We start from the raw sequence: 144,179 nt of genomic DNA, 5'->3' as shown, positions 1-144,179 counted from the left end.
AGGGGAGTCAGGCACAAAACTCCTAGAAAGAGCATCCGCCTTCACATTCTTTGAACCTGGCGGGTATGAAACCACAAAATTGAAACGAGAGAAAAACAGTGACCAACAAGCCTGTCTAGGATTCAGACGCCTGGCAGACTCAAGGTAAATCAGATTTTTGTGATCAGTCAAGACCACCACACGATGCCTAGCACCCTCCAGCCAATGACGCCACTCCTCAAATGCCCACTTCATGGCCAAAAGTTCCCGATTACCCACATCATAATTCCGCTCAGCGGGCGAAAATTTTCTAGAAAAGAACGCACATGGCTTCATCACCGAGCAATCGGAGCTTCTCTGTGACAAAACCGCCCCCGCTCCAATCTCGGAAGCATCAACCTCAACTTGGAAAGGAAGCGAAACATCAGGCTGACGCAACACAGGAGCAGAAGATAACCGGCGTTTAAGTTCCTGAAAGGCCTCCACAGCCGCAGGAGACCAATCAGCAACATCAGCACCCTTCTTAGTCAAATCCGTCAAAGGCTTAACAACACTAGAAAAATTAGTTATAAAACGACGATAGAAATTAGCAAAGCCCAAGAACTTCTGCAGACTCTTAAGAGATGCAGGCTGCGTCCAGTCACAAATAGCCCGAACCTTGACGGGATCCATCTCAATAGTAGAAGGGGAAAAAATATACCCCAAGAAAGAAATCTTCTGGACTCCAAAGAGACACTTTGAGCCCTTTACAAACAAGGAATTAGCCCGCAGGACCTGAAACACCTTCCTGACCTGCTGAACATGAGACTCCCAGTCATCAGAAAAAAACAAAATATCATCCAAATACACAATCATAAATTTATCCAGATATTCACGGAAAATATCGTGCATAAAGGACTGGAAGACTGAAGGAGCATTAGAAAGTCCGAAAGGCATTACCAAATACTCAAAATGGCCCTCAGGCGTATTAAATGCGGTTTTCCACTCATCACCTTGCTTTATTCGTATAAGATTATACGCACCCCGAAGATCAATCTTAGTGAACCATTTAGCCCCCTTAATGCGAGCAAACAAATCAGTCAACAAAGGCAAAGGATACTGATATTTTACGGTAATCTTATTCAAAAGACGATAATCTATACAAGGCCTCAAGGACCCATCTTTTTTGGCCACGAAAAAAAAACCTGCTCCCAAAGGGGACGAAGATGGACGGATATGTCCCTTTTCCAAGGACTCCTTAACATAATCCCGCATAGCAGTATGCTCTGGCACTGACAGATTGAACAAACGACCTTTAGGAAATTTACTACCAGGAATTAAATCTATAGCACAATCGCAATCCCTGTGAGGAGGAAGCGAACTGAGCTTAGGCTCCTCAAAAACATCCCGATAATCAGACAAAAATACAGGAACCTCAGAAGGAGTAGATGAAGCGATAGAAATCAGAGGTGCATCATCATGAACCCCCTGACATCCCCAGCTTAACACAGACATTGTTTTCCAGTCAAGGACTGGATTATGAGTCTGCAACCATGGCAGACCAAATACTAGAACATCATGTAAATTATACAATACCAGGAAGCGAATCACCTCCTGATGAACGGGAGTCATACGCATGGTCACTTGTGTCCAGTACTGAGGTTTATTCATAGCTAAAGGTGTAGAGTCAATTCCCTTCAAAGGAATAGGGACTTCCAGAGGCTCAAGACGAAACCCACATCGCTTGGCAAATGACCAATCCATAAGACTCAGGGCAGCGCCTGAATCTACATAGGCATCGACGGAAATGGATGATAATGAGCAAATCAGAGTCACAGACAGAATGAATTTAGACTGTAACGTACTAATGGCAACGGACTTATCAACCTTTTTTGTGCGTTTAGAGCATGCTGATATAACATGAGCTGAATCACCACAATAAAAACACAACCCATTTTTCCGCCTATAGTTTTGCCGTTCACTTCTGGACTGAATTCTATCACATTGCATTGTCTCAGGTGCCTGTTCAGAAGACACCGCCAAATGGTGCACAGGTTTGCGCTCCCGTAAACGCCGATCAATCTGAATAGCCATAGTCATAGACTCATTCAGACCCGTAGGCGCAGGGAACCCCACCATAACATCTTTAATGGCCTCAGAAAGGCCATCTCTGAACTTTGCAGCCAGGGCGCACTCATTCCACTGAGTAAGCACTGACCATTTCCGAAATTTTTGACAATATATTTCTGCTTCATCTTGCCCCTGAGAGAGAGCTAATAAAGCTTTTTCAGCCTGAATCTCTTGGTTAGGTTCCTCATAGAGCAAACCCAATGCCAGAAAAAACGCATCCACATTAAGCAACGCAGGATCCCCTGGTGCCAATGCAAATGCCCAATTTTGAGGGTCACCCCGCAGGAAAGATATAATAATCTTAACCTGCTGAGCAGGGTCTCCAGAAGAGCGAGATTTCAAAGAAAGGAACAGCTTGCAATTGTTCCTAAAATTCAGAAAACTAGATCTATCTCCAGCAAAGAACTCTGGAATAGGAATTCTAGGTTCAGACATAGGAGCATGTACAACAAAATCTTGTATATTTTGAACCTTAGCAGCAAGATTATTCAAGCTGGAAGCTAAACTCTGGACGTCCATGATAAACAGCTAAGGTCAGAGCCATTCAAGGATTAAGAGGAGGAAAAAAAAAATCAGCCAGGCTGCAATTAAGGCTAGGCAGCAACCTCAGAGGAGAGAGGAAAAAAAAAAAAAAAAAAACTTCCTCAGACTACTTTTCCTCCTACTTCAGCCCAAACATTTTGGCCGGCTATACTGTCATGATTCCAATGGCAGGGAATCACAAAAGGACAAGCACCAACGAGCTCTAGGGTGATGGAACCTGAGCTGACCGCGACCCTAAACCTGAACACACAAATAACAATAGCCGGGGAATGTGCCTACGTTGATCCTAGACGTCTCGCACCAGCCGAAGATCTAACTTCCCCTATTAGAAGAAACACAGACCTCTCTTGCCTCCAGAGAAATACCCCACAGAAATAGCAGCCCCCCACATATAATGACGGTGAAATGAGAGGAAGGCACATACACAGTATGAAAACAGATTCAGCAAAATGAGGCTCGCTAAAACTAGATAGCAGAGGATACAAAAGTAAACTGCGCGGTCAGCAAAAAACCTTCAAAAAACCATCCTGTAATTACTTGAACTCATGTTCCAACTCATGGAACATGAGGAGCAATTACAGCCCACTAGAGCAACCAGCAGCAAAGAAACAATTATATGCAAGGTGGACAAGACAAAAATAAAGCAAAACGTGGAACAAGAAAATCAAAAACTTAGCTTGTCCTGAAGATTACTGAAGCCAGAAGCTGAGGTAACAAAACACTCTGATAACCTTGATAGCCGGCGGGGAAATGACAAGAAGGCCCGGTTAAATAGGAAACTACCAAATCCTAATAGAACAGGTGGACACCAGAGACAGCAGAACACAAATCACCCAGTACCATCAGTAACCACCAGAGGGAGCCCAAAAACAGAACTCACAACAGCATTCTGAAGGAAGGGGTGATTCTTTCTGCCATCTCTCCTGATTTGCGACAGGTTCTTCAGGAATTTCAGGCTGATAAACCTGACCGCTCTCCAGTGGGGAAACTGTTTGTTCCTGATAGATGGACTAGTAGAGTGATTTCTGAGGTTCATTGTTCTGTGTTGGCTGGTCATCCGGGGATTTTTGGTACCAGAGACTTGGATGGTAGGTCCTTTTGGTGGCCTTCTTTGTCACGGGATGTGCGTTCTTTTGTGCAGTCTTGTGGGACTTGTGCGCGGGCCAAGCCTTGCTGTTCCCGCGCTAGTGGGTTGCTTTTGCCTTTGCCGGTCCCTGAGAGGCCTTGGACTCATATTTCTATGGATTTTATTTCAGATCTTCCGGTTTCCCAGAGGATGTCGGTTATCTGGGTGGTTTGTGACCGGTTTTCTAAGATGGTTCATTTGGTACCTTTGCCTAAATTGCCTTCCTCTTCTGATTTGGTTCCGTTGTTCTTTCAGCATGTGGTTCGTTTGCATGGCATTCCGGAGAATATTGTGTCCGATAGAGGTTCCCAGTTTGTTTCTAGGTTTTGGCGGGCCTTTTGTGCTAAGCTGGGCATCAATTTGTCTTTTTCTTCCGCGTTCCATCCTCAGACAAATGGCCAAACCAAGCGAACTAATCAGACCTTGGAAACTTATTTGAGATGCTTTGTGTCTGCTGATCAGGATGATTGGGTGGCTTTCTTGCCATTGGCCGAGTTTGCCCTTAATAACCTGGCTAGTTCTGCTACCATGGTTTCACCCTTCTTTTGTAATTCTGGTTTTCATCCTCGTTTTTCTTCAGGACAGGTGGAGCCTTCTGATTGTCCTGGGGTGGACTCTGTGGTTGACAGGATGCAGCAAATTTTGGCTCATGTTGTTGACAATTTGGTGTTGTCTCAGATGGAGGCTAAGCGTTTTGCTAACCGTCGCCGGTGTGTTGGTTCCCGGCTTTGGGTTGGGGATTTGGTCTGGTTGTCTTCTCGTCATGTTCCTATGAAGGTTTCTTCTCCTAAGTTTAAGCCTCGGTTTATTGGTCCTTATAGGATTTCTGATATTATCAATCCAGTGTCTTTTCGTTTGACCCTTCCAGCCTCTTTCTCTATCCATAATGTTTTTCATAGATCTTTGTTGCGGAAATATGTGGTGCCCGTTGTTCCCTCTACTGATCCTCCCGCCCCGGTGTTGATTGATGGGGAGTTGGAGTATGTGGTTGAGAAGATTTTGGATTCTCGTTTTTCAAGGCGGAAGCTTCAGTATCTTGTCAAATGGAAGGATTATGGCCAGGAGGATAATTCTTGGGATTTGCCCCCGATGTTGATGCTGACGATTTGGTTGGTGCCTTTCATTTGGCTTGTCCCGATCGGCCTGGGGGCTCTGGTGAGGGTTCGGTGACCCCTCCTCAAGGGGGGGGTACTGTTGTGAATTCTGCTCTCGGGCTCCCTCTGGTGGTTATAAGTGGTAGTGCTGCTGTCTGTGGATCGCAGCAGCCATCAGGTGTGTCCACTTATGGCAATTCTAACTGGGCTATTTAGTCTTGCTTGACCCTTTAGTTAGTGCCAGTTGTCCATTGTTCCTGTAGGATTCCCATCCCTGCCTGGTCTCTGCTGCTTGGCTGTTCATTTCTTCCAAGATAAGTTCTGACCTTGTTTTTTGCAGTCCACATGCTGTGGGCCTTATTGTCCGTGCTTTCTCATGTTTTGTCTAGTCCAGCTTGGTCTGTATAAGGATTTGTTTATCCAAGCTGGTATCTCTGGAGATGCAGAAATATACCCTCCATGCCTTTAGTTAGTTGTGGAGATTTTTGTGTATTCTGTGGTGGATATTTTCTAGTGTTTTAATGCTGACCGCACAGTACTCTGTCCTATCCTTTCTATCTAGCTAGAATGGCCTCCTTTGCTAAATCCTGATTTCAGTCTGCGTATGTTACTTCCCTCTTCTCTCACAGTCAATATTTGTGGGGGGCTGTCTATACTTTGGGGATTTTCTCTGAGGCAAGATAGTTTTCCCTTTTCTATCTTTAGGTTTATTTAGTCCTCCGGCTGTGTCAAGATGTCTAGGGAGCGCTAGGTACATTCCACGGCTACTGCTAGTTGCGGCGTTAGGTTCAGGGTTGCGGTCAGTATAGGTACCACCTATTCCAGAGATCGTCTCATGTTGCTCCTAGGCCACCAGTTCATAACATGTTCTGTCTCCGCCATCAAATTTGTTACCTCTGATTATCTGTTTGCATAATTTGCAGTTTTCTCAGCCAGTATACAGGACCTGATATATTTATACCTTTATTTGTAGTGTGTTGGCTCCCTCTAGCGGTCAGAGTCATGTTGACAGTTCTATTCTCTGTTTTTGGATTTTCCATGTCGGATTCTCCTTCCCCTTTGCAATGCATTATGGTAGCTCAGCCTCCATCTCCCTTCATTTTCTCTTCCACTTCCTTCAGGGCAGCACGGTGGCGCAATGGTTAGCACTACAGCCTTGCAGCGCTGGGGTCCTGGGTTCTAATCGCACCCAGGACAACATCTGCAAAGAGTTTGTATGTTCTCTCCGTGTTTGCGTGGGTTTCCTCCGGGCACTTCGGTTTCCTCCCACATTCCAAAGACATACTGATAGGAATTCTAGATTGTGAGCCCCATCGGGGACAGTGATGATAATGTGTGCAAAACTGTAAAGCGCTCCGTAATATGTTAGAGCTATATCAAAATAAAGATTATTATTATTATTATTATTCAGTCTGCTTTCAAGGAAAGACGCTTGTACTTCATCCCCCTTGCGATTGCATTGCCGGTATGTCTTTATGTTTTCTCTAGATTTCTGTTCTATATTACCCTAGCCTAGCCAGTTGTACTCCTAGTTCAGTTATTAGCTTTCTAAATGTTATGCATAATGTACATGTGTAGTATGTATTTCTCCTATACCATGCACTGATTCTATGTATATCATTGCTTACAGTTTCACCGCATCAATATACCACTTTGTTTAATAAAGCACAGACTCAACCACAGACTCCTTATTGGACTCCGGTATAGCGGTTTAGCTGACTGTATAGCTACGTGGGCCTGTCTCATTTAGTGAGGACAGAACAGCGCCCTCTGACCTGAGCGTCACTGCAGAGGATGCAGAAGACACAGTGGTGGAATGGGGGACAAGTGAATATCGCGCACTGCCCCCCGTCATACTCACCTGCACCTGGCACGGTCCCTGCACGTCCCTGGTTCTCTGGGCGCCGGCAGCTTCTTCCTGTATTGAGCGGTCTCATGGTAGCGCTCATTACAGTAATGAATATGCGGCTCCACCCCTATTGGAGTGGAGTCGGGTCCATATTCATTACTGTAATGAGCGGTACCATGTGACTGCTCAATACAGGAAGAAGCTGTCAGCGCTCGGAGAACCAAGGATGTGCAGGGAGCAGGTGAGTATTATTAGACAGCTGCCGCTCCCCCTCCCCTGCCAACCCCTGGTAAAGACTCGAGTATAAGCCGAGAGGGGCAATTTCAGCCTAAAAAATTGGGCTGAAATTCTCGGCTTATACTCGAGTATATACGGTATTTGGTCACCTAAAAACTTGCAAGATTTCTGGCTCTCACAGACCTGTAACTTCTTCAAGAGGCTCCTCTGTCCTCCACTCATTACCTGTAGTAATGGCACCTTTTTGATCTTGTTATCAGTATAAAAGACACCTGTCCACAACCTCAACCAGTCACTCTCCAAACTCTACTATCGTGAAGACAAAAGAGCTGTCGTAGGACACTAGAAACAAAATTATAGCCCTGTACCAGGCTGGAAAGACTGAATCTGCAATAGGCAAGCAGCTTGGCATGATAAAATCAACTGTGAGAGCAATAATAAGAAAATGGAAGACATACAAGACCACTGATAATCTCCCTCGATCTGGGGTTCCACACATGATGTCACCCCGTGGGGTCAATATCACAAGAACGGTGAGCAAAAATCCCTGAACCATACTGGGAGACCTAGTAAATGACCTGCATAGAGCTGGGACCACTGTAACAAAGGCTACCCATCAGTAACACACTACGCCGCCAGGGCCTGCAGTGCAAAACGTGTCTCACTGCTTAAGCCAATACATGTCCGGGCCCATTTGAAATTTGCTAGAGAGTATTTATATTATAGTATATATTATAGTAGTATTTACTACTATCCAGAAGAGCATTGGGAGAATGTCATATGATTTGATGCAACCAAAGTAGAACTGCTTGGTAGAAATAAAACTCGTCATCATGTCGTGTTACACTCCCTTCACTTCTTGTAACCCACAAGTGTACAAAGATATACAGTCACCATGGGACAAGTGGACGTGTGTAACTTCAAATGCCAAGACTGAATTTTAGTCCCAGTCCGGCCCTGTTGAGGAATATATGGATCCAGGAGATGTTTTTGAGTTGAAGTTGGCAGGAATTGGAAAGGGCTTGGATATGTCATTTGAAGGAGACCTCAGAGTCAAGGATTACTCTAAGGCAGTGAGCTTGTGGAAATGTGAAAGTGAGCAGCCATTTAGTTTCATGGATAGGTTTGTTGGGAGAGTCGAGTGAGATGGGGGAAAGATGATGAATTCTGGTTTTGTCCATGTTAAGATTTTAGAAATCTAGCAGAGAAGAAGGGTGAAATAGTAGACAGACATTGTGGGATTTTGGCTAGTAGGGAAGTGATATCTGATCCAGAGAGGTAGATATGTGTGTCATTAGCATAGAGGTGTTACTGCAAGCCCTGAGATTCTATGAACTGTCCCAGTCTGAAGGTGTAAATGGAGAAAAGCAGGAGTCCTACAACTGAATCTTGCAAGGCTGCGACAGATAGAAGGCAAGGTGAGGTGGTGTGTGAGTGGGAGACACTGATCTCTTAGGTATGATGCGATCCAAGATAGGGCCAAGTCTGTGATGCCAAGAGATGAGAGGGTCTGTAGTAATAGGGAGTGGTCCACTGTGTCAAAGGCAGAGGACAGGTCCAGTAGAAGGAGGACAGAGTAGTGTCACTTGGCTTTGGTAGTCAGAAGGCCATTGGTGACATTAGTAAGGGCAGTTTCATTGGAGTGATGTGGTCAGAAGCCAGATTGAAAGCGGTCAAAGAGGGAGCAGGAAGAGATGTGGAAGAACAGTTCGAAATGGACTTCTTGTTCTAGTAGTTATGAGGCAAAGGCGAGAAGTGATATGGGGCAATAGTTAGATACAGAGGATGGGTCAAGAGAGGGCTTTTTGAGGATAGGTGTGATTGAGGCATGTTTGAAGCATAAGGGGAAAACACCATTTGTTATTTATGGGTTGAAGAGATGGGTTAGAGTTGGGCTGAAGACTGTGGTGAGGTTTTGGATGAAGTAGGATGGGATCGGGTCAAGTGCACAGGTGGTGAGATGTGATCTCGAAAGTAAGGCGGAAAGTTGGGTTTCTATAAGTATTATTATAATAATTATTATTGTTATTATTATACCACCATTTATTCCATGGTGCTTTACGTATGACTTGGGTATACATTATAAAAAACAAGTACAATAATCTTAAACAAGTCGCCGACTGGTACAGGAGGAGAGAGGTCCCTGCTGATGAGGGCTCACAGTCTACAAGACATTTCATATATATTTCCTCACAACCACGCTATTTATATGAATAACAATCCAATTACAATTCTTTATAGTTATGTAGTGTGCCAGTACCTTCTCCAATCTGTTGCAAAATATAGTTGTCAGGTGGTTAGTTACCAAAAAACTATGTCCTGTTCTGTGGTTTATTCAATATTCAATTGTCCTATACTGCCATCTACTATCCAAAGTGTAAATGTGCAAGAGTTTTGGTCACATGACACTCTCTCAGCTGGTTTTCTGCAGAAGCCTCTAGAAGCTGCCGAGTTAAAAGTCAGACAGGAGTTCCTGTCCTTCCAATTGGGCCTGTACTGCAAGCCACAGGCTATAGAGGGGAAGGCCTCATGACAAGGATGTATGCCAGGCCCTAGTAGGGGTTAATCAGAAGTAAACTTAAATGGACTTTTGGTGGAGGTGGGAGAGGGTTAGGATCTAAAATGGTGGAATAAGGGTAGGAGGAGGGGTTTAGGTCCAAAGTATGGTGGGAGATAGTAAAAGGGGGTGTGAATGGGGCCATTTGAGGGGGGTTAATTTGGTTAAGGGGACCAGGTATATAAGGGGATTGGAAGGGGCAAGGACAGTCTGTTAGTACATCTGAGTCAGGGACACACAGTACCATGATGGAGGCTCTATTCCAGGACTTTAAGAAACTGGCAGCGACACAAAGAGCACAGCGTAGCTTCAGGAGCAGTTGCGGCTGTTGAGTGGCAGCAGCAGCACATCAGCTGTGGACCCAATAGCCCCCAAAACACCCTAGGAGGCCGAGGCCTCCTGAGAGAGTGAGCCCTAAACTGCCATCCAGGGCGCGGAGGAAGGCGGGGAGTCCATCCAGGGACCATCCGAGTCGGAATGCAAGAAGCAGGAGGCTTTGAATCCACGCCGGAAGTCTTCTCAGATTGCAAGCATGCGTAGGAGCCGGGAGGTGACATCATCTTCCGGTGTGCAGGCGCTGACATCATGCGGAGGGACAAGGTCACGGGGCATCGGGAAGAGGAACATGGAAGTGGCTGGAGTATCCGGGGAGTGATGACCTGAGAGGGCAGTCCTAGAAGGACGGAGCAGGGGGACTGGCCCTGGGAATGGAGGAAAGACAGAGAGGGTGCCTGCTGTACTGCGCAGGGCCAACAAAAGATCAAGAAGCAGATGAGCTGTAGGACCTAAGGATGACAGATCGGAAGGGGAGGATGAAGGCATTCGGGGATTGCTGGCTGCAGGCGTGCAACTGAAGTGCCTTCCACCACCTCATGGACATTTGCAACACTGATGCAACAAGGGACGAGAGGTTCTTGGCTGCTGGGGTGTCCGCGATGGAGTCGGAAGAGGAGGGCCTGGCATCTACAGTGGGGGAGATATGCAGTGGCCGATCCGAGAGTGACTCGAAGTCGGCCCGGTAAGCATTGTAATGCAGCGAGTGGCTGTGATGTGGGTGGCATGTGGCAGGTTGTGTCTGAGGGGTAGGCAGGTAGCAAGGTGTCGCAGTTATTGGGAATGATGCATAAATTGATGGGCATGGCTAGGTCATCTCCAGAGGCGGTGTGGCAAGGAAGTGGGGCGCACATGGTGAAAACTGCTGCAGTGGTTTCAGCCTCAGTAGGTGTGGCAAGTGATACTCAGTGTGGGGCCTCGCTTGAGGGGGGTCCCTGTTGTGAATTCTGCTTTTGGGTTCCCTCCGGTGGTTGTAGGTGGTAATGCAGTTGTCCCTGGGTTGCAGTCCTGGTCAGGTGTATCTGCTGATTGCAGTTCTGACTGGGGTATTTAGGTGTGCAGGATTCATTAGTCCTTGCCAGTTGTCCATGATTTTTGGGAGGTGTTGGACCTCTGTCTGGTTCCTCCTGCCTTGCTGCCAATTCAGCAAAGATAAGTGTCTGGTTTTGTTTCTGTGGCACACATGCTGTGTGCTTGATAATTCAGTGTTATTCATTTGTTTTTTCTTGTCCAGCTTAGATTGTGTCAGTATTTTCTCAGTCTTGTTGGATTCTCAGGAGTTGCAGATATACGTTCCACGTCTTTAGTTAGATGGTGGAATTTTTGTATTATCTGCTGTTGATATTTTTGGAAGGGTATTAATACTGACCGCTTAGTATTCTGTCCTATCCTTTCCTATTTAGCTAGAGTGGCCTCTTTTGCTAAATCCTGTTTTCTGCCTGCGTGTGTCTTTCCTCTCCTACTCACAGCCAATATTCGTGAGGGGCTGCCTATCCTTTGGGGTTCTGCTCTGAGGCAAGGTAGAATTCCTATTTCCATCTATAGGGGTATTTAGTCCTCCGGCTGTGTCGAGGTGTCTAGGGTTTGTTAGGCACACCCCACGGCTACTTTTAGTTGCGGTGTTAGTTCAGGATTTGCGGTCAGTACAGTTTCCACCTACTCCAGAGAAAGTTTCATGCGACTCCAAGGTCATCGGATCATAACAGGTCCCCCTGAGTCAGAGAGTGCGGTAAGTGTTGACCCAGTGAGACTGGATGATAAGGCTCGTGGGGAAGTGTATATGTGTGTTTTGATGGGCCATTGGGTGCGCATTTAAAAATGGAGGTTAAAGACAAGATATGGAGGAATGAATGTGTATAGTTTTTTTCGCTTTTGCCATTGGAGAAGTTTAATATGGACAGGGTGAAGTTGACGAAGAGTAAAAAAGAGGAAGAGGAAAGGAGGAGGTATCAGTTGATTCCCCGATCTTTTGCCAACTGGCTGCAGGAGTTCTCTATATTGGCTAGTATGGTGGGGAAAAGGCCCCAGAAAGTGTTCTTCTCGTTTTTTCTATCTGGATAGCATCGGGGAGGCATGTCGTACGTATGGTGGGACTGGTTGGTTGCGGTACGATGAACAGCTTAGGCAAAGGAAGGTGGTTTGTCTGAGTTTACGGTGGGATAACAAGGACATAAGTTTATGGATGTGTTTAACCCCGAGGGTGGTTTGCACGTTAATGACCGGGCCAATTTTTACAATTCTGACCACTGTCCCTTTATGAGGTTATAACTCTGGAACGCTTTAACGGATCTTGGCGATTCTGACATTGTTTTCTCGTGACATATTGTACTTCATGGTAGTGGTAAAATTTATTCGATATAACTTGCATTTATTTATGAGAAAAACGGAAATTTGGCAAAAATTTTGAAAATTTTGCAATTTTCCAATTTTAAATTTTTATGCCCTTAAATCACAGAGATATGTCGCGCAAAATACTTAACAAGTAACATTTCCACATGTCTACTTTACATCAGCACAATTTTGGAACCAAATTTTTTTTTGTTAGGGAGTTATAAGAGTTAAAAGTTGACCAGCAATTTCTCATTTTTACAACACCATTTTTTTTAGGGACCACATCTCATTTGAAGTCATTTTGAGGGGTCTATATGATAGAAAATACCCAAGTGTGACACCATTCTAAAAACTGCACCCCTCAAGGTGCTCAAAACCACATTCAAGAAGTTTATTAACCCTTCAGGGGTTTCACAGGAATTTTTGGAATGTTTAAATAAAAATGAATATTTAACTTTTTTTCACACAAAATTTATTTCAGCTCCAATTTGTTTTATTTTACCAAGAGTTACAGGATAAAATGGATTCCAAAAGTTGTTGTACAATCTGTCCTGAGTACGCTGATACCCCATATGTGGGGGTAAACCACTATTTGGGTGCATGGCAGAGCTCGGAAGGAAAGGAGCGCCATTTGACTTTTCAATGCAAAATTGACAGGAATTGAGATGGGACGCCATGTTGCGTTTGGAGAGCCCCTCATGTGCCTAAACATTGAAACCCCCCACAAGTGACACCATTTTGGAAAGTAGACACCCTAAGGAACTTATCTAGATGTGTGGTGACCACTTTGATCCACCAAGTGCTTCACAGAAGTTTATAATGCAGAGCCGTAAAAATAAAAAATCATATTTTTTCACAAAAATGATATTTTCGCCCCCAATTTTTTATTTTCCCAAGAGTAAGAGAAGAAATTGGACGTCAAAAATTATTGTCCAATTTGTCCTGAATACGCTGATACCCCATATATGGGTGTAAACCATTGTTTAGGCGTATGGCAGAGCTAGAAAGGGAAGGAGCGCCATTTTACTTTTCAATGCAAAATTGACTGGAATTGAGATGGGATGCCATGTTGCGTTTGGAGAGCCCCTGATGTGCCTAAACATTGAAACCCCCACAAGTGTAACCATTTTGGAAAGTAGACCCCTTAAGGAACTTATCTAGATGTGTGGTGAGCACTTTGACCCAACAAGTGCTTCACAGAAGTTTATAATGCAGAGCCGTAAAAATAAAAAAACATATTTTTTCACAAAAATGATCTTTTCGCCCCCAATTTTTTATTTTCACAAGGGTAACAGGACAAATTGGACCCCAAAAGTTGTTGTGCAATTTGTCCTGAGTGCGACGATACCCCATATGTGGGGGTAAACCACTTTTTGGGCGCATAGCAGAGCTCGGAAGGGAAGGAGCGCCATTTGGAATGCAGATTTAGATGGATTGGTTTGCAGGCGTCACGTTGCATTTGCAGAGCCCCTGATGTACCCAAAAAGTACAAACCCCCCACAAGTGACCTCATATTGGAAACTAGACCTCCCAAGGAACTTATCTAGATGTGTTGTGAAAACTTTGAACCCCAAAGTGTTTCACTACAGTTTAAAACGAAGAGCCGTAAAAATAAAAAATCCTTTTTTTTTCACAAAAATGATTTTTTAGCCCCCAGCTTTGTATTTTTACAAGGGTAACAGAATAAATTGGACCCCAAAAGTTGTTGTCCAATTTGTCCTGAGTACGCTGATACCCAATATGTGGGGGGAACCACTGTTTGGGCGCTTGGCAGAGCTCGGAAGGGAAGGAGCGCCATTTGGAATGCAGACTTAGATGGATTGGTCTGCAGGCATCACGTTGCATTTGCAGAGCCCCTGATGTACCCAAACAGTACAAACCCCCCACAAGTGACCTCATATTGGAAACTAGACCTCCCAAGGAACTTATCTAGATGTGTTGTGAAAACTTTGAACCCCCAAGTGTTTCACTACAGTTTACAACGCAGACCTGTGAAAATAAAAAATCCTTTTTTTTCCCCACAAAAATGATTTTTAGCCCCCCAAATTTTTATTTTCCCAAGGATAACAAGAGAACTTGGACTCAAAAAGTTGTTGTCCAATTTGTCTCAAGTACGCTGATACCCCATATGTTGGGGTAAACCCCTGTTTGGGCGCACGGGAGAGCTCGGAAGTGAAGGAGCACTGTTTTACTTTTTCAATGCAGAATTGAGATCGGACGCCATGTCGCGTTTGGAGAGCCCCTGATGTGCCTGAACAGTGGAAACTCCCCAATTCTACCTGAAACCCTAATCCAAACGCACCCCTAACCCTAATCCCAACTGTAACCCTAACCACACACCTAACCCTGACACACCCCTAATTATAATCCCAACCCTAATCCCAACCGTAAATGTAATCCAAACCCTAACCCTAGCCCTAACCCTAGCCCTAACCCTAATGGGAAAATGGAAATAAATACATTTTTTTTTAATTTTATTATTTTTCCCTAAGGCTAGGTTCACATTGCGTTAGGGCAATCCGTTTAGCGCTAGCGGATTGCGCTAACGCAATGTCTTTTTAGGTGTCGCGTTTAGTGGTCGCGTTAACGTCCCCACCCTGGAAGATCGGGGATCGGACCTCGGGCACGCCGCGGACGCTGCAAGCAGCGTCCGAGGCGCACCAGAAAAGAACGGCACCCTGCTAACGCGAGCCGAAAATGGCACGCTCTAGCGATGCGCTACACCCGAAAATCACATTGCTGTCATGGGGTGCGCTAACGGACCCGTTGCACGGCGTTAATTGCGACATTTTCGCCGTGCAACGCTGTCCGTTAGCGTTAACCCATTAACGCAATGTGAACCTAGCCTAACTAAGGGGGTGATGAAGGGGGGTTTGATTTACTTTTATAGCGTTTTTTATATCGGATTTTTATGATTGGCAGCCGTCACACACTAAAAGACGCTTTTTATAGCAAAAAAGTTTTTGTGTCTCCACATTTTGAGACCTATAATTTTTCCATATTTTGGTTCACAGAGTCATGTGAGGTCTTGTTTTGTGCGGGACGAGTTGACGTTTTTATTGGTAACATTTTCGGACACGTGACAGTTTTTGATCGCTTTTTATTCCGATTTTTTGTGAAGCAGAATGACCAAAAACCAGCTATTCATGAATTTCTTTTGGGGGAGGCGTTTATATCGTTCTACGTTTGGTAAAATTGATAAAGCAGTTTTATTCTTTGGGCCAGTACGACTACAGCGATATCTCATTTATATCATTTTTTTATGTTTTGGCGCTTTTATACGATAAAAGCTATTTTAAAGAAAAAATAATTATTTTGGCATTTCTTTATTCTGAGGACTATAACTTTTTTATTTCTTTGGTTATGATGATATATTGCGGCTCGTTTTTTGCGGGACAAGATGACGTTTTCAGCGGTACCATGAATATTTATATCCGTCTTTTTGATCGCGTGTTATTCCACTTTTTGTTCGGCGGTATGATAATAAAGCGTTGTTTTTTTGGCTCGTTTTTTTTTTTTCTTATGGTGTTTACGGAAGGGGTTAACTAGGGGGCCAGTTTTATAGGTTGGGTCGTTACGGACGCGGCGATACTAAATATGTGTACTTTTATTGTTTTTTTTTTTTTTTTAGATAAAGAAATGTATTTATGGGAATAATATTTTTTTTTTCTTCTTTATTTAGGAATTTTTTATTTCTATTTTTTTTTACACGTGTGGAAATTTTTTTTTTTTTACTTTTTCACTTTGTCCCAGGGGGGGACATCACAGATCACCGATCTGACAGTGTGCACAGCACTCTGTCAGATCGGTGATCTGACAAACAGCCGGGCAGGATTAGAGCTGCAGCTGCAGCCTGATCCTGACCCGGAAGTACTCCCTGCAGGACCCGGATGTAGCCCCGTGGCCATTTTGGATCCGGGGCCTGCAGGGAGAAGACGCTCGGTACACGGTGAGTACATCACCGTGTACCGATCGTCTCAGGGAAGCACGCAGGGATCCCCCTCCCTGCGCGATGCTTCCCTGCACTGCCGGCATACCGCGATCATCTTTGATCGCGGTGTGCCGGGGGTTAATGTGCCGGGAGCGGTTCGTGACCGCTCCTGGCACATAGTGCCGGATGTCAGCTGCGATAGGCAGCTGACACCCGGCCGCACTCCCCTCGTGAGCGCGGCCGATCGCTATGACGTACTATCCCGTCGGTGGGAATTAAAGCCCACCCCACCTTGACGGGATAGTACATCATATGGGATTAAGGGGTTAATGTAGGCACTGAGAGCATCGTCGTTTTCCTTTCTTTCGTGAGGGTAGAGAGGATGGAGCAGTATTTAGAAAATTACCCTGTTAGGGAGGCAACATGTTTGTTGAAGGGGGGTTTTCATTTTGGTTTCAAGATCCCTTCGGTTGTGAAGGAAGTATCGGTTTTGCTATGGAGCAACCAGAGTTAGTTGGTCAAAAATTGGGAAATGGAGTTGGGCTGGATGGCAGGTCTGCCGTGGGAATTACCATTACCGTATTTAAAGATTTATTCGTTGGGTTTGGTCCCAAAGAAGGAACCAAATAAGAATCAGTTGATACACCATTTATCATACCCAGAGGGGGAGTTGGTCAATGATGGCATTGATCCAGAGTTGGTCTCGGTGTCTTACGTGTCATTCAATAAGGTGGTGGAGTGGGTAAGGTGGTGTGGTCAGGGTGCACTGTTGGCCAAGATGGACATAGAAGCGGCTTTTCGATTGTTGCCGGTTAATCCTGACAGTTATCACCTGTTGTGCTGTTTTTGGGAAGAATATTGTTATGTTGGTTGTTGTTTGCCCAAGAGTTGTTCTATATCATGTGCATATTTTGGGAAGTTTAGTTCCTTTTGGAATGGCTGTTTATAACGGAGGCAGGTGCAGACTCTATTATTCACTATCTTGATTATTTTTTGTGTATTGGACCAGCTGGGTCTCCGGTGTGCGCAGTATTAATGCGAACAATGGAACAAGTAGATGAGAGGTTTGGGATTCCTTTTGGCAGCAGAGAAGACTGTGGGTCCATCCACCACGCTGTGTTTTCTGGGCATTGAGATAGATACCGTGTTGATGGAATGTCATTTGGCAGTTGAAAAGCTGGAGGATTTGAAAATGGTCATACAAAAGGTGTTGAGATTCCACATGATTCAGTAGCGCCAGTTGCAATCTTTACTGAGTAAATTGAATTTTGCATGCAGGATTTTACCCATGGGTAGAATATTTACCAGGAGGTTGGCTGTAGCAACGGTGGGTGCGACTCACCCACGACATTTTGTTTGATTGAATGCAGGGCAGAAAGCAGATCTACACATGTGGGAGCAGTTATTGGGCAGTTATAACGGACGATCGGTGTGGATGGACGAGGTGGTTGACAATGTTGATTTGGAGTTGGTTATGGATGCAGCAGGATCATTGTGATTTGTAGCCTATTTTCAAGGCAAATGGTTGGCCGGGAAGTGGCCGGACAAGTGTAGAGTTAATGGGCTGACAAAGAATTTAGTGGTCATAGAGCTTTTTCCCATTGTGGTAGCCGTGGAAGTGCGAGGGGAAGCTTTGCAAAACAAGAAGGTGAGGTTTTTGTGTGATAACATGAGCGTGGTGCACAGTATTAAGCTCTTGTCATCTCATTCTCCTCCTGTGGTGAACTTGATGTGTCATTTGGTACTTCGATGCTTGCATTTGAATGTATGGTTGAGGGCGACGCATGTCCCAGGAGTCAAAAATTCTATTGCTGATGCAATTTCTCACTTTCAGTGGAGTCTGTTTCGGAAGCTGGCGCCGGAGTCAGAGCAGCACGGAATACAATGGTCGGCAAGCTAATAGTATCTGGTATTGGATCAGCGATGAGGTTCATTACGGCATCGGTGGCTGCTGGGATGTTGCATCGATATAAGTCGGTGTGGGACTATTGGTGTAGGTTGGAGGCGAGTACAGGGAGTTGTCAGTTAGATGAAGATAAAGTGGATCTGTTATACATGATCGGCAGGTCATGTGAGGGAGGGGTGTCGGTGTTGAATGGTCAAATGGCAGCATTGGCATTTTTGTTCAAATTGTCTGGCATAGAAGACGTTACCAAGGCTTTTGTGATACAACAAGCTTTGAAGGGGTACAGGAAAGGAAGGGCAGTTCGGGATTGGAGGCATCCGAACTCATTTCATATGTTGGCTAGATTGTTAGCAGCTTTGAAAAATGTCTGTCGGTCAAAATATGAGACATTGTTGTTTCAGACGGCTTTTAGTTTAGCTTTCTTTGGCGCATTTTGAATAAACGAATTAGTGAGTAAGAATTGTTGTCATCAAAGGGGTTTACAATTTCATGATGTGGTATGTGAACCCGGGGTTATCTGTTGTATACTTCGGAGGTCGAAGACTTATCTATAGCAAGGGTTGTATGGTGGAATTGTGGGCGGTGGAAGGATTAATTGAGTGCCCAATGTATAGAACGTCTCAATTTTTTTGGTAAGGGGCGGTGCCGAGGGTTCTTTATTGATTCATCAGGATGGTTCAGCTTTGTCTAAATTCCAGTTTATAGCCATAATCAGGAGGTGCTTAGGTTCAAGTGGCATGGATGATTCTAAATTTGGGTCCCATTTGATTCATATAGGGGCAGCAACGGAAGTGGCCAGGTGGGACCTTAGTGCAGCGGTAGTGCACAAGATTAGGAGATGGGAGTTGTTACGTTTAGCATCATATGTCCATACAGGAATGCTGGATGTTTAACAGTGGCGAAGAGGGTTTGCAAGTTACAATTTTGGTTGTTTTCTTTTACAGATGGTCCGCTGTTGGTGTGGGTGTTAGGACACTCGAACGTGGTGTGGGGAGATTTACGGGCTGATGTCAGACCGTCCATCCGGCAGCTTGAGTTAAGACATGATGAAGGGCCGGTCAGGTGGTTTGGGATTAGCAGAATGCTCTGGTCCAAGTTGGTTCCAGAATTTCATTTTTATATGGGTCTGGATAGACCCCCGGATGTTTTATTGATTCACGCAGGGAAAAATGATTTGGGCGTCCGCACTTCCAGGGATTTGGTTCAGGACATTAAGTTTGACTGCTTGCGCCTCATGGCTGCTCACTCGGGGATGGTCATTGTTTGGTCCGATATTGTGGCTCTTTTGGCATGGAAATATGGTAATTCACTGGAACACATAATTAGGGCCCGGATTAGGTGAATCAGGCGGTGTTGTGTTTTTTGGCTAGGAATGGGGTGGTGGTAGTGCGGTATCGCGATCTAGACGTGCCATCCAGAGAGCATTTACATCAGGATGGGGTGCATTTGACACCTATCGGTATGCAGGCTGGTTATTTATATGGATACACCTAAATAAAATGGGAATGGTTGGTGATATCAACTTCCTGTTTTTGGCACATTAGTATATGGGAGGGGGAAAACTTTTCAAGATGGGTGGTGACCATGGCGGCCATTTTGAAGTCAGCCATCTAACTTTATTTTTTTCAATGGGAAGAGGGTCATGTGACACATCAAACTTATTGAGAATTTCACAAGAAAAACAATGGTGTGCTTGGTTTTAACATAACTTCATTCTTTCATGAGTTATTTATTGACCACTTATAGAATGTGTTCAATGTGCTGCAAATTGCGTTGGATTGTCAATGCAACCCTCTTCTCACACTATTGACACACTGATCGCAACACCGCAGAAGAAATGCTAGCACAGGCTTCTAGTATCTGTTGTTTCAGATGTTTTGGGGTCATTTGAAGGCAATTGTCTATGCTGTAAACATACGAAATGTGCAGCATTTTATTTAGGTGTATCCATATAAATGGCCCACCCTGTAGATATCAGGGCTCTGGGTTTGAGAGGGTTTAGAGAAGGCTGTTAAGGTGTGGAGGGACACTCATGCATAAGGTGTCATGCATGTCTGTCATGGCAGGAATGGGTCTGTGAGAGCCAGGGGGGTAAGGGGCCTGTTTGGTGGGCAGTTACCTACCCCCCTCTTTTGTTTCATTTGGTGGTCAGAGTATAATTTAAATAAAAGGGGTCCCTACTGGGCTGAGGTCTCAGCGGGACAATTTAATTGGTGGCACCCTCCAGTGGGGTCTTCGAACAGGTGTGATGCGGTTGAGGGCACAAGCAGGACGGTCCTTGAACCAGTGAGGCACGGTTGAAGGCCTAAAGTGCAGCTGATGGCGCAACAAAGCTGGTAAACGGTTTCCTTAGACCCCTTCCTTATCTGTCAAAGCTATATGGATATGTTCATTTTTGTAATGTAAATACACCGCTCAAAAAAATAAAGGGAACACTAAAATACCACATCCTAGATATCACTGAATGAAATATTTCAGTTGCAAATCTTTATTCATTACATAGTGGAATGTGTTGAAAACAATAAAACATAAAAATGATCAATGTAAATCAAAATTAATATCCCATGGATGTCTGGATTTGGAATGATACTCAAAATCAAAGTGGAAAATCAAATTACAGGCTGGTCCAACTTCAGTGGAGATGCCTTAAGACAAGGAATTTATGTTCTATCTATGCAATGTGACGTTGGTGGATGGAGCGAGACATGATGTCCCAGATGTGTTCAATCAGATTCAGGTCTGGGAAACGGGCGGGACAGTCTATAGCTTCAATGCCTTCTTCTTGCAGGAATTGCTGACATACAGATCGCTCTCCACGACTTTGTCACGTCTGCCACATGTGCTCAGTGTGAACCTGCTTTCATCTGTGAACCATTTGTGAAAACACATGTACGTTTGTAGCCTGCTGGAGGTCATTTTGCAGGGCTCTGGCAGTGCTTCTCCTGTTCTTCCTTGCACAAAGGCTGAGGTAGCGGTCCTGCTGCTGGGTTGTTGCCCTCCTACGGCCCCCTCCACGTCTCCTGGTGTACTGGCCTGTCTCCTGGTAGCGCCTCCAGCCTTCACAACAATAGTTTTATTTTTTTAATAAAAGCAGGAATATTCTCCTTCACGCCACGATGCTTGAGTTTTCACAATAGTACTGTTTTTTTTTTTTCAATAAAAGCAAACATCTTTTTCTTTCATCACTCCACAATATTTTTAAGTTTTTTTTCAATTGAAAATGTTTTCCTTTTTTCTTTATCCCCCATTTTTTTATCTTCTCATCCCCCTTTTTTCCTTTTTATCTCCCTCTTTCTTTTTTTTTTCTAATACCTTTATCTTCCTGATGAAAAGGTATGATCGCCTTGAAATGCATTGACAAATAAAACCACATCTGGTTTCCTATTGCATATTGAATTCTCAGCAGCCAGTTTTGCATCCACCTTTATCCAAGTTTGTTTATTATCTGTTTGGTGGATCTGCAGCACCCATCTTTACTTTCAAGCTAACAAAGAGGCTGTGACTTTCACAACCCTAACAAGGTAAGCAAATCCCGTTTTACTCTTTCTTTCGTAATCTGGATAAAACCCTATTGCGCTTATTGTCATTCCAGTTTTTATCTACCCACGTTTCTTCCCACTGTCATCATATGTGACTTCAACGTCCCCATTGACATTTCCCACTCGCCTGTTTCTAAGCTTCTAACTCACTTCCTTCTTCGGATTTGCTCAATGGTCCTCAGTAGCCATTCACAAAGTTGGCCACACAATGGACCTCATTTTCACCCGTCTCTATTTGCTATCTAACCTCTCTCCCATCTGACCCCAACCTACTACATTCTATTTCCTCTCATATCCATGTGCACAATCCCCAAATCAAAAACTTGCACATGCTCACAGAAACTTCAATCACCTTACATTCACTTTCTGAGACCCTTCTCCTTCTTTCACAGTGAAGATGCTGTTGCCGCATTATATAACATCGCTACAGCTAGTGAATAGGTCTCCCCCCTCACATTCCAAAGCTTGAGCAATAACAAGTAACCCTGGCACATCAGTCTATTTTTGTCCTATATTCTTGACCTTGACCTATTCTCTGTGTCTAGCTATGGCCCCATATCACTTCTCCCCTATGCCTCGCCTCAACACTACTGGAACAACACGCCCATCTTGACTGTCCCCCACCTCTCCCTCTTTGACTGCTTACAATCTGGCTTCCGACTGCATCATTCCACAGAAACTGCCCTGGCTAACGTTGCCAATTACCTACTATTCACCAAATCCAAATGACACTACTCTGTTCTATTCCTCCTGGACCTTTCCTCTGCCTTCGACACAGTGGACCATTGAGTAGTTAACTCCGTGATCAGGAAGGATACTGTATCAGCATTCTCCTCTATCACAGGAAGCTGCCTACAATCAAGAGGAACTCACTTACTAACGAGATTTTATTTTTGTAAAAGCATGTCTAATAGTCCAAAAAACATGGTAAGTTATATAGTTATTACCATTTCTCAATTAATTATATGACTTTCTTACCAGGAAAGGGGAGACGGTGGCGATGGAGCAGAGTCACATGAGGCAGGGTCTTTGCTGCAGGAAGCTGGCAGCGCCAGAAGTGGCACAATGCACGGGAGCTGAGGTCTCAATCTGCGCATGCTCCACCAGAGGAGGCCATTTTCCTAAAGCCCACTGCCAAGAAATCAATGGGAAATTCAGGGATTGCCCACTCCTGCCACCAACTTCCTCCTGCAGCACTCACCCTGCCCCCCCCCATGGCAGTCACCCCCGCCCCCACAGGTGAGCTACATTCAGACTATGAGATGCACTCCCATTCTCCTCCCAAATTTGGGGGGGAGAAAGATAATCTTATAATCTGAAAAATACAGTATATAGTTTCTCCCCGCCTGAGTTATTTTTGATGATCAACAAAATACAGTTTTCCAGTAATTTGTTTTTCACACCCTAGGTGTGATAATGCCACCGCTCTGTGTGGGATTTTTAAAAAATTGTTACTCACTACTTGGCCAACCCTTTTTCATTCCTCTTGTTTGGTTCTATAAAAATAACCCTTGCACAAACCTCCCATGCAGATGCTGTTCCAGCGGTGTCAGTATGTGTGTTCCTTGGGCTCATGTGAGGTTGTTACATTATGCGAGCCCTCCACCTAATCTGTGTTGGTATCACCGTCCCCTCCTTCAAACAAATCGAACATCATGAGGAAGTCAGAGAGAAGCCAAAGTACTGGCTTCCTGTTGATGGTAAATATGTCCGAAGGTGGGGACAATGAAGTCTGCACTCATTGGGCGCAGACATGATCGCAGCGTTCCGGCGGCACAGGGAAGCATCGCGCAGGGAGGGGGCTCCCTGCGTGCTTCCCCGAGACCTTCGGAGCAACGCGATGTGATCTCGTTCCTCCGAGAGTCTCCTACCTCCTCCTCCCTGCAGAATCGGATCCAAAATGGATGCGGGGGGCCTTCTGAGTCATGCAGGGAGGTGGCTTTCAAGCGCCTGCTCAGAGCAGGCACCGGGAAGCCTCCCTGCAGTGCCTGTGTGATCGCTGATTTGACACCGTGCACTGTGATCTGTCACTATAATGTGATGTCCCCCCGGGGCAATGTAAAACAAGTAAAAAAAAATAATATTTCCATGTGTAAAAAATAAATAAATTCCAAAATAAAGAACAAAAAATATTGTTCAAATAAATACATTTCTTTATCTAAATAAAAAACAAACAAAATAAAAGTACACATTTAGTAACGCCGCGTCCGTAACGATCCAACCTATAAAACTGTCCCACTAGTTAACCCCTTCAGTGAACACCGTAAAAAAAAAAAGCAAAAAACGATCCTTTATTATCGTACCGCCAAACAAAAAGTGGAATAACACGCTGTTAGGGTTACTGGAACGCACCGGGTAAATATAGACGTTTATTATAATTGGTGCGTTCGCAGCCTGGGGTCCACCATGCAGGAGGAACCTGCTGCTAGCTAATGGTGGCACTGTTTGGCGGTATAGACAAGCTCTGTTACTTCACAGAGTAGCCGTGAAAGGAAAGCACTGTGCCCTGTTAGCCTCACAGGGGCACAAGCTTACTGCCGAACTGATAGCAGTCAGTTGTTATGCATATAGTAGGGTGTAACGTGGCACAGCTGTGAAGGTGCACAAAGAGGGTTCCCAAACCAGAAACTATATAAAGTAAACTTTGGCACTCAACTTTCAATGATTTATATATTTTATTGGCAGCCACTTGTGCAAACGTTTCGGTCTGTAACAATGACCTTCTTCAGTGTACATATGTGTATGTATCATGAAGAGTGGATCCAAAAGGTGGACCAAACTTGAAGTCCCTGCCGGTAAGTGGCAGTGATGTGAGTCCTGAACGCGGTGTCCACCGCTTGGTGACTATGTTTGAGAGAACCACCACCCAAGGAACCCCGTCGGAGATGTTCTTCGGATTTAACCACCATCTAAGGGATTGGATTACATCTGATGGCAGAAACATAGAACGATTCAGTTGCCCCTGTAGTCTACTATCTTCCCGTAATATAACATTTTGTAATTTCCTAGTATGCAGTTGAGCCCACTGCACTGCAGGGATACAAGAGGTTAATGAACCCAATAAAAACATGCCTTTCCTTAAAGACATACTACGATTACTAATTGCTTGGTCTACTTTATCAAATATAGATGACTTTTTTTGCATCAGGGAGGAGACATTTCTGATTCACTGAGCCCAGATGAAGACCTAGAAACGTCTGGCAGATGACAGGCTGTAATCTAGATTTTTCCAATTAATCAACCAGCCGAGCTCCTGTAAGGAAGATACTATAACCCCCAGTCTTTGTTCACATTGAAGGGAAGAATTGTCCACTATTAAGAGGTCATCTAAGTATGGAATAATTAAGGTATCCTTACCCTGTAAATACAACATTACTTCCGACATTAACTTAGTAAATACGCGGGGTGCCATAGATAAACCAAAGGGCAAAGCTTTGAACTGCAGATGATGTATGTGACCTCCGATTGTGACTGCTACCCGGAGAAATTGTTGATGCGATTAATGTATAGGCAGATGATAGTATGCATCTAAAGATCTAATACCGCCATATAACAACCGGGGAACAACATTTTTATGGCTGAACGTACAGATTCCATCTTAAAGGTCTCAGATTTTAGGAAGGAATTTAATTTTTTTAGATTAATTATGGTTCGAAATGACCCATCAGGTTTGGGAATTAGAAATAAGGGAGAGTAAAACCGTTTCCCTTTTTGGTCTGTCGGACATTAACCAACACCAGTTTAGGTCTTAAAGGGAACCTGTCACCTGAATTTGGCGGGACTGGTTTTGGGTCATATGGGCGGAGTTTTCGGGTGTTTGATTCACCCTTTCCTTACCTGCTGGCTGCATGCTGGCTGCAATATTGGATTGAAGTTCATTCTCTGTCCTCCATAGTACACGCCTGCGCAAAGCAATCTTGCCTTGCGCAGGCGTGTACTACGGAGGACAGAGAATTAACTTCAATCCAATATTGCAGCCAGCATGCAGCCAGCAGGTAAGGAAAGGGTGAATCAAACACCCGAAAACTCCGCCCATATGACCCAAAACCAGTCCCGCCAAATTCAGGTGACTGAGTCCCTTTAATTTCCATCTCCAATGCCTCCTGTTGCATTTGGGATTTTAAGGAAGTCAATAGAAAGCAGTCCGGAGGTATCCGGACAAAGTCTAAAGATAGGCCTGATGTTACGATGTTAATGGCCCAAGAGTTAACAGTTATCTTTCTCCATTGATGACTGAAACTAAGCAATCTGCCTCCTACAGGTAAAGCAGGACTAGCGGAATCTATCCACCAGCTTGAAGAGACGTCTAGAGGTTTCCCTTCTGCCTGAAATCTATATTGTTCCATCGGTCCTCATAGTCCCGCCTCCTGCTAAATGTCGGCTTCCTGAATGCTCTTCTGTAGGAAGGAATGAATGGATTAGGAAAATCTTTTTTCCTTTCTTCTGCTTTAGTTAGAATATCATCTAACACTTTCCCAAATAAGAACTCACCCTCACAGGGTATAGAGCAGAGTTTAGCTCTGGATTAGGATTGGATTTTTAACCATAGAGCTCTGCGAGCTGTATTGGTTAAGCTTGCCGTTCTAGCCACCAGACGAAGAAAGCCTATAGAGGCGTCAGATAAAAATGCTGCTGCTCCTTTAATTGAGGAAATGGAGGAACGTAACCTGTCCTTTGACATGCCATTTTTTATATTTTGGTCCAGCTAGTCCAGCCAAACAAGCATTGATCTTCCTGTGCAAGTGGCTGAAATTGCTGGTTTGAATGCAGCTATGCAAGTTTCCCAAGATCCTTTTAACAGTGCGCCTGATTTACGATCCATCAGATCGGATAGAGATCCAGCATCCTCTACCGGCAAGGAGGATCAATGCGAGGTGGAAGCCACAGCTGCATCAACTTTAGGTACTTTAGCCCAGGAAGTTAGATCGTCATCATCAAAAGGATCTGTTTTTATACTCTTTTTTTTACCAGATTTTTAACTATTTGATTTACTGGAAAACCTGATCCATTCTTTTGGTTAGATGTGCTTAATTGTAACACTCTGGGCAAAATTGTCAATGAAAAAGACCTGGGTGTATGGGTGGATGACAAACTCACATTTAGTGGCCAGTGTCAGGCAGCTGCTACAAAGGCAAATAAAATAATGGGATGCATTAAAAGAGGCATAGATGCTCATGAGGAGGACATAATTTTACCTCTATACAAGTCACTAGTTCAACCACACTTAGAATACTGTGCACAGTTCTGGTCTCTGGTGTATAAGAAAGACATAGCTGAACTAGAGCGGGTGCAGAGAAGAGCGACCAAGGTTATTAGAGGACTGGGGGGTCTGCAATACCAAGATAGGTTATTACACTTGGGGTTATTCAGTTTGGAAAAACGAAGGCTAAGGGGTGATCTTATTTTAATGTATAACTATATGAGGAGACAGTACAAAGACCTTTCTGATGATCTTTTTAATCATAGACCTGAGACGGGGATAAGGGGGCATCCTCTGCGTTTGGAGGAAAAAAGGGTTAAGCATAATAACAGGCGTGGATTCTTTACTGTAAGAGCAGTGAGACTATGGAACTCTCTGCCGTATGATGTTGTAATGAGTGATTCATTACTTAAATTTAAGAGGGGACTGGATGCCTTTCTTGAAAAGTATAATTTTGCAGGGTATAAATACTAGATTCCTTGATAGGGGGTTGATCCAGGGAACTATTCTGATTGCCGTATGTGGAGTCGGGAAGGAATTTTTTCCCCAATGTGGAGCTTACTCTTTGCCAAATAGTTTTTTTTTGCCTTCCTCTGGATCATCATGTTAGGGCATGTTAGGTTAGGCTATGGGTTGAACTAGATGGACTTAAAGTCTTCCTTCAACCTTAATAACTATGTTAGGTTGTCAACATTATATAAGCACTGCGGTATATTATATAGCATTTGATCTAAGAGAGAAAAAGCTCAAATGGTGTGCAGTACTATACTTGAAAAAAAGGATTCAAGCAGGGATTCAAGCTTGAGGAGGCTAATTTGCATATTCCAGGTGCCTTCTGGGAAAAGCGAAGAGTCTCCCTAAGCTAGAAGATCGTTGGGTACAGCCGGGACCAGCTGCTTGGAAAGCATCACCAAACCGCGCGCCGTAAGAATTTTTGCCTGTAGGACATTATTGCAAGAGAGCTTGGCTGAGTAGATTACACAAGAAGGAAAACACACAGCAAGTCAGCAGGATCTAGGAGCAACATGGCAGATGTGACAACCTACATGGTGAGCTCCAGCATGTGCTACATGTTCACAGATCGACCAGAAGAAGAATCAAATTTCACCTGTCAGAAGTGTAGACTAGTGGCTCTTTTAGAAGAAAAGGTGCGGGGTCTGGAAGAAAGAATAGCAACTTTGAAACTCATCAAAGAGAATGAAGACTTTCTAGACAGAACAGAAGCATCTCTACTGGTCACAGAAGGTGAAAAAAGTGTCAGAGAACCTCCAAAAGCAGATGAGTGGAAGCATGTGACCAAAAGAAGCAAGAAGACCATGGAGAAATCACCAACCACACAACTGAAGAACCGATATCAAATCTTTGCAGAGGATGAAGATGGCACACCTAAGGATGAAGCAATACCAGCAAGCAAAAAAGAAAAGGGCACACAGCAACAAGTGACAGCAAAAAGTACAGCCAAGAAGCAACGAAGAGTGGTGGTGGTGGGAGACTCACTACTGAGAGGCACAGAAGCAGCCATCTGCAGACCAGACATAACTGCAAGAGAAGTATGCTGCCTTCCAGGTGCGATGATCAAGGATGTGACCGATAGGATACCAAAGCTCTTCAGCTCCAAGGACGTCCACCCATTTCTTCTAATACATGTTGGCACCAATGACACGGCAAGGAAGGACCTACCGACAATCTGCAAAGACTTTGAAGAGTTGGGGAAGAAAGTAAAGGAACTGGATGCACAGGTAGTTTTTTCTTCTATCCTTCCAGTAGACGGGCATGGCACCAGGAGATGGAACAGGATCCTTGATGCAAACAACTGGCTAAGACGATGGTGCAGACAACAAGGATTCGGATTCCTGGACCACGGTGTGAATTACTTGTACGATGGACTCCTCGCCAGAGATGGACTACACCTCAACAAACCTGGGAAACACACATTCGCCAGAAGACTTGCTACACTCATCAGGAGGGCGTTAAACTAGAAGAAGAGGGGACGGGAAGAAAAACATTAGACTTGAACAAAGAAGATCCAGGAAAACATACTCAGAAGGGAGGTAAGAACATTTCTAAAACAATCCACAGCGAGGAGATTGGAACAAAACAAAATCCTCTAAACTGCATGCTCGCAAACGCCAGAAGCCTGACAAACAAGATGGAAGAACTAGAAGCAGAAATATCTACAGGTAACTTTGACATAGTGGGAATAACCGAGACATGGTTAGATGAAAGCTATGACTGGGCAGTTAACTTACAGGGTTACAGTCTGTTTAGAAAGGATCGTAAAAATCGGAGAGGAGGAGGGGTTTGTCTCTATGTAAAGTCTTGTCTAAAGTCCACTTTAAGGGAGGATATTAGCGAAGGAAATGAGGATGTCGAGTCCCTATGGGTCGAAATTCATGGAGGGAAAAATGGTAACAAAATTCTAATTGGGGTCTGTTACAAACCCCCAAATATATCAGAAACCATGGAAAGTCTACTTCTAAAGCAGATAGATGAAGCTGCAACCCATAATGAGGTCCTGGTTATGGGGGACTTTAACTACCCGGATATTAACTGGGAAACAGAAACCTGTGAACCCCATAAAGGCAACAGGTTTCTGCTAATAACCAAGAAAAATTATCTTTCACAATTGGTGCAGAATCCAACCAGAGGAGCAGCACTTTTAGACCTAATACTATCTAATAGACCTGACAGAATAACAAATCTGCAGGTGGTCGGGCATCTAGGAAATAGCGACCACAATATTGTACAGTTTCACCTGTCTTTCACTAGGGGGACTTGTCAGGGAGTCACAAAAACACTGAACTTTAGGAAGGCAAAGTTTAACCCGCTTAGAGATGCCCTTAATCTGGTAGACTGGGACAATATCCTCAGAAATAAGAATACAGATAATAAATAGGAAATGTTTAAGAACATCCTAAATAGGCAGTGTAAGCGGTTTATACCTTGTGGGAATAAAAGGACTAGAAATAGGAAAAACCCAATGTGGCTAAACAAAGAAGTAAGACAGGCAATTAACAGTAAAAAGAAAGCATTTGCACTACTAAAGCAGGATGGCACCATTGAAGCTCTAAAAAACTATAGGGAGAAAAATACTTTATCTAAAAAACTAATTAAAGCTGCCAAAAAGGAAACAGAGAAGCACATTGCTAAGGAGAGTAAAACTAATCCCAAACTGTTCTTCAACTATATCAATAGTAAAAGAATAAAAACTGAAAATGTAGGCCCCTTAAAAAATAGTGAGGAAAGAATGGTTGTAGATGACGAGGAAAAAGCTAACATATTAAACACCTTCTTCTCCACGGTATTCACGGTGGAAAATGAAATGCTAGGTGAAATCCCAAGAAACAATGAAAACCCTATATTAAGGGTCACCAATCTAACCCAAGAAGAGGTGCGAAACCGGCTAAATAAGATTAAAATAGATAAATCTCCGGGTCCGGATGGCATACACCCACGAGTACTAAGAGAACTAAGTAATGTAATAGATAAACCATTATTTCTTATTTTTAGGGACTCTATAGCGACAGGGTCTGTTCCGCAGGATTGGCGCATAGCAAATGTGGTGCCAATATTCAAAAAGGGCTCTAAAAGTGAACCTGGAAATTATAGGCCAGTAAGTCTAACCTCTATTGTTGGTAAAATATTTGAAGGGTTTCTGAGGGATGTTATTCTGGATTATCTCAATGAGAATAACTGTTTAACTCCATATCAGCATGGGTTTATGAGAAATCGCTCCTGTCAAACCAATCTAATCAGTTTTTATGAAGAGGTAAGCTATAGGCTGGACCACGGTGAGTCATTGGACGTGGTATATCTCGATTTTTCCAAAGCGTTTGATACCGTGCCACACAAGAGGTTGGTACACAAAATGAGAATGCTTGGTCTGGGGGAAAATGTGTGTAAATGGGTTAGTAACTGGCTTAGTGATAGAAAGCAGAGGGTGGTTATAAATGGTATAGTCTCTAACTGGGTCGCTGTGACCAGTGGGGTACCGCAGGGGTCAGTATTGGGACCTGTTCTCTTCAACATATTCATTAATTATCTGGTAGAAGGTTTACACAGTAAAATATCGATATTTGCAGATGATACAAAACTATGTAAAGCAGTTAATACAAGAGAAGATAGTATTCTGCTACAGATGGATCTGGATAAGTTGGAAACTTGGGCTGAAAGGTGGCAGATGAGGTTTAACAATGATAAATGTAAGGTTATACACATGGGAAGAAGGAATCAATATCACCATTACACACTGAATGGGAAACCACTGGGTAAATCTGACAGGGAGAAGGACTTGGGGATCCTAGTTAATGATAAACTTACCTGGAGCAGCCAGTGCCAGGCAGCAGCTGCCAAGGCAAACAGGATCATGGGGTGCATTAAAAGAGGTCTGGACACACATGATGAGAGCATTATACTGCCTCTGTACAAATCCCTAGTTAGACCGCACATGGAGTACTGTGTCCAGTTTTGGGCACCGGTGCTCAGGAAGGATATAATGGAACTAGAGAGAGTACAAAGGAGGGCAACAAAATTAATAAAGGGGATGGGAGAACTACAATACCCAGATAGATTAGCGAAATTAGGATTATTTAGTCTAGAAAAAAGACGACTGAGGGGCGATCTAATAACCATGTATAAGTATATAAGGGGACAATACAAATATCTCGCTGAGGATCTGTTTATACCAAGGAAGGTGACGGGCACAAGGGGGAATTCTTTGCGTCTGGAGGAGAGAAGGTTTTTCCACCAACATAGAAGAGGATTCTTTACAGTTAGGGCGGTGAGAATCTGGAATTGCTTGCCTGAGGAGGTGGTGATGGCGAACTCAGTCAAGGGGTTCAAGAGAGGCCTGGATGTCTTCCTGGAGCAGAACAATATTGTATCATACAATTATTAGGTTCTGTAGAAGGACGTAGATCTGGGGATTTATTATGATGGAATATAGGCTGAACTGGATGGACAAATGTCTTTTTTCGGCCTTACTAACTATGTTACTATGATATGAGTGCTTCAAGGTAGAGGAAAGAGAAGTTCCAATAGCACCTGGTTCAGTGGTGTGGAATATTTTCTCCTCGAGTATAAGTGTCTCAAAGGGAGATTTAAGGTGCCTAAAAAGGGAAATCAGATGTAGTTATAAGCTCCTTGTATTGGCTATGGTTGAAAAAATGAGAATGTTAGCGTACACATGCTTATGTTGCATCGCTGCATGATCCTTAAGTATGAGATGGCAATGACATCAGGTCAATATGAATATAGGCAAAATCACCGTATTGTGTGGAACATGCTATGTTAATTTGTGGAGCCAAGAGAAAAGTACACTATGTGTCATGGTAGAAAGCTTTTCACCTGGTGCTAAGGGTCTGCTATAATCAGAGCTATATGTCCAAGGGATACTGCTGGTAGTCGCCAGGGACCTGCGCTCTTACAATGGGAACCAAGGTTAAGTGTAATGTCCATTAGATGTTAATAGAAATTCTCCTGTAGTGCGAGACGGTGTAATACCTGTAAGCCGGTCAGGAGAGTCAGCGCTTTTGCTGTGTGCGAGCTCTGTCGCCAGGGGTATGTGCTGTCTATCCGGAATTTACTTCCTGGTTAGATGCCGGGTGATCTGTGTCACGTGACGCCGCGCGTCATCACAGTCACGTGTGTGGGCGGGGACTGTGCGCGCTTGCGCACTGATGTGTGAACGATATGTGTGGACATTACAGAGTCTGGCATCATGCCCTCAAGTTTAATAGATGTATAGTATCAGTGGAGAGGATTGAATAAATCCACAGTGCTTGTGGGAAGTCCTACTGCGCTTAAAGCCATATGTTGTTAGTGTAATCTTACAATATAATTGTGGACAAAGATGTAATTAGACCCGGGTTAAGTGCGCTCCCGCACTGGATGAAGGATGTTAACCCCTTAACGACCGCCGATACGCCTTTTAACGGCGGCAGTTAAGGGTACTTAAACCACAGCGCCGTTAATTAACGGCGCTGTGGAAAAAGTAAATAGCGCCCCCCAGAGTCCAATTTTCTCCAGGGCCTCAGATGCCGGGGGTAGCCGAGACCCCAGAGAACATGATTCGGGGTTTTTTTACCGACCCCGCTTTTGCGATCGCCCGTAATTGTTTACTGGCGATCGCAAAAAAAATGCGATTTCCCTTTTAATTTCTCTGTCCTCCGATGTGATCGCACATCAGAGGACAGAGAAATGGGGTCCCAGATAGCCCCCAATACTCACCTGTCTCCCCCGGTGCTCCTCGTGGCTCCCGATGGGCACCGTCATCTTTTTCCGGCAAAAAAATGGCGGGCGCATGCGCAGTGCGCCTGCCGGCTCCGGGAGGATCTTTGGGGTCTCGGCTGCCGGGGGTAGCCGAGACCCCAAAGAACATGATTGGGGTCGGTTATACCGACCCCTGTTTTGCGATCGCCGGTAAACTGTTTACCGGCGATCGAAAAAAAAAAAAGTATTGTGTAAGTCTCTGTCCTCTGATGTGATCGCACATCAGAGGACAGAGAAATAGGGGGATTCGGGGACCCTATTATACATACCGATGTCCTTGGCTCCTCCTGCGTCCTCTCCTGCCCGCCGGCGTCTTCTTTGGGAAACAAAATAGCGGGCGCATGCGCAGTGCACCCGCCATCTGTCGCCATCTGCTGGCCGGCAGGAGAAAGCAGTTGGGGCTAAAATTAGGGCTAGGGTTAGGGCTAAATTTAGGGTTAGGGTTGGGGCTAAATATAGGGTTAGGGTTGGGGCTAAATTTAGGGTTAGGCTTCTTTCACACTTGCGTCGGTACGGGGCCGTCGCAATGCGTCGGCCCGACATACCGACGCACGTTGTGAAAATTGTGCACAACGTGGGCAGCGGATGCAGTTTTTCAACGCATCCGCTGCCCAATCTATGTCCTGGGGAGGAGGGGGCGGAGTTACAGCCACGCATGCGTGGTCGGAAATGGCAGACGCGACGTACAAAAAAAGTTACATTGAACGATTTTTTGTGCCGACGGTCTGCCAAAACACAACTGATCCAGTGCACGTCGCGATCCGTCGGCAATACAAGTCTATGGGCAAAAAACGCATCCTGTGGGCACATTTGCAGGATCCATTTTTTGTCCAAAACGACGTATTGCGACAGATGCCAAACGACGCAAGTGTGAAAGTAGCCATAGGGCTAGGGTTAGGGTTGGGGCGAAAGTTAGGGCTAGGGTTAGGGTTGGAGCTAAAGTTAGGGTTAGGGTTGGGGCTAAATTTAGGGTTAGGGCTAGGGTTGGGTCTAAAGTTAGGGCTAGGGTTGCGGCTAAAGTTAGGGCTAGGGTTGCAGCTAAAGTTAGGGTTAGAGTTGGGATTAAGGTTAGGGTTTGGATTTGGGTTGGCATTAGGGTTGCTTGGGATTAGGGATAGGTTTAGGATTAGGGTTAAGGTTAGGGTTGGGATTAGGGGTGTATTGGGATTAGGGTTAGGTTTGAGGTTATGGTTGAGATTAGGATTAGGGGTGTGTTGGATTTAGGGTTTTGATTAGGGTTATGTTTAGGGTTGACATTAGGGTTGTTTTGGGGTAAGGCTTGTGATTATCGTTAGGGTTGTGATTAGGATTATGGATCGGGTTTGGATTAGGGTTAGGGGTGTGTTGGGGTTAGGGTTGGAGTTAGAATTGGGGGGTTTCCACTGTTTAGGTACATCAGGGGGTCTCCAAACACGACAGCCAATTTTGCGCTCAAAAAGTCAAATGGTGCTCCCTACCTTCTGAGCTCTGCCGTGCGCCCAAACAGTGGATTATCCCCACATATGGTGCATCAGCGTACTCGGGATAAATTGGACAACTATTGCTGTCCAATTTCTCCTGTTACCCTTGTGAAAATAAAAACTTGGGGGCTACAATATCTTTTTTTGTGGAAAAAAAATATTTTTTATTTTCACGACTCTGCATTCTAAACTTCTGTGAAGCACTTGGGCATTCAAAGTTCTCACCACACATCTAGATAAGTTTCATGGGGGGTCTAGTTTCCAAAATGGGGTCACTTGTGGAGGGTTTATACTGTTTAGGCACATCAGGGGCTCTCCAAACGCGAAATGGCGTCCGATCTCAATTCCAGCCAATTCTGCATTGAAAAAAGTCAAAAGGCGCTCCTTCACTTCCAAGCTCTGCGGTGCGCCCGAAAAGTGGTTTACCCCCACATATGGGGTATCAACGTATTCAGGAGAAATTGCACAACAACTTTTGTGGTCTAATTTCTCCGGTTACCCTTGTGAAAATAAGAATTTGTGGGCGAAAAGATAATTTTTGTGTAAACAAATGCGATTTTTTATTTTCACGGCTCTACGTTATAAACTTCTGTGAAGCACATGGCGCTCCTTCTCTTCCAAGCTCTGTGGTGCGCCCAAACAGTAGTTTACCATCACATATGGGGTATTGGCGTGTTCAGGAGAAATTGCATAACAAAATTTATGGTTACATTTCTGTTTTTACACATGTGAAAATAAAAAAAAATGGTTCTGAATTAAAATGTTTGCAAAAAAAAGTTAAATGTTCATTTTTTCCTTCCACATTGTTTCAGTTCGTGAAGCACGTAAAGGGTTAATAAACTTCTTGAATGTGGTTTTGAGCACCTTGAGGGGTGAAGTTTTTAGAATGGTGTCACACTTGGTTATTTTCTATCATATAGACCCCTCAAAATGACTTCAAATGTGATGTGGTCCCTAAAAAAATGGTGTTGTAAAAATGAGAAATTGCTGGTCAACTTTTAACCCTTATAACTCCCTAACAAAAAAAATTTTGTTTCCAAAATTGTGCTGATGTAAAGTAGACATGTGGGAAATGTTATTTATTAACTATTTTTCGTGACATATCTCTCTGATTTAAGGACATAAAAACACAAAGTTTGAAAATTGAAAAATTTTCGCCATATTTCCGTTTTTTTCATAAATAATCGCAAGTAATATCGAAGAAATGTTACCACTATCATGAAGTACAATATGTCACAAAAAAACACTCAGAATCAGCAGGATCCGTTAAAGCGTTCCAGAGTTATAATCTCATAAAGGGACAGTGGTCAGAATTGTAAAAATTGGCTCGGTCATTAAGAACCAAATTGGCTCTGTCACTAAGGGGTTAACCAACTGCAGGGCTGGTATTATGCCACTATTGGTGGTAGAAGGATAAGCGTGTTGGCACCAGGTTATCAAAGAAAACGATAGATAGATAGAATCGCTAGCCCCTCCTTGTCTCTCTCTCTCTCTGGGCACCCCATGCTTTCCATGGTAGAGTATATTCGCTTCTTTAAAGGGACTCTGTCACCCCCAAAATCGAGGGTGAGCTAAGCCCACCGGCATCAGGGGCTTATCTACAGCATTCTGTAATGCTGTAGATAAGTCCCCGATGTATCCTAAAAGATGAGAAAAAGAGGTTAGATTATACTCACCAGGGAGGGCGGTCCGATCCGGTGGGCGTCGCGGTCCGGGGCCTCCCATCTTCATAGGACGTCCTCTTCTTGTCTTCACGCTGCAGCTCCAGTAGATTGCTTATATGTTAAAGGGAACCTGTCACCCCAAAAATTGAAGATGAGCTGCAGCCACCAGCATCAGGGGCTTATCTAGAGCAGCCCCCGATGTATCCTGAAAGATGAGAAAAAGAGGTTAGATTATACTCACCCAGGGGCGGTCCGCGTCGGATGGGCGTCTCGGTCCGGTGCCTCCTATCTTCTTGTCTGCCCTGTTGAGGGCAGAGAAAAGTACTGCAGTGCCCAGGCGCTGGGCCTCTCTGACCTTTCCCGGCGCCTGCGCACTACAGTACTTTGCTCTGCCCTCAACAAGGCAGACAAAGTACGCCTGCGCCGAAGCTGCGGCGTGAAGACAGGAAGAGGATGTCATCATAAGAAGATAGGAGGCCCCAGACCCTGACACCCATCGGACCCCGAACCGCCCCTGGTTGAGTATAATATAACCTCTTTTTCTCATCTTTTGGGATACATCGGGGGCTTATCTACAGCATTACAGTGTGTTGGAGATAAGCCCCTGATGCCGGTGGCTGCAGCTCATCTTAGATTTTTGGGGTGACAGGTTCCCTTTAAAAGTCAGACTCCTGCTAATATGTTTTTTCTTTAATAACCTGGTGCCACAGTGCTTATATAATGTTGACAACCAGATGCTTTCTTCCTTAGAACATGGTTATCGCAGCAGCAACCATGTTATTGTTATTATTTTTTGACATATTATTTGATGAGACTACTCTATTACATATAATTACTGTGCATTATTGACAAATAATTTAAATTTAGTTTCTGTTTTCTTTTCACCCATATGTAAATTTTCTCACTTGGACAAAGATTGTTCTGATGAAGGTCCCTGTTGGACCGAAAACATTCAACTTATTGCCTGGATGCATAATAAATTAACATGTTTCTTTTCCAAAAACTGAATGGCAAGTTATTTTGAACATTTGATACAAGGGATGGACATCCTACTTGAGCAACTACAAGTAACCTTCCTGAGTGCCGTGTTTTTTCACATATTACACACAGGTGCTCTGTATATAGTGTATAGGTAATAGTGATTTTAAGTGACATTATACACAGGAGCTCTGCATATAGCATCAGTGTACAGGTGATACTGTGATCACCAGTGACATTATACACAGGAGCTCTGTATAGTGTCAGTGTACAGGTAATACAGGGATCACCAGTGACATTATACACAATATGTCTGTATTGTGTATTTGTAATACAGTGATCACCAGTGACATTATACACAGGAGCTCTGTATAGTGTCAGTGTACAGGTAATACAGGGATCACCAGTGACATTATACACAATATGTCTGTATTGTGTATTTGTAATACAGTAATCAACAGTGACATTGTACACAGGTGCTCGGAATCTGGATTTACTTTTTTCATATATCGATGGATTTTAATGCTGCATTGCTGGATTTTCCTTGCTCAACACTCCACTATGGTTGAGATTACATAGTCCCCTTTCTTAATGCCTGCTCTCAGTGCCGGGTGTCAGCTGTCAGAATCAGCTGATACCCGGTGGCAATCGTGCACAGAGCACCTGTAGCTGGGAGATCCCCATGATGTATCCATAAGTCAAAGGTCGGTAAGTACCAGACGACCATGACGTATGGATGTGTCCAATGTCAGGAAAAGGTTAAAGATGCATTTCTTACATTCACATACAGAAGTTCTTCCACCAAACTGCGGAGGAGTGAGCAACAAGCACAGTGAGAGATTTTTTTTTTAATCAGATAAATTTTTATTAAGGAAAACAATTATAACATATAACATCAAGCTATCATCTATATATATAATTGTCTAAGGGTTTTTCCGTCTGTCTGTCCTGGAAATCCTGCGTCTCTGATTCTCTCAATCAGCGACGGGCACAGCATGGCGACGATGATGTCATAAAGGTTGCCTCGACCAATCAGCGGTGGGCACAATCTGCCGCGAATTCGCATCGACCAATCAGCGACGGGCACAGTATCGACGTAGATGTCATAATGGTTGCCATGGCGACGATGATGTCATAAAGGTTGCCTCGACCAATCAGCGACGGGCACAGTCTGCTGCGAATTCTGGAATCATCATTGTCCATATACTACAGGGACATGCATATTCTAGAATACCCGATGCGTTAGAATCGGGCCACAATCTAGTTCACATATAATCATATATTTTATGAACAAAACTCCCCCCCATTTCCCCCCCCCCTCCCTTCGAGACCCCCTTAGTGCCTTCCTCATTTCCTATCCGATATTCCTTCCCCAAGCCAAATATAATTGTATAATATGAACATCATCTATAACATTATGCGTCCTCCCCACAAATCTAATTCACGTTGAGAGATTTCACCAAGATTTTTCGGCTATAGAGAAAAGATATCAAGGAAAATGGAATCCATCAATACTTGCAGATTACTGTTGGTCAAATTGTAAGAGATGCAGGTGTATGAGTATAAGAGACAAGCAAAAAAGAGTGGTCACTGAATGAGGACCAAATTTTGTAATAATTTCTATAACTTTAGAATTCACAATTGTCATGGGTTTACTGCGACAGAAAGGAGCCAGAAGACTGCAGCATCTGACTTCTCCTACTCACGAACTGTTTAGAAGCACTTCAACTTCATATAAAATGGTGCAAGTGTATTTTAGAAGTGTAGGGGTTAATATGCTCAGTTGAGAGCTCTTGAATTGAGATGGGCGAATCCGAACAGTAAAGTCTGTATGAAACACCTACTATTCGGGCACGGACACCGAACACGGACTTCACCCGGAAGTTTGTGTTACTGTTTGGGTTCGGCTGCCCAAACACCGGGTGTTTGTCATGCTGTCATATACATGACAGCTCGGCAAACACCGTTTCTGATCGGCGGTGAAATCATCCCTGCCAGTCAGAGAGCCGCGGTTCCCACGCTGTCAAGACAGCGGGAGCGCTCAGCTGTGATCAGAGGTATAAAGTTTACCTCCGGTAACTGTGTCAGCTGTCAGCTGATAGGACTACTGCTCCCATCATCCGATGCCTACTGCCGCTAATAACAGCGAGATCAGGAGCAACTGATGGTTGTTTTCATCAGCTAGCTCCTGCGCTGTAAATAAATAATTAAAAAACAAAAAAATTGGGCGTGGGTTCTCCTGTATTATTGATAACTAGCCAGGCAAAACTCACAGCTGGGGGTACCACCCTCAGCTGTCAGCACGGCTGGTTATCAAGAACAGAGGGGTCCCCACACCATATTTTTTTAATTTAAATAAATAATTTTAAGAAACAGCGTGGGGTCCCCCCTATTTTTGACAACCAGCCTTGCTAAAGCTGGCAGCTGAGGGCTGGTATTCTCAGGCTGGTAAGGGGCCATGCATATTGGGCCCCCCTAGCCTAAAAATAGCAGCCTGCAGCCACCTAGAAAAAGCGCATCTATTAGATGCACCAGTTTTGGCGCTTTGCCTGTCTCTCCCCACTTGCCCTGTAGCAGCGGCAAGTGGGGTTAACCCCTTAACGTCCAGAGGTATTTTTGGTTTTGCATTTTCATTTTTACTCCTCTTCTTCCCAGAGCCATAACTTTTTTATTTTTTTCTAAAAATGGGCTGAGAATACCAGCTGCCAGCTTTAGCAAGGCTTTAGCAAGGCTGGTTGTCAAAAATGGGGGGACCCCACGCTGTTTTTTTTAACTATTTATTTAAATAATTAAAAATTATATGGCTTGGGGATCCCTCTATTACTGATAACCAGCCTTGCTGAAGCTGACAGCTGAGGGTTGCAGCTTCCAGCTGTTATGTTTTGCCTGGCTGGTTATCAAGAATACAGGGGAACACACGCCTTTTTTTTGTTATTATTTCTTTACAGTGCAGGAGCCAGTTGATGAAAACAATGACCACAGCAGCGGCTGATGGGAGTTATTAGTGGCAGCACGCATAGGCCGATGGGAGCAGTAGTACCATCAGCTGACACCAGTGACCGGAGGTAATCTTAATACCTCCAATAAAAGTTAAGCGCTCACGCTGTCTTTTGACAGCACGAGAACTGCGGCTTTCTGACCGGTGGGGATGATTTCACCGCTGATCAGAAGCAGTGTTTGCCGCACTGTCATGCACATGACAGCATGGCAAACACTGGATGTTCAGGCCACCCATTCAAGTGAATGGGGTCCGGGTGGGCTGATACCCGAACCTGGAGTTTTTGTAAGTGTTCAGCTGGACCCGAACATCCAGGTGCCCACCCATCTCAACTCTTTAAAGCTTTCCTGCATTAAGGCTCTTAGCTTCTCAGTTAACCACTCCTATCTACTATAAAATCTGGGCCCTCACAAGCACCCATTGTCAAAGCTAGCTTATGCTGCATGGCTAGGAGATGGTGCTTTGTTGTTGTTTGAGAAGTCATTTGGTGGATTTGAGACTGTTGCGTGGTTTTGGTTGCGTGCTAATCCTCTCCTTCTCTGACTTTGGTTTTATCCCCTTCTCCACTCCCCGGTGTTTACCTCTGTTGTTTGTGTATTGTTGTATGATTGCTATTTTCCATTATACCTATTTGTATTACCTTGTTAGTCGGGTTGGTGTATTACAGTACACTACTATTTCCCTCTTCCATGGGTGGGCGGAGGGTACAAACAGAGGGCATATTCAGGAGCTAAGGCAAGGTATGTGGTGCCGGTGTCACCATCTGAAGTAAGCTGGGAAACAGGGCGAGCTAGGGCACCACTAGCATTAGGGAAAGCGAAAGAACCCCTGTTCCTGGAATACCCAACAACAGAGTCGTTACAGCAATATTGTTTAGACAGGTTTTAGTTATTTGATATGGTTGCTATGCTTCATCTGAATAAATATTACAACATTGGCATAACAAAATGTGAAGGTTTGAGGTTGTGTGTTGTAATAATCAACCTGGTAGGTTAACGATGCAGCTAGCTTTATTTCTGCCATCCACGGTTATACAGCAAATCTAAGTAGATAGCCAAAATACAATGTCCTCAGTCCACAAATTCCCAACCCAGGATAGGTAGTTCCACTGCCCATGTACCAGGTGATAGCCACTGTCTCCCAACTTTGGTTGGCCTACAGCTTTTAGTATCTCCCGCGGGTATAGTGTCCTCTAGCTGACTGAAATCACACCCCGTCAGGCAAAAACCGATCTCCAAACTCCATAGGCCATTCATCCATGTGCTTCAGGACCAAAGTGATAGATTCCTGCCCGTTGACGTCACTCCACCAATTCCTTGACAATACATGTGTCTTCCTTTCCTCTCTCTGTGATCAACCCCCTGAATTGGCAGAAGTGTTCACACCCTTCCCCATAAACATTGGTAAACATTGGTTTTAGCTCAAAGAATGAAGAATATTCCAGAAACCCATCACATGGGATTGCATGCAAGACCCCTAGTAGTGGATAGCTCTCCTAGGTCTACTATACCTAGCCACACAATGGGCCTAGTGGCTGGGAGAACAATGGCTTGAGACCCCTCAGATACTGATGAGATTGAAAGAATGATTGATTTACAGTTACCTGTAGAAATATCCTTTGTGGCCTTATGTTTACATAAGATCCAACCGCGTCTTCCTCTGCTTACTGTCACTGAATGGAAATATTGATTTCTGAGGCTGAACTGGCAAGCAAGCAAATGTCTAATAAAACACAACAATGAGATTGACATAACTGGTACACCGTGCTGGAAAAAGCCTGCAACACTTAGAGCAGTGGTTTCCGCTCTACATGCTTTGGTCCAATAGTATATAGTAAGTAGCCAACTCCTCCCACGAAATATTCTGCATCTTTATATTTGCAAAAGTAATACTGCTTTATGCATTAATTATTTGTCGCAGTAAAAGAAAAACTCTTTATCCTAGAAACACGAGAAAACTAAAAAATGTTATTGTCAGATTTGAATTCAGGAGATCAAAATCATTTAGAAATGGCTCATTTAATAACTGAACCTGACAACTTTTTGAAAATATGTAAAACAGTGTTACATGATCTGAAAGGGCCTTGAACTTAACGGGTGGAAAGTTCTTTAGCTGCTCACTCAGGACGAGCAGCCTCTGTGCAGGTCCCAGTACCTTCTTCTCCTGCTCTGCACTAATCAATTGCATAAGTGTGGGGCTGGAGGAGAGAGCAGTTCTCTCAGTGATCAGGAAGGGCACTGTGTTATTGTTCTCTTCTGTCACAGGAACCTGCCTCCAGTCTATAAGATGCACTCGCTTATTAGCATGATTTTTTTTCTTGCTTACTGTGTATTTCCAAGTAAAACATTTTCACCATTAAGAATCTAAAAAGCGTCTCACCTGTGCGACTGCTCTGGTGACTAAGAAGAGATTATTTCTTCACAAAACCTTTTCCATTAAAATGGCTTCACCTATGTGTGAGTTCTCTGATGTGTAACAAGAGTTGATTTCTTTGTAAAACATTTTCCACATTCTCAACATGAAACCGTTTTCTCACTTGCGTGAATTCTTTTGTGCTTTAAAAAATTTGATTTTAGTGCAATACATCTTCCACATTCTGAACATGAAAAAGGCTTTGCACCGGTGTGAATTCTCTGATGACCAACAAGACTTGATTTCTGGTTAAAAGATTTTCCACATTCTGAACATAAAAAAGGCTTCTCCCCAGTGTGAATTCTCTGGTGAGCAACAAGATCTGATTTTCTGTTAAAACATTTCCCACATTCTGAACATGAAAAAGGCTTCTCCCCTGTGTGGGTTCTCTGGTGACTATCCAAACGTGATTTCTGGTCAAAATATTTTCCACATTCTGAACATGAAAAAGGCTTCTCTCCTGTGTGGGTTCTCTGGTGTGACACAACTTCAGATTTCCAGGTAAAACTTTTTCCACATTCGGAACATAAAAAAGGCTTCTCTCCAGTGTGAATTCTCTGGTGATTAATAAGATCTGATTTTCTGTTAAAACATTTCCCACATTCTGAACATGAAAAAGGCTTCTCCCCTGTGTGGGTTCTCTGGTGACTATCCAAACGTGATTTCTGGTTAAAATATTTTCCACATTCTGAACATGAAAAAGGCTGCTTTCTTGTGTGAATTCTCTGGTGAGTAACGAGATCTGATTTTCTGTTAAAACATTTCCCACATTCTGAGCATGAAAAAGGCTTCTCCCCAGTGTGAATTCTCTGGTGAATAACCAAATATGATTTCTTCTTAAAACATTTCCCACACTTGGAACAAGAAAATATATTCTCTACTATGTGACTTTTTTTATGTTTGATACAATTTGCTTTCCTTAGAAAAGACATTTCGAAGGGAAGACTATATTCATGATCTGTGTTTACTTTAGGAGCCATTCGTTTTTTACTACTTATTTTGTGACATTGATTTTCCCTAGTAGTTGGTAAGGAATCAGAAGACAGGACCTGTTTCAAAGGATCAGATAACAGATCTTTGCTGTGAAGGGATGATGGTATATCTGGAGTAATGGCATTCACTTCAATTGTATCCCGTGGGATCTCAAGATCATCTGATTTAAAAATTGAAGATGTCAGCTGTCCTTCTAATCGTCTTGTACAGTAATCTGCCAAGAATAAAACCAATTATTATTTTTGAATAAAATATCCTTGAATTTCATATTTTTGAACATTTATACTTACTAACCATAAAAATGGCAAGTTATATAAAAATATTGAATTATTCACCAAGACAATAATAGTTCACAGTCTAATAGAAAACCTCATAGGATAAACCAGTGGAGCGTGGTGCTCAACTGTTTGTTCACTCTGCCTCCCAAATATGGAATACAAAGTCACCTAACAATGTTAAGTAGGTGAAAATAGTACCAATAAAAACTTCTACTGATCCAGCAAAAAATAAAGCCCAACTCGTGTCCGTCATCTGTCTGTGAAAAAACAGAGGGTGTCCACATTATTTATGGTCCAGAGGGCTCCAGTGTATCTAGTATACTGTATCCAGTGTATGCGTTTAAGGGGATACACTAGAGCCCTCTCGACCCTGGGTAAAGTACTTATATGTGATATTTTTCTTGGCCTGGATTTATCCTCATATCCTTGCATGATATTGTCTATAATTGCTGATAATTATCTATTTGACCTTGTGCTATAATGTGTACTTTTGTCTCTGGGCTCTCCTATGAATCACTTACCGTATATACTCGAGTATAAGCCGAGATTTTCAGCCCAAATTTTTGGGCTGAAAGTGCCCCTCTCGGCTTATACTCGAGTCAAGGTGGGTGGCAGGGTCGGCGGGTGAGGGGGTGAGGGCGCTGAGGCATACTTACCTGCTTCCAGCGATCCTGACGCTGCCCCTGCCTGTCCCACGGTCTTTGGTGCTGCAGTTCTTCCACTGTTCAGCGGTCACGTGGGACCGCTCATTAGAGAAATGAATATGTGGCTCCACCTCCCATAGGTGTGGAGCCACATATTCATTTCTCTAATCAGCGGTAATGGTGACCGCTGATAGAGGAGGAAGCTACGGCACCGGAGACCAGCTGTGTGGGAGAAGGAGCCGGACGCCGGGAGCAGGTAAGTATCGCATATTCACCTATCCCCGTTCCACACGCCGGGCGTCGCTCCATCTTCCCGGCGTCTATCTGCACTGACTGTGCAGGTCAGAGGGCGCGATGACGCATATAGTGTGCGCGGCGCCCTCTGCCTGATCAGTCAGTGCGGAGAGACGCCGGGACCGGACGCTGGGAGCTGCAAGCAAGAGAGGTGAGTATGTGTTTGTTTTTTTTTATTGCAGCAGCAATGGCACAGATTTATGTGGAGCATCTATGGGGAAATAATGAACGGTGCAGAGCACTATATGCCACAGCTATAGGACAAAAATGAATGGTGCAGAGCACTATATGGCACAGCTATGGGGAAATAATGAACGCACCGTTCATTATTGTCCCATAGCTGTGCCATATAGTGCGCTGCACCAGAGCACTATATGGCACAGCTATGGGGCAATAATGAACGGTGCAGAGCACTATATGGCACAGCTATGGGGCAATAATGAACGGTGTAGAGCACTATATGGCACAGCTATGGGGAAATAATGAACGGTGCAGAGCACTATATGGCACAGCTATGGGGCAATAATGAACAGTGCAGAGCACTATATGGCACAGGTATGGGGCAATAATGAACGGTGCAGAGCACTATATGGCACAGCTATGGGGCAATAATGAACGGTGCAGGGCACTATATGGCACAGCTATGGGGCAATAATGAATGGTGCAGAGCACTATATGGCACAGCTATGGGGAATGTTGTGAATTCTGTTGTCGAACTTCCTCCTGTGGTCGTGAATGGTACTTCGGCGAGTTCTGTCTATGGGCTCCCTCTGGTGGCTATGAGTGAAGCTGCTGCTTCTGAGGTTCCTTACACAGGTGACGTGGTTTATCCTTTGGTTGCCTTCTCTATTTAACTCCACTCAGATCGTTACTCCATGCCAGCTGTCAATGTTTTAGCATTGGTTCAGTTCGCTCCTGGATCTGCCTGGTGACCTGTCTTCTCCTGCAGAAGCTAAGTTCCTTATTGTTATTTTTGCTCATTGTTTCTTTGTCCAGCTGGTTATCCTGATTTTGTCTTGCTAGCTGGAAGCTCTGGGATGCAGAGTGGCACCCCGCACCGTGAGTCGGTGCGGAGGACCCTTTTGCACACTCTGCGTGGTCTTTTGTAGGTTTTTGTGCTGACCGCAAAGATTCCTTTCCTATCCTCTGTCTATTTAGTAAGTCTGGCCTCCCTTTGCTGAAACCTATTTAATTTCTGCGTTTGTGACTTTCATCTTTACTCACAGTCATTATATGTGGGGGGCTGCCTATTCCTTTGGGGAATTTCTCTGAGGCAAGGTAGGTTTATTTTCTATCTCTAGGGCTAGCTAGCTCTGAGGCTGTGACGAGGCGCCTAGGGAGCGTCAGGAGCGCTCCACGGCTATTTTTAGTGTGTGCGATAGGATTAGGGCTTGCGGTCAGCAAAGCTCCCACATCCCAGAGCTCGTCCTGTATGAGTTTAACTATCAGGTTGGGTGCTCCTAACCACCAGGTCATAACAGGGGAAATAATGAATGGTGCAGAGCACTATATGGCACATCTATGGGGAAATAATGATCTATTTTTATTTTTGAAATTCACAGGTAAATGCTGCATTTCCACCCTAGGCTTATACTCGAGTCAATAAGTTTTCCCAGTTTTTTGTGGCAAAATTAGGGGGGTCAGCTTATACTCGGGTCGGCTTATACTCGAGTATATACGGTATTTCTTGTCATTTTATCTACCTATTATACATTTAATTTAACTTTTTTTTCTGGGAGTTACCAGACACAAACCCCAGAACTGTCCAGATACTTTGTTTGGGTCCTTCTTTACACTTTAGTTATTTGCACCTTGCACTTTATTTATGACAATCTGATTTTCTACATTACTACCTCATGCCTTTCCTTGCATATGAATTTGAGCCTATTCTGCAAGGGGTTGCACTCTATGCATAACTTTGGACTCAACCTATTTGCCCAGTGTTTTCTTTTTTCTGTATGATCTGTCTACATCTTCATTTTTTAGCTTTTTAAAATTTCTGCTTCAATAAAATTTTTCATTTATTATATAACTTGTGTCTGGAGGACTTTTTTCTCTATGTACATTTTTTTCTTGCTCTTAAAATCACACGAGACCCTATGGTAGAAGGAATCACAACAAATGCCAGATTGGATAAGGTTGGATTATTTAATGATTTTCTTGTTGAAGTAGAGCAATCCCTTCCAAGAGCAATCAGTTTAATCAATCAGTCAGGTCTTTGATCAAATACATACAAAATATGGGACAGGGATTTTTATACATATCTGCAAATGAGATATGCTATTACGCACCAGTTCCTACATCCCAAAATGCGGATATTGAGATACCCACAATTAGGTGTATTTACTGCCCAGGGCCCTACGGGTGTAATTTCCACACTATATACTTTTGTGCTTAATTAAAAAGTTGCATCCACTCAACTTCCTGTGGAAGACAAATTGCGACAATTGATAACCTAATTAACTGAATAATAAATTAACACAATTATATATTTTACATCAATTTTACCTTATCCCATCCAAACTATATAGGTTTGGTGGATTATCCTCTGATGGTTGTCATAGATGTGGGGAATAGGGGGCGGATTTTTGGCATCTTATCTGGAACTGTGCAGTGATGAGATATTGGAGTGAAGTGGTTTCTACATGATCAAGAATCATTGGGGCACCGGTTGATTGTGTGCCGAAACTGTGTGTGTTGGGAATTTTGGATGAGGAAATTTGGCCATATTATGATAGAATTCTTATTAGACTCTTTTCCTTGCCAGGAAAGTGATAGCATTGAGATCGGTGGTGAGAACAGCACCTTCCGTTAATCAATGGAATAAATTTGTAGATATAATACCCTATGAGAATAGAGAGTATAGTAATAGAGAATGTCCCCAAAAACTCCATCGAATCTGGGAGAAGTGGTGTGATTCACCTCTGACGCACCCATCTCCCAATGTTTTAGCTTCCTCAATTTCACGTTATGTACCCTGATAGGTTTCAACTTTTCAACAGCACGAGATAAGATTACTGATGCAAAAGAACCAATGAGTGTATCGCCATTTCTAGCCTCTAAATCATTAAGTCCTTAAGTTTGACAGATTGCTTATTGTCCTAATAAATGGATGAGTGCAGTGTCCTAATTGTGTAAAATATATAGTTATACATTACAATATATTAATATTTTACAGCGAAAGATACCATTCAAAATATGATGTAATATTTGTAATTGTGTCCTGTATTGATATTTGTTAGCATAGATAACATAATCTGATAGATATCCTGTTAATACTGTATATGCTGTTTAATTCTGAGTTTTTTTTTTAATTAAAAAAAAAAAAAAGAGTTGAAATAAAAATAGCTGAATGCTGCTTTCCTTCTGAACCCTGCCATGTGCGCAGACAGTAGTGAAAAACTGTATACAGGGTGTTATCACATTCAAGAGAAGTTGGAAAATAATTTGTAAGGTCCATTTGTTTCCTATTATTCTTTGTGAAGAATTCAATAGTTATCACCACATAAAGTGATACATGTCAGATTTGAAAAATGAGGCCTGAATAGGAACACAAAACTTCAGGAAGTGGTTAAATCTGACGATTTTGGACCCTAACTACAGTAGTCAAAAACTGTGACTAAAAACAATAACACATCTACTGAAATGATCAAACTCAACAGATTTCATCAGTAATAAATGAATAATTACCCCAGAGAGGCTTCTCCACTAGTTAGAGTATTTATTTATTAACACTCTCCGAGCCATCGAAGTCAATGGGAGGCAAAAACAAAAAGCATACACAACAAGTTCAAACGGGTCCAAAAGCTGCCAAAACACATCAAATTGTGGGCAGACACCAGAAAAGTGACCTCAATTCACCCACAGTACAAATTTTAGAATGGAACAGCAGAACTAAGCCATGCATGAGGTATCAGGGTCTGGGCCAGCATTTACAGCTTTGAATTGAACTTCAAATTAAGATGAGATGGGTGAGGCATCGGCGTAGGCCTGCTGTGCTGGGAGCTCTGAAATCACATGCAACAGCTCAACCTGCCTTTATGCTCAGCCATAATCAGATGGTAGAAATATCAGTTTCATAGGCTGCTATTGTCAGAAAATTGTAAGGATAGTAACATGGGTAGTTGACAAAGAAAGTGGAGGCCTGCCAGTCTCTGAGGCCTACTACTACAGGCAACACATATGAAGGAGACCCAAACAGGAGTCTACACATTTCCAAAAATTAGTAGCAAACACTACTAAAGTGGCATCAATTTCACCAGAGTAAAACTAGTATAATGGGGACAGACACCTCTTCCACTACAGCCAACCCAACAAATGGAGACTGTAACGAGCAAGGTTGTGGAACCACTGTGCTATAGCCCTCGGAAAATCTGGAGGGGCGTAACTAGGTAGCCTACCAAATCTGACCTTGGATAAGCAGCAGCAGCAGCAGGCAAACACCCGTGACCCAAGAAGGGACAAGGAACTGGTACCAGGCACTACTTCAGGGCTGACCTACAGAGGGTGGTAGCTGACACCTTAGAGTGGGTAGGTTGGTACAGCCTGAAGGAGGGATGAAGAATGCAGGCAGGCACTGTAGGGACACTGGAACCACTGGTGCCGATGGGACCAGCTGAGGAACAGAAAAGCACAGGCAGGTGCAGAATTGACCAGGTGTTACACAGATGGGCACTGGCAGGTGAGGGCTGTACCAGATGTTAGACAGATGGGCACTTGTAGGTGCGAAATGGACTGGGTGTTAGACAGATGGGCACTGGCAGGTGCAGGCTGGATCGGTTGTTACACAGATGGGCACTGGCAGGTGCAGACTGGACCAGGTGTTACACAGATGGGCTCTGGCAGGTACGGGCTGGACTGGGTGTTAGATTTGCACTGGCTGATGCGACCTGGACTGGCAGTTACACAGATGAGCACTGGCAGGAGCAGGCTGGACTAAGTGCTACACATGTGCACTAGCAGGTCACACAAATAGTCACTTACAGGTACTGTCAGGTGCGAGCTGGACTGGATGTTACACAGATGGGCACTGGTAAGTGAAAGCTGGACCGGTAGAGGAGCAGGAGAGCACTGGCAGGTCCAGACTGGACCGTGTGTTACAAAGATGGGCACTGGCAGGTGTGCGCTAGACCAAGGGTTAGAGGAGCACTGGCAGGTGCAAGCTGGACCAGCTGATGAACAGAAGAGACCAGACAGGTCTGAGCAGATGGGTACAGGATAGACAAGCAGACGGGCGGACCTGGGGGGCTGACATCTAGCAGGCATGCAAGGCAAACTAACAACATTGCTCAGGTACCTCCCTATTGGAGGAGCCTTAAATAGAAGGTGTCACCCAGCTATTGGCTGGGGACACCTTAGGGCAATGCATACTGTTACTTTAAGAGGAAGGGAGCATGCGCACGCCCTAAGCATAGTGCCCAGGCCTACAATTGAAACTTGGAAGGCACTTGCACATAGGGGGTGAGATGAGGAGGTGGTGTTTTAGTGGAAGACACTGAATTTCCTGTCTGTTAGGTATGAGGAAATCCAAGAAAGAGCCAAGTCTGTAATGCCAATACATCAGAAAGTCTGTAGTAAAAGGGAATGGTCAACTGTGTCAAAGGCAGATACCAGGTCCAGGAGAAGGAAAAACTAGCGTTGTTTAGATTTGGGGGTCAGTAGGTTGTGGGTGACTATGGTCAGGGCAGTTTCATTGGAATGGGGTGGTTGGAAGCCATATTGTAAGTGGTCAAAAATGGAGCAAAGTAGGAGGACAATTCACAATGGACGTGTTGTTCCAGTAGTTTGTTGGCGAGGGGAGAAGTCAGATGGGGTGATAGCTAGATACAGAGGATGCATTAAGGGAGGCCTTTTAGAGGATGGGTGTGATCGAGTTATTTTTGAACCATTAGAGGAAGACACCAGTTGTTAGTAACAGGTTGAAGAGGTGAGTTAGGCTTGAGATGAAGACTGTGATAAGGTTTGCAATGAGGTGGGACGTTATTTGGTCGAGTTCACAGGTAGTAAGATATGATTGGAGAGTAAAGAGGAAAGTTGATCTTCAATGATAGTGAAGTTGGTTTTGGAGAAGAGTTGAGTACTTATGAGGAGGGGCTGTGGGGACTTTAAGCAAAAGCTTTGACTTACGTTGTCAATCTTCTGCTTGAAGAATGAGGTAAAGTTTCAGCTGAGATGAGGGGAGAGGGAGGACAGAGGAGAGAATTGAAAGTACTGAATAGCTGTTTAGGGTTGTGAGACAGGTATGATATGAGAGATGAGAAGTGGGTTTGTTTTGCTGCAGTGAGCAATTGCGCAGCAATTTTCCAGTTTTTGTTACTTGACTGGCTACTCCACTCTCTTTCTTTGGCAGCCACACAGCGGTACGCTTTGTAGAGGAGGGCCAGAAAGAACATGTGTTCCAGTAGATTGCAAAAGCTGCATCAAGTGGCCTCTCCTCCTCTTCCTCCAACCTTAACATCACACACAGTACAGTCCTCAGAGGTGGCCCACCAATTACCCTTGTTTTCCCCCATGTCACAACTCTCTAACCTTCCAACTGACTATAAGGAACCACAAATGTCTGAATCTGCAGATCGATCACACATTCTATGCCATGGGCATTGGAAGAGTACTCCAAAGATTCATAAGAGGAGGAAATCATCTGCACCAACGCCCACATTTTTTTCAGTTTGATCCTGAGCTGTATGAAGAATTTAAACCGCCGTCAACAATGGTTAACCCCAGTGGGTAGGGGTCATCCTGATGAGACTCAGATGCTTTAGGCACACGCGGACTGTTCTGTGATGTCAGGGCAAGAGGAGGAGGGTGTCTCTCAGGGTAAGGATTGGGATAACAGAGAGAATGATGAGGTAGTAGATCCCACTAGGTGTAAACCCAGAGGCATGCAGCTGAGTAGCTCAGCAGAGGAGGAGGAGGAAGGCGAGGAGGTTATGTTGCGGCTTCCGGCAGACACAGAGTTAGGCTGGGGTCACATTGCGTTTTGGTCAGAGCGCTAACGGACAGCGTTGCACGGCGAAATTAACGCCATGCAACGCGTCCGTTAGCGCTCCCATTGCCCGCAATGTACCAGCGCATTGCTAGCGCGTGTCATTTTCGGCACGCGCTAGCGACGCGCCGGTCTTTTGTAGCGCGCCTCGGACGCTGCTTGCAGCGTCCGCGGCGCGCCCGAGGTCCGTTCCCCGCTCTCGCAGATCGGGGATCTGCGAGAGCGGGGACGTTAACGCGACCCCGAAACGCGACCCTTTAAAAACATTGCGTTAGTGCAATCCGCTAGCGCTAGCGCTAAACGGATTGCACTAACGCAATGTGACCCTAGCCTTATGCAACTACAACAAGCAATGCGTCCTCAACCCCAAATATATCAGTGGCCAGCAGAGTTTGCGAGTCTGCAGTTGCCTAGCTTGGGTCTTTTTTTCAGACTGTGAAAAATGACACAAATCACATTATCTGCCAACTTTGTTAAAAACGACAGAATAGAGTTCAAATAATGCAACAATTTGAATACTTCATGCATGAACTGGCACATGCGCGATCAACATGCGTTAATCTTAGAATCTCACTGTGCTAAAATGCAGACTAGCAGGCCTCGCCAACCACCGTCCATCACATCAACTGCATCTTCTGATTTTTCCTCCTTCCTCACCGTGGCAAGTGTTGACACACAGGTCTCCGGCCGCAGAAACTCCGCTTGTTTGCCTGCTACAGTCGGGGTGAGTGAGAGTTCGTCAGCTGATATGGAAGTGGACATGCCTGCGGCTTTTGACTGATCTTACATACCAAGCATATCCCATCTTTCTAAATCCACCGTAACATCTCTGCCTGCACCTCTCTCACAGTCCAGCAGCTAGTTGTGTTCACCCTACTCCACCTTATGTCAGCACAGCAGCCAGTCCTCATTTGTGCAATTGTGCTCACGGAAAAGATTGTTTCCACCTACACATGCCAAAGCTAAGAGCTCGAACTTCACCATCTTCAATTTACTAATAATAATAACTTTTATACATATATAGCGCACACATATTCCGCAGAGCTTTACAAGTCAGCAGTTCATATAAAAACAGTCAAAAGTTACAAAGTTTACGATAATCAAGCAATTAAAGCAAACATAATGAAAACCCTGTTCTTCAGAGCTTACAATCTATAACGAGGTGGGGGTGACAAAGTACAAGTGGTTATTTACAATGATGGTCCAGCCATCGAGGAAATGGGGGGTAGATAAAGGCTGCATGAGGCTTTTGAGTACGGTTGAGTTTGATGGCGAATTATGTACAAAGAAGTAGAGAATAGGCTATATATCTATATAAAAAGGATTTTGATTAGGGAATGTGATAGGCCACCCTAAACAGATGTGTTTTTAGGCTAGAAACCGACTCCATGAGGATGGTCCGAGTGCCCGACATCCACAGATGGGGGTTGTGCTCACAGCCCAACACCGTGCAGGACGCTTGGCAAATTCGCCACTGGCGCCCTGTGCTCTTCACAGATGAAAGCAGGTTCACACTGAGCACATTTGATACACGTGACAAAGTCTGGAGATGCCGTGGAGAGCGATCTGCTCTGATCCTCAGACCCCTTGTGAGACCATAGGCTGGTGCGGTTGGCCCTGTGCTCCTCCTAATGCAGGACAATGCCAGACCTCATGTGGCTGGAGTGTGTCAGCAGTTCCTGCAAGATGAAGACATTGAAGCTATGGACTGGCCTGCCCGTTCCCCCGACCTGAATCCGATTGAACACATCTGGGACATCATGTCTCGTACCATCCACCAACGTCACATCACGTTTCACTACAAACTGTCCAGGGGTTGGCGAATGCTTTAGCCCAGGTCGGGGAGGAGATCTCTCAGGAGACCATCCGCCGCCTCATCAGGAGCATGCCCAGGTATTGTAGGGAGATCATACAGGCACGGGGAGGCCACACACACTACTGAGCAATGAGCATCATTTCCTTGTTTTGAGGCATTTCCATTGAAGTTGGATCAACCTACAACTGGAATATTTCTTTCAGTGATATCTAGGATTTGGGATTTTAGTGTTCCCTTTATTTTTTTGAGCAGTGTATAAGGACTTCAATTATGGAACGTGATAGGCTGCCCTAAACAGACGTGTTTTTAGGGAGCGCCTAAAACTGTGTAAGTTGTGGTTAGTCCTAATTTCTTGGGGTAGAACATTCCAGAGGATTGGTGCAACACGTGAGAAGTCTTGAAGATGGGAGTGTGAGGTACGGATTAGGGTGGATGTTAGTCAAAATTCGCTTTCAGAGCCTAACGAGCAGGTAGGCTGAAAAACAGAAATGAGGGAAGAGAAGCAGGGGGGGGGGGGATGCGGCTCTGTGGAGAGCTTTGTGGGTGAGAACAAGCAGTTTAAATTGGATCCTATAATGTATGGGGCAGCCAGTGCAATGACAGGCACAGAGCCTAAGCGTCTGAGTAGCGATTAGTCAAATAGATGACCCTGGCTGCTGCATTAAGGACTGGAGAGGGGAAAGTTGAGTGAGGAGGAGGCCCTCTAACACTTCCTCCAGTACTTCCACCTGCTCTACCTCCTCTAGGGCCTACACCTACACCCTCAACCTCTCCCTTAATGAGACACACGTTCCAACACTGCAGAAAGAATCCCCCCCACCTCCATACTGCACAGCCAGGGCTCAATGCAATCAGGCAGTGTTTAAATGAATATGACTAGGAAATCGCAGTCATACAAATCAAGAGTTGTGGACAACTATCCATGCTAAGCATTGGATTTCTCCACTGAACCTGGAGCCAGGGAAGGCCGTGTGCGATAATGGTGCAAACCTGGTGGCGGCCCTACGCGAGGGCAACCACACACACGTGCCTTGAACGGCTCGCATGCTCAACTGATGGTACCGCAATTCCTCCGCCACTGTCCCAGTCTGGATGCGCTGCTGCAGAAACCACGGTCATTATGTGCTCCCTTGCAGCATTCCTCTTAAGTTGGTATAAAGATCTTTCGGCCTACAGGTTACCTGATTGATATGCGATGTGATAACACCGTGGAATTCAATTCTGCACATGTTGCAGCGACTGTGGTATCAGCTCTAAGACCTGGTGTAGTATGACATTTTGCATAGCCTGGCACAACGCAGTACGGACATGGTGCAATTCACACTTACAGATTGGCACAGATGAAGGACCTCTGCACCCTTCTGCACATTTTTGAAATGACTTCTAAGATGATTAGCGCTGACGATGCAGTCATCAGAATCACTATTTCTGTTATCTACATGCTGGATCACACTATGAATAGTCTGTGGGAGGGGGTGGTGGTGGTCCCGGGGGGGGGGGGGGGGGTGGAAGAGGAAGAAGCTGAGGAGGATGAGGAATGGTTAACAATATCTCTAAGTTCCAGTCTGTTGTCTCACTAGTGGTTGTCATTGGAGAAACAAATGAAGAAGGACAAGGAGGAAGAGGTGATGGATGCGCAACAGTTAGGTAATGAAGGGGATAATTATTCACTCTCTGTCAGTGCTCTGTCAGTTGACAGTGGTTGCCCAAGGGGATGGAGGAAGCAAGCTTAAGTGCTATCCTGCCACCAACAGACTATAGACTTGGACCTCATGAAAGAGACCGGCCCATAAGCGCTTTCTTGCAGTACTATCTGCAACATGATTGTTGCCCATATTGTTAGAATTCAAAATAGTGCTGACAATTAGGTTGCCAGTCTGTTCGATCCACAATACAAAAGTACATTTTGCCAATTGCTACGCCCCCTGGAAAGGGATGCGCCCATGCTGCAGTATCAAAACATGCTTGACAATGTTGACAATGGGTTTCCCCAAGACAGCAGTGATGCACAAAGTGTGTGTATCACAGTGATAGGCTTCCAACCTTGGGAACATTGACTCATCAATGCAAAAATACTAGCAGTCTTGCAGCGCTGGAGTCCTGTGTTCCAACCCTACCAAGGACAGCATCTGCAAGAAGTTTGTATGTTCTCCCCGTGTTTGTGAGGGTTTTCTCCGGTAGTCATTTCTCTTTCCACACTCCAAAGACATACTGATAAGAAATTTAGATTGTGAGATTCAATGGGGAAAGTGCCATTAATGTCTGCAAAGCGCTGTGAAATTATTGACGCAATATAAGTGAGTAAAAAAAATAAATACCGTATTTTTCGGATTATAAGACGCACTTTTTTCCCAAAAAGTTCTTTGGGGAAAATGGGGGTGCATCTTATAGTTTGAGTATACCTTACTGGCCATGGTGGAGCAGGGTCCCAGGGTCGCTGCTCGATGAGGCAAGAGTGGGGCAATGCAGCAGGATGGGTTGAGGGGGTGTTTGGAGGTGCAACACTGCGGGTGATCGGTGGTGTGGGGGCTCCGCCGATATTTTGGGAAAGCCCGGGACCCCTGCACTTCTATGGTTTACATTGCGGTGGACTCTGGAAAAGGCTGCTGGGGGCAGCACATGCACAGATGGACATCTCAACTCCAAGATCTCGGAAGATGAGATTGCGCATGCGCCGCCCCCTGCGGCTATTTTCCCAGAGTCCACAAGTAAACCATGAAAGTAAGGAAGCTCCCGGCTTTCACAAAATGTCGGCGGAACCCCTGCACCACCGAACACTCGCAGCGTCGCACATCCGAACACCCCCTTCTCCCAGTCTAGGGTCTGCAGCATTGCCCCCCTCCAGCGTCCCTGGGACCCCGCTTCACAGCAGCTACCACCCCCGGTAAGCAATAAGACGCATGGATTGTAAGAAGCAACAACATTTTATTGAAAAAGGTTTTTTTCCTATTTTTCTCCTCACAATTTGGGGTGCGTCTTATAAACCACAAAATACGGTAAAGAGTAATTAATGCCACTTTTAGTGGTATCTGTCCATAATTTTGGGAAATGTTTGGTATCCAAGTTGGGTCTCCTTCATTTGTGATGCCTGAATTTAGCACAGCTCTCAGAGCACCATTGCTACACATGTCACTCATCCACCAGTTACTGATCAAACTTTAGCAAGAAACACCAAGGTTACTTACCAGTAGCCGTTTTTTCCGGAACCCATGACAGCACACCTGAGAGAGGGGATCCACCAGGTCAGGACAGGAACCCTACTGAAAATAAAAGGGCGGTACCTCTCCCTCACTTCAGTTGATTTACTGAGCATAAGAGGCCTCCCTGGTTAGTACACATGGCAAAACAATCACCACATTATATGAACTAAAAACACCCAAACTATAGTGCACACCAAAGGAGTGATAAAGGGGAGGAACATACAGGTGCTGTCATGGGTTTCGGAAAAACCGGCTACCAGTAAGTAACCTTGATGTTTTCCCTTCCCCCATGACAGCGAACCTGAGAGACTTTTGTAGAATGAAACACCTTAGGGAGGGACCACCGCTTGCAGCACCCTTCTACCAAAGGTTAGGTCACCAGCGGAAGATAGATGTAGCCAGTAGTGTTTGAAGAAGGTTGAGGGTGAGGACCAGTTTGAGGGTGAGGACCAGGTAGAGGCCTTAGAAGTCTGATCAATTGATACCTCAGCCTTCTCTGCCCAGGAGGTAGCCACGGATCTGTTGGAGTGAGCCTTGATACCTTCAGGAACCAGAGCGCCACTCGCAGAGTAGGATAAACTAATGACCTCCCTGATCCATCTGGCAATGGTACTTTAGCTACCCCATACCCCTTTTTACTACCCTGGAAGGCTACAAATAGGGACTGATCTTTCCTCCACTGACTAGTTATGGTCCAGTAATGTAACATGGACCTCCTCACGTCTAATGTATGGAACTTTTGCTCCCCTGGGTTCCTAGTTTTATTGCAAAATGATGGTAAGGTGATCTCTTGATTCCTATGGAACTTAAGGACAACCTTGGGGGATAGGCTGGATCTGGTCTTAGAACTACTCTGTCTTCAAAAATTTGAGTATATGGAGGGCATATACACAGGGCCTGTAAGTCGCCCACTCTATGGGCCGATGTTAAGGCTACCAGCAATACTGTTTTAGTTGTAAGTAACGTCGGTGATAACTCCTGTAAAGGTTAAAGGGGTTTCTGGTGAAAGCCTCCAAGACCAGATTCAGGTTCCAGGGAGGGATCTTGGGGACAATGACCGGCCTAGACCTACTACAAGACTTTATGAACCGAGACACCCACTTATTGGAAGCTAGGTTGCAGTTATATAGGGCCCCCAGGGCTGAAACTTGAACCTTGAGGGTGCTAGTTGCTAACCCGAGTTGCAACCCTGCCTGTAGAAATTCTAGGATAGTTCCCACCGGCGCTACATCTCCAACGGTTCCCCCAGGAAGTCTAGGAACTTCTTCCATGTTCTACCGTATATTTTGGGTGTGATAGGTTTTCTACTTTTCAACAGGGTGGAGACTAACCCTGGTGAGAATGCTTGGAGATTCAATAGTGCCCTCTCAAATTCCAGGCTGCCAGATAGAAGCCCTTCACTTGAGAGTGGATCACTGGTCTCTGGGTAAGTATGTCTGGAACTTCTGGCAAGATCCATGGATCTGTAATTGACATCTGTCTTAGAAAGGAGAACCATGGCATCTTCGCCCAAAACGGAGCTATAAGGATTACCCTCGCTTGATCCTCTCTGACAGGGCCGGCTCCAGGTTTTTGAGGGCCCGGGCGAAAGAGTCTCAGTGGGCCCCCCCTTTAACACATACCCCGATTCATGATCGCATAGAAACACAGCCACGTAGTATATAACACTGCCCACGTAGTATATAGCAGCCCATGTAGTATATAGCAGCCCACGTAGCATATAGCAGCCCATGTAGTATATAGCAGCGCAGCCCACGTAGTATATAGCAGCCCACGTAGTATATAGCAGCGCAGCCCACGTAATATATAGCAGCGCAGCCCACGTAGTATATAGCAGCGCAGCCCACGTAGTATATAGCAGCGCAGCCACATAGTATATAGCAGCGCAGCCCACGTAGTATATAGCAGCGCAGCCCACGTAGTATATAGCAGCGCAGCCCACGTAGTATATAGCAGCGCAGCCCACGTAGTATATAGCAGCGCAGCCCACGTCGTATATAGCAGCGCAGCCCACGTAGTATATAGCAGCGCAGCCCACGTAGTATATAGCAGCTCCACTCACTCAGGCACTGGTAGGACTAGGAGATCCTCCTGAATCTGCCTCATAACTTCAGCAGCAGGGCAGCCAGCCAGGGGCGGAGAGCAGAGAACGTGCTCTCTCCGTCCACAAACAAGGTCACACTGGCTGCCTTCTCTTAACCCCTATGTGTGCCTGCCTGGCTGCACTCACTGAGTGAGAAGATGCTTGTGTCAGAGCTGGCACATGGGGGTTAAGAGAACGCAGCCAGCAGTGACTTTGTGGGCGGAGAGAGCATGTTATCTCCTGCTCTGCTCTCCCAGCTGTATCTATGACAGCGTGAGTGGGCCCCCCTCTCTCCCCAGGGCCCCGGCATTTGCCCAGGTGCGCCGGGTGCTGACGCCGGCCCTGCAGTCTCTGATCTTCTGGACTACTGTTGGAATTATTGCCATCGGGGAAACCAGGTAGGCCAGGGAGAATTTCCAGGGTATTTGTAGGGCATCTACAGCAAATGGATGTTCCCTTGGATTTAGGGAGCAGAACTTCCTGACTTTTTTGTTGTGTGAGGTGGCAAACAGGTCTATCTCTGGTTTGCCCCAAGTTTGCACTATTTGTTGGAAAACCTGAGTATTTAAGGACCATTCCCCCTGTCTCAAGTCTCTGCGACTCAGGAAGTCTGCTTGTGTATTTTCAACGCCCCTTATATGTAGTGCCGTGAGAGATAACAGGTATTGTTCCGCTAATTGGAATAGTAGATCTGACACCTCCATGAGACCCCGGGACCTCGTCCGCCCTTGGTGGTTTTTATAAGCCACCACTGCTCGATTGTCCGGCATGACTCGAGTATGGTGGCCCCGAAGCAAGGGGAGAAAATGTCTCAAGGCCTTTTCCACTGCCCACAGTTCTTTCACATTCGAACCGTGACTCCTTTCTAGCGAGGAACAGGTTCCTTGTACTGAGTGGAATCTCAGGTGTGCTCCCCAACCTGTACCACTTGCATCGACTGTAATAATGTCCTTGACTGGTTTTTGCCACAGGACCCCCAATGTCAAATGCTCCTTCACAATCCACTGGATTAGGGAATCTCTTATGCCCAAGGAAAGATATAGTTTTCCTTCTAAATGTCCTTTCAATAATTTCTGCGCTGACAGAACTTCCCACTGCAGCTGTCTTAGGTGAAACTCTGCCCACCCTACCGCTATTATACATGATGTTAATGAGCCTAGTAGGGACATTGCGTTTCATAGTGTCATTGCTGGCTGTTGTATTGCTGTAGGAGCCAGGTTCCTTATCTTGATTACCTTGTTCTCTGGCAGGAGGCAGAGCTGTCGCTCAGAGTCCAGTATTAACCCTAGGAAGGATTGCACTTTTTCTGGCACTAATCTTCACTTGGGGGTATTTATTATCAATCCTAACTCTATTAGAGTTGACATCACTTCTCTTATTTGGTGGGTACAGTGGGTCTCCGACCCCCCTACCGCAAGGAAGTCATCCAGGTATGAAACAATCACTCTCGGGATCGAAGGTATGACATTACTTTGGCCATTACTTTGGTGAAGACCCTGGGAGCTGTAGACAGGCCGAAAGGAAGGGCTGCATACTTGCAATGTTTGACCTGGCATTGGACATAAAGTGCTACCCTCAGGTACTTCCGATACTCACAATGGATTGGGATATGGTAATAGGCATCTTTTAAGTCTATCACTGCCATGAAGCAGTGTTGGAACAAGATTTTTGTGGTCGTGTTGATAGACTCCATCTTGAAGGAGCAATTCTCTACCTACTGATTGAGCTTCTTTCAGTTGACTATGGTTCTCCAGGAACCATCCGGTTTTTGTATCAAAAAGAGGGGGGAGTAAAATCCCCTTCCTTCCTCCTGAATCGGGACTTCCTGTAGAACTTGTTTCTGAACAAGTCCCAAGACCTCAGTCTCCAGAGCCGATTGTTCCTGCTGGGACTTCCTTCAGGGTGTCATTATAAAGTTTTGCCTGGGTGGCCGGATGAATTTTATTTTTAAACTGTCTTTGATTATGTTTAATACCCACAAACTGGGGGAGATGTTTACCCAGGCAGGGAGGAAGGCCGAGAACATTCCCCCTACCTCCGATCTGCTGTCATTGGGGAGATTTTTTTGATGATGTAGAGGACCCTTTGAACATGTAGCCTGACCCTCTTTTTTCTTTAAAGTCCCAATTTCTCCTATTTCCTGGGGGATGACCTCGATTAAATCTTCTCCTCCCAAAGGAAGACTTTTTCGACTCTACATGAAAACGGAGAAAGCCTTTATTTCTATCCCCTGCTTGATCCAAAATTTCTTCCAACTTTTTACCAAAAAGGAATTTACCATCACACGGGATGGAGCACAGTCTATGTTTGGACGGTAAATCCCCTGGACACCCTTTGAGCCACTGGGCTCATCTTGCCGCATTGGACAAGCCCACTGGTCTGGCTGTTAATCTTGCAGAATCCACTGAGGAATCTGCTAAGAAAGCTGCTGCTCCATGCACTAAGGTCATATTTGCTAGGATATTGTCTCTTGGCACTTTATCTCTCAGCTGATCCTCTATCTGCTGTAGTCAGATCATGAGAGCACGGGCCGTACATGTTCCAGCTATTGCTGGTTTTAATCCCCCTGCAGTCGATTCCCAGACGTGTCTTAAAAAGCCGTCTGCCTTTTTATCTAGCGAGTCTTTTAGTACGCCCGAGTCCTCTAAAGGTAGGGATGATTATTTTAAGGATCTAGCCACGGCACCATCGATATTAGGGATTTTTTCCAAGCTTCGGAGTCATTCTCCTCAAACAGGTACCTCCTTCTTGATGAAAAAGGTAAAGTACTCATTTTCTCAGGCCTTTTCCATTCTTTATCAATCAATGCCTTTATTTTAGCATTGCAGGGAATGTGTGTTTCCTTTTTTCCTCCAACCCACCGAACATGACATCCTCTAATGACCTAGGAGTTTTCTCTTCCTTAAGGCCCATTGTACACCGGACTGCTTTGACTAGTTTTTCTACATCCAAAGTTGGGAAACATGGTCGGCCCCCTATATCACTGTCCGAGGAGGATTCAAATCACCCCCCTTTCAAAATAAAACAATAATAAAAAAAATCAAACATACACATATTTGGTATCGCCGGGTTCAGAATCACCTGATCAATTAAAAAAAGGAATAACCTGATCGCTAAATGGCATAGAGAGAAAAAAAAAAGTAAAAACACCAAAATTACGTTATTTTGGTCGGCGCAACATTGCATTAAACTGCAATAACAGGTGATCAAAAGATCGTATCTGCACCAAAATGGTATCAATAAAAATGTCAGTTCGCTGAGCAAAAAATAAGCCCTCACCCAACCCGAGATCACTAAAAATGGAGACATTACAAGTATTGGAAAATGGCACAATTTTTTTGGTTTTAAAGTTTGGAATTTTTTTCACCACATAGATATGTAAGAACATAGACATGTTTGGTGTCTATGAACTCAGAATGACCTGGAGAATCATAATGGCAGGTCATTTTTAGCATTTAGTGAACCTAGTAAAAAGCAAAATAAAAAACATGTGTGGGATTGCACTTTCTTTGCAATTTCACTGCACATTTTTCCCCATTTTCTAATACACAACATGGCAAAACCAATGGTGGTGTTCAAAAGTACAACTAGTCTAGCAAAACACAAGCCCTACATGGCCATATTTCCAGAAAAAAATAAAGTTATGGCTCTGGGAAGAAGGGGAGCGAAAAATGAAAACGCAAAACCGAGAAAAGCTCCGAGTGTTAAAGACCACGCTATTTGCACAAAGAATTTATATTGTGAAATGTGGACTTCTGGCTGGAGCACAATAGGGGCCCAAAATAATTAAAAGATAAAATGTGGCCTGCTTTATGTAGCACAGTAGTAACAGAAAAAAAAAATATTTTTACTGTGGACGAGCTTTGGATACAGAATAATCCGAGCACAAAGAATTACAACTTCAGATGTGGCCAAACTTTGGAGCATGGTAGTAACAGAACAAATTTATATTTTATCATGTGTATACCTGTATGGAGAGCAATATGTGCACCAAAGAATAAAACGAGAAAATGTATCTTGCTTTAAGTAGCACGATAGTGAGAAAACCAATTTCGATTTTAATCATGCGTACCCCAGTATGAAGAACAATATCAGCACCCACAAATTTCAAACTGACATCTGGCCTGCTGTATGACATTACTAACAGAAGAAAGTATTTTTTTTTACTGTGGATGAGGCCTGTATACAATAGAACATATGCCCAAAACAATTTCAAAATCAGATCTAGCCTGCTGTATCATGTTTGTCACAGAAATTTTTTTTTACTTTGCATGATTTTTGCACACAGCTGAATTTCACCACCACTAAATGACAAGGTGGGACATGACGTGCTGAATCACGTTAGCAACTGCAAAAAATATTTTTTTTACTGTGCAACAGCTCTGCACATGGAACCATTTCACTGCCACTGAATGACAAATTGGGATGTGGCGTGCTGCATCACGTTAGGGACTGCATTTCTTTTTTTTACTGTGCAACAGGTCAAATCATAGAAAAATTTCACCGCCACTGAATGAAAATAGGATATAGTGGCCTGCATCACATTTAGTAACAGAAAAAATTGTTTTTTTTTACTTCTGCATAAGCCCTGCACACAGCTAAATTTCACCACCATTAAATGACAAGGTGGGATATGGCGGGCTGTATCACGTTAAACAACAACAAAAAATTTTTTACACTGCAACAGCTGTGCAGAAAGATGAATTTCACCACCACTAAATGACAAGATGAGATATGGCGTGCTGAATCACGTTAGCAACTGCCAAAAATGTGTTTTTTTACTGTGCAACAAGTCAAATCACAGAACAATTTCACCGCCACTAAATAACAAGGAATATCACGTGCTGTATCACGTTTAGCAACTAAAAATATAAGATTTAGAAAGGTCTACTTGTGCATGAAGCACAATAAAAGCAGTGCACAACACACTTCTATTAACCCTCAACTGGTGAGGTGGGGTTTGCCACACCCCAGGGAATTTGTATTCGGCTGCCATTCATTGAAAAATGCTGGTATGAGGATACGTGTCTCACTAGCTTCCATCCATTTCCTTGTCAACAGGATGTCGTCAAGGCCTCTCTCCTCTGGCCACGCATAACAGAGCTAGCTGTTGCTAAGTGCTGTCTTGGCCTTGCTGAACCCCACATCACCACTCATGTACCCTATTTTCCGCTTTGTAAGACGCACTTTATTTCCCCCAAATTTGGGGGGGGGAAATGTGGGTGCGTCTAACAAAGCGGATATACCGCTTACCATTACAGGCTGGGATGAGGGGGTGTCCGCCGCCGCCGCTGTCGTCTGCCGCCACTGCCGGGGTTGTCCGCTGCTGCCCCGGGTGATGCTGGAGGCTCTGGTGCTGCGGGGGGCTCTGGCGACATTTTGTGAAAGACCAGAGCCCCCCGGCAGTTCGTGCATGCGTTCCAGTATGACTAATTCCGGGAAAATGGCCGCCGGAATCTAGGGAGATGAGATTTCAGCGCTGAGATCTCATCTCTCGAGATTCCGGCGGCCATTTTCCCGGAGTCAGTCATACAGGAACGCATGAAGTTGAAAAAATGTGCGAAGCCAATCCAAGATAACAAGGGATAATAACCAATTATATATATATATATATATATATATATATATATATATATATATATATATATATATATTAATATAGACTAATGGAATATGGCCAAGACACAAAGAAAAGAGTGGCTGACCACTCGGGATAATGAGTAAAACTCTACAAAAGAGAACCCAGAATAATATAGACCTAAATACAAAAATATTGAGGACAAGTACGTATTAAATAAGCCTTTATTATAGCATTTTGGCAGTGGCACTAACAATGTGCCTGTATTTGGAGTTTTAAAAAACATATATATATGTATACATTGAGTATATACTATGGACGGACTATCAAGAATAAAAAAAAAAATGAGGGTAGAGGATATAACATATATTGTCTCAAAACACAGTGTGACACCAGTGTCACCCAGGATTTAGTCCATATGTACAGCTATATCAAGCTATATGCCTGGTCCACTCCCGTCTTACCCGCTATCTCTCAGATAACTCTCTTCTCGACCCTCTTCAATCTGGCTTCCGCTCTTTACACTCTACTGAAACTGCCCTCATTAAAGTCTCTAATGACCTACTAACAGCTAAATCTAATGGTCACTACTCCATGCTAATTCTCTTGGATCTCTCTGCAGCATTTGACACTGTGGATCATCAGCTCCTCCTCACTATGCTCCGCTCCATCGGCCTCAAGGACACCGTTCTCTCCTGGTTCTCCTCCTATCTCTCTGACCGATCCTTCACTGTATGTTTTGCTGGTTCCTCCTCCTCTCACCTTCCCCTTACTGTTGGGGTTCCTCAAGGATCAGTCCTAGGCCCCCTACTCTTCTCGTTGTATACTGCCCCTATTGGACAAACAATCAGTAGATTTGGTTTCCAGTACCATCTCTATGCTGACGACACCCAATTATACACTTCTGCTCCCGATATCACACCGACCTTTTTAGAAAACACCAGTGATTGTCTTACCGCTGTCTCTAACATCATGTCCTCCCTCTATCTGAAACTAAACCTGTCAAAAACTGAACTCCTCGTGTTCTCTCCCTCTACTAACCTACCTTTGCCTGACATTGCCATCTCCGTGTGCGGTTCCACCATTACTCCAAAGCAACATGCCCGCTGCCTTGGGGTCATCCTTGATTCTGACCTTTCATTCACCCCCTACATCCGATCACTGGCTCGCTCTTCTTACCTGCATCTCAAAAACATTTCTAGAATTCGCCCTTTTCTTAATTTCGACTCTGCAAAAACTCTGACTGTTTCACTTATTCATTCTCGTCTGGACTATTGTAACTCTCTACTAATCGGTCTCCCTCTTGCAAAACTCTCCCCGCTCCAATCTGTCCTGAATGCTGCAGCCAGGATCATATTCCTCACCAACCGTTACACCAATGCCTCTACCCTGTGCCAGTCATTACACTGGCTACCCATCCACTCCAGAATCCAGTCCAAAACTACTACCCTCATCCACAAAGCACTCCATGGCTCAGCACCACCCTACATCTCCTCCCTGGTATCAGTCTACCACCCTACCCGTGCCCTCCGCTCCGCTAATGACCTCAGGTTAGCATCCTCAATAATCAGAACCTCCCACTCCCGTCTCCAAGACTTTACACGTGCTGCGCCGATTCTTTGGAATGCACTACCTAGGTTAATACGATTAATCCCCAATCCCCACAGTTTTAAGCGTGCCCTAAAAACTCATTTGTTCAGACTGGCCTACCGCCTCAATGCATTAACCTAACGATCCCTGTGTGGCCTATTTATAATTAAAAAAAAAAAATAAAAAAAAAAAAAAGGTTCCTCGCATCATGTTCTCATACACTTTATGCAGTATTAGCCCTCTGTGTCTGTACTGCTACATACTTAGGCAGGTAACTGGTTCATGCAGCTTTACATGAACACCTGAGCCTTACACTATGGCTGGTCCGAATAACTATAGCATTTGTTACCATCCACCTCTCGTGTCTCCCCTTTTCCCCATAGTTTGTAAGCTTGCGAGCAGGGCCCTCACTCCTCTTGGTATCTGTTTTGAACTGTATTTCTGTTATGCTGTAATGTTTATTGTCTGTACAAGTCCCCTCTATAATTTGTAAAGCGCTGCGGAATATGTTGGCGCTATATAAATAAAATTATTATTATTATTATTATTATTATTATTATTATTATATCAAAGCAGTGCATAGTGCAACAATAATGGGCAAAATCACATAAATTCACATTTCCAGGACCATAAATATATAGTGAGAAAAAAATATATAGTGAGAAAATATTATGTATAAATGTGAAAACAAAAAAATTATTATAAAATTTATTATAAAAAATGTGTAGGGGCCTAGTAACAAAAAATATATAAATATAACACATAAACAATGTGTATTAGAAGTATCAAATATAGGCCAAAGTGTAAAGGTGAAAAAGTGTGATGGAAAAAAGTTAGAAAGAAATGGGATATATATGTGCATAAAGAACAGAATATCTCTGTATACAAATGCACTATACAGCTATATATATGGGGCTATACATAAGAGAGTATCCCACTTAGTGGAGTGTATCAACCCTGGATGTAATTATATACAGATGTACTAGGGCAGTATGTATATAATTGCTTAGAAGTGCACACTAAGATATATAGATAAGGAGCTATTGGTGCACTCACTAATTATGCACGAGTGCACTATAGGGCAGGGTGTATCCGATTATATAAAGGTGCACTCTAAAAGTGTATAGGTAGAGAGTTGTTGGTGCACTAACTGATCATGCACAGGTGCACTATAGAGCAGGATGTATCCAATTGCATAGGCGTGCACACTAAAGCACTTTATATAGCAAGGCACGGACGCAACATAAGCGTCACCTTTACCGTAGGCTTTCAAGCGGTAAAGCCCGGTGCACAAAGGATATGAGACAAGGTGGTAAAACAATGGAAGAGGATAAACATAAATACCTAGCAAAGTCCGTCCCTCCAGTATACAGAGCACCCCTGTGCACCTTTATATAATCGGATACACCCTGCCCTATAGTGCACTCGTGCATAATTAGTGAGTGCACCAATAGCTCCTTATCTATATATCTTAGTGTGCACTTCTAAGCAATTATATACATACTGCCCTAGCACACCTGTATATAATTACATCCAGGGTTGATACACTCCACTAAGTGGGATACTCTCTTATGTATAGCCCCATATATATAGCTATATAGTGCATTTGTATACAGAGATATTCTGCTCTTTATGCACATATATATCCCATTTCCTTCTAACTTTTTTCCATCACAATTTTTCACCTTCACACTTTGGCCTATATTTGATACTTCTAAGGGTGGTTTCACACTTGCGTTTTTGTCTGCAGCGTTTTTTTGCACAAAAAAACGCATGCTTTTTTTCCCTATATTTAACATTTCCCTATATTTAACATTGAAAACGCATGCTTTTTTTGTGTACGCGTTTGGTCGCGTTTTCAATCGCATGCGTTTTTTACTGTATGCGTTCATTTTCAAAAATGCAACTTGTAGTATTTTTGAGAGGCGTTTTTTGGACACAAAAAAACGCATGCGTTTTCATGCGTTTTTTTGGGTCAAAAAACACATTGGAGTCAATGGGAACGCATGCATTTTTTTGTGCATGCGTTTGCATGCATTAAAAACATAAAAACACACTGATAAACCACCCCACACCATAAAATTGATAAAGGGATCCTACCCCTAACCCTAACCCCAATCCCTTTAAGGGTAGGGTTAGGGGTAGGGTTAGGGTTAGGATCCCTTTAGGGTTAGGGTTAGGATCCCTACCCCTAACCCTGCCCCAACCCTAGCTCTTTCTGTTTATAGTGGGTTTTTTACTTTATTTTGATGATTGGCAGCTGTCACACATGTATCTGCATGCGTTTAAAAAACGCAAACGCATGAAAAAATGCATGTAAACACGTCAAAACGCCGCTTTTTTTCACCACATGCAAAAACGCATGCGTCAAAAAAACGCAGCGTTTGCACGCGTTTACATGCGTTTTTTCACCATGCGTTTTTTTTTTTTAAAACGCAAGTGTGAAACCAGCCTAATACACATTGTTTATGTGTTATATTTATATATTTTTTGTTACTAGGCCCCTACACATTTTTTCATTTTGGTGTTAATCATTTTTTTGTTTTCACATATAGACATAATATTTTCTCACTATATATTTTTTCTCACTATATATTTATGGTAGGGTTGAGCGAAACGGGTCGGCCATTTTCAGAAGTCGCCGACTTTTGGCAAAGTCGGGTTTCATGAAACCCAACCCGACCCCTGTGTGGGGTTGGCCATGAGGTCGGCGATCTTCTGAATCTGGTATCGGAATTCCGATACCGAGTTCCGATATGTTTGCAATATCGGAAATCGGTATCGGAATCCATATGTAAGTGTAAAATAAAGAATTAAAATAAAAAATATTGCTATACTCACCCTCTGACGCGCCTTGGTACTAACCGGCAGCCTTCCTTCCTTAGAATCAGCGCGTGAATGACCTTAGATGACGTCGCGGCTTGTGATTGGTCGCGCGACCGCCCATGTGACCGCTCACGCGACCAATCACAAGCCGCGACGTCACCGAAGGTCCTTCAAGCGTTGATTCTTAGGAAGGAAGGCTGCCGGAAAGAAGCAGGGCGCGTCCGAGGGTGAGTATATACCTAATAGGAATATACTCACCCTCGGACGCGCCCTGCTTCTTTCCGGCAGCCTTCCTTCCTAAGAATCAGCGCTTGAAGGACCTTCGGTGATGTCGCGGCTTGTGATTGGTCGCGTGAGCGGTCACATGGGCGGTCGCGCGACCAATCACAAGCCGCGACGTCATCTAAGGTCATTCACACGCTGATTCTAAGGAAGGAAGTCTGCCGGTGAGAACCAGGGCGCGTCAGAGGGTGAGTATAGCAATATTTTTTATTTTAATTCTTTATTTTACACTTAAATATGGATCCCAGGGCCTGAAGTAGAGTTTCCGCTCCTTCAGACCCTGGGAACCATTGGAAACCCAATGCACAGCAATGGGTTTCGTGTTTCGGCCGACCCCGACCCCGACTTTTTTATAGGATCGGCCAATTTCACTCGACCCGACTTTTGAAAAAGTCGGGTTTCGTGAAACCCGACCCGATCCTATAAAAGTAAAAGTCGCTCAACCCTAATTTATGGTCCTGGAAATGTGAATTTATGTGATTTTGCCCATTATTGTTGCACTATGCACTGCTTTGATATAGCTGTACATATGGACTAAATCCTGGGTGACACTGGTGTCACACTGTGTTTTGAGACAATACACTGTATGTTATATCCTCTACCCTCATTTTTTTTTTTTTATTCTTGTTAGTCCGTCCATAGTATATACTCAATGTATACATATATATATGTATTTTAAAACTCCAAATACAGGCACATTGTTAGTGCCACTGCCAAAATGCTATAATAAAGGCTTATTTAATACGTACTTGTCCTCAATATTTTTGTATTTAGGTTTATATTATTCTGGGTTCTCTTTTGTAGAGTTTTACTCATACAGGAACGCATGGACGAACTGCCGGGGGCTCTGGGCTTTCACAAAATGTCGCCAGAGCCCCCCGCAGCACCGGAGACAGCCCTGCAGCACAGGAGCCCCCCTGCAGGCCCCTCATCCCAGCCTGCAGCACAGGAGCTCCCCTGCAGCACAGGAGCCCCCTGCAGACCCCCTCATCCCAGCCTGCAGCAATGCTCCACTCCTGCCTCCAGCAATGACCCTGGGACCCTGCTCCACCACAGCCACGACCCCTGGTAAGTAATAAGACGCATGGATTATAAGACGCCCCACCAATTTATTAAAAAAAGTTTTTTCCTATTTTTCTCCTCAAAATTTGGGGTGTGTCTTATAATCCGGAGCGTCTTACAAAGCGAAAAATACGGTAATTCTTTTTTTTACACATTTTCAAATTTTGAAAACGTCTTTATTTTTATCAAAGTATTACATTTTACGATACTTGTGGGTGTCAAAAATGTGTTATACTCATGTGTAATCAATTGCCAATAAGAAACAAATGTGATCTTTGCATTTTCTGTAAAAATAAGAGATTTCTAAATCTCTTATTTAGAAATGCCCCACATCACCAGTTGCGTGACAAAAACCCCACCTCACCAGTTGAGGGTTACATGTGCCCTGCAGTCTTTGTCTGTGGACTTCAGAAATGGCACAAAAAAATCTGCTGGAAGGTCAATTTCACATCCACACAGGACATTAGCCATCTAAACTATCTGACTTAGATTTCTAGCTAGATAGCTAGGTGGTTGTTTCTATCACCACTTAGGCCCAGCATCAGGAGCAGCCTCTCTGCGCTGTGCTAGTAACAAAATGGCACTAAAACAAGATGTCCGCTCTTTATATAGAGAAGGACATGTGATTTCAGAAGCCAATGACACAAGACATTGTGGGGGTTTCCTGTGCCCTGATTGGCTAACCGCAATGTGCTCACAAAAAGAAGCCGAGCTCTCCTCACCCACTCCCCTCATCAAACACGTGCCCCATGCTGCTCATGATACATCACTATCCGCGTTAAACTTATCAAGATACTTTAGGGGCAACGCAAATATTTTCAGACACTTTTTAACAAATCTTACTAATTTTTTCCAATTTTATAAGAATTTGCTTCTGTTCCCAATAACGAATCCAAATGTGCCATATTCGTGTCGAATTTATGTTTGGAGATCGTTTTTCGAACATATTCGCTTATCTCTATCTTAGAGGTCGATTATAAAAGTTACTTTGAAAGATTTTCTAACTTGTTAGCCCATTCTACGTTTGCTGTCATTTCACTTTGTAGTTTACAGATCTGGACAGCTAACGGTCATTGATTTCTAATTCACGTAGGAGGGTCCTGCAGGTTGTATGCTCCATAGAAGGGCTTTTAATTCACAAAATCATTTGATCAGTTTTGGGTTAAAGAAAATGTTTTGTTCGAGTGAAAAATGGTGATCGCACGATTGTGATATGGCCGGACTACACCACTGATAAAGCAGTCACAGCCGGGGACAAAGAAGAATCTGTCACTTCTCTGCATTTAGTGGTTACTACTCACCTGGGTAGTCACATGTGGGAATCTCCTCTCTACACCACTCCTCACCCCTCACATAAGTCTCTGTAGTATTAATATGGGTCAGATCTTCACCCTGAAACAAATATTGTAAAAGTCACAGACAGATGGAGACGTCACAGACAGATGGAGAAGTCACATCTATAATCAGCTCTAATCCTGCCATCTCAATTGTTCTCATTACACAAGTATAAAACATATAATACTGGTGGATAAAACAAGACTAAACACAAGACCTTCACAGCCATCTACACATCATAGAAGAGATCTCATGACTAGGGTTGAGCGACCTTGACCTTTTTAGAGTCGAGCCGTGTTTCGCGAAACCCGACTATCTTAGAAGTCGAGTCGAGTGGAATCGGCCGATTATCGCGAAAAGTCGGGTATCGACCGAAACACGAAACCCAATGCAAGTCAATGGGGGAGCATAGTCGGCAGTGAGTGGAGGCCAGGAAAACACCTACACTGCCCATTTTAATGGCAAAAACATCCATTCTTGTTACAGAAGCTTGTCAATCGTAATTTACCTTATAATAATTGGAAGGCATTTGAAATTGGGGGTCATTTGGCTAAAGTTGTGGGGGGTAGGGCTGGTTCAAGTAATTAGTGGGCCCAGGAAATCTGGACCACGTCACGGCAGTGGAGCAGGGAGAGGTAAGTATTTCAACTTTGCAAGTGCTGTGATCCTGAGCAAGCAGGGGGGGCCCACTCGTTGGCATTGGCACTGGCACAGGGCCCCTCAAAGTACAGCGGTGTGTTTGCACGGCGGGGGCGCCTCCCACCGGCAGCAACACTTTTGCGTACTATGAGAGGCCCTGTGCCAGTGACGTCGCCAACTAGTATTCCTCCCCCCACCTGATGAAGGAACCTGCACTTTCATCTGCACCTTCCTCTTTGTCCCCGTGTAAGGTGGTATGGTATGCGGGAAGAGGAACCTGACTTTCAGCAGGGTCACAATCTTGCTGTGTAGCGTGCACGGGGAATGTTGCGTTATGGGTCAATGTACCAGCAGACTCATCTATCACTGGCTGGGCAATGGGCAGGATGAGGAGGAAACACGGATATAGGCCCAAAGAATAAATTTGGCTAAATGCAGTTCAAAATTGGTAACACAGGACTAACCAGGGGGCATTGCAGTGGAGGACAACTGGAATGAGAGGCTGACACAGAGAGTAGGCCCAAATCAGTAAGTAGTCGAAATGCAGTTCAAAATTGGCAACCGTAGTAAACAGGCGGCACAGCTTTGTTCAGTGGAGAACAGCAAGGAGTGGCAGACACCGATAGTAGGCCCCAAAACAACTAGTAGGCCAAATGCAGTCTAACATTAACAACTACTTAACGAGAGCCTGAAAATGGAATTTCAGGACAGGAAACCAGGAGAACAGCAAGGAGCAGCAGACACTGTTAGTAGGCCCCAAACCATCTAGTACGCCAAATGCAGTTGTTCCATTTAACCACTATTTAACAAGAGCCTGAAGATAGAAGCTCAGGAAAGGCAACCTGGAGAACACCTTGGAGTGGAAAACACCGTCTCTACACCTCATACCCAATTTGTAGGCCTAATGCAGTGTAGTTTCCAACAACTACTAAACGAGAGTCGGAAGACTGAAGCAATGGCGAGGAAACCTGGGGAACACCTTGGAGTGGAACACACCGTCTCTACACCCCATACCCAATTTGTAGGTCTAATGCAGTGTAGTTTGCAACAACTACTAAACGAGAGTAGGAAGATCGAAGCAATGTGGACGAAACCTGGGGAACACCTTGGAGTGTAACACACCGTCTCTCTACACCCCATACCAAATTTGTAGGCCTAATGCAGTGTAGTTTGCAACAACTACTAAACGAGAGTAGGAAGATCGAAGCAATGTGGACGAAACCTGGGGCACACCTTGGGGCGGCAGACACCGTTAGTAGGCCCTACCAAAGTTGTAGCCCCAATGCAGTTTTAAAATTCCTAGAGGCTGAAAACAAGACTATTGACGCTCAGCTTTTTTCAAAGGAACACAGCTGTATTGAGTGGCGCAGACAGACACAGGTAGTAGGCCTTAAACCAAAAATGTGGCTCACTGCAGCTTAAAAAAGGTTACAGGGGTACACAGGCAGCATTGCTCTGGGCAGTGGAGGACAATTTCAATAGTGGACCGCAGACAGACTTTGTACGCCTACTATTAAAAAAAGGATGCTCTATGCAATTAAAAATAGGTTCCAGGGGTACACGGGCAGCAGTGGTCTGGTCAGTGGAGGAGTAGTAGAAAGAACGGGCCGCAGACAGGCTTCGAAGGCCTAACATAAAAAAATATTGGGCTGTAGGCACTTTTAAATAGGTTCCAGGGGTACACAGGCAGCAGTGGTCTGGTCAGTGTAGGAGTAGTAGAAAGAACGGGCCGCAGACAGGCTTCGAAGGCCTAACATAAAAAAATATTGGGCTGTAGGCACTTTTAAATAGGTTCCAGGGGTACACGGGCAGCAGTGGTCTGGTCAGTGTAGAAGTAGTAGAAAGAACGGGCCGCAGACAGGTTTCGAAGGCCTAACATAAAAAAATATTGGGCTGTAGGCACTTTTAAATAGGTTCCAGGGGAACACAGGCAGCAGTGGTCTGGTCAGTGTAGGAGTAGTAGAAAGAACGGGCCGCAGACAGGCTTCGAAGGCCTAACATAAAAAAATATTGGGCTGTAGGCACTTTTAAATAGGTTCCAGGGGTACACGGGCAGCAGTAGACTGGTCAGTGTAGTAGTAGTAGAAAGAACGGGCCGCAGACAGGCTTCGAAGGCCTAACATAAAAAAATATTGGGCTGTAGGCACTTTTAAATAGGTTCCAGGGGTACACGGGCAGCAGTGGTCTGGTCAGTGTAGGAGTAGTAGAAAGAACGGGCCGCAGACAGGCTTCGAAGGCCTAACATAATAAAATTGGACAGGCTGTAGGCACTTTATAATTGGTTCCAGGGGTACACGGGCAGCAGTAGACAGGTCAGTGGAGGCCTAGTGGAAGGAGGGACCGCAGACAGGCTTCGAAGGCCTAACATAATAAATTGGGCTGGCTGTAGGCAATTTAAAATTGGTTCCAGGGGTACACGGGCAGCAGTAGACAGGTCAGTGGAGGCCTAGTGGAAGGAGGGACCGCAGACAGGCTTCGAAGGCCTAACATAATAAATTGGGCTGGCTGTAGGCAATTTAAAATTGGTTCCAGGGGTACACGCGCAGCAGTGGTCTGGTCAGTGGAGGCCTAGTGGAAGGAGGGACCGCAGACAGGCTTCGAAGGCCTAACATAATAAAATTGGACAGGCTGTAGGCACTTTATAATTGGTTCCAGGGGTACACGGGCAGCAGTAGACAGGTCAGTGGAGGCCTCGTGGAAGGAGGGACCGCAGACAGGCTTTGAAGGCCTAACATAATAAATTGGGCTGGCTGTAGGCAATTTAAAATTGGTTCCAAGGGGTACACGGGCAGCAGTGGTCTGGTCAGCAGAGGCCGATTGTAATGAGTGTCTGCCAGTTAGTAGTCCAAAACAATAAATAAATGTGAATGTCTCGCATTAAAACAATACAAAAACACTAAAAGGTGCAATCATTAGGTACAGGGGTGGGATCCTCTGCGTAGTTTCAGACCTACTAATTTGGCGCAAAGTATTTACTTTGGTAAATAGAGGACACTGCCCCTGACTATGTTAAGTACCATCATACATGTCAACACAATGGTATTGTCAGTGGCAGGAATGGAAGGATGTCAGCGCATAGACTAAACATTGGTGGAAGTGTGAGAGATAACTGTGGAAGTGGTAGAGCAATGTTTAACCTGGGGGTGGGTGAACTCTCTTGTGGCCGGCGGTACAGGCCCAGGGCCCCTCATGTTACAACAGTGTGTCTGACGTTGGGTGTGCACCACCACCGCCAGAGACACTTTATTGTACTATGAGGGACCCAGTGGCAGTACTGTCGACCAAAAGCGGGCACACCCACCTCTTCAGACAAACAGCACTCTCACGGGTGCTTGCGCCAAGTCGCGATACCACGGCCCCGTGTGGGGAGTTTGGCCATTTAGGGAGGTGTAAACATGTCGTATGCTGGACAATCAGCTGCAGCAAATTAAGACATTAGAAAAGTAATTCACAGTAGTCCACAGGCAAGAGCTTTTCATAGGAAAGCTAGGTGTCGGCAGGGCAAGGTGGGGCAAAAGAATTCGAAATCCAGTTGTGGTTCATTTTAATGAATGTTAGATCATCAACATTTTGGGTAGCCAGACGAGTCCTTTTTTCGGTTAATATTGAACCTGCAGCACTGAAGAGTTTCTGATAGGACACTAGCTGCCGGGCAAGCAAGCTCCTGCAATGCATATTCTGCCAATTCTGGCCAGGTGTCTAATTTGGATGCCCAGTAATCAAATGGGAATGACGGTTGAGGGAGAACATCGATAAGGGATGAAAAATAGTTTGTAACCATACTGGACAAATGTTGTCTCATGTCACTTTCAATTGATGCAGCAGTACCTGTCCTGTCTGCGGTCATAGCAAAATCACTCCACAACCTGGTCAGAAAACCCCTCTGTCCAACGCCACTTCTGATGTGTGCACCCCTAACACTCCTGGTCTGCTGCCCCCTGGAGCTCGTGTGAGAACGATCACGGGCGCTGTGTGCTGGGAATGCCTGAAGCAAACGGTCAACAAGAGTTGATTGTTTGGTTGCTAATATTAGTTCCAAGTTCTCATGTGGCATAATATTTTGCAATTTGCCTTTATAGCGAGGATCAAGGAGGCAGGCCAACCAGTAATCGTCATCGTTCATCATTTTAGTAATGCGTGTGTCCCTTTTGAGGATACGTAAGGCATAATCTGCCATGTGGGCCAAAGTTCCAGTTGTCAAATCTGCGGTTGTGATTGGTTGAGGGGCAGTTTCAGGCAAATCTACGTCACTTGTGTCCCTCAAAAAACCAGAACCCGGCCTTGCCACGCAACCAATTTCCAGTGCCCCCGGGAAAGCTTTCTCATTAAAAATATACTCATCCCCATTACCCTCCTCGTCCTCCACCTCCTCTTCGCCTGCTAACTCGTCCTGTACACTGCCCTGACCAGACAATGGCTGACTGTCATCAAGGCTTTCCTCTTCCTCTGGTGCAGACGCCTGATCCTTTATGTGAGTCAAACTTTGCATCAGCAGACACATTAGGGGGATGCTCATGCTTATTATGGCGTTGTCTGCACTAACCAGCCGTGTGCATTCCTCAAAACACTGAAGGACTTGACACATGTCTTGTATCTTCGACCACTGCACACCTGACAACTCCATGTCTGCCATCCTACTGCCTGCCCGTGTATGTGTATCCTCCCACAAAAACATAACAGCCCGCCTCTGTTCGCACAGTCTCTGAAGCATGTGCAGTGTTGAGTTCCACCTTGTTGCAACGTCTATGATTAGGCGATGCTGGGGAAGGTTCAAAGACCGCTGATAGGTCTGCATACGGCTGGAGTGTACAGGCGAACGGCGGATATGTGAGCAAAGTCCACGCACTTTCAGGAGCAGGTCGGAGAACCCAGGATAAGTTTTCAATAAGCACTGCACCACCAGGTTTAAGGTGTGAGCCAGGCAAGGAATGTGTTTCAGTTGGGAAAGGGAGATGGCAGCCATGAAATTCCTTCCGTTATCACTCACTACCTTGCCTGCCTCAAGATCTACTGTGCCCAGCCACGACTGCGTTTCTTGCTGCAAGAACTCGGACAGAACTTCCGCGGTGTGTCTGTTGTCGCCCAAACACTTCATAGCCAATACAGCCTGCTGACGCTTGCCAGTAGCTGGCCCATAATGGGACAACTGGTGTGCAACAGTGTCAGCTGCCGATGGAGTGGTTGGGCGACTGCGGTCTGTGGAAGAGCTCTCGCTTCTGCAGGAGGACGAGGAGGAGGAGGAGGGGGTGCGAACGCCTACAGCCAACTGTTTCCTAGGCACAACTGTCCCGAAATTGATGTCCCCTGTGGACCCTGCATCCACCACATTCACCCAGTGTGCCGTGATGGACACGTAACGTCCCTGGCCATGCCTACTGGTCCATGCATCTGTAGTCAGGTGCACCTTTGTACTCACAGATTGCCTGAGTGCATGGACGATGCGCTGTTTAACATGCTGGTGCAGGGCTGGGATGGCTTTTCTGGAAAAAAAGTGTCGACTGGGTAGCGTGGTTCAGCGTACTCCATCAGGGCTTTGAAAGCTTCGCTTTCAACTAACCGGTAGGGCATAATCTCTAACGAGATTAGTCTAGCTATGTGGGCGTTAAAACCCTGTGTACGCGGATGCGAGGATAAGTACTTCCTTTTTCTAACCAGAGTCTCATGTAGGGTGAGCTGGACTGGAGAGCTGGAGATCGTGGAACTAGCGGGTGTGCCGGTGGACATGGCAGACTGAGAGACGGTTGGAGACGGTATTGTTTCTGCCGGTGCCCTAGATGCAGTATTTCCTCCTACAAAACTGGTGATTCCATTACCCTGACTGCTTTGGGCTGGCAAAGAAACCTGCAGAGATACTTCCGGTGGTGCGGAAAATGGTGGCCTTACAGTGACGGAAGGGATGTTGCGTTGCTGACTAGCTTCATTGGCCGAGGGTGCTACAACCTTAAGGGACGTTTGGTAGTTAGTCCAGGCTTGCAAATGCATGGTGGTTAAATGTCTATGCATGCAACTTGTATTGAGACTTTTCAGATTCTGACCTCTGCTTAAGCTAGTTGAACATTTTTGACAGATGACTTTGCGCTGATCAATTGGATGTTGTTTAAAAAATGCCAGACTGCACTCTTCCTAGCATCGGATCCCTTTTCAGGAATTGCAGACTGAGCTTTAACCGGATGGCCACGCTGTCCTCCAACAGGTTTTGGCTTTGCCATGCGTTTTGGGCCAGATATGGGCCCGGCAGATGGAACCTGTTGCGATGTTGATGCCTGCTGCGGCCCCTCCTCCACCTCCGCTTCAGAACTACTGCCGCCTGCACCCTGTTCCCCCAATGGCTGCCAATCGGGGTCAACAACTGGGTCATCTATAACCTCCTCTTCTAGCTCGTGTGCAACTTCGTCTGTGTCACCGTGTCGGTCGGTGGTATAGCGTTCGTGACGGGGCAACATAGTCTCATCAGGGTCTGATTGTGGATCAGTACCCTGAGAGGGCAATGTTGTGGTCTGAGTCAAAGGACCAGCATAGTAGTCTGGCTGTGGCTGTGCATCAGTGCACTCCATGTCAGATTCTACTTGTAATGGGCATGGCCTGTTAACTGTTTCACTTTCTAAGCCAGGGACGGTATGTGTAAAGAGCTCCATTGGGTAACCCGTTGTGTCGCCTGCTGCATCCTTCTCTCTTGTTGTTGTTTTTGCTGAAGAGGACAAGGAAGCGACTTGTCCCTGACCGTGAACATCCACAAACGAGGCGCTGCTTTTACATTTACCAGTTTCAGAAGAGGAGGCAAAAGAGCTAGAGGCTGAGTCTGCAAGGTAAGCCAAAACTTGCTGTTGCTGCTCCGGCTTTAAAAGTGGTTTTCTTACTCCCAGAAAAGAGAGAGTTCAAGGACTTGTGTAGCCAGACGACGAACCTGGCTCCACAGCTCCAGACTTAGGTGGAATATTTTTTTCCCACGACCACATGATGCTCCACTACCACTACCATCATTACCAGCTGACAATGAACGGCCACGGCCACGACCTCTTGCACCAGACTTCCTCATTGTTTTAAAAACGTAACCAAAGTAACTTTATTTGTTGCTGTCAAACAACTTACACGGTGACCTATAACTTCAGTATGATTTCGATATCCCTTTACAGGTTGGTGAGACCGCAAGGAAAATCAGGCACAATGTTACACACTCTGTTTTCTGTGGCACCAAATCACAGAGATGCCACACACGCAGGACTGTCACTCAAGCACAAATGTCAATATTAATCTCCCATTTTTTTTTTTTTTCAGGGAGACTTTAGAAACAAAATAAAATGATTTTTTCAGGAAGAATTTAGAAACCAAATAAAAAAAAAATAGGCTTTCTATGGCCCACTGAGTGAGAGATGGCACACACAGGAGTCAGGAGTGGCACACAAGCCCAGAGGCCAATATTTATCTCCCACTGATTGATTTATTGATTTTTTCAGGTAGAATTTAGAAACCAAATCAACAAAAAAAATTAATAGGCTTTCTATGGCCCACTATTTGAGAGAGAGAGATGGCACACCCAGGAGTCAAGACTGGCACACAAGCAGAAAGGGCAATATTAATCTGCCACTGATTTTTTTTTTTTTTTCAGGGAGAATTTAGAAACCAAATTAAAAAAAAAAAATAGGCTTTCTATGGCCCACTGAGTGAGAGATGGCACACACAGGGATGGCACTCTAGCAGAAATGCCAATCTTAATCTCCCACAAAAAAAAAAAAAAAAAAACAGGGACTGTCCTACAATTACTATCTCCCTGCAGTAATCTCAGCCAGGTATGGCAGGCAGCAATAAGGAGTGGACTGATGCACAAATTAAATAAAAAGTGTGGACAAACAAACAAGAAAGCTGTGCAGAAAGGAAGGAACAAGAGGATTTGTGCTTTGAAAAAAGCAGTTGGTTTGCACAGCGGCGTACACACAGCAATGCAGCTATCAGGGAGCCTTCTAGGGCAGCCCAATGAGCTACAGCGCTGAGAAAAAAAAAAGTAGCTTCCACTATCCCTGCACACCGAAGGTGGTGTTGGACAGTGGAAATCGCTACAGCACAAGCGGTTTGGGGGTTAATGGACCCGGCCTAACGCTATCCCTGCTTCTGACGAAGCGGCAGCAACCTCTCCCTAAGCTCAGATCAGCAGCAGTAACATGGCGGTCGGCGGGAACGCCCCTTTATAGCCCCTGTGACGCCGCAGACAGCAAGCCAATCACTGCAATGCCCTTCTCTAAGATGGTGGGGACCAGGACCTATGTCATCACGCTGCCCACACTCTGCGTTCACCTTCATTGGCTGAGAAATGGCGCTTTTCGTGTCATTGAAACGCGACTTTGGCGTGAAAGTCGCGTACCGCATGGCCGACCCCGCACAGGGGTCAGGTTTCATGAAACCCGACTTTGCCAAAAGTCGGCGACTTTTGAAAATGAACGACCCGTTTCGCTCAACCCTATTCATGACACCTTCTCTCCATCTACCTGATGATACCGAGGAACATTGGGATCTTCTTGTTTACAGTCCTGTGGAAGAAGAGGACGGGGACATCTCTCTGGTGTTGTCCTCTTACTGGATAGATCTGGAGGAAACACATACAGGGACTGAATTCATTCCTTACATACAGATAATTATAGGCCATGTTTATTTAGTCATATTACCTGGTGATGTGAGGGGCTGGGGAACCTTCATCATGACGTCCTTGTACAGATCTTTGTGTCTTTTTAAATACTCCCACTCCTCCATGGAGAAATAGACGGAGACATCCTGACACCTTATAGGAACCTGACACATACAATGATACCATGATCCCCCGATCCCATCTTACTGTATAATATCCCAGCATTCCCAGCAGTGTCACCTCTCCAGACAGCAGCTCAATCATCTTGTAGGTGAGTTCTAGGATCTTCTGGTCATTGATGTCCTCATGTATCAGGGGGTGAGGTGGAGACCACATGATTGGGCTCAGGGGTCTTCCACATCCCTCAGACACAGGGTCCTGACAGTGTTCACTAGAGGTCTTCTGCACTACTATGTAATCCTGGTTATGGAAAGACACATTAATAAATCTCACTACAGACATTTCCAGAGTCCTCACCTCTCCAGTTCTGTCCATCTGTTATTCCCATAGATAAGAATGATGTAATGTGACGTCATCAGAATCTCTCACCTCTCCAGTAAGCCGGAAGAGGATCTCTAGGGTGAGGTGTAATATCCTCTCCGCCATCTTGTCTCTGTCCATATCCATCTCTGATGGGTAAATCAGGAAAATTCTCTTATATAGAAGATCTTCACTGAGAGGATCCGATATTGTAGAAACCTGAATGAGAAGATGAGCCGATGTAACATCATAAAATTCTGTGTAATAATACAATTACTGGAGATAATAAGGGAAACATAAGAGGAGATTTATTATTATACAGTATTTAGTTTTCTTCTTTCCATCTCCTAATAAAACCTATGTATTTAGGCCACAGACAACAAGCAGTTTCTTCCTCGGAGTCGGCAACTGAATACGTTCCTCATAGACTCATCTTCCATAACGCTAATTCTCGTCTCATTTACCGACACTGGAATCGGCATTAGCAATACTGCAGGAGATATTCATTACACGTGACAGGAGAAATAAAGTGCCTACAAGTAGTATTCAACCCCCTGCAGATTTAGCAGGTTTAATAAGATGCAAATAAGTTAGAGCCTTCAAACTTCAAACAAGAGCATGATTTATTAACAGATGCATAAATCTTACAAACCAAAAAGTTTTGTTGCTCAGTTAAATTTGTATAAATTTTAAACATAAAAGTGTGGGTCAATTATTATTCAACCCCTAGGATTAATATTTTGTGGAATAACCTTTGTTTGCAATTACAGCTAATAATCGTCTTTTATAAGACCTGATCAGGCCAGCACAGGTCTCTGGAGTTATCGTGGCCCACTCCTCCATGCAGATCTTCTCCAAGTTATCTAGGTTCTTTGGGTGTCTCATGTGGACTTTAATCCTGAGCTCCTTCCACAAGTTTTCAATTGGGTTAAGGTCAGGAGACTGACTAGGCCACTGCAACACCTTGATTTTTTGCCTCTTGAACCAGGCCTTGGTTTTCTTGGCTTTGTGCTTTGGGTCGTTGTCTTGTTGGAAGATGAAATGACAACCCATCTTAAGATCCTTGATGGAGGAGCGGAGGTTCTTGGCCAAAATCTCCAGGTAGGCCGTGCTATCCATCTTCCCATGGATGCGGACCAGATGGCCAGGCCCCTTGGCTGAGAAACAGCCCCACAGCATGATGCTGCCACCCCCATGCTTGACTGTAGGGATGGTATTCTTGGGGTCGTATGCAGTGCCATCCAGTCTCCAAACGTCACGTGTGTGGTTGGCACCAAAGATCTCGATCTTGGTCTCATCAGACCAGAGAACCTTGAACCAGTCAGTCTCAGAGTCCTCCAAGTGATCATGAGCAAACTGTAGACGAGCCTTGACATGACGCTTTGAAAGTAAAGGTACCTTACGGGCTCGTCTGGAACAGAGACCATTGCGGTGGAGTACGTTACTTATGGTATTGACTGAAACCAATGTCCCCACTGCCATGAGATCTTCCCGGAGCTCCTTCCTTGTTGTCCTTGGGTTAGCCTTGACTCTTCGGACAAGCCTGGCCTCGGCACGGGAGGAAACTTTCAAAGGCTGTCCAGGCCGTGGAAGGCTAACAGCAGTTCCATAAGCCTTCCACTTCCGGATGATGCTCCCAACAGTGGAGACAGGTAGGCCCAACTCCTTGGAAAGGGTTTTGTACCCCTTGCCAGCCTTGTGACCCTCCACGATCTTGTCTCTGATGGCCTTGGAATGCTCCTTTGTCTTTCCCATGTTGACCATGTTGTATGAGTGCTGTTCACAAGTTTGGGGAGGGTCTTAAATAGTCAGAAAAGGCTGGAAAAAGAGATAATTAATCCAAACGTGAAGCTCATTGTTCTTTGTGCCTGAACTACTTCTTAATACTTTAGGGGAACCAAACAGAATTCTGGTGGGTTGAGGGGTTGAATAATAAATGACCCTCTGAAAAGACTTTTCACAATTAAAAAAAAAAAAAAAAAAAAAGAAATATCATTCTTTTTTGCTGCAGTGCATTTCACACTTCCAGGCTGATCTACAGTCCAAATGTCACAATGCCAAGTTAATTCCAAATGTGTAAACCTGCTAAATCTGCAGGGGGTTGAATACTACTTGTAGGAACTGTAACTACTTCATGATGAGGACGACATCTTCATCTTCTACTACGGCTCTAGAAACAGATTTCTCCAGAGTCCGTCACTGACTCCATCACCACCAGCCGTCTATATGAAGGTTTTCCGTCTTCCCCGCACTGTAATGTTCTATCACGTTAGATCTCAGCTCTGATTCACACACAGAAGTTTGAGGCTTTTATAAGAGATTGTTTGTAAGAACAACAAGACAGGAGATATATGAGGCCAATGTCTCCGTGTACAGTGTTTATTTTTCTCTTGATATTTTGTGTTTTTTTTAACATTTTTGCTTTGGTGTCTATATATTACATGAAAAACAGAATAAAATAAAATAAAATTGGGGCTGGCAGCACTGTGGGAACATTATATTGTGTAGGTGCCCCGTACTAGGAGAGTAATACACGTTTCCTTGGTTCCGGTCTTTCGTATTTGGCTTGTAAGTATCAGTGTAAAAGGAACGTAACCATGTTTCTCATAAAGTGGCAACAAAAACCCTGAAAGAGTCTCTGTGCTGAAGTCAGGCGGCGTCCACTCACCACTGGGGACACTGATACACTAAGGGGCCCGATGCCTGTGCTCGTGAGTGCCCCCATCCCGCTTACTGAGGGCCCCAGTACTTGCAATACTTACCTCTCCCCATTCGTCCCCTGTGGCATCTTCTGCTCTGAACAGTCACGGTCAGCAGCGTAGCTCCCGGGGGGCAGAGGGTGTGGGCGCCCCGGTGCTCTGAGGGAGCCCACCTGGAGCTACGCCACTGTAACTGTATCGGCACGCGCAGCACCCTCTGCGGCAGAACAGATGTGCCTGTTACAGCTGACCGCAATGATGAGGGAAGGAATGCTCCTTCTTCATCATCCTCCTGTCAGCGTCTGACATCGGCGACGCTGACAGCGGGCGCGATGAGGTCACTGCCCAGTGCCCGCTGTCAGGAGATGAGCGGGCACTCAGAGCAGCGCAGGAACCAGGAAGAAGAGAGTTGCATATTTATTTCTTATGGGGTGCTGCCTAATACTACAGGGTCTGCCTATGGGTGTACTGTCTTATACTACAGGGTCTGCCTTATACTACAGGGTCTGCCTATGGGTGCTGCCTTGTGCTATAGAGTCTGCCTATGGGGGTGCATTATACAATATAGAGTAGGCCTATGGGAAGTGGATTATACTATATTGAGGACTATCTGGTGCATTATACTATATTGAGGACGATCTGGTGCATTATACTATATTCAGGCTATGTAGAGGGGCATCATACAGTGAGGAGATTTCAGTGAGAGGGCCATAATACAGTGTGGGGATTACAGTGAAAGGGCCACCATACAGTGTTGGAGCCATCTAACAGTTTGGTGGCTACTAAGGGATCAGTATACTATGTATAAGAGAGCATCATGCTGTGTATAAGGGAGCTGTACAGCTGTGCAACCCGTCACATTTAAAACCTGTGCCACTGACCCCCACCCCTCTGCTTCCTCTCTCTGGGGCACTTTGGAATGCCCGCTCTGTCTGCAACAAGCTCCACATAGTCCATGATCTCTTCACTTCCCGCCATCTTTCCTTCCTGGCCCTCACTGAGACCTGGCTGACACCCCCTGACACAGCCTCGCCTGCAGCACTGAGTTACGGTGGCCTCCAATTTACCCACACTCCTCGCTCTGGCAACAGACATGGTGGAGGAGTGGGTATCATTCTTTCTACCCTATCCAACCCCCACCCTCCCTTATCCTCCCTTCTTTCAAAGTTCACTCTGTCCGTATTTACGCTCCTTCCAATCTCCAAATGGCTGTCATATACCGACCACCTGGCTCAGCCACTACCTTTATCGACCAATTCTCAACCTGGCTCCTTCACTTTCTCTATGCTGACATCCCCACCATCATCATGGGCGACTTTAATATCCCTACTGACACCCACCAGCCAGCAGCCTCCAAACTACTGTCCCTTACTTCATCCTTTGGACTCACCCAGTGGTCCTCCACAGCCACCCACACAGACGGACATACACTAGACCTCATCTTCACCCGCCTCTGTTCCTTATCTAACCTCACAACCTCTCCCTTCCCCCTATCTGACCACCATCTACTCACCTTCTCATCCTTGTCCTCCTCACCTGCACCCCATGTCCAGCCACTACCACATCCTCGCAGAAACCTCGCAAACCTAGACATTCACAGACTCTCAGACTCTCTCCTACCCCTGTTCTCCATATGTTCACTCCACGACAGACAGCGCCACCGCTTTCTATAACTCCACCCTCACATCAGCCATAGACTCAGTCGCCCCTCTCATGCATGGCAGGGTGCGACAAACCAATAGGCAACCCTGGCATAACAATCTCACAAAAAAACTTCGACAAACATCCAGGGTCGCGGAGCAGCGTTGGAAGAAAACACACCTGCCAGACGACTTCACTGCTTTCAAACAAGCTACACTTGACTTTAAATTATCCCTTACCTCTGCTAAACAGACCTATTTCACCAACCTTGTATCTTCACTATCCTACAAACCAAAACAACTGTTCAGCACATTTAACTCTCTCCTCCGCCCACCACTGCCACCTCCACCTCCCTTCATCTCTTCCGAGGACTTTGCCACCTACTTCAAAAACAAGATCGACCAAATAAGGCAAACCTTTACTTGTCCACCACCCCAACCACTCCATATACCAGACCTCTGCCCTTCCCCAATAACTTCCCTCTCCAACATCACTGAAGGAGAGCTTACTCGCCTCTTTTCCAAATCACACCTCACCACCTCTGCACTTGACCCCATCCCCTCCCAACTTCTCCCCAACCTCACTAACACGCTCATTCCAGCTCTAACCCATGTCTTCAACCTATCGCTCTCTTCCGGTACCTTCCTCTCTGCCTTCAAGCATGCCACCATCACACCCATCCCCAAAAAAAACTAACCTTGACCCAACTGCTATGCCCAGCTATCGCCCCATATCACTGCTCCCGTTTGCTTCAAAACTACTTGAGCAACATGTCCATGCTCAACTTTCCTCCCACCTCTCATCTATCTCTCTATGGGCTTTCTATGGCCCACTGAGTGAGAGATGGCACACACAGGAGTCAGGAGTGGCACACAAGCCCAGAGGCTAATATTTATCTCCCACTGATTGATTTATTGATTTTTTCAGGTAGAATTTAGAACCCAAATCAACCAAAAAAATAAATAGGCTTTCTATGGCCCACTGAGTGAGAGATGGCACACACAGGGATTGCACTCTAGCAGAAATGCCAATCTTAATCTCCCACAAAAAAAAAAAATCAGGGACTGTCCTACAATTACTATCTCCCTGCAGTAATCTCAGCCAGGTATGGCAAGCAGCAATAAGGAGTGGACTGATGCACAAATTAAATAAAAAGTGTGGACAAACAAAAAAGATAGCTGTGCAGAAAGGAAGGAACAAGAGGATTTGTGCTTTGAAAAAAGAAGTTGGTTTGCACAGCGGCGTACACACAGCAATGCAGCTATCAGGGAGCCTTCTAGGGCAGCCCAATGAGCTACAGCGCTGAGAAAAAAAAAAAGTAGCTTCCACTATCCCTGCACACCGAAGGTGGTGTTGGACAGTGGAAATCGCTACAGCACAAGCGGTTTGGGGGTTAATGGACCCGGCCTAACGCTATCCCTGCTTCTGACGAAGCGGCAGCAACCTCTCCCTAAGCTCAGATCAGCAGTAGTAACATGGCGGTCGGCGGGAACTCCCCTTTATAGCCCCTGTGACGCCGCAGACAGCAAGCCAATCACTGCAATGCCCTTCTCTAAGATGGTGGGGACCAGGACCTATGTCATCACGCTGCCCACACTCTGCGTTCACCTTCATTGGCTGAGAAATGGCTCTTTTCGCGTCATTGAAACGCGACTTTGGTGCGAAAGTCGCGTACCGCATGGCCGACCCCGCACAGGGGTCGGGTCGGGTTTCATGAAACCCGACTTTGCCAAAAGTCGGCGACCTTTGAAAATGAACGACCCGTTTCGCTCAACCCTACTCATGACACCTTCTCTCCATCTACCTGATGATACCGAGGAACATTGGGATCTTCTTGTTTACAGTCCTGTGGAAGAAGAGGACGGGGACATCTCTCTGGTGTTGTCCTCTTACTGGATAGATCTGGAGGAAACATACAGGGACTGAATTCATTCCTTACATACAGATAATTATAGGCCATGTTTATTTAGTCATATTACCTGGTGATGTGAGGGGCTGGGGAACCTTCATCATGACGTCCTTGTACAGATCTTTGTGACTTTTTAAATACTCCCACTCCTCCATGGAGAAATAGACGGAGACGTCCTGACACCTTATAAGAACCTGAAACATACAATGATACCATGATCCCCCGATCCCATCTTACTGTATAATATCCCAGCATTCCCAGCAGTGTCACCTCTCCAGACAGCAGCTCAATCATCTTGTAGGCGAGTTCTAGGATCTTCTGGTCATTGATGTCCTCATGTATCAGGGGGTGAGGTGGAGACCACATGATTGGGCTCAGGGGTCTTCCACATCCCTCAGACACAGGGTCCTGACAGTGTTCACTAGAGGTCTTCTTCACTACTATGTAATCCTGGTTATGGAAAGACACATTAATAAATCTCACTACAGACATTTCCAGAGTCCTCACCTCTCCAGTTCTGTCCATCTGTTATTCCCATAGATAAGAATGATGCAATGTGACGTCATCAGAATCTCTCACCTCTCCAGTAAGCCGGAAGAGGATCTCTAGGGTGAGGTGTAATATCCTCTCTGCCATCTTGTCTCTATCCATATCCATCTCTGATGGGTAAATCAGGAAAATTCTCTTATATAGAAGATCTTCACTGAGAGGATCCGATATTGTAGAAACCTGAATGAGAAGATGAGCCGATGTAACATCATAAAATTCTGTGTAATAATACAATTACTGGAGATAATAAGGGAAACATAAGAGGAGATTTATTATTATACAGTATTTAGTTTTCTTCTTTCCATCTCCTAATAAAACCTATGTATTTAGGCCACAGACAACAAGCAGTTTCTTCCTCGGAGTCGGCAGCTGAATACGTTCCTCATAGACTCATCTTCCATAACGCTAATTCTCGTCTCATTTACCGACACTGGAATCGGCATTAGCAATACTGCAGGAGATATTCATTACACGTGACAGGAGAAATAAAGTGCCTACAAGTAGTATTCAACCCCCTGCAGATTTAGAAGGTTTAATAAGATGCAAATAAGTTAGAGCCTTCAAACTTCAAACAAGAGCATGATTTATTAACAGATGCATAAATCTTACAAACCAAAAAGTTTTGTTGCTCAGTTAAATTTGTATAAATTTTAAACATAAAAGTGTGGGTCAATTATTATTCAACCCCTAGGATTAATATTTTGTGGAATAACCTTTGTTTGCAATTACAGCTAATAATCGTCTTTTATAAGACCTGATCAGGCCAGCACAGGTCTCTGGAGTTATCGTGGCCCACTTCTCCATGCAGATCTTCTCCAAGTTATCTAGGTTCTTTGGGTGTCTCATGTGGACTTTAATCCTGAGCTCCTTCCACAAGTTTTCAATTGGGTTAAGGTCAGGAGACTGACTAGGCCACTGCAACACCTTGATTTTTTGCCTCTTGAACCAGGCCTTGGTTTTCTTGGCTTTGTGCTTTGGGTCGTTGTCTTGTTGGAAGATGAAATGACAACCCATCTTAAGATCCTTGATGGAGGAGCGGAGGTTCTTGGCCAAAATCTCCAGGTAGGCCGTGCTATCCATCTTCCCATGGATGCGGACCAGATGGCCAGGCCCCTTGGCTGAGAAACAGCCCCACAGCATGATGCTGCCACCCCCATGCTTGACTGTAGGGATGGTATTCTTGGGGTCGTATGCAGTGCCATCCAGTCTCCAAACGTCACGTGTGTGGTTGGCACCAAAGATCTCGATCTTGGTCTCATCAGACCAGAGAACCTTGAACCAGTCAGTCTCAGAGTCCTCCAAGTGATCATGAGCAAACTGTAGACGAGCCTTGACATGACGCTTTGAAAGTAAAGGTACCTTACGGGCTCGTCTGGAACGGAGACCATTGCGGTGGAGTACGTTACTTATGGTATTGACTGAAACCAATGTCCCCACTGCCATGAGATCTTCCCGGAGCTCCTTCCTTGTTGTCCTTGGGTTAGCCTCGACTCTTCGGACAAGCCTGGCCTCGGCACGAGAGGAAACTTTCAAAGGCTGTCCAGGCCGTGGAAGGCTAACAGCAGTTCCATAAGCCTTCCACTTCCGGATGATGCTCCCAACAGTGGAGACAGGTAGTCCCAACTCCTTGGAAAGGGTTTTGTACCCCTTGCCAGCCTTGTGACCCTCCACGATCTTGTCTCTGATGGCCTTGGAATGCTCCTTTGTCTTTCCCATGTTGACCATGTATGCAGGGCCGGCGTCAGCACCCGGCGCACCTGGGCAAATGCCGGGGCCCTGGGGAGAGAGGGGGGCCCACTCACGCTGTCATAGATACAGCTGGGAGAGCAGAGCAGGAGATAACATGCTCTCTCCGCCCACAAAGTCACTGCTGGCTGCGTTCTCTTAACCCCTATGTGCCAGCTCTGACACAAGCATCTTCTCACTCAGTCAGTGCAGCCAGGCAGGCACACATAGGGGTTAAGAGAAGGCAGCCAGTGTGACATTGTTTGTGGGCGGAGAGAGCACGTTCTCTGCTCTGCTCTCCGCCCCTGGCTGGCTGCCGTGCTGCTGAAGTTATGAGGCAGATTCAGGAGGAGCTCCTAGTCCTACCAGTGCCTGAGTGAGTGGAGCTGCTATATACTATGTGGGCTGCGCTGCTATATACTACGTGGGCTGCGCTGCTATATACTACGTGGGCTGCGCTGCTATATACTACGTGGGCTGCGCTGCTATATACTACGTGGGCTGCGCTGCTATATACTACGTGGGCTGCGCTGCTATATACTACGTGGGCTGCGCTGCTATATACTATGTGGCTGCGCTGCTATATACTACGTGGGCTGCGCTGCTATATACTACGTGGGCTGCGCTGCTATATACTACGTGGGCTGCGCTGCTATATACTACATGGGCTGCTATATACTACGTGGGCAGTGTTATATACTACGTGGCTGTGTTTATATGCGATCATGAATCGGGGTATGTGTTAAAGGGGGGGCCTACTGAGACTCTTTCGCCCGGGGCCCTCAAAAACCTGGAGCCGGCCCTGCATGTATGAGTGCTGTTCACAAGTTTGGGGAGGGTCTTAAATAGTCAGAAAAGGCTGGAAAAAGAGATAATTAATCCAAACATGTGAAGCTCATTGTTCTTTGTGCCTGAACTACTTCTTAATACTTTAGGGGAACCAAACAGAATTCTGGTGGGTTGAGGGGTTGAATAATAAATGACCCTCTGAAAAGACTTTTCACAATTAAAAAAAAAGAAAAGAAAAGAAATATCATTTTTTTTTTTGCTGCAGTGCATTTCACACTTCCAGGCTGATCTACAGTCCAAATGTCACAATGCCAAGTTAATTCCAAATGTGTAAACCTGCTAAATCTGCAGGGAGTTGAATACTACTTGTAGGCACTGTAACTACTTCATGATGAGGACGACATCTTCATCTTCTACTACGGCTCTAGAAACAGATTTCTCCAGAGTCCGTCACTGACTCCATCACCACCAGCCGTCTATATGAAGGTTTCCCGTCTTCCCCGCACTGTAATCTTCTATCATGTTAGATCTCAGCTCTGATTCACACACAGAAGTTTGAGGCTTTTATAAGAGATTGTTTGTAAGAACAACAAGACAGGAGATATATGAGGCCAATGTCTCCGTGTACAGTGTTTATTTTTCTCTTGATATTTTGTGTTTTTTTTAACATTTTTGCTTTGGTGTCTATATATTACATGAAAAACAGAATAAAATTAAATAAAATTGGGGCTGGCAGCACTGTGGGAACATTATATTGTGTAGGTGCCCCGTACTAGGAGAGTAATACACGTTTCCTTGGTTCCTGTCTTTTGTATTTGGCTTGTAAGTATCAGTGTAAAAGGAACGTAACCATGTTTCTCATAAAGTGGCAACAAAAACCCTGGAAGAGTCTCTGTGCTGAAGTCAGGCGGCGTCCACTCACCACTGGGGACACTGGTACACTAAGGGGCCCGATGCCTGTGCTCGTGAGTGCCCCCATCCCGCTTACTGAGGGCCCCAGTACTTGCAATACTTACCTCTCCCCATTCGTCCCCTGTGGCGTCTTCTGCTCTGAACAGTCACAGTCAGCAGCGTAGCTCCCGGGGGGCAGAGGGTGTGGGCGCCCCAGTGCTCTGAGGGAGCCCACCCGGAGCTACGCCACTGTAACTGTATCGGCACGCACAGCACCCTCTGCGGCAGAACAGATGTGCCTGTTACAGCTGACCGCAATGATGAGGGAAGGAATGCTCCTTCTTCATCATCCTCCTGTCAGCGTCTGACATCGGCGACGCTGACAGCGGGCGCGATGAGGTCACTGCCCAGTGCCCGCTGTCAGGAGATGAGCGGGCACTCAGAGCAGCGCAGGAACCAGGAAGAAGAGAGTTGCATATTTATTTTTTATGGGGTGCTCCCTAATACTACAGGGTCTGCCTATGGGGGTACTGTCTTATACTACGGGGTCTGCCTTATACTACAGGGTCTGCCTATGGGTGCTGCCTTGTGCTATAGAATCTGCCTATGGGGGTGCATTATACAATATAGAGTAGGCCTATGGGAAGTGGATTATACTATATTGAGGACTATCTGGTGCATTATACTATATTGAGGACGATCTGGTGCATTATACTATATGGAGGCTATGTAGAGGGGCATCATACAGTGAGGAGATTTCAGTGAGGGGGCCATCATACAGTGTGGGGATTACAGTGAAAGGGCCATCATACAGTGTTGGAGCCATCAAACAGTTTGGAGGCTACTAAGGGATCAGTATACTATGTATAAGAGAGCATCATGCTGTGTATAAGGGAGCTGTACAGCTGTGCAACCCGTCACACTTAAAACCTGTGCCACTGACCCCCACCCCTCTGCTTCCTCTCTCTGGGGCACTTTGGAACGCCCGCTCTGTCTGCAACAAGCTCCACATAGTCCATGATCTCTTCACTTCCCGCAACCTTTCCATCCTGGCCCTCACTGAGACCTGGCTGACACCCCCTGACACAGCCTCGCCTGCAGCACTGAGTTACGGTGGCCTCCAATTTACCCACACTCCTCGCTCTGGCAACAGACATGGTGGAGGAGTGGGTATCCTTCTTTCTACCCTATCCAACCCCCATCCTCCCTTATCCTCCCTTCTTTCGAAGTTCACTCTGTCCGTATTTACGCTCCTTCCAATCTCCAAATGGCTGTCATATACTGACCACCTGGCTCAGCCACTACCTTTATCGACCAATTCTCCACCTGGCTCCTTCACTTTCTCTATGCTGACATCCCCACCATCATCATGGGCGACTTTAATATCCCTACTGACACCCACCAGCCAGCAGCCTCCAAACTACTGTCCCTTACTTCATCCTTTGGACTCACCCAGTGGTCCTCCACAGCCACCCACACAGACGGACATACACTAGACCTCATCTTCACCCGCCTCTGTTCCTTATCTAACCTCACAACCTCTCCCTTCCCCCTATCTGACCACCATCTACTCACCTTCTCATCCTTGTCCTCCTCACCTGCACCCCATGTCCAGCCACTACCACATCCTCGCAGAAACCTCGCAAACCTAGACATTCACAGACTCTCAGACTCTCTCCTACCCCTGTTCTCCATATGTTCACTCCACGACAGACAGCGCCACCGCTTTCTATAACTCCACCCTCACATCAGCCATAGACTCAGTCGCCCCTCTCATGCATGGCAGGGTGCGACAAACCAATAGGCAACCCTGGCATAACAATCTCACAAAAAAACTTCGACAAACATCCAGGGTCGCGGAGCAGCGTTGGAAGAAAACACACCTGCCAGACGACTTCACTGCTTTCAAACAAGCTACACTTGACTTCAAATTATCCCTTACCTCTGCTAAACAGACCTATTTCACCAACCTTGTATCTTCACTATCCTACAACCCAAAACAACTGTTCAGCACATTTAACTCTCTCCTCCGCCCACCACTGCCACCTCCAACTCCCTTCATCTCTTCCGAGGACTTTGCCACCTACTTCAAAAACAAGATCGACCAAATAAGGCAAACCTTTACTTGTCCACCACCCCAACCACTCCATATACCAGACCACTGCCCTTCCCCAATAACTTCCCTCTCCAACATCACTGAAGGAGAGCTTACTCGCCTCTTTTCCAAATCACACCTCACCACCTCTGCACTTGACCCCATCCCCTCCCAACTTCTCCCCAACCTCACTAACACGCTCATTCCAGCTCTAACCCATGTCTTCAACCTATCGCTCTCTTCCGGTACCTTCCCCTCTGCCTTCAAACATGCCACCATCACACCCATCCCCAAAAAAACTAACCTTGACCCAACTGCTATGCCCAGCTATCGCCCCATATCACTGCTCCCGTTTTCTTCAAAACTCCTTGAGCAACATGTCCATGCTCAACTTTCCTCCCACCTCTCATCTATCTCTCTTCTTGACAACCTCCAATCTGGCTTCCGCCCCCCCACTCCACCGAAACTGCCCTGACAAAAATTACTAATGACTTAGTCACAGCCAAAGCTAACAGACAGTTCTCCATCCTCCTCCTTCTTGACTTGTCTTCTGCTTTCGACACAGTCGATCACTGCCTACTGCTACAGATTCTCTCTTCCCTTGGCATCAAAGACCGTGCCCTATCCTGGATTGCCTCATACCTATCCAACCGCACATTTAGCGTTTCCCACTCCCACACTACCTCCTCATCCCGCCCTCTCTCTGTTGGAGTCCCTCAAGGCTCTGTCCTAGGGCCCCTACTTTTTTCCATCTATACCCTTGGCCTAGGACAACTCACATCCTGTATGCGGACGACACTCAGATCTACCTCTCTGGCCCAGATGTCGCGTCTCTGCTGTCCAGAATCCCAAAATGTCTGTCAGCCATATCCTCCTTCTTCACCTCTCGCTTCCTTAAAGTCAATGTAGACAAAACCGAATTCATCATCTTTCCCCCACCTTACGTATCCCCCCTACCTGATCTATCTATTATGGTAAATGGCATCACGCTCTCACCCGCACCTGAAATCCGCTGCCTCGCGGTAACTCTCGACTCTGCCCTGTCCTTCAAACCTCACGTCCAAGCTCTTGCCACCTCCTGTCGCCTCCAACTCAAAAGTATTGCTAGAATCCGTTCCTTCCTCAGCCCACAATCTACCAAAACTCTTGTGCACGCTCTCATCATCTCCCGCCTCGATTACTGCAACACTCTCCTCTGTGGCCTCCCAGCTAACTCTCTTGCACCACTCCAGTCTGTCCTCAACTCCGCTGCCCGGCTAGTCCACCTCTCTCCTCGCTACTCCCCTGCTTCTCCCCTCTGCTAATCCCTCCACTGGCTCCCAATTCCCCAACGAATCCAGTTCAAACTACTAACACTGATCTACAAAGCCATTAACAACCTGTCCCCTCCCTATATCTCTGAACTAATCTCCCAATATCTTCCCTCACGTAATCTCCGATCCTCCCAAGACCTCCTACTCTCCTCCACACTTATTCGTTCCTCACACAACCGCCTCCAAGATTTCTCCCGAATATCCCCCATCCTCTGGAATTCCATGCCTCAACACGTCCGATTATCCACCACCCTCGGATCCTTCAGACGGAACCTGAAAACCCATCTCTTCAGGAAAGCCTACAGCTTACAATAACCAAGCCGCCGCCTCACCGCCGCCAGAGCCGCCGCCTCACCCCTACCTTCTGTTTCTTCCCCACTATCCCATAGAATGTAAGTCCGCAAGGACAGGGTCCTCTCCCCCCTGTACCAGTCTGTCACTGTAATCCTGTTTACTGTAAACAATATCTGTAACCCTGTATGTAACCCTCTCTCATGTACAGCACCATGGAAATAATGGTGCTATATAAATAATAATAATAATAATAATAATAATACTACAGGGTGAGATTCGTGACATTTCTAAATGTAAAGTGGGCACTTATTGTAATAGGGGAACTCAGGTTATTGTGACTATCAAAGGGGCACACAGGGCAATATTACTTTCTAGGGGGCACAATGTGGGCACTGTTTTCTAGGGCACTTGCACCTGGCATTACTATATTATAGAGGGTTGATTTAGAGTTTAGAGGGCAGAGAACCACACAGCAGGTGCAGTAATAGTGACACATACGGCAGCCGCGGTTCAGTATTGGAGTATCAGCAGGATGAGGAGTTTGTGCAGGTTGGGAATAGATAGTGAAGGCTGAAAATATGAGAAGTGAAATGTGTCTTTGTTGTATTTTCCCCAGCCAAATCCTGGCTGGAGAAGTTGTCATGTCGGTCTGGGCCAGATGGAAAAGACAGGAAAAATGAACGATTCCATCAGAATGGACATCAGCGGTAAGTCGTTATCTGTAACTGTGCTGTGATCTCTTATATGTTCTGTAGGGCTGGTATCTACCACTGACCATATGGCGGTAATATCCATGTTGGTCGTTATATAGAGATTAGATGATGGCACGATTCTAACGCATCGGGTATTCTAGAATACATACTGTATGTAGTTAATTTATGAAGATTTCAGAATAATGCAATGAATACACAGGATTAGGCCGACCGGGCGTGACCAATTAGCGAAGCATGGTTCAAATCCCGCATCAATTCGCGGCTGGACTGCACCTGTCGCTGATTGGCCGCGACCAATAAGTGAAGCCAGGGCCAGCTGCAATTTTTTGAGGGCCCCGGGCGAAAGAGTCTCACAGCCCATGTAGCATATAACACAGCCCACGTAGTATATAGCACAGCCACATAGTATATAGCACAGCCACGTAGGATATAGCACAGCCACGTAGGATATAGCACAGCCACGTAGTATACAGCAGCCACGTAGTATACAGCAGTCACGTAGTATATAGCCCAACCGAGTAGTATACACTGTGTTCCAAATTATTATGCAAATTGGATTTAAGTGTCATAAAGATTTAATTGTTTTGTTTTACAAATAAACTCATGGATGGTATTGTGTCTCAAGGCTCAATAGATAACTGAAATCAATCTTAAACACATGTAATAATTAGTTTTCCAGGTGATTCTAATTAAAGGAAAACTACTTAAAAATGATGTTCCACATTATTAAGCAGGCCAAAGGTTTCAAGCAATATGAGAAATAAAAAGGATCTCTCTGCTGCTGAAAAGCGTTAAATAGTGCAATGCCTTGGACAAGGTATGAAAAAATTAGATACTTCACAAAAACTTTGTGATCATCATACTGTGAAGAGATTTGTGACTGAAACAGAGCACAGACAGAGTTCATGCAGACAAAGGCATAATGAGGCAGGTTTCTTCCAGACAAATTCATTGGATTAAGAGAGCAGCTGTCAAAGTACCATTACAAAGCAGCAAACAGTTATTTGAAGCTGCTGGTGCCCCTGGAGTCCCTCGAACCTCAAGGTGTAGGATCCTTCAAAGGCTTGCTGTGGTGCATAAACCTACTAGTTGGCCACCCCTAAACAGTGTTCATGAGCAGAAATGGTTGCAGTGGGCCCAGACATACATGAAGACTAATTTTCAAACAGTCTTGTTTACTGATGAGTGTTGAGCAACCCTGGATGGTTCCAGATGGATGGAGTAGTGAATGGTTGGTGGATGGCCACCATGTCGCAACAAGGCTGCGACGTCAGCAAGGAGGTAGAGAAATCATGTTTTTGGCCGGAATCATGGGGAAACAGCTGGTAGGGCCCTTTAAGGTTCCTGATGATGTGAAAATGACCTCTGTAAAGTAAATAGCGTTTCTGACTGACAACTTTCTTCCATGGTCGAAAAAGCAGAAACGTGCCTTCAGGAGCAAAATCATCTTCATGCATGACAATGCACCATCTCATGCTGCAAAGAATACCTCTGAGTCATTGGCTGCTATGGGTATAAAAGGAGATAAACTGATGGTGTGGCCACCATCTTCCCCTGACCTCAACCCTATAGAAAACCTTTGGAGTATCATCCAGCAAAAGATCTATGAGGGTTGGAGGCAGTTCACATCAAAACAGCAGCTCTGGGAAGCTATTCTGACTTCATGCAAAGACGTACAAGCAGAAACTCTCCAAAAACTCAAGAATGCAAGAATTGTGAAGGTGATATCAAAGAAGGGGTCCTATGTTAACATGTGACTTGGCCCGTTAGGAGGTTTTGGAGTTAAATAGCTGTTTTGTTCAGTGAATGTGACCTCCTAATGCTGCAAATTCCACAAATCAGCATTTTCAGTTCTTTAAAACATATCAAATGTATAGAAATTCTACTGTGCCTAATAATTTGGAACAGTGCATTTTGAGTTTTTATTCATTTTCGAGATTATACTGTTATCATTGGGAGGTTTCTTCAATAAAATTCGATGTATAATCTAACGGGTGATGACTTTTATTAGACTGACTGTCATTTGCACCGACCATTTAGGAAAATCCGAGAAAAATGTCATCTGCATAATAATTTGGAACATAGTGTATGCAGGGGTGTCAAACTGTATTCCTCAAGGGCTACAAACAGGTCATGTTTTCAGGATTTCCTTGTACTGCACAGGTGATAATTTAATCACCTACACACATAATGATTACAGCACCTTGTGCAAAGCTAAGGAAATCTTGAAAACACGCATGGTTTGCGGCCCTCGAGGAATGCAGTTTGACACCCCTGGTGTATAGCACAGGAACGTAGTAATAGCACAGCCCACACACAGTATATAACACAGCCACGTAGTATATAGCACAGCTCACGTGGTTTATAGCACAGCTCACGTAGTATGTAACACAGCCATGTAGTATATAGCCCAACCACGTAGTATATAGCGCAGTATATTGCAGAGCCACATAGTATATAGCACAGGCACGTAGTATATAGCATAGGCACGTAGTATATAGCACAGCTACATAGTATATAGCACAGCTACGTAGTATATAACACAGCCACGTAGTATATAGCACAGCCACGCAGTATATTGCAGAGCCACATAGTATATAGCACAGGCACGTAGTATATAGCATAGGCACGTAGTATATAGCACAGCTACGTAGTATATAGCACAGCTACGTAGTATATAACACAGCCACGTAGTATATAGCACAGCCACGCAGTATATTGCAGAGCCACATAGTATATAGCACAGCCCACGCAGTATATAACACAGCCCTCATAGAATATAGCACAGCCCACGTAGTATATAGCACAGCCCATGTAGTATATAGCACAGCCCACGTAGTGAACAGCACAGCAACGCAAAATATAACACAGCCCACGCAGTATATAACACAGCCCACGTAGTATATACCACAGCCCACGTAGTATATAACACAGCCCACATAGTATATAGCAATGTGGGCACCATATCCCTGTTAAAAAAAAGAAGTAAAATAAAAAAAATTGTTATATACTCACCTTCTGGCGGTCCCCGGATCCAGCCCAGGCCTTTAGCGATGCACCTTGCGACGCTCCATTCCCAGTAATGTCTTGCAGCAATAACCGTGATGATGTAGCGGTCTCGCGAGACCACTACGTCATCACGGATCGTTGCCGCAATGCATTCTTGGGACCGGTGCGTTGCGAGGAGCGGGAAAGGGTGGCGCACACGCCGGAAGGTGAGAATATGTTTTTTTTTCATTATTATTATTTTTAACATTATATCTTTTTACTACTGATGCTGCATAGGCAGCATCAAAAGTAAAAAGTTGAAGCGGTGTTTTTTTTTTTTTTTTCTTTCTTAATATTTATTTTATTTTCAAAAAGTGACACATAAAAACATAAATTATTTCCATTACAAATTATAATTACATAAAATAAAAAAAAATTTTTTTTAACAGCTATGTTAAGACAAATAATATTTACTCACAGTCCAGGTTTGCCAAATCTTTGCTACCTTTTTTCTCCTAATGCGAGACTGAGACAACATTAATTCATATTTACAATTCACATTCAGCTTTTCGGTCAACTCTTTTATGGTTGGAGGAGAGGTCTCCTTCCATTTTCTAGCCAACAGTATCCGAGCCGCTATCAATATATGTGATATCAACCCTCTAATTTGTTTAGAAAATATTTCCAAACCGATGTGTAAAATCGCCATTGAGGGAGTAATTTGTACCACTACCCCCGTAATCTCCATAATCAATTTCAACACATCACCCCAGAAGGATAAAAGCTTCGGGCACAAGTACCAGATATGTCTCTGGTTGCCTACTAGTCCACATCCTCGCCAACATAAATGGGAGGAATGCGGATTAAATTTTGCAATTCTCTCTGGGCATAGATACCATCTCATTTGAGTTTTCTTTAATTGTTCCACGTGATTTATACAGGGTGGCACTCTCTTAACCTCCTTTATGCTATTTCCCCATAGTTTCAATTCTAATACCTCCCCTAACTCTAATTCCCATTTTTTCATATAGGGCAGTTTAATCTCTTGCACTGGATTAACTAAAGCTCTATAAAACACCGATACTCCTTTTATAATTGGACCTGCTGTTACTATAAGTTTTCCCATCTTTCCCTCTCCCGTAGTACCGGAGTGTCTCGCTATTACGATTTTATTTAGAAAATTCCTAATTTGTAAATACTGATAAAAATATTTTCGTATTCCAATATATTTATTAGCCAATTGAACAAAAGGGATAACTCCAGTGATTTCCATTATATCTGCTAAAGTTTGTATACCTGCCCCTCGCCATTGTTGGAGGTTTAAATAAGGAATATGGGGCTCAATAGCATATATTGATAATGTTTCACATGGTATCCCTAGCAGCGAGGGCAATAACAGTCTCCATAACCGGATTGCCGCCTGCATTGTTGGCAATAAGGGGGAGGTGGGTCCGGATTGAATTAACTCTGTCTCTAACGCCAGACGCGTGGAACCCAGTCTAGAATAAAATTTTTCAATCTGCATCCATCTGTGGTTTCCAGTCATCTGCCACCATTCTTTTAAACCCACTAATATTGAGGCTCTATGATATGCCATTAGATCCGGAACTCCCATCCCCCCTTCTTCCATAGGTAGATATAGTAACGCCCTTGCTACGCGTGGTTTCTTATATGCCCATATGTATTTACTAGCTAATAATTATAGATCATAAATATATTTTTTTGGTAAACTTAGGGGGAGGGTTCTGAAATAATACAAGATCTTTGGTAAGGCTATCATTTTGAAAGCATTAATACGGGCTATCCAAGAAGTGGTGATTTTATGCATATCTTCTAGTAAAATTTTAATTTGTGTATGTAGATTTGTAAAATTTAGTTTTATTATCTGATCTGTAGTTGTCAACATTATCCCTAAGTACGGAATTCCTTCTTTTAAATAATTTCTTCATATCTTGTATGGACTCTATTGATATTGCCACCGGAAGGATTGATGATTTATTCAGGTTTAATTTATAGAACGATATCTCACTGAATTCCTTCAGCTCCTCTAAGACTGTCGATAAGGACTGTTTGATGTTCACACAAGAAATAATAATATCATCCGCATAAAGACTTATTTTATGAGCTTCCTTTCCTACCATTACCCCTGAAATTAAAGGCGAAATCCTAATCCTTTCCGCCAATGGTTCCATACATAGGACAAAAATGATTGGGGACAGGGGGCAGCCCTGTCGTGTCCCGTTTGTTATGTAAAAAGGTTCCGACAGAGCGCCCGCCGTCCACACTCTCGCCAAAGGCGCCGCATATATAGCTAAAATAGCTGCGAGAATTGCTCCTCCCAACCCAAATTTTTCCAGAACTGCCCGGACATAACCCCAGTGCACCCTGTCAAAGGCCTTCTCTGCGTCCAATGACAGGTATGCACTGGGGAAGCCAGACAGCTCCGCAATCCGAACTAGATCTATCATTCGGCGTATTCCATCTTTCGCCTCTCTGCCCCTCACAAACCCTACCTGGTCTGATGAGACCAGATTTGGAATGATCTGATTTAAACGTGAGGCTAACATTTTAGTAAAAAATTTTATATCGGTGTTCAAGAGAGCTATAGGTCTAAAATTTTCTGGGGTTGTGGGTGTTTTGCCGGGTTTCGGTATAGTAATAATAGTAGCCTCCAAATTAACTTTCTCGATTGACCCCTCATCCCTCCACCTCGAAAATATTCTCAACATAAAAGGAACCAACTCCTCCTGAAAAATTTGGTAATAATGGTTAGGAAATCCATCCGGCCCAGGAGCGCTAGCCCTTTTAGATTATTTCGATCATAAAACAATTTCTTCTTTTGTAAAGGGAGCATTCAAATAGCTCAATTGCTCATCTGAAATCTTAGGGAGATTCACGGATCCGAGATAATTTTTTATTCCCTGCATCGAGGGTTGTGGGATCCCCGGGTCACTCCCCAGATTATACAGCTTTGTATAATATTTAACAAATTCTTCAGCTATTCCCATAGGATTTCTCACGAGACCCATCTGACTTCAAAATATATTCAATTATATTTTTTATCTCTCTTTTTTTTATTCTTCGCGCAAGGAGGACCCCCCCTTTATCCCCAGCAGAATACCACTTCATTTTTAATTTACGCATGTTATATGCATACGCAGACAGCATTGAATCTCATAATTTAAATCTAATTGAAAATATTTCAGTGATTGAAGGAGTAACCGCCTTCTTGTTAATGGATTCTAAGGTTTGCAATCTGCCCAGAAGTTCTCTTTTCTCCTTCTCCTTTCCTTGTTTCAGAATAGAAGCTTGTTGTAAAAACACCCCCCTTATAACCGCTTTATGTGCCATCCACAATGTTTCATCATTGATCTCCCCATTGTCATTTTGGTCAAAATATTCCCTTACTGCAGAACCTACTATCGAAGATACCCTTTCATTCAGGAGCATTTCCTCATTCATGCGCCACCTGAATATTGGCGCTTGTTGGTGAGACAATGAGATCTTAAGATATGTAGGAGCATGATCCGACCATGTTATCAAACCAATCTTTGCTTCCATACTCCTTAATAAAATGTTATCATCCACCAGGAAATAATCTATTCTGCTGTATGTGTGGTGTCGGTGGGAGAAAAAAGTATAATCTCTTTCTGATGCTTGAACATATCTCCAATAATCATGATAATGAAATTCGAGTGCTAGTGATCTCAACTCCCCTCGACTCCGCTCACCCCCTCGAGAACTATCCATCTCTCTACTCATAGGAAGATTAAAATCCCCGCAAACTACTTTACCTCCTTTTCCAACTGCCTGTATTTTTTTAAATACCTTTCTAATAAATTTTCCTTGGCCCCTATTCGGAGCATATATAGTCGCTAATGTATGAATTATCCCATTTAAAGTACAGGACAAAATCAAAAATCTCCCTTCTGAGTCTACATATGTCTGTAACACTTCACATGCCACTGTATGTTTAATTATAATGCAGACCCCACATTTTTTGACCATATTATTAGAAAAAAAAATATGTGGAAACTGACCATGGTGAAATCTCCTATTATCTATTTCAAGCAGATGTGTCTCATGTAAACAAATTATTTCTGCTTGTGATTTTAACACCTCTGACCAGACCATGCTCCTTTTACTAGGGGAATTCATGCCTTTAACATTTAATGACATTATTTTTATACTCATTACAACATATATATATATCTTCTGCTGTAAAGTCCTCCGCCTTACCCTTTGAACTAATCCTATTAAATACACTAATCCCTGTAATATCCAACGCTATAAAACAAGCAGATATCTCCGTCTCACAGACCCAGACAAAAAAAAAAACAGACCAAGCAAAAAAAAAAAAAACAAAAACAAAAAAAAAAAAAACACTGCAAAAAAAAAAAAAAATAGTTTTAAACAAAAAAAGAACCAACATACAAGCGGTGTTTAAATCCTGCCCCAATATCGCTGATTGGTCGCGGCCGGCCGGGCGCGACCAATCAGCGACGCGGGATTTCCGTTACAGACGGAAGTTACAGATAGACAGAAGTGGACCTTAGACAACTATTATATAGAGATTATTTTCAGTAATAGCGCGGTCGTCTGCTGAGGTTCTCCTCCACTATTAGGGCGCGTCACCAGCTGTAACCAAGGTTACCGGGTTAGGGGCCCAGTCAGGAGCTTTGCCCCCCTGAACCAAAACCCTAGCTACGCCCCTGCGCAAAGAGCCAGTAGATGACGACGCTGAGGAGTCCGGACCTGCGGCCAGCAAGGAGAAGGGAGGGTTTCATTTCTTTTATGCCTGGAGCAATATATGGAGAATTATACGGGTCCCATCATATTGCATGGACGACTATAATGTCCAATTTCTGAGCTATTGATATCAGTCATGTAATGGAAGAAGTGAAATCTTTTGCATTGTATTATTCCGATATTTCTCTGCCGTATCTGTGCATCATGTATTGTGGTATAGTGTTAAAGAGGCCACTGAGATTCTTTCACCCGGGACCCACAAAAACCTGGAACCGACCCTGTACTGAAGGGGTCAACGTCCCACGCTCAGTAATGGGGGATCTCCAGCACCTACCTCCACCTGCAGAGCCGCACATCACATATATGGCTTCTCTGTGCGCACACACAGGACCTGTGATGAGGTCACAGGAGGGGAGGAGTCAGGGGGTCACATGATCAGGGGCCTCAGTGTATGCGCAGAGTGCAGCGCTGATATTGCTTCATCTGCATGCTATAGAAGCGATCAGCCTGCACAAAATGAGTGTCCCATAATGGGACAAAGTGAAAAAGATAGAATGAAGTAAAATAAAAAAATTTTTAAATAATAATAAAAAAATATGTATTCTATCATGAAATCAATATTTGAATAGAAAAAAAATCTAAACAATAAAGTACACATATTAGGTATCCCCGTGTCCGTAATGACCCGACCTATAAAACTGTCTCACTAGTTAACCCCTTTAGTGTCCACCATAAAAAAAAACAAGACAAAAAACAATGCTTTACCATCATACCACCCAACAAAAAGTGGAATAACACGCAATCAAAAAGACGGATATAAATAACCATGGTACCGCTGAGAACATCATCTTGTCCCGCAAAAAACAAGCCGCCATACAGCTCCAACACCAGAAAAATATAAAAGTTATAGTCCTCAGAATAAAGCGATACAAAAATTATGGTTTATATAAAATAGTTTTTATTGTATAAAAGCGCCAAAACATAAAAAATGATATAAATGAGGTATCGCTGTAATCGTACTGACCCGAGGAATAAAACTGCTTTATCCATTTTACCAAACGTGGAACGGTATAAACGCCTCCCCCAAAAGAAATTCATGAATAGCTGGTTTTTGCTCATTCTGTCTCCCAAAATCAGAATAGAAAGCGATTAAAAGATGTCACGTGCCCGAGAATGTTACCAATAAAAACGTCAACTCGTCCCGCAAAAAACAAGACCTCACATGACTCAGTGGGACAAAATATGGAAAAATATTTTAGTGTGTGACAGCTGCCAAACATGAAATCCTGCTCTAACGCCTCTTTCACACGTCCTGATATTTCCGGTACAGGAGATGTCAGTGTCTGTGTGCAGGGCTGCCACTAGAAATTTCGGGGCCCCATACTGGCAAAATTTTCGGGGCCCCCTTGAGACTCCACCCAGGCTCCACCCCAGCCCCGCCTCCAGGCTCCACCCCTCGAACTGTCCACAGTCCCACCGCTCTCTCTTGGAAAAACTCCACTTCTCACCAATCACACATTAACAGTTCCCATCACCAGATCACACATATAGCAGGCAGCTTTTGTTTTGGCCAAAAGATTTTTTAAGCCGCCACCATAACACGGTAGACACTTTTGGCCGGGCCCTACTCTGCTGTAACCTATTAAATATTTGTTAAAATATGCAATACAATTTAGGTATATTTTTATTTATTTTTCAATTTTTAAAATGCCCAATAATATCACATAGAAGGAACAAATACCACAACACCATGACCAGATGACATATTACCACCACAGTGATCGAATAATATCACATACAAGGAACAAATACCACAACACCATGACCAGATGACATATTACCACCACAGTGATCGAATAATATCACATACAAGGAACAAATACCACAACACCATGACCAGATGACATATTACCACCACAGTGATCGAATAATATCACATACAAGGAACAAATACCACAACACCATGACCAGACCACATATTACCACCACATAGTGACTGAATACTACAATTCTGATCAGTAATTTTTAAAAAAAGCACCATACTATCACCATAAGTGCCATTATACACAGGAGATCTGTACTTAGTATGCAGTGTCTGTGTACAGATAATATAGTGATCACTAGTGAAATTATACACAGGAGCTCTGTATACAGTGTATAGTGTCAGTGTATAGGTAACACACTGACTCACCAGTGACGTCTCTAGGTGAAGTCCTTCATCTTTCATCCAGCACAGACCGCCATCATTTCATCCAGCCAGGACTTCTCTCTGCAGGAAATAACACAGTTATCTCAAGCTCCGCTTGCAGAACACATTACTTAATTTTTCACAACTTCTACATTACACCACATGAAGAAGGCGACATAGTATCACTCTATACAGTAACAGGACCGCCCCCCATTTAAAACAGTATACTCAAAAAATAAAATAAATACATCACTGCAGTAATAATATCCCTAAATTAGCCCCTATGGTATTAATAATATCACCCAGCCTGGCCCCGTGTGTCTCATTCCTGGCGTCAGCCAGATATTCTCCCATCCTGCCCTCATGAGTATCCATTCTGCCCCATATGATCTCCTTATCCTGCCCCATATGATCGCCCCATGTGATCTCTCCATCCTGCCCCATCTGTCTCCATCATATCCATCCTGCCCCATGATCCTGCACGATCTGTCTCCAATTCTGCCCCCAGTGTCTCCAATCATGCCCCATGTCTCCATTCTGCCCCCTATGTCTCCAACCATGCCCCCATGTCTGCAATCCTGACACTTGTCTCCAATCATGCCCCCTGTGTCTCCATTCTGCCCCATCTGTCTCCAATCCTGCCCCATCTGTCTCCAGTCATGCCCCCATGTCTTTCATCCTGCCCCGTGTCTCCAATCATGCCCCGTATCTCCATTCTGCCCCGTGTCTCGCATTCTGCCCCTGGGTCTCACAGTCTGCCCCTGTGTCCAGCATTCTGCACCTGTCACTGTGTCCAGCATTCTGCCCCTGTCACTGTGTCCAGCATTTCTGCCCCACTGTGTCCAGCATTCTGCCCCACTGTGTCCAGCATTCTGCCCCACTGTGTCCAACATTCTGCCCCACTGTGTGTCCAGCATTCTGCCCCACTGTGTCCAGCATTCTGCCCCACTGTGTCCAGCATTCTGCCCCACTGTGTCCAGCATTCTGCCCCACTGTGTCTCGCATTCTGCCCCAATGTCCAGCATTCTGCCCCTGTCACTGTGTCCAGCATTTCTGCCCCTGTCTCCAGCATTCTGCCCCACTGTGTGTCCAGCATTCTGCCCCACTGTGTGTCCAGCATTCTGCCCCACTGTGTGTCCAGCATTCTGCCCCACTGTGTGTCCAGCATTCTGCCCCACTGTGTCCAGCATTCTGCCCCACTGTGTCCAGCATTTCTGCCCCTGTGTCCAGCATTTCTGCCCCTGTGTCCAGCATTTCTGCCCCTGTGTCCAGCATTTCTGCCCCTGTGTGTCCAGCATTCTGCCCCACTGTGTCCAGCATTCTGCCCCACTGTGTGTCCAGCATTTCTGCCCCTGTGTGTGTCCACCATTCTGTCACACTGTGTCCAGCATTTCTGCCCCTGTGTCCAGCATTTCTGCCCCACTGTGTCCAGCATTTCTGCCCCACTGTGTCCAGCATTTCTGCCCCACTGTGTCCAGCATTTCTGCCCCACTGTGTCCAGCATTCTGCCCCACTGTGTGTCCAGCATTCTGCCCCACTGTGTGTCCAGCATTTCTGCCCCTGTGTGTGTCCACCATTCTGTCCCACTGTGTCCAGCATTTCTGCCCCACTGTGTCCAGCATTTCTGCCCCACTGTGTCCAGCATTTCTGCCCCACTGTGTCCAGCATTTCTGCCCCACTGTGTCCAGCATTTCTGCCCCACTGTGTCCAGCATTTCTGCCCCACTGTGTCCAGCATTTCTGCCCCACTGTGTCCAGCATTTCTGCCCCACTGTGTCCAGCATTTCTGCCCCACTGTGTCCAGCATTTCTGCCCCACTGTGTCCAGCATTTCTGCCCCACTGTGTCCAGCATTTCTGCCCCACTGTGTCCAGCATTTCTGCCCCACTGTGTCCAGCATTTCTGCCCCTGTGTGTCCACATTTCTGCCCCACTGTGTCCACCATTCTGCCCCACTGTGTCCACCATTCTGCCCCACTGTGTCCAGCATTTCTGCCCCTGTGTCACTGTGTCCAGCATTCTGCCCCACTGTGTCCACCATTCTGCCCCTGTGTGTCCACCATTCTGCCCCTGTGTGTCCACCATTCTGTCCCACTGTGTCCAGCATTTCTGCCCCACTGTGTCCAGCATTTCTGCCCCACTGTGTCCAGCATTCTGCCCCACTGTGTCCACCATTCTGCCCCACTGTGTCCGGCATTTCTGCCCCTGTGTGTCCAGCATTCTGCCCCTGTGTGTCCACCATTCTGCCCCTGTGTGTCCACCATTCTGCCCCACTGTGTCCAGCATTTCTGCCCCACTGTGTCCAGCATTTCTGCCCCTGTGTGTCCACCATTCTGCCCCACTGTGTCCACCATTCTGCCCCACTGTGTCCAGCATTTCTGCCCCACTGTGTCCGGCATTTCTGCCCCTGTGTGTCCAGCATTCTGCCCCACTGTGTCCACCATTCTGCCCCTGTGTGTCCAGCATTTCTGCCCCTGTGTGTCCATCATCCTGCCCCCCGGATCGCAGCAGCTCTCAAAGAAAAAAAAAAACACAACTTCTTACCTGGCCAAGCTCCAGCGCCGGGTGAAGCTCCCTCTCCAGGCTCCACACAGACGCACTCGCCGCCGGGCCCGGCGGCTGACAATGACGTCAGACGCCGGCGACGCCGGCGAGTGCGCACTGCGGCCCTATTCAGCCGCCAGCCTCAGACTGGCTGGCGGCTGTTAACTATTGACGTGCGGGCGCGGGCCCGCACGTCAATAGTGTGCCGCTGCCGCAGCGCCTGCAGGGGGGGCCCGGTGACCAGATGAGACGGGGCCCGATGCGGGCCCCCTCTGCTCACCGGGCCCCATACGCCAGTCACGGCTGTCATGCCCTGATGGCGGCCCTGCTCAATCCAGAGCACTGTTAACAGGGCTGTCTGAGACCGGTCAGTCCGAAGGCACATCCAGAGTTCCCTTTGCAGGTGGAAATCAGTGCCTACCACTAGCGCCTGTGTGTTGTAGTTATTCCCTGCTGAGCATTCGGGATAGTCCTCACAACTTCTGTTCTTGTTCTTTCTAGTTCTTTCTCGTTCTTTCTATTCTCCGTCCCCCAAATTTGTTATGGCTAGGACGCACCCGTTTGATGGGAAGGCTCGGAGCTATTCTGAGACCCTAGAGACGCCCCTCTCCACGGTTGCCCCCTATGTCTGCTTAGGTGATGTAAGGTAGACAGCCAACCTATAATTAACTGTCCTGCAGTATTTGAAGTAAGGCATAAAGTCAGTTACTTCCTCTGTGTTCCGGTCACCGGCTACGCGCCTCAGTAGGATGTTGCCATTCTCGGGGCACGACTCCTACTGGCTCTCCTTTATGCTTGATCTCGTTTCTCACTGTCCACAATATCCTTTGCTTCGTGTCCTTTCTTTAGATGCCGCTGCAAGGTAGTGCAGGCGCGGCTCTGTAACGATCTGTCCTTGTCGCTAAGTCTCTGCCAGGTTCCCACGCCTGACAGGGACTCCCCTGTAGTCTCCCCCGCAACACCCCCTGCTACGGGATGTTGCCTGAACAAAACTCAGTCAGCTTCTGTCTAACTTCCTATCCAACCCCTAGTTTTACCAGTGTGAGGAGTGGCCTAATAAATAAAACCTTTTGCTCCCCCTAGTGGCCGGAGTGTGAAGTGTAATGTGTGCTGGTGATACCTGGTCAGATGAACTCCTTTAGTGCCATCAGACGTGCCATCACTCCCCTTAGTGGCAGAGCGACATTACTGCAACGACCAGGTCTCTGGGGCACTGCACTCCCTCCCGGTTAAATCCAGTACTCCTGGACTGGGAAGAAGAACAACAATACATGTTAGCAAAAGACATGCAAATTTTTCAAATGCAAGGAAAATATAACAATTCTTCCCTTTATGGGAGGTGAGGACACTTGAACGTTACAAAAGAAAACAAGGTTAAATATTTTAAATAACACTCTTGACTATAAATAACTTCTGGTACCCTGCCGGGTATTCTACTAAGTGCGAATTCTGAACAATAATTTAACTTCTCCTTTAAGGGCGTATAGGCTGAACCCACTAAAGGATTACTATAAAGTACTATAATGCAAACTCAACTTTTTCTTTATTTTTCTAACTTCACAAATGCAGGACCGCCTAGCTCCTTGTCTGGGCCCACTGCCATTGTTCTTCTATCAGCGCAACCAACCAACTCTCTGTGGTTCTCAGGAGGACTCTCTAACCCCTACGGGTTCACTATGTTGGAATTCGGCTTACAACTTTTCCTGTCCTCAATCCCTAGTAACATTATTAACATTTCCTAAATCTCAACATTATTACAACTTAACTTTCTTAAGGCAACATTATACTTAAGTGCAACACGTGAACATTCCCTTTAAGAGGGAACCAAGTCTCTTTGAGGTAGTGCAGATTCTCTCTATCTGCTGTATTCAAAAACAGTCTCTTCACAAAGCCTTCTTTCTTTGTCAAACCTTTAAGAAGGTGGGAACTATTTACAAAACAGTTTGTGAACCATTCACCGTCCATGATTCGGCAGTCTTTTAAACAGTGATGAACTTGTGCAAAATAAAATAAAACAATAGGGATCCCGGGTAAACAAAGGGACCCCTTTAAGGATTAACCCTAGACGGGTTTAAGTAGCAAAAGAGCAGGAAACAGTTAACTATGTACATTTGTCAGGTTTTCGAGGTTTAGTTCTATAGCAAGTGACAAGACATCAGCCGGTAGTGACCACTTCCTGACCAAGGAAGGTCTGGCTCCGTGCTCTCATCCAACACTGTCCTGATGTCTGTGGATTGTCTCTCCGGTGTGGTCAAGTCATTAGTGGGTTTGATATGGATGTCAATTTTTGTAGCAGATTCAGCAGAAGGAACGATACACACGGTGGTAGTAGTGCTAGGGCCTGCTACTTCAAAGACCAGGGGGTTACTGTCATTAATCTTAATCGCGGCAGTAGATGGCACCACAGTAGGCTCATATCGTTGGACATTCTTGGCATACCATCCTTGCTCACCCCGGTGGCAGGTGTAGGTCACATGGTCCCCCCTGCACAAGCTTCGATTAGGGGCCCCACCACGGGACTGGGTTTCCACGTTATAGTTGGCAACAAAGATTTCGGTCGGCAGGGTCGGCTCCAGTATGAAGCCCCAACCCCTCCTCGGGTGAAAGGCTAACACTGTCCCTCGTCTCACCGGATCCTTTTTGCCACGTTTAGTCTTAGATTTCGGTACTTTTTGGACAGTCTGTTTTGTTTGTTCTCGGCCTTTCCATTGTGAAACTAAGAATTGTCTGTACTGCTCCCAGGTGAGCCCAACGACGTAAGAGCCCTCCTGTCTGGACCCGTCTGGTTGGATCCTTGGCGCATCCCATTCAAAGATCACCCCCTCTTGACTCACGTCTAACGGTTCGCCCATAGATATCGGTAGCGGGGGCAGTATCCCCTTCATGGCATAAAGGGCTGCTACCCCAATCTCGGCAAATTTCACAGAAAAAACAAAAATATACAGCCTTGGGTATATATTATAGAGCTCACAGAAAAAATCCCAAGAGTTAAAAGTTAACTTTTATTAATATAATATAGTATAATACAAACTAAATACCATATATGTGCACAACTACACCATCACCAAAATAGCAGCATACCATAGGAAAGGCCAGGATGGTGCCGATCCCTACACTAGACTAAAACACCCTACCTACCAGCGGAGGTTGGCACCCTACAACACCTGCGCAATGGCGCCCCCGCTCCTCGTCGACTCTCCCTGCTATCCCTAGTGGGCCCTACTGGGACAGGGAGCGGAAAAAAACAAACATTCAGTGCCCCTCTAGAAAAGATGGTGAGTCAATAGCAATGACTCGATGATCCTATCACGCTAGCTATACTAACACTTCCTATCCGCGGGGGTCGGCACCCTAAAAAAGACGCAAATGGCGCCCCCGCTCCACGACGACTACACTGATCTGACCCTAAACAAAAGGTAGGCAGGATGTTACGTAAATTTAAAACATATATACATGTCAGAAGGATTTATAATACCCGGTTGCTAATAGGGTGTCTTTTTCGTATATATAAATACTTGTTAAATGTGCTGATCATTCATACTCCACATATCATGTAATTACCAATTCAACATATACACAAGGGCTCATAAAGTACAATGACTTGCAGGTGACATAACCTCCTAAACATGAAACCAATAATCCAGAATACTATAAAGACACAATCCTCCTAAATCTCTCTGACCTAAAACAAACCCAAATGATCATTTTAGCATAACACTCGATTAATCAGGGTACTCCCTTTCCCAAACTCAACGCGTTTCCCCTCCGCATATAACAGGAGGTTCATCAGGAGTTTAACAGATATATAAAGGGTTACTTAGCTTCCTTCATGGATGGTGCAGGTAAGCCAAATAGTCTGTACCACCATCGGGCCGATCCCTCACAGATATGGTGCTCCCAGACAGGTGCCACAGCGTGTGGGTTTTAAAGGCAGATCATTAACATAGACGGAATCAGCAGTTCCCCGGCGTTCATGTCCCAAGTACTTCCGGTATTGCAACCAAAAGGGGTCATCGTGTCATATGACGCCTCCTGTATGTACTGCGCCGGCATTAAGCATTAGAGGTACGCCCCATAATCTCAAGTAAGGGATAACGTTCGTCCATACCCACCGATGCGCAAGCGCCGATCATGACGTGGGAAATCCCCTACGAGCAGCCCCATCTCATCACATTTGTGGAGCGCCCCTTGGAACTAATGCGCAGGCGCCGAAAAGGTACGCATGCTCAATGAGCATATTCAGAAAAAATACTGAATGGCTATAACAGTCCAGACGCCAGATGATCGCGCACGCGCAGTATGTACATACATAGTTGGTACCATGAAGATAACCGCGTCACAATCTCACTCCTGAGTAAAAAAAAAACATTGCATACTGCGTCGGCGCCAGCACTCCTGGTACGCCCCACACTCTTAAATATAAACTAGCCTTCCATGCCCACAAATGCACAGGTGCAGAGAGTGATAAGGTTATGAACCTACGGGCAATCCCATCATTTTCATATCTCTTTATTGGAGCGCCCATTACGCTAGTGCGCTAGACCCAAAAACATGTATATTCAGTGAGTAAAAGAAGAATGTTTAAAGAAACTGATAGATGCTTATCACAGCGCAAGAATTGCGCACGCGCAGTATATAAAAACATGGTTAATACCATGCGTATATTTCATATCTCGCTAATACAATACCCCATCATGATAGAACGCAAGTGCCAAGCCTGGGCACATGCCCGTTAATGCATTTGACAACTGCCTAATATGGACTTACCCACAATTATAGATGCACAGATACAAACATACCGCTTGCAGTATAACCATTATTCCTGCCATGGATTGGCTAATATATTTATTAAGGACCAGCATGATAGAACGCAAGTGCCAAGCATGGGCACATGCCCGTTATGCATTTGACAACTGCCTAATATGGACTTACCCACAATTGTAGATGCACAGATACAAACACATACACAGACACAGATACATACCGCTTGCAGTATGACCATTATTCTTGCCAAGGAATGGCTAATATATTTATAAAGAACCAGGGCACATATCATTAAAGTGACCAAACTAAAAAACGCACACGTTCCCAAGTTACTTCCGCAGACAAGATATTATCCACAGGCACTAACAGATACTGTGTCCAAAAAATAAGGACAGATACTTATAAGCTAAACTGACACATTCGGGTCGATAGCACAGATTATCTCATTGCCAAAATAGCATCAACAGATATGAGAGTCATAGGTAACAACCAAAGTTCATTTGTTCGTTCAACCCTTTTGGGAAGACCGTATCCAGTCTATGGATCCATTTTAGTTTCTTTTGTAAGATCTTTCGATCCCAATCACCGCCCCTGATGGAAGGGACTACCACTTCAATGGCACAGAAGGTAAAGGACTTGAGATCACCCTGATGTACCTTCCGAACATGTCTAGATATTGGGGTGTCTCTGGCATGTCTAATGTCACCCAGGTGGTCCCCAATCCTCCTTCCTAGCTCCCTTTTTGTTTTCCCCACATAGTTTAACGGGCAAGTACACTTAAACAAATATACAACACCACTTGTTTTACAATTTGCAAAATGTCTGCTCTCAAAAACCTGTCCTGTATTTGAACTGGAGAAACAATTTCCGGTGTCTAAATATCCACAAAACGAACAGGCTCCACAGCGAAAAGTCCCAAATTGCCTCTTATCCAACCATGTTCCACTTTTTTTGGGAGGAGAGAAAACACTATGTACAAGTTGATCCTTAAGAGATCTCCCTTTTCTGTAGGTGATCATGGGTGTCTCAGGGAGGCAATCTTTTATGTCTGTATCTGCCAATAAGATAGCCCAATATTTATTGATGATGTCCCTCACCTCATGGGAGCAGTCATCAAACATACCAATGAGTCTCAGAGGGGGGTCCTCATCAACCCTATTTACAGGATGTAATAAGCTAATTCTAGGAACTGTCTCGACCTGTTTAAAAGCCTCACGAAGTACCTTCATAGGATACCCTCTTTCAAGAAATCTATTTTTCAGGTCTCGTGTCTCAGTATAAAAAGAAGCATCAGATGAACAGTTCCTTCTTGCTCTCATATACTGTCCTTTGGGTATCCCCCTCCTGAGCCCATATGGATGATGACTGTTCCAACTCAATAAATTATTTGTAGAGGTGGGTTTTCTGTAGATGGAGGTCGCTAGATGCCCATCTCCCTCCTTGCTGATTGTGACATCCAAAAAGTTGATCGTATCACCATTAATTTCGGAGGTAAAACTGAGACCCATGTTATTATTGTTCAAACTCTTAACGAAGGTATTGAAAGAGGCCACATCTCCTGACCACAGAATTAGGACATCATCAATATAGCGCCCCCAGAAAACTATCTGGGGGCCCCACTTAGACAGACTCTCCTCCCCGAAGACCACCGTGTCCTCCCACCAGCCCAGGAACAAAGTAGCGTAGGTAGGGGCACATGGACTGCCCATAGCTGTGCCCCTGAGCTGGTGGTAGAACTTCCCCTCAAAAAGAAAATAATTGTGCGTCAATATGAAATAGAGGAGGCGATTGACAAACCGACTGTGTTCGGTGAACTGAACCCCTCTTGATCTAAGAAAAAAATCCACAGCTTGCAAGCCCACTTCGTGAGGTATACTGCTGTACAAAGCCTCTACATCTATTGATGCCAAGAGAGTATCAGTATCCACAGTGATGTCTTCTATTCTCACTAATAAGTCTGATGTATCACGTATGTACGATGGTAGGGCCGTCACAAAATCCCTCAGGACCTTATCAATATAGATACCACAATTTTGTGTGATGGAATCATTCCCCGAAACTATTGGTCGTCCTTTCAGGGGTTTTAGCCCTTTATGCACCTTTGGAAGGGCGTAAAAAACAGGTATGGTCGGTGTCTTTTGTGTCATAAAGTTCTTTTCACGTTCAATCTCGGCAGCGGAAGACCGGTCATGGATGGGATGGGGAGCGGTCGCTGGAGCTGGATCGGTCGGTGGGGCAGGGTCGCTTTTGGTACCTGCGTCTGATGTGGACACTGGAGTCTGCTGTGGCTCTGACCACGGCTCTCCCCGTGCGATCTTCTGGCACAGCTCCGACATCCATTTCTTCACCATCGTCGACCCCACGCCTGGAGTCGGGTGGTTCGATGTTATAGACCTGGTGGTTAGGAGCACCCGGCACGACCTGATAGTTAAACTCACACAGGACAAGCTCTGGAATGTGGGAGCTCTGCTGACCGCAACCCCTAATCCTATCACAACAACTAGAAATAGCCGGGGAGCGTTCCTGACACTCCCTAGACGCCTCTTCACAGCCTAAGAGCTAGCTAGCCCTAGAGATAGAAAATAAAGCCTACCTTGCCTCAGAGAAATTCCCCAAAGGAAAAGGCAGCCCCCCACATATATTGACTGTGAGTAAAGATGAAAGTCACAAACGCAGAAATGAAACAGGTTTCAGCAAAGGGAGGCCAGACTTACTAAACAGACAGAGGATAGGAAAGGTATCTTTGCGGTCAGCACAAAAAACTACAAAAGACCACGCAGAGTGTGCAAAAAGACCTCCGCACCGACTAACGGTGCGGAGATGCCACTCTGCATCCCAGAGCTTCCAGCTAGCAAAGCAAAATCATGATATCCAGCTGGACAAGGAAACAAAGAACAAATAATAACTAGCAGGAACTTAGCTTCTGCTGGAGTAGACAGGTCACCAGAAAGATCCAAGAGCGAACTGAACCAATGCAGGAACATTGACAGCTGGCATGGAGTAACGATCTGAGTGGAGTTAAATAGAGCAGCCAACCAAAGGATAAACCACGTCACCTGTGTAAGGAACCTCAGAAGCAGCAGCTCCACTCACAGCCACCAGAGGGAGTCCATGGACAGAACTCGCCGAAGTACCATTCACGACCACAGGAGGGAGTTCGACAAAAGAATTCACAACAGTACCCCCCCTTAAGGAGGGGTCACCGAACCCTCACCAGAGCCCCCAGGCCGATCAGGATGAGCCAAATGAAAGGCACGAACTAGATCGGCAGCATGAACATCAGAGGCAAAAACCCAGGAATTATCTTCCTGACCATAACCCTTCCACTTGACCAGGTACTGAAGTTTCCGTCTCGAAACACGAGAATCCAAAATCTTCTCCACCACATACTCCAACTCCCCCTCGACCAACACCAGGGCAGGAGGATCAACGGAGGGAACCATAGGCGCCACGTGTCTCCGCAACAACGACCTATGGAACACATTATGGATGGCAAAAAAAGCTGGAAGGGCCAAACGAAATGACACAGGATTGAGAACTTCAGAAATCTTATACGGACCAATGAAACGAGGCTTAAACTTAGGAGAGGAAACCTTCATAGGAACATAACGAGATGACAACCAAACCAAGTCCCCAACACGAAGTCGGGGACCAACACAACGCCGGCGGTTAGCGAAACGTTGAGCCCTCTCCTGGGACAATGTCAAATTGTCCACCATATGAGTTCAAATCTGCTGCAACCTGTCCACCACCGTATCCACACCAGGAAAGTCCGAAGGCTCAACCTGCCCTGAAGAGAAACGAGGATGGAAACCAGAATTACAGAAAAAAGGAGAAACCAAAGTAGCCGAGCTGGCCCGATTATTAAGGGCGAACTCAGCCAAAGGCAAGAAGGACACCCAATCATCCTGATCAGCAGAAACAAAGCATCTCAGATATGTTTCCAAAGTCTGATTAGTTCGTTCGGTTTGGCCATTAGTCTGAGGATGGAAAGCTGAAGAAAAAGACAAATCAATGCCCATCTTAGCACAAAAGGACCGCCAAAACCTCGAAACAAACTGGGAACCTCTGTCCGAGACGATGTTCTCCGGAATGCCATGCAAACGAACCACATGCTGGAAAAACAATGGCACCAAATCAGAGGAGGAAGGCAATTTAGATAAGGGTACCAAATGGACCATCTTAGAGAAGCGATCACAAACCACCCAAATGACCGACATCCTTTGAGAAACAGGGAGATCAGAAATAAAATCCATGGAAATATGCGTCCAGGGCCTCTTCGGGACCGGCAAGGGCAAAAGCAACCCACTGGCACGAGAACAGCAGGGCTTAGCCCGAGCACAAGTCCCACAGGACTGCACAAAAGAATGCACATCCCGTGACAAAGAAGGCCACCAAAAGGATCTAGCCACCAAATCTCTGGTACCAAAGATTCCAGGATGACCCGCCAACACCGAACAATGAACCTCAGAGATAACTCTACTAGTCCATCTATCAGGGACAAACAGTTTCTCCGTTGGACAACGGTCAGGTCTATCAGCCTGAAACTTCTGCAGCACGCGCCGCAAATCAGGGGAGATGGCAGACAAAATTACCCCCTCTTTGAGAATACCCGCCGGCTCCGGAACACCCGGAGAGTCAGGCACAAAACTCCTTGACAGGGCATCAGCCTTCACATTCTTAGATCCCGGAAGGTATGAAACCACAAAATCAAAACGGGAGAAAAAGAGCGACCATCGAGCCTGTCTAGGATTCAACCGTTTGGCAGACTCGAGATAAGTCAAATTCTTGTGATCCGTCAAGACCACCACGCGATGTTTAGCCCCTTCAAGCCAATGTCGCCACTCCTCGAATGCCCACTTCATGGCCAACAACTCTCGATTGCCAACATCATAATTGCGCTCAGCAGGCGAGAATTTACTAGAAAAGAAGGCACATGGTTTCATCAGCGAGCTATCAGAACTTCTTTGCGACAAAACAGCCCCTGCTCCAATCTCAGAAGCATCAACCTCGACCTGAAACGGGAGCGAAACATCTCGCTGGCACAACACAGGGGCAGAAGAAAAACGACGCTTCAACTCCTGAAAAGCCTCTACAGCCGCAGAGGACCAATTGACCACATCAGCACCTTTCTTGGTCAAATCAGTCAACGGTTTAGCAATACTAGAAAAATTAGCGATGTAGCGACGGTAAAAATTAGCAAAGCCCAGGAACTTCTGCAGGCTCTTCACAGATGTCGGCTGAGTCCAATCATAAATGGCCTGAACTTTAACAGGGTCCATCTCGATAGTAGAAGGGGAAAAAATGAAACCCAAAAATGAAACCTTCTGAACTCCAAAGAGACACTTTGACCCCTTCACAAACAAGGAATTCGCACGAAGGACCTGGAACACCATTCTGACCTGCTTCACATGAGACTCCCAATCATCCGAAAAGACCAAAATGTCATCCAAATATACAATCATGAATCTTTCCAGGTACTCTCGGAAGATGTCATGCATAAAGGACTGAAACACAGATGAAGCATTAGAAAGCCCGAATGGCATAACCAGGTACTCAAAATGGCCCTCGGGCGTATTAAATGCTGTTTTCCATTCATCGCCCTGTTTAATTCGTACAAGATTATACGCCCCTCGAAGATCTATCTTGGTGAACCAACTAGCCCCCTTAATCCGAGCAAGCAAATCAGACAGCAGCGGCAAAGGATACTGAAATTTGACTGTGATCTTATTAAGAAGGCGGTAATCAATACAAGGTCTCAAAGAGCCATCCTTCTTGGCCACAAAAAAGAACCCTGCTCCCAATGGTGACGACGACGGGCGAATATGACCTTTCTCCAAGGATTCCTTTATATAACTCCGCATAGCGGCGTGCTCTGGCACAGATAAATTAAACAGTCGGCTCTTAGGAAACTTACTACCAGGAAGCAAATTAATAGCACAATCGCAATCCCTATGAGGAGGTAGGGCACCGGATTTGGGCTCTTCAAATACATCCCGGCAATCTGATAAAAACTCAGGGACTTCAGAAGGAGTGGAAGGCGAAATTGACAACAATGGAACATCACCATGTACCCCCTGACAACCCCAGCCAGACACAGACATAGATTTCCAATCCAACACTGGATTATGGACCTGTAGCCATGGCAACCCCAAAACGACCACATCATGCAGATTATGCAACACCAAAAAGCGAATATCCTCCTGATGTGCAGGAGCCATGCAAATGGTCAATTGAGTCCAGTACTGAGGCTTATTCTTGGCCAAAGGCGTAGCATCAATTCCTCTCAAGGGAATAGGATACTGCAAGGGCTCCAAAAAAAAACCACAGCGCCTGGCAAACTCCAAGTCCATCAAATTCAGGGCAGCGCCTGAATCCACAAATGCCATAACAGAATAGGATGACAGAGAGCAAATCAGAGTAACGGATAAAAGAAATTTAGACTGTACCGTACCAATGGTGGCAGACCTAGCGAACCGCTTAGTGCGCTTAGGACAATCGGAGATAGCATGAGTGGATTCACCACAGTAAAAACACAGCCCATTCCGACGTCTGTGTTCTTGCCGTTCAGCTCTGGTCAAAGTCCTATCACATTGCATAGGCTCAGGCCTATGCTCAGAGAATACCGCCAAATGGTGCACAGCTTTGCGCTCAAGCAAGCGCCGATCGATCTGAATGGCCAAGGACATAGACTCATTCAGACCAGCAGGCGTGGGAAATCCCACCATGACATCCTTAAGGGCTTCAGAAAGACCCTTTCTGAAAATTGCCGCCAGGGTACACTCATTCCACTGAGTAAGCACAGACCACTTTCTAAACTTCTAACAGTACACCTCCGCTTCATCCTGACCCTGACACAAAGCCAGCAAGATTTTCTCTGCCTGATCCACTGAATTTGGTTCATCATAAAGCAATCCAAGCGCCAGAAAAAACGCATCTACATCACGCAATGCAGGATCTCCTGGCGCAAGGGAAAATACCCAGTCTTGAGGGTCACCACGCAACAAAGAAATAATGATTTTTACTTGTTGAACGGGGTCACCAGAGGAGCGGGGTTTCAAAGCTAGAAACAGTTTACAATTATTTTTGAAATTCAAGAACTTAGATCTATCCCCAGAAAATAAATCAGGAATAGGAATTGTAGGCTCTAACATCGGATTCTGAACCACAAAATCGTGAATGTTTTGTGCCCTTGCAGTGAGATGATCCACACAAGAGGACAGACCTTGAATGTCCATATCTACACCTGTGTCCTGAACCACCCAAAGGTTAAGGGGAAAAGAAAGACAAAACACAGTGCAAAGAAAAAAAAATGGTCTCAGAACTTCTCTTATCCCTCTATTGAGATGCATTAATACTTTGGGCCAGCTGTACTGTTATGGACCTGGTGGTTAGGAGCACCCGGCACGACCTGATAGTTAAACTCACACAGGACAAGCTCTGGGATGTGGGAGCTCTGCTGACCGCAACCCCTAATCCTATCACAACAACTAGAAATAGCCGTGGAGCGTTCCTGATACTCCCTAGATGCCTCTGCACAGCCTAAGAGCTACCCAGCCCCAGAGACAGAAAACAAAGCCTACCTTGCCTCAGAGAAATTCCCCAAAGGAAAAGGCAGCCCCCCACATATATTGACTGTGAGTAAAGATGAAAGTCACAAACGCAGAAATGAAACAGGTTTCAGCAAAGGGAGGCCAGACTTACTAAACAGACAGAGGATAGGAAAGGTATCTTTGCGGTCAGCACAAAAAACTACAAAAGACCACGCAGAGTGTGCAAAAAGACCTCCGCACCGACTAACGGTGCGGAGATGCCACTCTGCATCCCAGAGCTTCCAGCTAGCAAGGCAAAATCATGATATCCAGCTGGACAAGGAAACAAAGAACAAATAATAACTAGCAGGAACTTAGCTTCTGCTGGAGTAGACAGGTCACCAGAAAGATCCAAGAGCGAACTGAACCAATGCAGGAACATTGACAGCTGGCATGGAGTAACGATCTGAGTGGAGTTAAATAGAGCAGCCAACCAAAGGATAAACCACGTCACCTGTGTAAGGAACCTCAGAAGCAGCAGCTCCACTCACAGCCACCAGAGGGAGTCCATGGACAGAACTCGTCGAAGTACCATTCACGATCACAGGAGGGAGTTCGACAACAGAATTCACAACAGTTCGATGCCTCCTCCGGCAGCTCCAAGAAGTCCGGATCTCCCTGTGGCAGCAAGCCCTGGTTCGGCTCCGCTGGGTTGCAGTGATCCTGGGTCACTTCGTCGTCGTTCAGGTACCCGCTGGTCGTCAGCTCTGCTCCTTGATCTGCGGTGGCACACACACGAGGCTCCGCCATTTTCTGGGGTTTGAGCTCCTGCATTCCTGAGCTCATCATCCTGCAGCCGTAGTCGGAGGAGGCGGATGTTGCTTTTGGCGCCGCTTTCGCGATCGCCTCCCATAGCACGCCCCCCTTCTTCTCCTGCGCTCCTCATGGCGCGGCAATGACGGCAGTTTTGGCGGGAATCTTGCGGCAATTAGCAATACACAGTCCTTGCAATAAATCACGATTCAAGCACAATTCAATCACAGTTCCAAGGCACACATGACCTGCTTCTCAAGCTTAAGTAGATCCTGTTAGTGACGCCAAGTTGGAGCGCCCCCAGACGCAGGGCCGCGGGTTACTCGGTACCGATCCTCTCTGGCTCAGTTCTGGGGATGTCACGGCGGCTGGACCTGGTCCATGACCCTGTTAACCCCTTTACCCCCAAGGGTGGTTTGCACGTCAATGACCAGGCCAATTTTTACAATTCTGACCACTGTCCCTTTATGAGGTTATAACTCTGGAACGCTTCAACGGATCCTGGTGATTCTGACATTGTTTTCTCGTGACATATTGTACTTCATGATAGTGGTAAAATTTCTTTGATAGTACCTGCGTTTATTTGTGAAAAAAACGGAAATTTGGCGAAAATTTTGAAAATTTCGCAATTTTCAAACTTTGAATTTTTATGCAATTAAGTCACAGAGATATGTCACACAAAATACTTAATAAGTAACATTTCCCACATGTCTCCTTTACATCAGCATAATTTTGGAACCCAATTTTTTTTTTGTTAGGGAGTTATAAGGGTTAAAAGTTGACCAGCAATTTCTCATTTTTACAACACCATTTTTTTTTAGGGACCACATCTCATTTGAAGTCATTTTGAGGGGTCTATATGATAGAAAATACCCAAGTGTGACACCATTCTAAAAACTGCACCTCTCAAGGTGCTCAAAACCACATTCAAGAAGTTTATTAACCCTTCAGGTGTTTAATAGGAATTTTTTGAATGTTTAAATAAAAATAAACATTTAACTTTTTTACACAAAAAATTTACTTCAGCTCCAATTTGTTTTATTTTACCAAGGGTAACAGGAGAAAATGGACCCCAAAAGTTGTTGTCCAATTTGTCCTGAGTACGCTGATACCCCATATGTGGCAGTAAACCACTGTTTGGGCGCATGGGAGAACTCGGAAGGGAAGGAGCGCCGTTTGACTTTTCAATGCAAAATTGACAGGAATTAAGATGGGACGCCATGTTGCGTTTGGAGAGTCACTGATGTGCCTAAACATTGAAACCCCCCACAAGTGACACCATTTTGGAAAGTAGACCCCCTGAGGAACTTATCTGGATGTGTGGTGAGCACTTTGACGCACCAATTGCTTCACAGAAGTTTATAATGCAGAACCGTAAAAATAAAAAAATCATATTTTTTCACAAAAATTATATTTTTGCCCCCAATTTTTTATTTTTCCAAGGGTAAGAGAAGAAATTGGACCTAAAAAGTTGTTGTCCAATTTGTCCTGAGTACGCTGATACCCCATATGTGGCAGTAAACCACTGTTTGGGCGCATGGGAGAGCTCGGAAGGGAAGGAGCGCCGTTTGACTTTTCAATGCAAAATTGACAGAAATTGAGATGGGACGCCATGTTGCGTTTGGAGAGCCACTGATGTGCCTAAACATTGAAACCCCCCACAAGTGACACCATTTTGGAAAGTAGACCCCCTAAGGAACTTATCTAGAGGTGTGGTGAGCACTTTGACCCACCAAGTGCTTCACAGAAGTTTATAATGCAGAACCGTAAAAATAAAAAAATCATATTTTTTCACAAAAATTATATTTTTGCCCCCAATTTTTTATTTTTCCAAGGGTAAGAGAAGAAATTGGACCTCAAAAGTTGTTGTACAATTTGTCCTGAGTATGCTGATACCCCATATGTGGCAGTAAACCACTGTTTGGGCGCATGGGAGAGCTCGGAAGGGAAGGAGCGCCGTTTGACTTTTCAATGCAAAATTGACAGGAATTGAGATGGGACGCCATGTTGCATTTGGAGAGCCACTGATGTGCCTAAACATTGAAACCCCCCACAAATGACACCATTTTGGAAAGTAGACCCCCTAAGGAACTTATCTGGATGTGTGGTGAGCACTTTGACCCACCAAGGGCTTCACAGAAGTTTATAATGCAGAGCCATAAAAATAAAACAAAAATTTTTTCCCACAAAAATTATTTTTTAGCCCCCAGTTTTGTATTTTCCCTAGGGTAATAGGAGAAATTGGACCCCACAAGTTGTTGTCCAATTTGTCCTGAGTACGCTGATACCCCATATGTGGGGGGGGACCACCGTTTGGGCGCATGGGAGGGCTCGGAAGGGAAGGAGCGCCATTTGGAATGCAGACTTAGATGGAATGGTCTGCAGGCGTCACATTGCGTTTGCAGAGCCCCTAATGTACCTAAACAGTAGAAACCCCCCACAAGTGACACCATTTTGGAAAGTAGACCCCCTAAGGAACTCATCTTGATGTGTTGTGAGAGCTTTGAACCCCCAAGTATTTCACTACAGTTTATAACGCAGAGCCGTGCAAATAAAAAATATTTTTTTTTCCACAAAAATTATATTTTAGCCCCCAGTTTTGTATTTTTCCAAGGTTAGCAGGAGAAAGTGGACCCTAAATGTTGTTGTCCAATTTGTCCTGAGTACGCTGATACCCGATATGTGGGGGGGAAACACCGTTTGGGCGCATGGGAGGGCTCGGAAGGGAAGGAGCATCATTTGGAATGCAGACTTAGATGGATTGGTCTGCAGGCGTCACATTGCGTTTGCAGAGCCCCTAATGTACCTAAACAGTAGAAACCCCCCACAAGTGACCCCATATTGGAAACTAGACCCCTCAATGAACTTATCTAGATGTGTTGTGAGAACTTTGAACCCCCAAGTGTTTCACTACAGTTTATAACGCAGAGCCGTGAAAATAAAAAATCTTTTTGTTTTCCCACAAAAATTATTTTTTAGCCCCCAGTTTTGTATTTTCCCAAGGGTAACAGGAGAAATTGGTCCACAAAAGTTGTTGTCCAATTTGTCCTGAGTACGCTGATACCCCATATGTGAGGGTAAACCCCTGTTTGGGCACACAGGAGAGCTCGGAAGGGAAGGAGCACTGTTTTACGTTTTTCAACGCAGAATTGGCTGGAATTGAGATCGGACGCCATGTCGTGTTTGGAGAGCCCCTGATGTGCCAAAACAGTGGAAACCCCCCAATTATAACTGAAACCCTAATCTAAACACACCCCTAACCCTAATCCCAACAGTAACCCTAACCACACCTCTAAACCAGACACACCCCTAACCCTAATCCCAACCCTATTCCCAACTGTAAATGTAATCTAAACCCTAACCCTAACTTTAGCCCCAACCCTAACTGTAGCCCCAACCCTAACCCTAGCCCTAACCCTAACCCTAGCCCTAACCCTAGCCCTAACCCTAGCCCTAACCCTAACCCTAACCCTAGCCCTAATCCTAGCCCTAACTCTAGCCCTAACCCTAACCCTAACCCTAGCCCTAACCCTAGCCCTAACCCTAGCCCTAACCCTAGCCCTAATGGGAAAATGGAAATAAATACATTTTTTTTTATTTTTCCCTAACTAAGGGGGTGATGAAGGGGGGTTTGATTTACTTTTATAGCGAGTTTTTTAGCGGATTTTTATGATTGGCAGCCATCACACACTGAAAGACGCTTTTTATTGCAAAAAATATTTTTTGCAATACCACATTTTGAGAGCTATAATTTTTCCATATTTTGGTCCACAGAGTCATGTGAGGTCTTGTTTTTTGCGGGACGAGTTGACGTTTTTATTGAAAACATTTTCGGGCACGTGACATTTTTTGATCGCTTTTTATTCAGAAAGCATGGAAAGTCTACTTCTAAAGCAGATAGATGAAGCTGCAACCCATAATGAGGTCCTGGTTATGGGGGACTTTAACTACCCGGATATTAACTGGGAAACAGAAACCTGTGAAACCCATAAAGGCAACAGGTTTCTGCTAATAACCAAGAAAAATTATCTTTCACAATTGGTGCAGAATCCAACCAGAGGAGCAGCACTTTTAGACCTAATACTATCTAATAGACCTGACAGAATAACAAATCTGCAGGTGGTTGGGCATTTAGGAAATAGCGACCACAATATTGTGCAGTTTCACCTGTCTTTCACTAGGGGGACTTGTCAGGGAGTCACAAAAACATTGAACTTTAGGAAGGCAAAGTTTGAACAGCTTAGAGATGCCCTTAATCTGGTAGACTGGGACAATATCCTCAGAAATGAGAATACAGATAATAAATGGGAAATGTTTAAGAACATCCTAAATAGGCAGTGTAAGCGGTTTATACCTTGTGGGAATAAAAGGACTAGAAATAGGAAAAACCCAATGTGGCTAAACAAAGAAGTAAGACAGGCAATTAACAGTAAAAAGAAAGCATTTGCACTACTAAAGCAGGATGGCACCATTGAAGCTCTAAAAAACTATAGGGAGAAAAATACTTTATCTAAAAAACTAATTAAAGCTGCCAAAAAGGAAACAGAGAAGCACATTGCTAAGGAGAGTAAAACTAATCCCAAACTGTTCTTCAACTATATCAATAGTAAAAGAATAAAAACTGAAAATGTAGGCCCCTTAAAAAATAGTGAGGAAAGAATGGTTGTAGATGACGAGGAAAAAGCTAACATATTAAACACCTTCTTCTCCACGGTATTCACGGTGGAAAATGAAATGCTAGGTGAAATCCCAAGAAACAATGAAAACCCTATATTAAGGGTCACCAATCTAACCCAAGAAGAGGTGCGAAACCGGCTAAATAAGATTAAAATAGATAAATCTCCGGGTCCGGATGGCATACACCCACGAGTACTAAGAGAACTAAGTAATGTAATAGATAAACCATTATTTCTTATTTTTAGTGACTCTATAGCGACAGGGTCTGTTCCGCAGGACTGGCGCATAGCAAATGTGGTGCCAATATTCAAAAAGGGCTCTAAAAGTGAACCTGGAAATTATAGGCCAGTAAGTCTAACCTCTATTGTTGGTAAAATATTTGAAGGGTTTCTGAGGGATGTTATTCTGGATTATCTCAATGAGAATAACTGTTTAACTCCATATCAGCATGGGTTTATGAGAAATCGCTCCTGTCAAACCAATCTAATCAGTTTTTATGAAGAGGTAAGCTATAGACTGGACCACGGTGAGTCATTGGACGTGGTATATCTCGATTTTTCCAAAGCGTTTGATACCGTGCCGCACAAGAGGTTGGTACACAAAATGAGAATGCTTGGTCTGGGGGAAAATGTGTGTAAATGGGTTAGTAACTGGCTTAGTGATAGAAAGCAGAGGGTGGTTATAAATGGTATAGTCTCTAACTGGGTCGCTGTGACCAGTGGGGTACCGCAGGGGTCAGTATTGGGACCTGTTCTCTTCAACATATTCATTAATCATCTGGTAGAAGGTTTACACAGTAAAATATCGATATTTGCAGATGATACAAAACTATGTAAAGCAGTTAATACAAGAGAAGATAGTATTCTGCTACAGATGGATCTGGATAAGTTGGAAACTTGGGCTGAAAGGTGGCAGATGAGGTTTAACAATGATAAATGTAAGGTTATACACATGGGAAGAGGGAATCAATATCACCATTACACACTGAACGGGAAACCACTGGGTAAATCTGACAGGGAGAAGGACTTGGGGATCCTAGTTAATGATAAACTTACCTGGAGCAGCCAGTGCCAGGCAGCAGCTGCCAAGGCAAACAGGATCATGGGGTGCATTAAAAGAGGTCTGGATACACATGATGAGAGCATTATACTGCCTCTGTACAAATCCCTAGTTAGACCGCACATGGAGTACTGTGTCCAGTTTTGGGCACCGGTGCTCAGGAAGGATATAATGGAACTAGAGAGAGTACAAAGGAGGGCAACAAAATTAATAAAGGGGATGGGAGAACTACAATACCCAGATAGATTAGCGAAATTAGGATTATTTAGTCTAGAAAAAAGACGACTGAGGGGCGATCTAATAACCATGTATAAGTATATAAGGGGACAATACAAATATCTCGCTGAGGATCTGTTTATACCAAGGAAGGTGACGGGCACAAGGGGGCATTCTTTGCGTCTGGAGGAGAGAAGGTTTTTCCACCAACATAGAAGAGGATTCTTTACTGTTAGGGCAGTGAGAATCTGGAATTGCTTGCCTGAGGAGGTGGTGATGGCGAACTCAGTCGAGGGGTTCAAGAGAGGCCTGGATGTCTTCCTGGAGCAGAACAATATTGTATCATACAATTATTAGGTTCTGTAGAAGGACGTAGATCTGGGTATTTATTATGATGGAATATAGGCTGAACTGGATGGACAAATGTCTTTTTTCGGCCTTACTAACTATGTTACTATGTTATTCCGATTTTTGTGAGGAAGAATGACCAAAAACCAGCTATTCATGAATTTCTATTGGGGGAGGCGTTTATACCGTTCCGCGTTTGATAAAATTGATAAAGCAGTTTTATTCTTCGGGTCAGTACAATTACAGCGACACCTTATTTATATCATTTTTTTATGGTTTGGCGCTTTTATACGATAAAAACTATTTTACAGAAAAAATAATTATTTTTGCATCGCTTTATTCTCAGGACTATAACTTTTTTATTTTTTTGCTGATGATGCTGTATGGCAGCTCGTTTTTTGCGGGACAATATGACGTTTTCAGCGGTACCATGGTTATTTATATCTGTCCTTTTGATCGCGTGTTATTCCACTTTTTGTTTGGCAGTATGATAATAAAGCGTTGTTTTTTGCCTCGTTTTTTTTTCTTACGGTGTTTACTGAAGGGGTTAACTAGTGGGACAGTTTTATAGGTCGGGTCGTTATGGACGTGGCGATACTAAATATGTGTACTTTTATTGTTTTTTTTTTAATTTAGATGAAGAAATGTATTTCTGGGAATAATATTTTTTTTTTTTCATTATTTTGGAATTTTTTTTTAATTTTTTTTTACACATTTGGAAAAATTTTTTTTTACTTTTTTACTTTGTCCCAGGGGGGGACATCACAGATCAGTGATCTGACAGTTTGCACAGCACTCTGTCAGATCACTGATCTGTCTCAGAGTGCTGCAGCCTTCACAGTGCCTGCTCTGAGCAGGCTCTGTGAAGCCACCTCCCTCCCTGCAGGACCCGGATCCGCGGCCATCTTGGATCCGGGGCTCGAGCAGGGAGGGAGGGAGGTAAGACCCCCGCAGCAACGCGATCACATCGCGTTGCTGCGGGGGGCTCAGGGAAGCCCGCAGGGAGCCCCCTCCCTGCGCGGTGCTTCCCTGCACCGCCGGCACATCGCGATCATGTTTGATCGCGGTGTGCCAGGGGTTAATGTGCCAGGGGCGGTCCGTGACCGCTCCTGGCACATAGTGCCGGATGTCAGCTGCGATAAGCAGCTGACACCCGGCCGCGATCGGACTATCCCGTCCAGGGTCAGATAAGCCCAGGGCACCTCGATGGGATAGTACGTCTAAGGTCACAGAGGGGTTAAGGGGCGTCCAATGAAAGAGATGGTAAAAGTCAGCTAAGGCTTTGTGACGCCACCTGTGGTATTCGGTCAGGGGACCGACACTGCTTGGGGTCCACTGGGGTGATGTGATGGCAGCTAGATGGTACACAGGATTGCAGTCTCTTTACCTCTTTACTGAAGGCTTTGGGATCCTCAATCCAGAGCACTGTTAACAGGGCTGTCTGAGACCGGCCGGTCCGAAGGCACATCCAGAGTTCCCTTTGCAGGTGGAAATCAGTGCCTACCACTAGCGCCTGTGTGTTGTAGTTCTTCCCTGTTGAGCATTCGGGATAGTCCTCACCAATTCTGTTCTCGTTCTTTCTAGTTCTTTCTCGTTCTTTCTATTCTCCGTCCCCCAAGTTTGTTATGGCTAGGACGCACCCGTTTGACGGGAAGGCTCAGAGCTATTCTGAGACCCTAGAGACGCCCCTCTCCACGGTTGCCCCCTATGTCTGCTTAGGTGATGTAAGGTAGACAGCCAACCTATAATTAACTGTCCTGCGGTATTTGAAGTAAGGCATAATGTCAGTTACTTCCTTTGTGTTCCGGTCACCGGCTACGCGCCTCAGTAGGATGTTGCCATTCTCGGGGCACAATTCCTACTGGCTCTCCTTTATGCTTGATCTCGTTTCTCAAAGTCCACAATATCCTTCGCTTCGTGTCCTTTCTTTAGATGCCGCCGCAAGGTAGTGCAGGCGCGGCTCTGTAACGATCTGTCCTTGTCGCTATGTCTCTGCCAGGTTCCCATGCCTGACAGGGACTCCCCTGAAGTCTCCCCTGCAACACCCCCTGCCACGGGATGTTGCCTGGACAAAACCCAGTCAGCTTCTGTCTAACTTCCTATCCAACCCCTAGTTTTACCAGTGTGAGGAGTGGACTAATAAATAAAACCTTTTGCTCCCCCTAGTGGCCGGAGTGTGAAGTGTAATGTGTGTTAGTGATACCTGGTCAGATGAACTCCTTTAGTGCCATCAGACGTACCATCACTCCCCTTAGTGGCAGAGCGACATTACTGCAACGACCAGGTCTCTGGGGCGCTGCACTACTATAGTTCTGGATTCCCCTGAAGGCTTCCTTATAGAGAAGAGACCCGAGTAATGACCCCTTCCTATCTCCTGAGGAGGAACTGGGGATATTGCTGCTATCTGCAGAAGATCCTGGATGTCCTACGACATAGCGGAGATTGAAGAGAGATGGACGTTTGACACAAAAAAAATTTCTGGGGAAGGGTGTTGAATTCTATTCTGTACCCCTGGGAAATAACCTGGAGAACCCAAGGACTTCTGGTAATCTTCCCCCACTCTATCCGGAAGTTTGACAGCCACCTCGCTATTCTGATGGCGTCATTTCCTTCGAAATTCTGACCTAGAGGTCGAGGGATGTTGTGGATTCTGTTTTTGGGCTCCCTCTGGTGGTTACAGATGGTACTGGGTGACTTGTGTTCTCTGTGGTCTCTGGTGTCCACCTGTTCTATCAGGATATGGGAGTTTCCTATTTAACCTGGCTTTCTTGTCTTTTCCTCGCCGGCGATCAATGTAATCAGTGTGTCTTGTTACCTCTGCTTTCCGCTTCAGTAATCTTCAGGAAAAGCTAAGTTTTTGATTTTCCTGTTCCACGTTTTGCTTTATTTTTGTTTTAGTCCAGCTTGCAGTTATGTGATTCCTTGTTGCTGGTTGCTCTAGTGGGCTGATATTACTCCTCATGTTCCATGAGTTGGCACATGAGTTCAGGTAATTTCAGGATGGTTTTTTGTAGGGTTTTTCGCTGACCGCGCAGTTCACTTTTGTATCCTCTGCTATCTAGTTTTAGCGGGCCTCATTTTGCTGAATCTGTTTTCATTACTACGTATGTGCTTTCCTCTCATTTCACCGTCATTACATGTGGGGGGCTGCTATTTCTGTGGGGTGTTTCTCTGGAGGCAAGAGAGGTCTTTGTTTCTTCTAATAGGGGAAGCTAGTCCTTCGGCTGGCGCGAGACGTCTAGAATCATCGTAGGCACGTTCCCCGGCTACTGCTAGTGTTGTGAATTAGGTTCAGGATCGCGGTCAGCTCAGTTTCCATCACCCTAGAGCTTGTTCTGTTTTTTGTGTGCTTGTCCTTTTGTGATCCCCTGCCATTGGGATCATGACAGTATCGCCGGCCCGAAAAGTGGTAATCATATTGGCTGAAGTAGGAGGAAAAGTAGTCTGAGGAAGTTTTTTTTTTTTCTTTTTTTTTCCTTCCCTCAGAGTTTGCTGCGTCTTACCTCCTCTTAATCCTTGAATGGCTCTGACCTCAGCTGTTTATCATGGACGTCCAGAGTTTGGCTTCCAGCCTGAATAATCTTGCTGCTAAGGTTCAAAATATACAAGATTTTGTTGTACATGCTCCTATGTCTGAACCTAGAATTCCTATCCCAGAGTTTTTTTCTGGAGATAGATCTAGTTTTCTGAATTTTAGGAACAATTGCAAGTTGTTTCTTTCTTTGAAATCTCGCTCCTCTGGAGACCCTGCTCAGCAAGTCAAGATTGTAATATCTTTCCTGCGGGGTGACCCTCAGAATTGGGCATTTGCATTGGCACCAGGGGATCCTGCGTTGCTCAATGTGGATGCATTTTTTCTGGCATTGGGTTTGCTCTATGAGGAACCTAACCTAGAGATTCAGGCTGAAAAAGCTTTATTGGCTCTCTCTCAGGGGCAAGATGAAGCAGAATTATATTGTCAGAAATTTCAGAAATGGTCGGTGCTTACTCAGTGGAATGAGTGCGCCCTGGCTGCAAGATTTAGAGATGGCCTTTCTGAGGCCATTAAAGATGTTATGGTGGGGTTCCCTGCGCCTACAGGTCTGAATGAGTCTATGACTATGGCTATTCAGATTGATCGGCGTTTACGGGAGCGCAAACCTGTGCACCATTTGGCGGTGTCTTCTGAACAGGCACCTGAGACAATGCAATGTGATAGAATTCAGTCCAGAAGTGAACGGCAAAACTATAGGCGGAAAAATGGGTTGTGTTTTTATTGTGGTGATTCAGCTCATGTTATATCAGCATGCTCTAAACGCACAAAAAAGGTTGATAAGTCTGTTGCCATTAGTACTTTACAGTCTAAGTTAATTCTGTCTGTGACTCTGATTTGTTCATTATCAGCCATTTCCGTCGATGCCTATGTGGATTCAGGCGCTGCCCTGAGTCTTATGGATTGGTCATTTGCCAACCGCTGTGGGTTTAGTCTGGAGCCTCTGGAAGTCCCTATTCCTTTGAAAGGAATTGACTCTACACCTTTGGCTATGAATAAACCTCAGTACTGGACACACGTGACCATGCGTATGACTCCCGTTCATCAGGAGGTGATTCGCTTCCTGGTACTGTATAATTTACATGATGTCTTAGTGTGCCATTGTTACAAACTCATAACCCAGTCTTGGACTGGAAAACGATGTCTGTGTTAAGCTGGGGATGTCGGGGGGTTCATGATGATGCACCTCCGATTTCTATCGCTTCATCTACTCCTTCTGAGGTTCCTGTATTTTTGTCTGATTATCGGGATGTTTTTGAGGAGCCTAAGCTCAATTCGCTTCCTCCTCACAGGGATTGCGATTGTGCTATAGATTTGATTCCTGGCAGTAAATTTCCTAAAGGTCGTTTGTTCAATCTGTCAGTGCCAGAGCATACTGCAATGCGGGATTATGTTAAGGAGTCCTTGGAAAAGGGACATATCCGTCCATCTTCGTCTCCTTTGGGAGCAGGTTTTTTTTTCGTGGCCAAAAAAGATGGTTCCTTGAGGCCTTGTATAGATTACCGTCTTTTGAATAAGATTACGGTCAAATATCAGTATCCTTTGCCATTGTTGACTGATTTGTTCGCTCGCATTAAGGGGGCTAAATGGTTCACTAAGATTGATCTTCGGGGTGCGTATAATCTTGTGCGGATTAAGCAGGGTGATGAGTGGAAAACCGCATTTAATACGCCTGAGGGCCATTTTGAGTATTTGGTGATGCCTTTTGGACTTTCTAATGCTCCTTCTGTCTTCCAGTCCTTTATGCACGATATTTTCCGTGAATATCTGGATAAATTTATGATTGTGTATTTGGATGATGTTTTGGTTTTTTCTGATGACTGGGAGTCCCATGTTCAGCAGGTCAGGAAGGTGTTTCAGGTCCTGCGGGCCAATTCTTTGTTTGTAAAAGGTTCAAAGTGTCTCTTTGGAGTCCAGAAGATTTCTTTTTTGGGGTATATTTTTTCCCCTTCTACTATTGAGATGGATCCCGTCAAGGTTCAAGCTATTTGTGACTGGACGCAGCCTACATCTCTTAAGAGTCTACAGAAGTTCTTGGGCTTTGCTAATTTTTATCGTCGTTTCATAAATAATTTTTCTAGTGTTGTTAAGCCTTTGACGGATCTGACTAAGAAGGGTGCTGATGTTGCTGATTGGTCTCCTGCGGCTGTGGAGGCCTTTCAGGAACTTAAGCGCCAGTTTTCTTCTGCTCCTGTGTTGCGTCAGCCAGATGTTTCGCTTCCTTTTCAGGTTGAGGTTGATGCTTCTGAGATTGGAGCGGGGGCGGTTTTGTCGCAGAGAAGCTCCGATTGCTCGGTGATGAAGCCATGTGCGTTCTTTTCTAGAAAGTTTTCGCCCACTGAGCGGAATTATGATGTTGGTAATCGGGAGCTTTTGGCCATGAAGTGGGCATTTGAGGAGTGGCGTCATTGGCTTGAGGGTGCTAGACATCGTGTGGTGGTCTTGACTGATCACAAAAATCTGATTTACCTTGAGTCTGCCAAGCGTCTGAATCCTAGACAGGCTCGTTGGTCACTGTTTTTCTCCCGTTTCGATTTTGTGGTTTCATACCTGCCAGGTTCAAAGAATGTGAAGGCGGATGCTCTTTCTAGGAGTTTTGTGCCTGATTCCCCTGGAAATTCTGAGCCCACTGGTATCCTTAGGGATGGGGTGATTTTGTCGGCTGTCTTCCCAGACTTGCGAAGTGCTTTGCAGGAGTTTCAGGTGGATAAACCTGATCGTTGTCCGCCTGAAAGACTGTTTGTTCCGGATAATTGGACCAGTAGAGTCATCTCCGAGGTCCATTCTTCTGCGTTGGCAGGTCATCCTGGAATATTTGGTACTAGAGACTTGGTGGCCAGGTCTTTTTGGTGGCCTTCCTTGTCGAGGGATGTGCGTTCTTTTGTGCAGTCTTGTGAAGTTTGCGCTCGGGCTAAGCCTTGCTGTTCTCGGGCCAGTGGATTGTTGTCACCTTTGCCTATCCCAAAGAGGCCTTGGACGCACATTTCCATGGACTTTATTTCGGATCTCCCTGTCTCTCAAAAAATGTCCGTCATCTGGGTTGTGTGTGACCGCTTTTCTAAGATGGTTCATCTGGTACCCTTGCCTAAGTTACCTTCCTCCTCTGAGTTGGTCCCTCTGTTTTTTCAGAACGTGGTTCGTTTGCATGGGATTCCGGAGAACATTGTTTCTGACAGGGGATCCCAGTTTGTGTCTAGATTTTGGCGGACGTTCTGTGCTAAGATGGGCATTGATTTGTCCTTTTCGTCTGAATTCCATCCTCAGACGAATGGCCAGAAGGAACGAACTAATCAGACCTTGGAAACTTATTTAAGGTGTTTTGTTTCTGCTGATCAAGATGACTGGGTTACCTTTTTGCCGCTTGCCGAATTTGCCCTTAATAATCGGGCTAGTTCTGCTACCTTGGTTTCTCCTTTCTTTTGTAATTCGGGGTTTCATCTTCGTTTTTCCTCTGGTCAGGTGGAGCCTTCTGATTGTCCTGGAGTGGACATGGTGGTGGATAGGTTGCATCAGATTTGGAGTCATGTGGTGGACAATTTGAAGTTGTCCCAGGAGAGGGCTCAGCAGTTTGCTAATCGCCGTCGCCGCGTCGGTCCTCGACTTCGTGTTGGGGACTTGGTGTGGTTGTCTTCTCGTTTTGTTCCTAAGAAGGTCTCTTCTCCTAAGTTCAAGCCTCGGTTCATCGGTCCCTATAGGATCTTGGAAATTCTTAACCCTGTGTCGTTTCGTTTGGATCTCCCGGCATCGTTTGCTATTCATAATGTGTTCCATCGGTCGTTGTTGCGGAAGTATGAGGTACCTGTTGTTCCTTCGCTTGAGCCTCCTGCTCCGGTGCTGGTGGAGGGAGAATTGGAGTATGTTGTGGAGAAGATCTTGGATTCTCGTGTTTCCAGACGGAAACTTCAGTATTTGGTCAAGTGGAAGGGTTATGGTCAGGAGGATAATTCTTGGGTGGTTGCCTCTGATGTTCATGCTGCTGATTTGGTCCGTGCATTTCATAGGGCTCATCCTGGTCGCCCTGGTGGTTCTCGTGAGGGTTCGGTGACCCCTCCTCAAGGGGGGGTACTGTTGTGGATTCTGTTTTTGGGCTCCCTCTGGTGGTTACAGATGGTACTGGGTGACTTGTGTTCTCTGTGGTCTCTGGTGTCCACCTGTTCTATCAGGATATGGGAGTTTCCTATTTAACCGGGCTTTCTTGTCTTTTCCTCGCCGGCGATCAGTGTAATCAGTGTGTCTTGTTACCTCTGTTTTCCGCTTCAGTAATCTTCAGGACAAGCTAAGTTTTTGATTTTCCTGTTCCACGTTTTGCTTTATTTTTGTTTTAGTCCAGCTTGCAGTTATGTGATTCCTTGATGCTGGTTGCTCTAGTGGGCTGATATTACTCCTCATGTTCCATGAGTTGGCACATGAGTTCAGGTAATTTCAGGATGGTTTTTTGTAGGGTTTTTCGCTGACCGCGCAGTTCACTTTTGTATCCTCTGCTATCTAGTTTTAGCGGGCCTCATTTTGCTGAATCTGTTTTCATTACTACGTATGTGCTTTCCTCTCATTTCACCGTCATTACATGTGGGGGGCTGCTATTTCTGTGGGGTGTTTCTCTGGAGGCAAGAGAGGTCTTTGTTTCTTCTAATAGGGGAAGCTAGTCCTTCGGCTGGCGCGAGACGTCTAGAATCATCGTAGGCACGTTCCCCGGCTACTACTAGTGTTGTGAATTAGGTTCAGGATCTCGATCAGCTCAGTTTCCATCACCCTAGAGCTTGTTCTGTTTTTTGTGTGCTTGTCCTTTTGTGATCCCCTGCCATTGGGATCATGACAGAGGGACCTGAATCCCTATTTTTGTTCCTACTTTCTACCCCTTTTTGATAGCTCCATCTCCCCAGCTTTCCCTTACCCCTATAGTCTGATCTTTGACTATAATAGGGCCTGCGAAAGGGCTGATACTTTCTACGTTTTTCCTCTGGAAACCCCTTTTTTTCATCTGAAGCTTTTTCCAGAATATCATCAAGAATGGGTCCAAAGACTCTACCCCCTAAGAAAGGGATGGAGCACAGCTTATTTTTAGAATGAACATCACCTGACCAGTTTTTTTTAACCATATAGCCCTCCTGGCTGCATTTGATAAAGACTGGCCTCTAGCTGTGAACCTAACCGACTCTGCAGTAGCATCTGCTAGAAAGCCGGTCGCTAGCTTTAGTAGAGGAATTGCTTTCATAATGGTCTCTCTAGGGGTTCTAGCTAACAACTGATCTTTCAAGTCATCTACCCAGAAATGCATTGCCCGCACCACAGATGTTGCCGCTATATTTGTGCGGATTACCGCCGCTGCGCTTTCCCAGGCTCTTTGTTATGACCTGGTGGTCAGGACAATAATGGACCTGGTGGTTAAGAGCACACGGAATGACCTGATAGTTACTGATAATAAAGGACGAGCTCTGGGACGTGGGAACTCTGCTGACCGCAATCCCTAATCCTATCAAACACACTAGAAATAGCCGTGGATTGCGCCTAACGCTCCCTATGCAACTCGGCACAGCCTAAGGAACTAGCTAGCCCTGAAGATAGAAAAATAAAGCCTACCTTGCCTCAGAGAAATTCCCCAAAGGAAAAGGCAGCCCCCCACATATAATGACTGTGAGTAAAGATGAAAATACAAACACAGACATGAAATAGATTTAGTAAAGTGAGGCCCGACTTACTGAACAGACCGAGGATAGGAAAGGTTACTTTGCGGTCAGCACAAAAACCTACAAAAAGACCATGCAGAGGGCGCAAAAAAGACCCTCCGCACCGACTCACGGTGCGGAGGTGCTCCCTCTGCGTCCCAGAGCTTCCAGCAAGCAAGACAACAATAAAAATAGCAAGTTGGACAGAATAATAGCAAACCAAAGAGATACAAGCTGGAACTTAGCTTCTGCTGGGAAGACAGGTCACAAGAACGATCCAGGAGTGAACTAGACCAATACTGGAACATTGACAGGTGGCATGGAGCAAAGATCTAAGTGGAGTTAAATAGAGCAGCCAGCTAACGAATTAACCTCGTCACCTGTGGAAGGAAACTCAGAAACACCCACCAGAGGAAGTCCATGGACAGAACCAGCCGAAGTACCATTCATGACCACAGGAGGGAGCCCGACAACAGAATTCACAACAGTACCCCCCCTTGAGGAGGGGTCACCGAACCCTCACCAGAGCCCCCAGGCCGACCAGGATGAGCCAAATGAAAGGCACCAACCAGATCGGCAGCATGAACATCAGAGGCAAAAACCCAGGAATTATCTTCCTGACCATAACCCTTCCACTTGACCAGGTATTGGAGTTTCCGTCTCGAAACACGAGAATCCAAAATCTTCTCCACCACATACTCCAACTCCCCCTCAACCAACACCGGGGCAGGAGGATCAACGGATGGAACCACAGGCGCCACGTATCTCCGCAATAACGACCTATGGAACACATTATGGATGGCAAAAGAAGCAGGAAGGGCCAAACGAAATGACACAGGATTGATAACCTCAGAAATCTTATACGGACCAATGAAACGAGGCTTAAACTTAGGAGAGGAAACCTTCATAGGAACATAATGAGACAACAACCAAACCAAATCCCCAACACGAAGTCGGGGACCCACACAGCGTCGGCGGTTAGCGAAACGTTGAGCCTTCTCCTGGGACAATGTCAAATTGTCCACCACATGAGTCCAAATCTGCTGCAACATATCCACCACAGTATCTACACCAGGACAGTCCGAAGACTCAACCTGCCCTGAAGAGAAACGAGGATGGAAACCAGAATTGCAGAAAAACGGCGAAACCAAAGTAGCCGAGCTGGCCCGATTATTAAGGGCGAACTCAGCCAACGGCAAAAAGGACACCCAATCATCCTGATCAGCAGAAACAAAGCATCTCAGATATGTTTCCAAAGTTTGATTAGTTCGTTCGGTTTGGCCATTTGTTTGAGGATGGAAAGCCGAGGAAAAAGACAAATCAATGCCCATCCTTGCACAAAAGGATCGTCAAAACCTCGAAACAAACTGGGAACCTCTGTCAGAAACGATCTTCTCCGGGATACCATGTAAACGAACCACATGCTGGAAAAATAATGGCACCAAATCAGAGGAGGAAGGCAATTTAGACAAAGGTACCAAATGGACCATCTTAGAAAAGCGATCACAAACCACCCAAATTACCGACATCCTTTGAGAGACGGGGAGATCCGAAATAAAATCCATAGAAATATGCGTCCAGGGCCTCTTCGGGACCGGCAAGGGCAATAGCAACCCACTGGCACGAGAACAGCAGGGCTTAGCCCGAGCACAAGTCCCACAGGACTGCACAAAAGAACGCACATCCCGTGACAAAGACGGCCACCAAAAGGATCTAGCCACCAAATCTCTGGTACCAAAGATTCCAGGATGCCCAGCCAACACAGAACAATGAATCTCAGAGATAACTCCACTAGTCCATCTATCAGGGACAAACAGTTTCTCCGCTGGGCAATGGTCAGGTCTATCAGCCTGAAATTTTTGCAGCACCCGCCGCAAATCAGGGGAGATGGCAGACAAAATTACCCCCTCTTTGAGAATACCCGCCGGCTCAGGAACACCCGGAGAGTCGGGCACAAAACTCCTTGACAGGGCATCAGCCTTCACATTCTTAGAGCCCGGAAGGTACGAAACCACAAAATCAAAACGGGAGAAAAATAACGACCATCGAGCCTGTCTCGGATTCAACCGTTTGGCAGACTCAAGATAAGTCAAATTCTTGTAATCTGTCAAGACCACCACGCGATGCTTGGCTCCTTCAAGCCAATGACGCCACTCCTCGAATGCCCACTTCATGGCCAACAACTCACGATTACCAACATCATAATTACGCTCAGCAGGCGAAAACTTTCTAGAAAAGAAAGCACATGGCTTCATCACCGAGCCATCAGAACTTCTTTGCGACAAAACAGCCCCTGCTCCAATCTCAGAAGCATCAACCTCAACCTGAAACGGGAGCGAAACATCTGGCTGGCACAACACAGGGGCAGAAGAAAAACGACGCTTCAACTCCTGAAAAGCCTCTACAGCTGCAGAAGACCAATTGACCACATCAGCACCCTTCTTGGTCAAATCAGTCAACGGTTTAGCAACAGTAGAAAAATTAGCGATGAAGCGCCGATAAAAATTAGCAAAGCCCAGGAACTTTTGCAGGCTCTTCACAGATGTCGGCTGAGTCCAATCGTAAATGGCCTGGACTTTAACAGGGTCCATCTCGATAGTAGAAGGGGAAAAAATGAACCCCAAAAATGAAACCTTCTGAACTCCAAAGAGACACTTTGACCCCTTCACAAACAAGGAATTCGCACGAAGGACCTGGAACACCATTCTGACCTGCTTCACATGAGACTCCCAATCATCCGAAAAGACCAAAATGTCATCCAAATATACAAACAGGAATTTATCCAGGTACTCTCGGAAGATGTCATGCATAAAGGACTGAAATACTGATGGAGCATTGGAAAGCCCGAATGGCATAACCAGGTACTCAAAATGGCCCTCGGGCGTATTAAATGCTGTTTTCCATTCATCGCCTTGTTTAATACGCACAAGATTATACGCCCCTCGAAGATCTATCTTGGTGAACCAACTAGCCCCTTTAATACGAGCAAACAAATCAGACAGCAACGGCAAAGGATACTGAAATTTGACTGTAATTTTATTGAGAAGGCGGTAATCAATACAAGGTCTCAAAGAACCATCCTTCTTGGCCACAAAAAAGAACCCTGCTCCTAACGGTGATGACGACGGGCGAATATGGCCTTTCTCCAAGGATTCCTTTATATAACTCCGCATAGCGGCGTGTTCTGGGACAGATAAATTGAACAATCGGCCCTTAGGAAACTTACTACCAGGAATCAAATTAATTGCACAATCGCAATCCCTATGAGGAGGTAGGGCACTGGCTTTGGGCTCATCAAATACATCCCGATAATCCGACAAAAACTCTGGAACTTCAGAAGGAGTGGAAGACGAAATAGACAAAAATGGAACATCACCATGTACCCCCTGGCAACCCCAGATGGACACAGACATAGATTTCCAATCCAATACTGGATTATGGACCTGTAGCCATGGCAACCCCAAAACGACCACATCATGCAGATTATGCAACACCAGAAAGTGGATATCCTCCTGATGTGCAGGAGCCATGCACATGGTCAATTGGGTCCAGTACTGAGGCTTATTCTTGGCCAAAGGCGTAGCATCAATTCCTCTCAATGGAATAGGATACTGCAAGGGCTCCAAGAAAAAACCACAGCGCCTAGCATACTCCAAGTCCATCAAATTCAGGGCAGCTAGAAAAAGAAAAAGAAGCCAGCTCACCGGTCTTGGAGAGAAGCGCGGAAACAGTCCTGATGAGACGTGCAGTATATAAATGGAAAAAACGAAAATTCCAGCTTGCTCTGAATAAAATGTAAATTTTTAATCCAAAAAGGTTAAAATAGCAGTACATGCTCCTTAGACCCACCATGAACCCCATAAGGGAGAGAGCGACGCGTTTCGACTGAGAACCAGTCTTTATCCAAGCTAATCTATCCAACATTATTACCGGTATATAAGGACCCAATAGCCAATGAGAGTGCTAAACACAAATCACATGACACATGCAATCGACAGGTCCTGGAAGGTAAATGATAGAATAAAAACATATATATACAATTAGCAAAATACACAAAAAGGAAAAATAAACGAATTACAAGCATATAAAAGAATAGAAATGCTGCAGGATGGCGACTATTAATAATGGAACATGATTTCATTTCTGCGATTAAGTCCATTGTTATGTTTGCTAATGACAGGTGTTATGAAGGCAATCCAGAAACACAGTGTGCTTAGCAATCAGAGCGCACACAGTGATCTGACAAATACCCAAAAATACAAGATCGAGCTCTGAGACGTGGAAACTCTGTAGACTGCACACCTGATCCTATCCTAAACACAACTAAAAGCGGCTGTGGATTGCGCCTAACAACTACCTAGGCAACTCGGCACAGCCTAAGAAACTAGCTAGCCTGAAGATAGAAAAATAGGCCTGACTTGCCCCAGAGAAATTCCCCAAAGGAAAAGGCAGCCCCCCACATATAATGACTGTGAGTAAGATGAAAAGACAAAACGTAGGGATGAAATAGATTCAGCAAAGTGGGGCCCGATATTCTAGGACAGAGCGAGGACAGTAAAGCGAACTTTGCAGTCTACAAAAAACCCTAAAGCAAAACCACGCAAAGGGGGCAAAAAAAAACCCACCGTGCCGAACTAACGGCAAGCGGGAAAACCCTTTGCGTCTCAGAGCTTCCAGCAAAAACAAAAGACAAGCTGGACAGAAAAAAAGCAACAAAAAAGAAAAAAGCACTTAGCTATACAGAGCAGCAGGTCACAGGAACAATCAGGAGAAGCTCAGATCCAACACTGAAACATTGACAAGGAGCAAGGATAGCAGCATCAGGCGGAGTTAAGTAATGAAGCAGTTAACGAACTCACCAGGACACCTGAGGGAGGAAGCTCAGAAGCTGCAGTACCACTTGTGACCACAGGAGTGAATTCAGCCACAGAATTCACAACAGTACCCCCCCCTTGAGGAGGGGTCACCGAACCCTCACCAGAGCCCCCAGGCCGACCAGGATGAGCCGCATGAACAAGATCGGAAGCATGAACATCAGAGGCAAAAACCCAGGAATTATCTTCCTGAGCATAACCCTTCCATTTAACCAGATACTGGAGTTTCCGTCTAGAAACACGAGAATCCAAAATCTTCTCCACAATATACTCCAATTCCCCCTCCACCAAAACCGGGGCAGGAGGCTCAACAGATGGAACCATAGGTGCCACGTATCTCCGCAACAACGACCTATGGAATACATTATGTATGGAAAAGGAGTCTGGGAGGGTCAAACGAAAAGACACAGGATTGAGAACCTCAGAAATCCTATACGGACCAATAAAACGAGGTTTAAATTTAGGAGAGGAAACCTTCATAGGAATATGACGAGAAGATAACCAAACCAGATCCCCAACACGAAGTCGGGGACCCACACGGCGTCTGCGATTAGCGAAAAGTTGAGCTTTCTCCTGGGACAAGATCAAATTGTCCACTACCTGAGTCCAGATCTGCTGCAACCTATCCACCACAGAATCCACACCAGGACAGTCCGAAGACTCAACCTGTCCTGAAGAGAAACGAGGATGGAACCCAGAATTGCAAAAAAATGGAGAAACCAAGGTAGCCGAGCTGGCCCGATTATTAAGGGCGAACTCAGCCAACGGCAAAAAGGACACCCAATCATCCTGGTCTGCAGAAACAAAACATCTCAGATATGTTTCCAAGGTCTGATTGGTTCGTTCGGTCTGGCCATTAGTCTGAGGATGGAAAGCCGAGGAAAAGGATAGGTCAATGCCCATCCTACCACAAAAGGCTCGCCAAAACCTTGAAACAAACTGGGAACCTCTGTCAGAAACAATATTCTCAGGAATGCCATGCAACCGAACCACATGCTGAAAGAACAAAGGTACCAAATCAGAGGAGGAAGGCAATTTAGCCAAGGGCACCAGATGGACCATTTTAGAAAAGCGATCACAGACCACCCAAATGACTGACATCTTTTGAGAAACGGGAAGGTCAGAAATGAAATCCATCGAAATATGTGTCCAAGGCCTCTTTGGGACCGGCAAGGGCAAAAGCAACCCACTGGCACGAGAACAGCAGGGCTTAGCCCTAGCACAAATCCCACAGGACTGCACAAAAGTACGTACATCCCGTGACAGAGATGGCCACCAGAAGGATCTAGCCACTAACTCTCTGGTACCAAAGATTCCAGGATGACCAGCCAACACCGAACAATGAAGTTCAGAGATAAGTTTATTAGTCCACCTATCAGGGACGAACAGTTTCTCTGCTGGACAACGATCAGGTTTATTCGCCTGAAATTTTTGCAGCACCCGCCGCAAATCAGGGGAGATGGCAGACACAATGACTCCTTCCTTGAGGATACCCGCTGGCTCAGATAAACCCGGAGAGTCGGGCACAAAACTCCTAGACAGAGCATCCGCCTTCACATTTTTAGAGCCCGGAAGGTACGAAATCACAAAGTCGAAGCGGGCAAAAAATAACGACCAACGGGCCTGTCTAGGATTCAAGCGCTTGGCAGACTCGAGATAAGTCAAGTTCTTATGATCAGTCAATACCACCACGCGATGCTTAGCTCCTTCAAGCCAATGACGCCACTCCTCGAATGCCCACTTCATGGCCAGCAACTCTCGATTGCCCACATCATAATTACGCTCAGCGGGCGAAAACTTCCTGGAAAAGAAAGCACATGGTTTCATCACTGAGCAATCAGAACCTCTCTGTGACAAAACCGCCCCTGCTCCAATCTCAGAAGCATCAACCTCGACCTGGAACGGAAGAGAAACATCTGGCTGACACAACACAGGGGCAGAACAAAAACGACGCTTCAACTCCTGAAAAGCTTCCACAGCAGCAGAAGACCAATTAACCAAATCAGCACCCTTCTTGGTCAAATCGGTCAATGGTTTGGCAATGCTAGAAAAATTACAGATGAAGCGACGATAAAAATTAGCAAAGCCCAGGAACTTTTGCAGACTTTTCAGAGATGTCGGCTGAATCCAATCCTGGATGGCTTGGACCTTAACTGGATCCATCTCGATAGTAGAAGGGGTAAAGATGAACCCCAAAAATGAAACTTTCTGCACACCGAAGAGACACTTTGATCCCTTCACAAACAAAGAGTTAGCACGCAGGACCTGAAAAACCATTCTGACCTGCTTCACATGAGACTCCCAATCATCTGAGAAGATCAAAATGTCATCCAAGTAAACAATCAGGAATTTATCCAGATACTCACGGAAGATGTCATGCATAAAAGACTGAAACACAG

The 144,179-nt window shown here is 45.2% G+C and overlaps 1 protein-coding gene across 1 annotated transcript; it reads right to left on the bottom strand.

Annotated features, from left to right (window-relative positions):
• Positions 1-38,442: 38,442 nt before the first annotated feature.
• LOC138663437 (zinc finger protein 773-like) lies at positions 38,443-103,972 on the bottom strand. Its single transcript, XM_069749646.1, has 11 exons — positions 103,908-103,972; positions 88,047-88,196; positions 87,738-87,917; positions 87,538-87,661; positions 87,363-87,460; positions 81,288-81,437; positions 80,979-81,158; positions 80,779-80,902; positions 80,602-80,699; positions 71,449-71,539; positions 38,443-43,723 (listed from the first exon to the last, which is right to left on the bottom strand). Exons 2-11 carry the CDS (start codon positions 88,122-88,124, stop codon positions 42,618-42,620), a joined length of 2,229 nt encoding a protein of 742 aa, XP_069605747.1. The 5' UTR covers positions 88,125-88,196; positions 103,908-103,972; the 3' UTR covers positions 38,443-42,617.
• Between the last annotated feature and the right edge of the window lie 40,207 nt (positions 103,973-144,179).

This window comes from Ranitomeya imitator, chromosome 2, assembly GCF_032444005.1.
Source record: "Ranitomeya imitator isolate aRanImi1 chromosome 2, aRanImi1.pri, whole genome shotgun sequence".
NCBI classification, from domain to species: Eukaryota; Metazoa; Chordata; class Amphibia; order Anura; family Dendrobatidae; genus Ranitomeya; species Ranitomeya imitator.
The sequence above is the reverse complement of the archived record's forward strand: the minus strand, read 5'-3'. Positions and strand labels throughout refer to the sequence as shown.

Excerpts from the sequence above, each read along its gene's own strand:
- LOC138663437 (XM_069749646.1), bottom strand. The coding sequence starts at position 88,124 with ATGGATATGGATAGAGACAAGATGGCAGAGAGGATATTACACCTCACC. Across the intron at positions 87,662-87,737 it reads TTGAGCTGCTGTCTGGAGAG|GTTCTTATAAGGTGTCAGGA; the intron begins GTGACACTGCTG and ends TGTATGTTTCAG. Across the intron at positions 80,903-80,978 it reads TTGAGCTGCTGTCTGGAGAG|GTTCCTATAAGGTGTCAGGA; the intron begins GTGACACTGCTG and ends TGTATGTGTCAG.